Raw genomic sequence first — 124,463 nt, 5'->3', positions numbered from 1 at the left:
AAAACTGCCCTAGAATTATGACTTTACATATGTATATGCCATAGTTAAGAGGAAATCTAGAAACGACTTTGTTTTACAATCTGTTTTTAAACATTTTAATGTTGATTATATATACATGTAGAAAAGTACACACACACACACACACACACTTTAACCTAGGTAAACCATGTCAGTTTAAAAGAGAGATATCTGAGGCTCAAAGGAGTAAACTGTCATTTTCCATGGCTGAATTCTCCCCTACAACTAAACATAATCGCTCATTATCCTCTCTCCCCACCACCACACTTCTTCTTTCATTAAACACATATTATTAAGTACAAGGAAGACAGAAGAGTGTTGTTGGATTTGAGGAGGAGTTAATGGTCCAATTTGGCTGGAACCTAATTTACTTTATTAGGAGAAGACAGGCTAGAATGTGGTGGCAGAGAAAGGCAGCCTGAACACTGGGGAGCAAACACATGGCATGGCTCAGGGAAGGGTAATCCCAAGCTTGTCTCTTTCAGGGCTCCTCACTTCTTACAGTGTATGGGAGATGAGTCTGTGCATTAAGGTCTGAAGACTAGAGGTCCAGCTCCAGCTGTCTCATCCATCAACATTCTGGCTTCAGGAAAGTCACAATGTCCCAGGGCCTCAAATTTTGTGTCCTAAGAGGGGAACCATAATCCTGTCCCTGCTTTCTTCAGAGAATGGATATGAGGATTAAATGATAATGCATATGAAGAAGTCTTGTAAACTGGAAAGTGCCACACAAAAGTAAGGCATTACTTTTATTTCCCTCTAGCCCAGGAGGTCTCCACATTTAGGGTCATCAGAATCACTTGGGTGCTGGGGGGCCTGGGTGGTTCAATGGTGGAGAATCTGCCTTTGGCTCAGGGCGTGATCCCGGGGTCCTGGGATTGAGTCCTGCATTGGCCTGTTTCTCCTTCTGCCTATGTCTCTGCCTCTCTCTCTGTCTCTCATGAATGAATGGATAAAATCTAAAAAAAAAAAAAAAAAAAAAAAAAAAAAAAAAAAAAATCACCTGGGTACTTATTAAAAATGTAGGGGGTTTTTTGTCTTCTGGCCAATATTTTAAGGCCAGAAGCCAAAAATTGGGACTGTACTTGCCCTCCGACTATCAACAACTAGAAAATTATTATATTCCAATATAAATATATATTTAAAAAACAATTTCCAGGGGTGCCTAGGTGGCTCAGTCAATTAAGTGTCTGCCTTCAGTTTGGGTCATGATCCCAGGGTCCTGGGATTAAGCCCTGCATCAGAGTCCCTGCTTGGCGGGTTATCTACTTCTCTCTCTTCCTCTGCCTGTTGCTTCCCCTGCTTGTGTATTCTCTCTCTCTGCTAAATAAATAAATAAATAAATAAATAAATAAATAAATACAATCTTTAAAAAAAAAACAATTTTTACACATTGGAAAACTATCAGCACAGGATTATGACTCTTGAGACAAGGAAAACATGGTGAGCCCTATAATCACCTTGGCTCACCGCCTAAAGAAACTTTCACGATTGCAGGGCAGGGAGAGGAAGCCAAGGCAGAACATGATTGCCTCTCTGAGTTCAGGACACAGAGATTGGAGGAGGCCAAGGTGGCTGGAATTTACAGGACAGAGTACCAGAGAAAAGAGAATTATGTAAAGAAAGAGCTCCAGGAATCTGCAGATAGCCTTCCTTGAGTCTGTTGCTGAACACTAAGCCATACATATATGTGAAATTCTACGTGCCTGAGTAAATAATGACTATGGTGGTTTAAGATGAAAAATTTCAATGCTCACATGGGCTGGAAAAGATCAGAGTTCTGACCAGCCCGAGCACAAAGATCTTGATGACATTCATGAGATAACAGAATGATCAGACCATGGGAGTAAGGATAAATTAGACAAGAGTATTAATTACTCTAGGCTTGTCCTATGAAAAGCTTAAAACAAATCTTGAAGGTATCAAGTAGATCCGCAAGTAACTTAACTACCTGCAAAAACACAGTCCAACACTGTTTAAAGGAAAATAAAAAAATTCAGCACTCAACAGTCACATTCAAACTATCCAGCATAGAAAGAAAAAAATTACTAGACGTGTGAAGAAGCAGGAAAGACCCCAAACTAGAAGAAAACATAAGAGTAATGAGGTGAGAAATAAGATATATAAAAAGGAGCTAAATGGAACTTCTAGAAATAAAGCTATCTAAACTGAAGCACAGGAAGAAAAAAGACTGAAAAAAATTGAGGCTCAGTGACCTGTGGATCAGTATCAATCAGGTTAGATAGTTTCTGATGCTATATCTTTTTTAAAAAAGTATTTATTTATTTATTCATGAGAGACACACAGAGAGAGAGAGAGAGAGAGAGGCCGAGATACAGGCAGAGGGAGAAGCAGGCTCCCCTTGGGGAACCCGATGTGGGACTTGATCCCAGGACCCTGGGATCACGACTTGAGCCAAAGGCAGGTCTGCTCAACCACTGAGCCACTCAGACATCCGTCTGTTGCTATATCTTTAAGTTTACTGATTTTTAATTCTACAATGTATATATGCTGTTAATCCCACCCAGTAAAACTTTCATTTCAGATATTATATTTTTACCTCTAGAAGTTCCATTTCATTTTTTTAAATTTCCCATTTCACTCTTCATTGTGTTCTTATATTTCTTTAAATACTTACACATATTTTATGACAGCTGTTTTAAAATCTTTGCTAATTTCACCTTTCATTTCACATCTTGTTTCTATTGATTTTTTTCTCCTCATTTTGGATTACAACAATGATAAGATTGATCACAGAGTTCTCGCCAGAAAATGCAAGCCAGAAGACACTGGAACAATATCTTTAAGTGCTGGGAAAAACAAACAAACAACAAAGTAAAAAATTCTATACCATGACAAAGAAATTTTAACAATTGAGACATGGGAGTGCTTGGGTGACTCAGTTAGTTAAGCGTCTGCCTTTAGCTCAAGTTAGGATTCCAGGGTCCTGGGATTGAGCCTCACATTGGTCTCTGCTCAGTGGGGAGCCTGTTTCTCCCTCTGCTTCTCCCCCTGCTTGTGCTCTCTCTTATATGAATAAAATCTTGAAAAAAATTGATGAGACATAAATACTTTGTCAGACAAAAGGAAAAGAATCTGACAGAATGTGTTACCAAGAGACCTGACTATAGAGATGTTAAAGAAAATTCTTCAGGTGGAAGGATAATGATACCAATGGAAATCTGGATCCATATAGAAATTAAAGTGGCCAAAATGGTGTATGTATATATATATGTATGTGTGTGTAATAAAATGTACATATATATAATAAAATTTACACATATATGTAAATAAAAAGATATTAACATTTTTTAAAAATTAAAAAAGAATTAACTCTTAAAGGCAAAAATGATAACAATGTATTGTGAAAATAATAAATACAGAAGTAAATCTATGACAATAATAGCACAGAGGATGGGAGGAAGGGAAATAAGCTGCCGTAATGTTTTTACATTATATGTGAAATACAATATTTGGACATAGACAATGAGAACTTAACAACAAATATTGTAAAACCTAGAACAATCACTAAATAAATAAATGAACAGGTGGTGTTAATAAGCCACTAGTGGAGGTAATGGAGTACTAGAAAATATTCAAGCTAAAAGAAGGCAGGAACAAGTGAAAAAGAACAAAGAACAAAGAAACAATAAAATAGCAAGATGGTAGATTGAAACCCAAACATATTGATAAATAAATTAAATTAAGTGTAAATGATTTAAGCACTCCAATTAAGGGAATCCCTGGGTGGCTCAGCGGTTTAGCACCTGCCTTTGGCCCAGGGCATGATCCTGGAGTCCTGGCATCAAGTCCCACATCAGGCTCCCTGCATGGAGCCTGCTTCTCCCTCTGCCTGTATCTCTGCCTCTCTCTCTCTCTGTGTCTCTCATGAATAAATAAATAGAATCTTTAAAAAAAAAAAAAAGCACTCCAATTAAAAGACGATGTCAGGCTGGATTTTTGCAGGAGTGGGGAAGGGTGGAGGACTTACATAGGTTAAAAGTTAAAGAATGAGAGGAAATGTCACATGCTGTATTGGTTTTCTGTGGCTGTCACAAATGTAATGGCGTAAACCATTCAAATTTATTATCTTAATCCTGGGTTCCTGGGATTGAGTTCCGCATCGGGCTCCCTACAGAGAGCCTGTGTCTCCCTCTGCCTATGTCTCTGCCTCTCTCTCTGTGTCTCTCATGAATACATAAATAATTAATCTTAAAAAATAATCTAAGCTTCTATCTTAAGAAGCTAGTTTTAAAAAAGCAAATGGAAACAAAAGTAGGTAGAAAAAAGAAAAAAGAAAGATAAGAGAGCAAACCAACGAGGGCGCATGGGTGGCTTAAGTTAAATGTCTGCTTTTGGCTCCGGTCATGATCCCAAGGTCCTGAGATTGAGTCCCACATCAGGCTCCCTTTAGTGGGGACTCTACTTCTCTGCCCCTCACCCCCTGCTTGTATACATGCTTGCTTGCTCTCTCTCAAATAAACAAACAAAATCTTAAGAAAAAAAAAAGAAAGAGAGCAAATCAATGAAATAGCAAATGGACAAGCAACAGAGAAAAATCAATGACACCAAAAACTAGGTATATGAAAATAAAAAAATGGAAGACTGACTTTTAAAAATACTCAAATTACCAATATCAGGCATGAAAGAGGAGACATCACTACACAGCCTACAGACATTAAAAGGCACATATTATAAACAACTTCATGCCACAAGTTTGGCAACTCAGATGAAAATGATACATTCTTGAAAGACACTTGTGTTCATTTCCTATTGCTGCTGTTAGAGTACAACAAACATAGTGACTTGAAGCAATACAGTTTATTATCTTACAGTTCCAGAAGCCTGAAGTCCAAAATGCATCTCATCTGGCTGAAATCAAGATATCGGTGGGACTGCATTCCTTCTGGAGGCTCTGGAGGAGAAGTGTTTCCCTCTCTTTTCTAGTTTCTATATGACATCTACATTTTCTGAATTCTGCTTCCCAGATAACAATCGCCTCATTCTGATCTCTGCTTCTGTTGCCGTATCTCCTTTCTGACACTCTCACATCCCCATTACAAAGACTCCTGTGATTACATTGGGCCCATACAGATAATCCAGGATAATCTTTCTATTTTAAGATCCTTAATTTAATCACATATTTAAAGTTGCTTTTGCTATGTAAAGAAACACATTCACAAGTTTTGGGGACTAGGACATGAACATCTTTGGCTGGTCATTCTGCCTACCAGAGACACAAATTACCAAAATGGATGCACAAAGAAATAGAATGGTTGAAAAGCCTCATATCTACTAAAGAACTTGACTTTGTAGTTAAAAATCTTCTCACAAAGAAACCTCCAGGTTGGAATGGCTTCAGTGATGAATTCCGTCAAACATTTAAGGAAGAAATGAACTTTGACTCTTCATACCAAATACAAAAATTAACCTGAAATAGATCACAAGCCTAAACATAAAAGCAAAAATTAGAAAACTTCTAGAAAAAAACACAGGAGAACATGTTTTTGGCTTTGAGATACTCAGGCAAAGAATTTTTAGACAGGACAAAAAAAGCATGAACTATAAAAAGAAAAAAATCGTAAGTTTTTCTTCATCAAAATAAAAAGACATTGCTGTTCAAAGGACAATGTTAAGAAAATAAAAAAGCAAGCCACTGACTAGAGAAAATATTTGTAATATATATCTGACAAAGACTGCTTTCCAGAATATATAAAGAATTCTTAAAGCTCAATATATAAGAGAAACAATTCAATAGAAATAGTGGGCAGAGAAGACAGAAAGATGTCCAATAGCACATGAGAAGATGCTCAACAGCATGTCTACACAAAAATATTTATTAAAGCCATATTAATATGCTACTACTCACTCAAAGTGATAAAATGTAAAAAGGCTAAAAATATCAAGTATTAGTGAGGATGTAAAACAACTGAACCTCTCATGCACTGCTGATGAGAATAAAAAATAGTACAACCATTTTGGAAAACAATTTGAGAGTTTCTTATAAGTTAAATATGTATTTAGTATACGACTCAGCAATTCCAATTTCAGATTTTTCCTCCCAATAAAATATATGAAAACATATGCCCACACAAAGACTTGCCCATTAAGCTTGTCCATAGCAGCTTTATTCAAAATAACCAATACCTGGAAACAACAAAAATGTCCATTTTCAGGTGAATAAATAAATCATGTTTTTTATCCATACCATATAAAACTAATCAGAAGTAAAAAAAAAAGGAACATATTATTGATATCATAACAGAACAGTTGAACCTCAAAAGCATTATGCTGAGCAAAAAAAAATACACAAAAGAACATATATTTTATGATTGCCATTTACAAGATGAAACTATCTTGACAAAAAATAGATCAGTGGTGGACTGGAGCTGAGGATAAGAGCAGTTGATTGCAAAGGGACATGAGGTTAGTTTTTATAGTGATGGAAATTTTTGATTATATGGGTGTATGTGTTTGTCAAAACTCATTAAACCTGGGGCACCTGGGTGGCTCAGAGGTTGAGCGGCTGCCTTTGGCTCAGGTTGTGATCCCCGGGGTCCTGGGATTGAATCCTGCATCGGGCTCCCCATGAGAAGCCTGCTTCTCCCTCTGCCTATGTCTCTGCTTCTCTCTCTGTGTCTTTCGTGAATAAATAAATAAAATCTTAAAAATAAAAACCTCATTAAACCATGCACTCAAAGTGGGTACATATTAATATATGTAAGTTATAACTCAATAAAGTTGATTTTTTAATAAAAGAAAAAAAAGCCAAAAAGATTAATATACTTGGGCACCATTCCTAGTGATTCCAACACAGCAGGACAACTTGGGGCCCAGAAATCTGCTTTTCAAACAAGCCCTATGGATAATTATGCTGTAAGCTATTTTACTTATAGAAATACTATTGTCTCTATGGGCACCCAACTCATGGAAAACAAACTGACTAGGCGAGCAAAGAAAATTCAGAAGTGTTTGAGTTTTTGTGTGCCCTCATTCTATCCCCCAACTTCTACTCTTTAGTTGGAATACTGATCACTACCAAAGGGTCCTCCCTGGTGCTTTGTTCTCCCAACTGTTGGCTCAGTTACGGATAAGTTCTTTCACTCAGGGAAAAATCAGAGAGGGTGACAAAACATGAAAGACTCCTAATTCTGGGAAATGAACAAGGGGTACTGGAAGGGGAGGTGGGCGGGGGAATGGGGTGACTGGGTACTGAGGGGGACACTTGAAGGGATGAGCACTGGGTGTTATACTATATGTTGCCAAATTGAACTCCAATTAAAAAAATACATATTTTTAAAAAGTTCTTTCACTCATTCTTTTATAGAAAGAAGTTTCCTAAGGAAATAAATGAGAGAAAAACAAAATAAAAACACACTGCAGGTGCAGAGAAGCCAATATATTTGCAGAGCACATATCCTTTCCCATAAGGTCATTCAAGTTTGGCACCAGACGGGCTTTGCTGGCCCGGCTCACTGGACACGTGGTATCCACGGATCTGCCTACCCTGAGGGGAACAAAAATCTGTGTGGAGGATAGCATAGCACAATAACAGATATGCTAAGAGCACTCACAGTCCAGAGGAAAGGGTCGTTCTGTCAAATTAGATTAAACTAAAGTGCTCTATTTCCATTCCTTAGTCTTTTCCTGCTGTCTCACATATCTTCTTCATCTTCTGCTCCCCTGTTGTGTCTACCTGTTGAAATTTCTCATCCTTCATAGCCTAGCTTGAATAACATCTCCTCCTGATCAGGTCACCGTGTCAAGCACAACCTCTCCTTCCCCTGAACTCCTATGAAACTTGACTTGAAGAGCTCTGACAGAAATTTTTATTTGTATTTTAGTTATTTAGGTGCACACCATATCTATTGTACTAAATTATAATCTCCTTGATTATGGAAATCGTAATTTATTATCTATGCTGGATATAGCCTGCACAGTTCCTAGTACAGTATTTAACAATCAGTGGGTGTTTAATGTACATTTTGTAGTAATTAATTAACGATTCAGTCCATGTTGATTCATGTCTCTGATCTTTTGCTCATGCTTTTTCCTTTCTGGAAAATCCTTTCCACATCAAGTGTTACTTTCTCCAAGAAGCCCTCCCAGATCCCCAAGATGTTGGTTTCCTTTAGCACTCTGAGCGTATTTCTATCTTACAATGTACAACCACCACCATATATCAAAATTAAATATTTACTACTTGTTTCACCTATTTAACTGTAAGGTTCAAGAAGCTAAAGATTCCATCCTAGTCATCTTGATCTTACCACCACCTAGCCCAGAGTTTGGTAGGAGAATGCGGTGCATAAATGTTTTGCAAACAGAACGATCTCTTCAGAAGTTTCTGGAAGCGTGAACCCATGACACACAGGGCCTGGTTTATTTAGTTCATAATCATATTAGAGTGGCCAAAACTGTCCTGAGGTCTCTTTCCCAGAGAAAACCCTGCATAAACAGACTTCTCACCCTAAGTTTCCTCTTGGCTGAATAAAGGACTGATGCTCTCTAGGGTCCCTCATAGTTCTACGATCCTTGTGTCCCAGGGAATTCCCCAGCAGAATAGATGGTTGAGTACGAAAGAGGCAAGGGGGGCCCCTCCTCAGAAGGTCTTTAGGATGACCCATAACCTCTGGGATAGCTGGACATAGGAAAAAGGTTCTGTGACCTTTCAGAGTTCCATTTCTCTCTCCTTTTGCCACCTTCTGTCTCTCACCCCCGCCCACCCCGCGCGCCCTCCCTCCTTGTCCCAGCCCCTTTCTCTTCTCTCCCTCTTCCCGTACCTGCTTCTCTTCTCCTACCCGTCCCATCGCACTCCCCCAGTGCAGCAGTGTCCACCCCACCGCTTTCCTTTTCTCGCCAGATTTATCTGTCTCCTGCTCCCCTACCCACTCCCTCGTTTGTCTCCCTTTTCTCCGGTCAGCCCTGCAGGAAGCCGAGACTCCTCACGAAGCCCGGAGGTGGGAGGGTGGGTGGGAGGGCCCTGGCGCCGCGGTCCCGCCCCTCGCTGCGTGTGTGAAGGTCCGGGTGGCGGTGACGCGGCACCGGCGGCTGGGAGGGAGGCTGGGCCCGCCGGAGAGGGAGGCGAGCGGATCGCCGGGGCTGCTCGGCTCCTGCGCGCCCTCGCGCTCCCCGCCGCCCGCCGAGGCGCAGCCAGGGCGCAGGCGGCGGCGGGCGGCATGGAGAGCCTGCTGGAGAACCCGGTGCGTGCCGTGCTCTACCTCAAGGAGCTCACGGCCATCGTGCAGAACCAGCAGAGCCTCATCCACACCCAGCGCCAGCGCATCGACGAGCTGGAGCGGCGTCTGGACGAGCTAAGCGCCGAGAACCGCAGCCTGTGGGAGCATCAGCAGCTGCTGCAAGCCCAGCCTCCGCCTGGGCTGGTCCCTCCGTCGCCGGCCCCGCTGCCTGCCGCCCCGGCCGCCCCGGCCACCGCCGCCGCCGCCGCCGCCGCCGCGGCCCAGGAGCCGCTCCAGAACCACGGACAGCTCCCGCCCGCCGCGCCGCAGCCCGCGCCGGAGCAGCCCCCGCTTCAGCACCACGGGCAGCTCCTGGTGCAGCCCCAGCCGGGCCCCAGCAGCAGGGCTCACGCGCCCCAGTCGCCCCACCAGCACCCCGTGGCGCCCGGGGCCGTCGCCGACAAGGAGAAGGAGCGTCCCCCGAGTTGTTGCGCTGCCGCCGGAACCCTCCTTCAGCACAAATCCCCCGCCGCCCTCGGCAAGGGCGTCCTGACCAGAAGACCCGAGTGAGTGGGGACGAAGGGAGGGGCACTGTGGTAACAGAAAGGGAAGTAAATGTGTAGAAGGAAGAGATAAGGGGCAAATCGGGTTCCCCTAAGAGTCTGAGGGACTAGGGCAACCTGAAGTGAAGAGATGAGGAGGTGCTTGGAGGTAGAAGTGTGTCAAGGAGATTTGGGGGAATAGAGGGATTGGCATCAGTGTTTTAGGGGACTTAGGGGATATGTTGGAGCAAAAGAGAAAATCCAGACCATTCTTGGGGGGCAAAGGAAGAAAGAAATAGGTGGTAAGTGGTTGGGGATATCAGAACCTGGGAGATTTTAAAAGGGACAAGATTGGGGAGGAAGTTGTGGTGAAGATTACACTGAAGAAAAAAGAACAGTTGAATTTTTTTTAAGTTAGGAAAAATTTGGAAGGGAGTTTGGGTAGTACAATTATTTGAATGGAGAGCGAGATATGAAAAACGCAGAGGCTTGGCAAAGAGGCATGTTAAGAGCTTTAAAAGGGCTAGGGTCCTTTTAAAGGACCCTAGTTGGAGAGTAGAATTGGGGTCTGAGAAAATTTAGGAGGCAGGGGATAAGGCTGAGAAGCAAGAAAGATGTGAGAAGGCATAAGTGCTAGAGGTAGAGGAAGATAAATGGTGGGAGAAAGCATTTCCCAGAGGAATGAGTCTGGCTCTTTAACTGATGCAGTGGGATCAAAGCCAGGAGTGGCTCTTTGGGGAAGCCTACTCTGCTCTGACCTGAGTGGGCATCTTTCTTCCGAATCTCCACAGAACCAAAGGGGCACAAAGACACAACCCACCAAGCCAATGGAGGACTCATTTATAGCATGAGGACTCAATCTGGCTATCGCCTTTCCCTCTGACTCAGGAGGATTTCTGTGCGGGATGGTTGACAATTGTGGAACAATGATGAGAGAGTTGGCAAACAGAGGTGTTGGTATTTGGATGTTTAAATCTCTCTGTTATGGCTGGTGACTGCAAATCTTGCTTCCACTTGGTTATTTGATGATATGGAGAATCTCGTGTTGGGTCCTGAGAGAAATATACTCATTAACTTCAGGGAGGGTCTTTAGGACCTCAAAATCTTTTTTTACTTTCAATGTCTATTAACTAAGGACGTGGGAAGAAGAGAGGAAAGAGGACTGGAATATTCTCTCCTCTGTATTGGGCAGGCTGTGACATATTAGCTTCCTTCCTCTGAGTATACAGGTGATGGGAGAACTGCATGGAAGAGCAGCTCAGGGGAAATCAGCACCTAATCAGCACCTTACCCTGACAATGGTGATGATGCTAAAGGAGGAGCTGGGTGGGGGGAGGAGGGAGGAGAGCCAAGAACCTCACCTTCAGCATGTTTCAGGTCTGCAGATACTTGTGAAGATTTGATGCGTTCCTTAAAAACTCATTTTCTCCTCATATCTATGTAGTTCGAGAAGTTGGGTCAGGATATGAGAGCTCACAGCATAGATTTGTCCAGAACCACAGGCTCTTAGGGGTGAAGGTCCAGGATGATCTGACTTGGCAGACCTATAGCAATTGATTCAAGCCCCAAGAAGATGTGCATTTCTTCCCCATTTGTCCTTCCTTCAGTTTCACAGTTTTCTTTCCTTATCTGGCTTATAAGCAGAAAGTCAGTTTTCCCTTAGTGCCCATGGTTCAACAAAAGACAACGTTCTTACAAGGTATTATGTGGCTTTTTCCCTAAATGGGGTGAGGGTGGAGAGAACTATTCCATTTATTTCCCTGGGGGCAGGTAATTATGGTTCTTCACCTGATTCCTCTCCTCATGCCCTTTGGTATCTCCCTCTCTCTTCTCATTTTTTTTTTTTTTTTGCATCTCTTTAGGGAACTGTGAGCAAGAATGGTTGAGGAAAGATAATTTTTCTTGGAGAAAGACTTTGTGGTGGCCCCCAATGTAGCTTAAAGAGACCAAACTCTCCTGCCCAGGTGCCTTTGCTGGGAAGCCAGGGATTTAGGAATTACCTGGATTCCTATCCAGTATCCCAAGTCAAAACCAGAGACAAACCATAGCATCTCCATCTTTCCTTCTCCTTTGTCCTGCTTTTGCTTCATAGAAGAAGAACAAAAATAAGAAATAATTAGAATGGTGCAGGAGAGTGGAAGTTGTTAAAAATCTTTCGCTTAGGAAGTTGTGCCAGACACTAATGAGTTAATGCCCCAAGTAGCTCCTTCCTTCCTCCAGATCCTCCAGTTTTTGCCCTTGCTCCCCAGCCTAGACACCAAGAGACAGAGAGAGCACTCTACCTCCTCCCCGCAACTCTCTCTCTCCTTGGATGTGAAATCATGGATATCTTGGCTGTGTGGATGTATTCTCTGTGCCTTTTGTGCCGCTCATTTCTCCCCACTGTTTTGCCTAACTTCAGCCTGAGTTTTCCCTACAGAACCTCAGTAATGAAATCACTGTTGCTGATTACATTTGGCCCCACCCTGCTCTCTACCTTGACCCCCATTTTGTATGGCTATCCTCCTCTGCCCATACCTCTCAGTGGTGCAGGGCTAGATGCAGCCAGCAGGCAGACAGATCTTTATGGATAGGGGGAGGTGAGGAGAAGAGCAGAGCCAGCAACCCTCTCCCTGGTGTTTCTCCTGAGGAGCTCCCTGCTGAATGAGTTCTCTCCTGGGCATGCTGAAGTAGGAAGAAGATACGGCAGATGAGGGCTCTGGATTATAATTTTACTGAAATCTTTTCTCATTTTTCACTTGCCCTTCTCTGGCCTCATTATAGTAAAATCGTGGTCCTGGTGAGGTTGGTTGCTAAGGGTTGGGTGAAGGTTACATGGGGCCAGGCACTGTGTCAGATGCATTATCTCCCCCACACAGTTTGTCTCTTATCACCAGAACTCTTCTTCCTTGCCCAAATCCAGGAGAGGCAAGAGCCCCAGGGAACCTGGGACCAGGAAATAATGGATCATTTAATTGTCATCAGATCTGCATTAATATGCAGCCTGACATAGGCTCTCTCGCTCTTCAGCTGACAAAGATAGGAAGGTGGTGGCCTTGGAAGTCAGGACAAGGAAGCTACGATGAAGGGGTGGGTTAGTGCAGAGATATCATGGAAGAAAGACGCTGGAGGGGTTAACATTCTTCTCTGCATGCTTCCTGGCTCTTGCTAAGCTCCAGCCCCCACTGCTTTTGACTCTTAATGAAAGCAGAGATCTAGCTTCCTCCTCTTTATTTTTTCAATCAAGGCTCACAGCATCTACAGAATTGATTATCCCTTTCCTGGCTGGAGTCAGAGCCTCAGCCTGATCTGGCAAAGTCTACTTCTTGCCATGGAAGCACATGACCCTCCCAGAGGCTACTGGCTTCCATGTGACCACAGCTTCTCTGTCTGAACACTTTTTCCCATGCAGCCAGCCATGCCTTTAGAGCCTGGGGCTTGCCTGTGTTCTGCAGCCTCTAGGCAGAGGATTACTGGAGGCTGCATGAGATTCTTGAATTATAATCCAAATTCAGCTTCTACCCCAAACCCCCCAACTCCAAGTAGCCATGAAGTCTGAATGGCTCAGTAGCTCCTGTCTTCTCTTCTCTTCCTTCATCCCTTGTCTTCCTTTTCTACTTTCTCTTCCTCACTACTTTTTCCTTCCTCTTTGTCCTTCCTTCTCTCTTTCCCTTTTCTTCCCTCCCCTCAAACTCTTTCTCTCTCCTGTATTTTCTTCTTTCTATCTATCTTTTGGCTCCAACTAAGTTGCTCAGGGAAGTCTCCCATTCTCTTCTCCCATCCTTTGAGCATAAAATAAATCTTGGGCCATTCTTTGAGCTCCATGGTATCACACTGACTAGAGGCTGAAGGATAGCTAGACAATCATTAGATGTGCTTTTTAGCCTGCTGTCTAGAATGCTGATTGGAGCAGGTGTTTCCGCACCTACTGAGTCAAGGTTGTCTGCCTGGAGATGGCAGGTCCTGTATGGCCCATTCTGAGAGCTACTGAGAGAGTGTGAAGGTCTGTCAGTCAATCAACTCTATTCTATCTAGTGTCCAGTCCATTCGAAACCATATACCCTGTGCTGTAGAAAACCAGGAAAGAAGCAAGCAGTCCTTGTTCAACATACTCGAGGCATATATCTAAAAACATCTAAACAAGAGTAAGCAAATTACTGCTGCCTCGAGCTACCCTCCATCAGAAGAGAACAGGGTGAAAACGGGGAGCATATTGAGAGACCAGAGAGAAGGTTTTCCCTGTTGAAGTCAAGGGTATATGTCAGGAACAGTAAGAGCCAAGGATAGCTGAAAGGAGGATGGAGCCCTGAAGATTCAATTCATGGAGATATCCGAATGGCAGGTGCGTATCTTCCCATTCCCTGACAGTACAGTCCCCCCAACTCTAATGACCTCCCATGAGGCTAAACTATCAATAGAGTAAGAGCCTTGGCACTTGGGGCCCTTGTCTACCTGTGGCTGGAAGGCCTGATTGTGATGATGCAACAGGAAGGCCAGTGCTCACCAAACTGCCTATGCTCCTTTTCTTCCTCTGCCTCCAGCTTCTAGCAAGAGAGAGGACTTCTAGCTGGTAAGCTGGAAAATGGGGCCAGAGAAGGCTCACTGAGAGGAGGCAGTGTGCCTCTTTTTGCTCACCTAGAAGCGGGCACAAAGTGGGCACTTATAAAGATATTTTGTTCCTCTGCTTGTCCAAGAGCCCAGAGCATTGCTCCTTCCTCCTTTTCATCCAAAAAAGACACAGTTCAAGAGAAACAAGTTACCCCTGCCTCTGGGAAAACCCAATGGCCTCCATCCTCCTCTCCGGCTCCCTCTGCCTTGCTCCAATCACTCTCTCCTTCCTTCCTCCCAAGTCCTTCCCAGGCCCACACATCAAAGCTATAAGGGCCCCATGATGGCATCCTGGAACATTTTCCTGCTGGCCTGAAACCAAACAAGAGGAGGAGCAGTTGGTTCTGCTGATTCAGCAAATAGCTGTACCACCTGCATTTCAAAGGTCACTTATGAGAAAAGGCAGATGGGGTCAGATCTGGGTGGAGAGCCAAAGAAAACAGCTTAGGGAAAAATAGGGATAGGGAAAAAGAGGGGAGAGCTGGGACCAACCACCGGATCTGTGGTCTAGAAAGGGACTTGGATCCTGAATTTAAATCCCCCTTTAAGGTTTTTAGGCAGCTTTGCTGGGGAAGCCTCAACATTTTTCACTGGGGCCCGAAAATATTCTCAGTGGCCCTGGACACTAACTACGTAGCAGCTTAGTATGGGGTTTCTTAGTAGGTCCCAGGGACAATCATTGTACCTGGCAAATCCCCAAAGGGAAGGCCATCTGGCAGGGTTTCCAAGGCTTGGGCCACTGCAGCACCTTCCTTCTCTGCTTCTGGAAAAGCACAAAGTACAGGTTCTCACACAGGCTGCAAAGAATTTCTGGTTTCCAGCCAGGAAACTGGTGGTCATCTCCATTTCAAGGAGTGGGGGCATTAACAAACAAAGAGGATGAGGAGTAGAGTGAGGGAGAAATTAGATTTTTCAGGCTGAGGGGAACTTAAGGAAACCATAGAATCACAGAATTTTCAAGATTGAAGTGCTTAAGAACATGGGCTTTGAGGTCAGGCATATCTAGGTACAAACCCTGCTCATGACCAGCTACAGAGATCTTATGTTCATTATTTACCTTCCTTAAGTCTCTGAGGTTTTGCTTTGTTTTGTTTTGTTTTAAGATTTTATTTATTTATTCATGAGAGACACACAGAGAGAAGCAGAGACACAGGCAGAGGGAGAAGAAGGCTCCTTGCAGGGAGCCCAATGAGGGACTCAATCCCAGGACCCCGGGATCACAACCTGAGTCAAAGGCAGACACTCAACTGCTGAGCCACCCAGGTGTCCCTTTTTTTCATTTATAAAACGAAAAGTAATATAGTTCATAGTAATATAAACTTTGAAGGATTGTTGTAAAGTTTAAAACTTAAAAGGTATCATTTTTTTGTCTATTCTGGACACACAGTAAGTGCTCAGTACGTTGCAGTATTTCTACAGATAAAGAAACCAGGGCCCAGGGTTCATCCACAGTCAGACCACAGTGAAAGACTAGAATCCAAGTTCAGAATTCCTTCCGTGCTTCCAAACCTGCTTTCTAACCTGTGCCCTTTTCTCATCTATTCCTCTACCTTTGGACAATATGCATGCAGGCTATCCCAGATACATGACCGTGTAGCTCACATGAAATGTAGCCAGGCAGGACAAATTCACCATCCCTGAGCAATCTGTGATGGGGTCTCACAACTTTATAGTTGGGAAATGCTTCCTTAAGCTCAACTTAAATGTCTTCTGTTGCATTTTAAGACAATGTGCAGTTCTCCTAAAGACATCCAAGGGATCCGAGTTATCACCTGATGCCCCATGGTGGTAAGAATGACCTTACCCATTTTCTAAGTGGGGAAACCACAGTCTCATCTAGTAAATGAACTTGTTAAAGATAAAAGGAAAGGGTGAGGGGAATTGAGTCTGAGCCAGGGGCATGCTTCCCACTTGTCTGGAATGAAAGCTATATCCATTTAACCCAATTCTTCCACCCTGGGAATGGAAGGGTAGCCCTGCTCTTCGCAGGCTTCTGGGGTTGTAAAAAAACAAAACAAAACAAAACAAACAAACAAACAAACAACTAGCAAGGATTGCCAGAGAAAAGGAGAGCCTGATGTGTTGCGGGATTTGGGGTGGTGGGTTGAGGGGAAAAGCAGGGAGATTAGGAGAAGGCTCCATTTTCTCTGGTCAAGCCTAGAGATAAGAATTTCTTCTTCTAAGACTTTCTTAGATGAAATACCACTTAGGGGGAGAAAAACCAGGAAAGAAAAGATAGTGGGCATCTGAAATTCCTTCCCAGGGTGGCTGTAGCTGTGAGGCCACCACAGGCAAAGGCTGCTACTTGTGGCATTGGGCACGGTGGGGGAATGGGCTGTTCTGCTATTGCTCTTTGTTTGGAATAGCCCATCTGGGAGGGTTATGTAACTCTGCAGGACCAGTGTGTGTGCTGAGTGGTATCTTTTGTCCTCAGCAGGCAGGCAGGCTACTGGGGACAGAGGCCATGCAGGCCAGTCCAAGTCCCTGCCCACGTTCTGTGCTGGCATCCGGCCATTCCCTCTAGGCCACTGCAGTAGGGACCGGAGGACTTTAGGAACTGGACCAGGGTCCTCCAGCTCCGTTGGGGAGTCAAGCAAACATCAGAGCTGGAAAGGTACGGAAAGGTCCTTTGGTCCAAACTTCTCATCTGGCAAATGAGAAAACTATGGCTGGAGAGAGAAGTGACTGGAGCAGAACTAGACTTAGCATTCTTCATCTGGCGCTGCTGACTTAACCCAGTGATGGGCCATAAGAAGCAGCCGGACTGTTGCCTGGGTGTCTGGGGCCAGACCTATAGCTAGTTACAGGAATTCAAGGGACCCACGGGGGTCTCTGCCTTGCAGAATAGCTTGCCTGTGCCAGCTATTCCACAATTAGAGATTCCTTTCAATACTTCAAGGTTATCCCCCTTGTTAAAATGCAAAATCTCCTAGGACAGGAGAAAAACAACACATTTAGCTATATCAGACTTGACACTTCAGTATGAAAGAATTCTTATTTCAGCAGTGCCCAAGAGCAGATTGGATAAGGGAGGAGGCGGCCATGGTGGTACTGGTTGACTAAGGGACAGAGCAGGAGGCTCAGAAGAAGCTGAAGGGCTCATGAGGAAGGCTGTTGAAAGCCTAAGTGATTTTTATCTCTGCCATATTTTGCATGGAATTGGAATTGCCTTGCGTGGACCTGGCAAGCAATGTGGTGGGGGCACCCTGGGCACTCCCACACTGGCTTGCTTTGGAAAAGTAATTATCTTGGCTGTAGAAGGGATACTTGCCCAATGAGCTTCATGTGTAAAAATCAGTAGGCAGGAATTTAAGGAGCATCCTGACACTTGGTAATCTCTCTTGATCCTTTCTAGGATCTTAAAATAATTTTCTAGATGGCAAAAATTTCATACAACTCTATTGGGGTTTGCTGTGAGGTGGCAGGATGTGGGCAAGAGGGTTAAGAGGCAGTAGAGGGGGATCCCTGGGTGGCGCAGTGGTTTAGCACCTGCCTTTGGCCCAGGGCGCGATCCTGGAGACCCGGGATCGAATCCCACATCGGGCTCGAATCCCACATCGGGTGCATGGAGCCTGCTTCTCCCTCTGCCTGTGTCTCTGCTCCCCCCCCCCCGACTATCATAAATAAATAAAAATTAAAAAAAAAAAAGAGGCAGTAGAGGTTGGTGTTACATGGGCCTGGAGAGAACAGGGGATGAGGAGCTAACTCAACATCTAGTAGGTGCTTGATAAATACTGCTTGAATAAAAAAATTCCTAATATGTAGGTCCCTGGCAGGCTCAGTAATCACTGAGCGGAGGGAGGTAAGGGTATGATGTCAAGGCTGAAGAAGACCTCAGCTGGAGGGAGGCCCCACTGGGGAAGTAGGTTGTGCTTAGTTAGGCCTAATAGCCCAGGCTCTGTAGCTGAGCATGTGTGAGAAGCTGAATCAGAGGCTCAGCTCATAAGGTCAGTTGGGGAGTGAGGGGCACATGAATGCTCCTCCCAGCTAATAGATCCCCCCAATCCTATCTATGAGTATGGAAGGGCCTCCCCTCCCTCTGCCACCACCTTCTGATCCCAGACCAGTCCAGTTCTCAGTGTGGGGAAGCAGTGTTAAGAATTAAGCTTGAGAAAGCCCTCTAAAGGCCCATAGCCTCGCCAGAAGGTTGAACTAGGAATAGGCAAAAGGTCTATGATGATGGGACGGAGAGGAAGCCCAACTGTGGCCATGTTGCCAGGTGCAAAGAGAGAAGAGAGAGTTGGATTCTAGCCTGGGGGATGAAACCGGAACCAGTCTCAGGCTCCAGGCCTCTTTACTCTTATCTCTTGACCAGGCAGTGTCAGCTCTGTGCAGGGAGATGTCAGGACACTGAAGGGGGGTGAGTGGGTGTGTATACATTGTGGATGTGTTTGTGGGATTGAGTGGGTATGCTGTGCAAGGATGAGTGTGTTACTAGGGCTGGGGGAGATGGATCACAATGCACACCATAAAAAGATGTGTGGGCCTCATGGTGAAACTCAGCCTTCTTCCTGCTTCCCCATGGCCCCCTGGTCTGGTTACACAGTCTGGACTCTGGGTTCTATCTCCTTTCTCTGCATGACTTGTTTCACTCTCTTGGCTAGCCAGGTCCTTCTGGGTCCCCCCTCTGTAAAATGGGGCAAGTCTATAATGCCTCCATCCTGGCTTCTGATCCCTCACCCTATTGCAGCGTGAAGGAGACCAGGCCTCTGGAGGCTGCCAGCTCCGGAGAGGAAGCCTGCCCCATGGGCAAGTGCAGGGGTCAGGGACCAGAGATTCTCTCTTGAGGTATTGTTTGGAAGCTCAGGTACCTAGTAGCCGTGTGATGCATGGAAAGCTGAGCTGTGATTTTCCCTGATCCCATCCTGACTTGGCCTGGCTTTGGCCAGGGAGGGCACCACATGACCTCTCAGGGCTTTGTGACCTCTCAGGGCTTCGGAGCTGTCAGGTCAAACCTGCTGTCTCCCTGCCTCCAATCAGGAATGCACTCCCCATCCCGAGCAGAGAGGCAAGGGAATTCCACAATTTCTTCCTTGATAAGTGATTCCAATGCACCACAATTTTCATTCAACACATGAGTTGAACACAATGATTATTTTAAAACAGCAACAGCAACAAAAACTCCACAAAGCAGTTGGCAATCTCTTGCTTGTGTCTAGCTTCAGTATTTCCTGTGCACAGTCCGGTCTTTACAGAGATGCCCTGGATGCTTCCAAACTGGCTCATTTGGCATCTGACTTAATTCCTAAGGGCCAGTCGTGGAAGGCCGGAGTGAATTCCAGAAGTAGGCAGGCCCCTGACCCAGAACTCAGGCTCCTCAGTCCTGATGACCGTGCCACCCTCACAGACCTGATCTGGAAGCTTGGTGCAAGCCCTCCTTCTGGGCCTTGACGTCCCCTCTGGTCAATGGGGACAATCACTCTGCCCCACTCTCCGACTCTCTCTCTCTCTCTCTCTCCTGGACTCACCAAGTTCATGAAAAGCAAGGCTGTTAAGAGGTTGCGGCAGCAGGAGGACCCAGCTTAGACCTGAAAAGTGACTTCCAAATGGTAAGAGCCTTAAGAAGGGAGCTCAGGAGGGCGGACAGAGGGAGACGCTGAATTCCCTGTCCCTTGCAGGAAAAAACCGGGAGACCTCTGCAGTGTAGGGTGGCCCCCTGCAGGTCCAGGAGGGGCGCGGTGAATTCTGCAGGGGCTTCCAGCTCTAAGCACCCCAGGAATTCACCCCGGGCTCCCCCCGGACTTTGCGTGAAAACCGGGAGCTAGCTGGAGAGGGGAGCTCAGGGACCGGGAACCCCTGGCCCCGAACTCGCTCGGCAAGCCTGGGGAAAGCCCTCCCTCCTCTGGCCGCTTCCCCGGGGGCTTCTCCGCCGGCGGGCGCGCGCCGCGGGGCTCTCGGCTGCGTGGGCGGCCCGGCGAGCGGCTGACGGCGGGACCGAGCCTCCGGCCCCCGCGCCCCCCGCCCCCCGCGCGGCCTCGGCCCCCGCCCCCGCCCCCGCGCGCACGCGCCCCGCCCCGCCCCCGCCCCCGCCCCCGCCCGGCGCCGCGCTGCTGAGTCACCGGCTCCCGAGGCGCAGCCCCGGCACCTGTGCGCTCGGGCTCGGCCGCGCCGCCGCGCCCCCACCTCCTCCCCCGCCCGCCTTCCGGGACCCCGCCGGGCCCCCCACCCCCTCCCTCTGCCCTTCGCCCCGCGCGGGCCGGGAGTCCTGCGCGTGGCGGTTCCCGCGGCCCCCTCGGACTCAGCCGGGCGCCCCCCCCCCCCCCCCCCCCCCCCCCGGCGTCTGGGAGCCGCCCCCGCGCCGCCGCCGCGCGCGCCTTCCCGGAGCTGAGCCGGAGGGCGGGGGCCTCGGAGCCGCGTCACCCCCGGCGGCCGCCGCCCCTGGCCCCGCGGCCTCCCCCGCCCTGCGCCGCGGCCGCTCCCCGAGGCTGCGCACCCCTCCCGGGCCTCTGTGGGCCGCGGCCTGCGCCGGTGCGCGCCGTCCGCCGGGGAGAAGGGGGGAGATAGGCGTGGGCGACTAGAGGGATCAGGATGCTGTCACCTAGGTCCGACCTCTACACAGCAGCCACCCGCACCCCCACCACCCCGCCCCCAGCCTCCCTGGTACCCAAGACGCGTGGGCAGGAGAATCCCAGCTGCGTGTCAGCCTTCCCGCGGTTTATATTTGTGTTTCATCCAGAGTCTTCACATGGGGCCCAACCTGTGATGAAGGATAATAGTTCAGAATGTGGCACTAGGTTTGCATCCTGACTCTGTCCAGTGCTCGCTGTGATACTCAGCAGTGACAGTCTTGGTTTTCTTTTCTGTAAAATAGGGATAGGCATAGTCCTGCGTCGCAGGATTGCTGTGCAATGAAAGGCAATTCCACTAAAGCGCCGAGCAAGGCAAGTGCCTACTCGCAGTGATGACTCAAAAAAGTATGGTAGTTGGTGTTCTTTTGGGACCCTTGGGGCCAGAAAGTGTTTTTTCGAAGGTAGAGCACTCTTCGTTATCCCCCTGTGTCTTCCAGAGGGTTCAGAACAGGACAACTTCTCTTTGATAACCCCTCAAATATTTGAAGACTGTCATCTCTCCCATCCCTGGCCTTCCTGTCCCTGACCCACACACCCTGCCCGTCTCTCTCTCTCTCTCTCTCTCTCTCTCTCTCTCTCTCTCTCTCTCTCTCTCTCTCTCTCGGAAGAACGCACCTAAGCCTACCACTTCCTCTCCTCATGGCTTTGTGGGGTGCTCTGTGTGGTCACCTCCTCACTGCTCTCTAAAAAACAGGAGCCAGGAACACTTCCTTTGGCCAGACCAGCCTTGGTACGGGAGTCCCACCCTCACCCTGGCACAGCCACACGGTTCTGAACTCTGCCCATCCTTAGATGGCACCTAGGAACCCACTGGCTTTCTCAACCTGCAGCCACAAATGAGACCTATCAAACAAGGTCACTGAAGGCTCCTGAAGGACTGTCCCCAGACTTCTGGCCACGTCCTCTTATGCAAGTGGCTTCCATTTTAACACTTAAAATGCTGAACATTTCACCTGGCCCTGTTGGTTTTCAGTTTGTTAATCTATTTGTGTTCTTTTTCAAATTTAAATTGTCTTTTTCAAGGAACACATTGCCATAGCACAAAATTAAAAGATACGGGAGTTGATAGTGAAAAGTGTCTCCCCACCCTTGTTTCCAACCCACTCATCACCATTGCCACCTCCGAGAAACTACTGTTAGCAACTTCTCATGCACCCTTCCAGGGATGTACCATGTCCATTCAAGCAAATACACACACACATACATATATATTTGTGCACACATAAACATATGTGCATATTTGTGTTTATGTGTGTGTGTTTCTTTTTACACAAATGGCAGCAAGCTATATACTGTTCTGCACCTTGCTTTTTCACCCCTAATAATCAATCTTGGTGATATGGTGATATCTGTCCTTCCATATGTAGTATAAATAGAATTGCATCATTCAATCAAAAGTATGCCATTGACTGTGAATCTGGGTTCCTTCTTGTCTGCTGAGAGTTTGGAAGGCAAGCTCTGGGTAGCCTGCCTCTGTGTGATCATTTGGGGTGTGTTTTTCTGAGGGGTGGATGGGTAGGCCGACATTACCTAGGAGCTCCATTTGAACTTGGCCCTCCAGCTGCTGAGGTGTCCTGCTATAGTCTCCTCCAGACATTGGTAAATTGCGGTAGAAATAAGACTCGGGAAGTGTGCTTCCTTACCTGAAATGTCTTCGCCACTCTTTTAGCTTGGCTCCCTTTGTTGCCTACAGTCATCAAGGTTGAGGGAGCTGCCAGGGTGTTATAGTCTCCTTCCCATGAGCTGCAGATGAGTCTGAAAATCTCACCTTTCAGGAAGTCTTCCTGAACTGATCTGAGGAAGAAACTAACCTTCTCATCACCTCTCCCCCTATTTCCCACCCCAGGCTCAGCATACTCCAGTCCCGGCTAAGGATGAAACCAATTCTTTATTCCTTGGTTTAAAAGTGCTTGTTTTCTTCTCTACACAAGTACATATTCATGGCATGTGTATTCTTTCACTTAACAAATATTTGATTGTCTACTGTGTGCCCATTACTACTACTATTCCAGGCACTGGGGTACAGTAGTGAACAAAAAATCCTCAACTCCCTTCATGAAGCTGATAGACAAAAAAAAAAAAAAAAAAAGAGAGAGAGAGAGAGAGAAAAGAAAACATATAGTACATCTGATGGCTCGGGTGTTCTAGAGAAAAATAAAACAGAGAAAGGGGACCTGGGAGTAAAGGGGTTCACAGTTTCAAACAGGGGGCCCAGGGAAGGCCTTACTGAGAAGGTAACACCCAGGCAAAGACGTGGAGGAAGGGGCTTGGTGCAGTCTGGGGCAGAAGCACTGCTGGCAGAGGCAACCCTCCCCCCACTCAGGTGAGGGAACTCCCCACCAGGAGCAGAGGGAATACAGGGAGAATAGTCTGAGGCCAATCAGAAGTATTGGGGTGTAGCAAAAGTGAGAGAGTGCAGGGGTGCAGCAAATCTGGTAAGAGATGCTGAAATGGGATCCACCAGGCTGTGTTTGGAAATGTGTGGGGATATTCTAGTTGTCATAATGGGTGGCAGGGTTGAGGGGGAGGTGTTGCTCGTCCAGCATTTAGGGGCAAGGGCTATGCCAAACATCCTGTAATGCACAGGACAGCTCCCACAGTGAAGAATGTTCCTGCCCAAAATACCAGTGTTTCTTTCTTTCTTTCTTTCTTTCTTTCTTCTTTCTTTCTTTCTTTCTTTCTTTCTTTCTTTCTTTCTTTCTTTCTTTCTTTCTTTCTTTCTTTCTTCTTTCTTGTCTTTTCTTTCTTCTTTCTTTCTTCTTTCTTTCTTTCTTTCTTTCTTTCTTTCTTTCTTTCTTCTTTTTTTTTTTTTTTAAGATTTTATTCATTCAATCATGAGAGACACCCGAGAGAGGCAGAGACATAGGCAGAGGGAAAAGCAGTCTCCCTGCGGGGACTCGATCCCAGGACCCCAGGATCACGACCTGAGCCAATGGCAGATGCTCAACCACTGAGCCACCCAGGTGCCCAATACCAGTGTTTCTTGTTGAGAAACAGTGATAGGGTCTTGACATCCATTATGATGAGTTTGGCTTTTACTTTAAGAAAAACTGGGTTAAGGGGTGCCTGGATGGCTCAGTTGGTTAAGTGGTTAAGAGGCTGCCTTTGGCTCAGGTCACGATCCTGGGGTCCTGGGATAAAGTCCCACATTAAGCTCCCTGCCCAGTGGGGAACCTGCATCTCCCTCTCCCCCTGCCCCTCCCCCCACTCACGCGCTCTCCCTCTCCCTCCCTCTCTCAAATAAATAAATAGAATCTTTAAACAAACACAAAAAAAGAAAGTAGGAAAAAGAAAAAAATGGGTTAAAAGGAACCTCGGCTGCTGGTTGAGTTTCTGTTGAGAACGGCCTGAAGAGGAAGAAAGCTAGAAGCAAGGAGATAAGGAAGGACATTGTTGCAAAGTCCAGGCGAGACATGGAAGTAGTGTGAACGTGGGGTAGTAGCAGCAGTGAAGGTGGCAATGAGCGGGCAAACCACAGTACTTCCAGAAGGATTAATGCGAGAGAAAGAGGAATTGGAGATGAGTGTAAGAGTTTGGGCCAAAGTTATTGGAAGGGGGTGATGAGGAGGTCCAGGTTGGGGGAGATTTCAGGTGGAGTTTCAGATGTGTTAAGTTTGGGATGCCTGTTAGACACTCTGGTGGAGACGGTCGGCATTTGGATTGGACTGGAGATATAAATTAGGGGTGGCTTTGAAAGCTGTAAGCCTGGATGACATCACTAAGGAGCAAGAAAGTAAGACTGAAGAGGACCAGGAGTGGAGTCTTGGTACCCACCAGTGTCAAGAGAAAAGCTGGAGAAGCCTGTGGTGTCCTTGCAGAGAGGAGTTTCAACCAGGAGGGCAGGAACGTAGAGAGGAGCCCTGCAGTAGGGCGGGGATCAAGAACTGCCCAGCAGCCTTAGCAACATTGAGCTAGTCAGTGACCTTGAAAGGCAGAGCTTTGCTAAAGCCATTGGGGCAGAAGCTTGATTAGTGTGGGTGTGAGAGAGAAGGGAAAAGAGACAAATCAACCAAATATGATGTGTGGACCTTGAGTAGGTCCTAATACAGACCAATCAACTATAAAAAGACATTTTTAAGGCAATCAGGGAAATTTGAGCACCGATATTGGAGAATTATTGTTAATTTAGCCAGGCATAATAATGGTCCTGTTATTATATCTTTTTAAAATTTTCCCTGTTAGAATACAGCCTGGCTAAAATGCTATTATTTCTGGGGTATGCTTTAAAATACTCCAGCACAAAATATTGGGGTGGAAGATTGGTAAAATACATGTTTGAAATTTCCCTAATAAGTTTAAAGGATGGCAGAGGAGAGGAACTGCAGACTGTGAGTGCAGAAAGCCCTTTGATGAATTTTCCTATAAAGAAGCGTAAAGAAATGCGTTGATAACTGGATGGGGATGTGGGTTCAAGACAGAGGGTAGCTCTGGAAGGTGGGAGAAATAGCATGTTTATTTCCGTCAGCACGACAGGTGACTCCACTTGCTGACCGTCTGCCACAGAATGGCCCTGAACTAAGCTCTGTAGGAAAACTGAGGAAGCCTGCATCACAACCTAGAGGAAAATCCTATTAACTTAATGAAAGCAAATATTTTACCATGAGTGTACTATGGGTGAGGCACTGCATTAAGGGCTTAACAAACTCATCTCAATATACCTCCTGATAGCTGCTACAGTTGGGGGGTGAGTCACGAAGAGGTTAGGTGACCTGCACTAGCTCAAGCAACCATGATGAGGTAGTGCCACATTCAAACCCTGGCAGGGTGATTCTGGCCTCAGTGTCTTCACCTCTGCTCTCCACTGCCTTCCTGCAGATGATGCAGTAACACACATCCAGGTGGCCAAGAGAAGTTTCTCAGGAGACACTTGCCCTGGAGACTGTTGTTCAGTAGGAGGCTAGTGGAAGGAGGGCGGCCAAGGGTATTTTAAATGGCGGGCTCAGGATTTCGACGCATTTCCCTGCTTAAGAACCATTAGAATAGATCAGCCCAAGCTCACTCATTTATCAACACGCATACACAAATATTCACATGAGTGCTGTGAATAATTAGGCTAGCTGGGGCTGGGAAAAAATTAAAATTAATGAGCTATGCTATACAGGAAAAAGGAATGTGGAGAGAGGGGAGCTAAGCACATTACTGTTATTTAGGGATGGAAATTTTTGTTTAGGTTCCCCAAGGGCTGGAGTTCTATCTGTATGTTCATTTAGCAAGTAGTTATTGAGCACCTACTGCATGTCAGGCTCTGCTGTAGGTGCTGGGGATTCACAACCAGACAAAGACTCTGCCATCATGGAGTTCACATTCAAGAGAAGATAGATATTAAACAAGAAAATGAGCATATGTGCATATAAATTAATAAGGGCTCAAATGGAAAATAGGATGAAGGGGGGAGGTAGTTTTGATAGGAAAGACTTCACCTAGGAGGTGACATTTAAACAGAGAGATTAAATAGAGCTAGGGACAGAGCCATGTGAAAACCTGAAGGGGAAATATTCTGTGCAAAGGCCCTGGGGCTGGAAGAAATGGATGGGCTCAAAGAATAGAAGGGAAGGGTGGCCAGAAGGCAGAGAAGTGGGGAGATGGGGTTGGAGGGTAAATGGGCCTTCCAGAGGACTGTGTGGGGTGGGAAGCTAATGGGAAGTCATGCGGGTGGAACTTTGAGCAGGGCAGCGATTTGATGATGCTCTCCTATGGAAAACTGAGTCGAGGGCTCAAAGGGCAGAAGAGCGAGAGTAGTTCAGCAGAGAACCCCAGAGTGTCATTCACGATCATCTGCTATTCGCTTGTTTACTCTTTCTTTCAACAGCATGTACTAATTTCTGCTGTGTGCTAGGCATTTATGTACATCTCATTTTATTGCCACACTCCTGACGGGGGGGGGGTATGATTATCCCTCTTTCACAGATGTGGTAACAGGCTCCGAGAGGTTGAGGTGTCCCACCCAAGGTCACACGGTAAAGTGTGATCCAGTGTGAGCTTCAGCCTCTTATACCCTGACGCAGCTATCCCCACTCTAGAGGAGTCCTCTGCAGGGTGGGAAGAGCTGCCCTGGGCCAGGCCAGCTCAGGAACCTGGCTCGGTGCTCAGGGACAAAAAGGTTGGTGGCGCCATGCCCGTATGACAGTTGCTCATGTTGCTGCAGCTCTAAACTTGGCCTTTGGCCCGCTCGTCTCTGTCACGCCACACAGGACTAGGCTAGAGGACTGGCAGAATGCCACCCACATGGAACCACAGATGGATGATTTGTAGGTCCCTATGGAACATCATATCCTTCCAGGGCCCAATGGTCAGGGGGGTTTATGTAGGGGAGACAAATCCTTGGTCCCAGTTGCATGTGTGTGTATGCACATGGAGGGTTGTGCGTGAAAATATGTATTATGTGTATATGTGTATATGTATGTCTGCATATCCACGGGTGAGTGTGTGTGCATTCATGAGTTCACGTGTGCAAAGGTTTGGGGGATTTCTACTGAGTGTGAGAGTTGGGGTATATTTAGGACCAATGTGCATTTTTATGAGAGCTCTGGATTTGTTCTCGAAATGAGATGTGCCTTTAAGGAGTGTGTGCACGTGTGTGTGTGTGTGTGTGTGTGTGTGTGTGACAAGGCGCAGGCATGTGTATTTCTGTGTATGAATCTTTGCACTCCCAAACAAATGTCTATAAGCACATTGAGTGTTAGCATGTATCTGGTTCACCAGAAGCAGTGGGTGTTTCTGGGGGTATGTGAATTGGGTTGGTGCACATGAGCAGAGGGTGTGGCTAGAAGGTAGTTGAGGTATGAGATGGGAGACTGCCTGAGGTTTGTGTTTCTGTCTAGCTCTGAGTCTGTGCTATGGAGGGCAAGATCGAGGTTCTTCCATTCACAGCCCAGAGGCCATCTTCCCTGCAGATGCTGCCATGGGGTCATGGGGTACAGCAGGGGTGGGTGCCAAAAGCAGTGAGCTGCTATGGAAGGTCATGGGGCGAGCATCTTAGCTGTGGGTTCTCAGGAGGTCATCAAACCTCCCTTATCCTTAACCTTGTCAGGTACATGGCACTAATTAACATTAGTTATTATTATAATTATGATATATAATATTATTACTATTACTACTCTTATCCACTCGGCTTATTCACAGGGCATTCAAAAATGTTTGCAAATCAGAAACACTGATAAATGCAGTCATTATTATCGACCAGGATCTGCCTTCATCATTCCTGCAAAAACTGGTGCATGCCCACAATTGACTAAGGGTAGGTGACTAACGCTGTGTAGGCGTGCTTCTCTGGTGTGAGGCAGGATGTAGCGTGAGGCAGCCTCTGAGGCTGGCATGGACTGGATGGCCCTGATTAGTCCTCTGAGGCTGGCTTTGCCTAGTAGCCAGGTACTGGTCTGCCAGGTAATAAAGAGATCTCTATGAGGGAAGCTGGCAAGATGCAACTGAGCGCCCGGCTCTGTAATTCCCGCTGAGCCACCCAGCCTGGCACTTGGATCTCTCCTGGCTTTCCACAAAGGTAGCTGGACTTCAAACAAGTAGGCTTCAAGATAGGCAACTGAATGACTCTGGGGTTGTGGGCAGTGCCACCCTGCTGGGCACGAAGGAGAGAGGGCAACAGGAAGGCCGGGGACTGAGAGGAAGCCCTGACAGCCGTAGGGCTGGGCTGGGGCAGTGAGTGTGGGGGGAGGAGGAGGTTGGGGCCTCCTGGCACACTCAAGTTATAGACCGAGTTTCCGAGCCTGAGTTAGGCTTCCCAAAAGCTGCCAGTTTGATGCCAAGCGTTTGTTTTATTAAGCAAATACCTTGTCTCTCTGAGCCTCCTTATCTGTAAAATGAGGATTAAAATGGAGGGAGCCAGGGTGGCTCAGTTGGTTAAGTGTCTGCCTTAGGCCAAGTCATGATTTTGAGGTCCTAGGATGGAGCCTCACGTCAGGCTTACTGCTTATCCAGGAGTCTGCTTCTCCCTCTTCCTCTCCCTCTGCCCCCCAACTCTTGCCCACTCTTTGTCTCTCAAATAAGTACAATCTTTAAAAAAAATAAAAATAAAATGAGGCAGTGTCTGGAAAGGGCTCTGTCCACCTGCGCATACATCAATAGCAGGTGGACAGGTCTCTGTGGCAGGTACTTGGGCTTTTGTTCCCATTCACATACGAGTTTCACAAATGTGCATGCTTCATTCCCCACTTTTCTCCAGTACCCTCAGTAATAGGGACTTAATTCATGCATCAAGTCAACAAATGGAATCTACTATATGCCATGAGCCAGGCTGCATTCTGTCCTGGATGTAGAGGCAAATTTTCGTAGACGCTGCTCTGCCGTGAAGAGTTCGCTCTAGTTTAGGGAGACATGGCACGTATGTAAACATTGGTGATCCGGTGTGAAAAAATTGACGGGAGGCTGGTGTGGGAATCCAGAGGACAGCGGATCCTGCCCAGGCAGGGGCAGGGGCTGAGGCCAGCAGGGCTGGCGGGGAGGCACAAGAGCAACGGGGGAAAGCTTTGCAGGGGACACGCCTTGGTGCTGGGCTCTGGAGGATGGGAAGAAACTGGAGACTGGAGACGGAAGCAGCCTGGGGTCTGAGGCTGAGGTTCCCTCCACTTCACTCTATTTCCTAATGGTATAATTCAGAGATGCATAGGGCCTGTGCCATTCCCACAGTGTGACTCCAAGGCTCTGGGGCATGCCACCCCAGGGCTGGGCTCTGGGAGCAGCAGGGGCATACCACCCAGGCCAGGCACAATTCCCAGCACTTTAGATATATCGGCTCATTGAGCCTTCACCATAACCCTTAAGGTAGATCCCATTAGTATCCTAATTTACAGGTAAGGAAACTGAGGCTCAGGCAGGCCAGACTGTTAACTGGAAGGTGGCAAAACCAGACTTTGGATTCTGGACTTCCCGTTCCCTGTGTCGGCGCCTGGTACAGATATTGATTCTGCCCCTGCTGTGTGCTAAGCATCGCACTAGCGTGACGTGGGTTATTTTGTTTGATCTCCATGCTAACCCTATGACGTAGTTTCCTTTATGACCCTCCCCGCTCACAGCTGAGAAATCTGGGGCTGAAGAAGTTCAGATAATCTGCCCGAGATCCCCCAGCCATCCTGGTGGGAAGGTAGGGCTGAGTGCACATCTCCCCAATCCCCAGATCTGCTTGCTGTCCATGGAATCACGCCTGTGGTTTAAGCGGCCTTGATAAATTCCTCCCTAGAGTATGTGGCTTCTTCACTGCCCCATGCAGGTATACTCCAAGGACCGGAGGACCTCGGGTCAATGTTGCTTCCACTCCTTACCAGCTATGTGGCCTCGGAGAAACTGGGTCATGTCTCTGTTCCTCATCTGCAAAGGGGGATGATAACTAGATCTAACTCACAAGGTGGTACAAAGGTTAAAAGATGTGTAAGAAAATGCTGTATAAATATGAAGTGCTGTAGTGAAAGGAAGAGAAAGCAGCACTGTGTGCCAACCACTGTGGCAAATGTGATAAGGAATGCACTAAGCAACACAAGCAAAAATAAACAAGTGGAATCACATCAGACTGAAAAGCTTCTGCAGAGCAAAGGAAACACCAACAGAGTGAAAAGGCAGCCTAAGGAATGGAGGAAAACACTTGCCAATCATGTCTGATGAGGGTTTAATATCCAAAATTTATAAGGAATTCGTAGAACTCAATAGCAAAAAAACCCCCAAACATCTGGTTTAAAAATGAGCAGGGGTGCCTGGGGGGCTCAGTCGGTTAAGTGTCTGACTCTTGATTTCAGCTCAGGTTAGGATTTCAGGGTTGTGAGATCGAGCCCCGTGTCTGGCTCCATGCTTAGCAGGGAGTCTGCTTGAGGTTCTCTCTCTCCCTCTGCCCCTTCCCTGTGTGTATGTACTCATTCTCTCTCCCAAATGAATAAATATATCTTAAAAAAATTTTTTTTAAATGAGCAAAGGATTTGAATGAACATTTTCCAAACAAGATATGAATAGCCAACAGGTACATTAAAAAGGTGCTTGACATCACTAATCATCAGAGAAATGGCTATCAAACTTCCAGTGGGTTGTCACCTCACACCTTTTAGGACAGCTATCATCAAAGAGACAAGAAATAACAAGTGTTAGTAAGGATGAGGACAGAAAGGAAACTTATGTGTACTCATGGTGGGGATGTAAAATGGTGCAGCCACTCTGGAAAACAGCATTTCCTCAAAACAGTAGAGATACAACTACCATATGATCCAGCAATCTCACTTCTGGGTATTTATTGGAAGGAAATGAAAACAGAATCTGAAAGAAGTATCCACACCCCCATGTTCACTGCAGCATTATTTATAGTGACCAAGACATGGAAACAACGTTTAAGTGTCCACCAACAAGTGAATGAGTAAAGGAAGTGTGCTATATGCATCCACGGGAATATTCTTCAGCCGTGAGAAAGAAGGGAATCTTGCTATTTATGATGGATCTTGAGGGCATTATGCTGAGTGTAGTAAGCCAGAGAGAGAAAGACAAATCTTGCATGATCTCACTTACACATGGGATCTTAAAAACACATACACACACAAAGTCAAATTCAGAGTAGCAAAGTGGTTGCCAAGGACTAGGGGCTGGGGGAAACAGGGAGAGTTTGGCAAAAGGGCACATGCTTTCAGCTGCAAGATGAAAGAAAGCCTGGGGACCTAATGTAAAACATGATGACTCTAGTTGATAATGCTGAATTGTATAATTGAATAACAGCCAAAAAGGCATGTGCCAGACCCAGGCGGACTCTGCCCTCAGTTTAGGGAACGACGACAGGCCAGCCCAAGGTAAGGCCCTGTGCATGTGCCTAGGGAGACAGACACACACAGGACCTGGAGTTTGCCATTTGATTGGGATATATAACAACTGATTCAAGAATGGAGTGCCTACCACTTATTATATACTGCCGTGGGCTCTGGGCTAAATTCCTAAAGTACTTTTTCTCGTTGAATTCTTTCCACTATGCAATGAGGTACTGCTATTATCATGCCCATTTGAGTGATAAAGGAAGATGTTCAGAGTGGTTAAGAAACTTCCCCAAAGTCACAAAGCTAGTGAATGGAAAAGGCGTCATGTACATCCAAGTCATCCTGATTCTAAGTCAAGGTCTTTCCCCTGGGCCTGCCACTTCTGTGAAATGAAATCACGTTTTCAGAAGGGCACAGTGGTGGTCGGAAGGGCACAGTGGTGGTCAGGGGTATGGGCTGGAGGTGGAGCTGCAGTCGGGAGGCCACTACAGTAACAACTAGCACCCCAGGGCTGCCTGTGCTCTGCTTTGTCTCCTGAGAACCTTCATTACCAGTTACCTCTTACAACACTCAAAGCAGCGCCATGACATAGTGGATTTCACAGATGAGGGAACAGGGCTTAGAGAGCTCTCGAGTGACTTGCCCCAACCACACAACCAGATGCCTCTCTAGACTTTGCACCCAGGCCTCCTGTTTGGTCAACTGTACACCTCAGGCTCTCCATGGCAGTAAAATCACTAGGAGGCTGGGATCGGGCCTGGATTCACGTTCTACCTCAGCCTCTTCCTAGTAGCGTGACTTTGACCATGTTACTAAATTTCTCTACTCATCTGTAAAATGAAATAGTAATATCTACTGCTTCAGTCTGTTGTGTGTGTGTGTGTGTGTGTGTGTGTGTGTTTTAAAGAAAATCTAACCCTTCTTATTTCTTTTTTTAAGGATTTTATTTATTCCTTTGACAGAGAGAGAGCACAGCAGGGGAACAGCAGGCAGAGGGAGAAGGGAGAAGCAGGCTCCTGGCTGAGCAGGGAGCCTGATGCGGGGCTTGATGCCAGGACCCTGGGATTATGACCTGAGCTGAAGACAGACGCTTAACTGACTGAGCCACCCGGCGCCCCCTCTCCAATCTATCGTTTTATGGTTATTGTACATCAAGTTCCTAGTAGGCAATAAGTGCTCAAAAAGTAAATGAACAAGCAAGCAGTTAGGGAATGTTACTGACTTCTGAGTTCTGTGGAGGGTGGTGAGGAGGAGAGATGACCCTTTCTGTGAGGAAGAGTATGCTTTGATGCCTTTTTGAGGAAACATGAGAAAGGAGATGGGATCCACTGTTTCTAGTCTGAATTGAGGGGGAAACTTGCAAAATCTGCATATAAGTAAGTACAAGCCGCTTCCTTTCTCTGCCCCTGGCTGCTGGAACATCTGCAAGCACTTGCTTTATTAAGATCTTTCCAAAGCTTCCCATGGAAGACTGCAGTGGCAGATTGCATCAATGAGCAAAGAATATCTACCCCCTTCCTCCACTGCCCCCATGCCTGGAGGAGGGGGTGGGGGCTTGGGCAAGAGGAAGTCACAATGGCAATCTAGCTGGTCCCTGCTTGCAATAGCGCTGCAGTTGCTGAGTGCCCCAGTCAAGGACTAATAATACCAATAATAGTCATTATAAGATTTTGCATCTGTGCAGGGTTTATTATGTTTCTCCCAAGGCAGTTTCACATTCAAAGTCTTATTGAACCCCTACAATTCAGTGATGTAAACAGGGGAGGAATAAGAACCTCATTTACCATGACTTGACCTTCCTGAGGGCCAGTGATAGTGGAGGAGGAGTTGGGTCTCCATCTCCAGCTCAGCGCCATTCCCACTGCACTTTCCAGGGGCTCTCAGCCCTAGGCCCAGCTCCAAAATTTCCCCCATTCAGCCATCCCCACCCCCAATTTTCTCATTGTCCTAATTTCTGGCCCCTGGACTCCTTTGGCTCAGTCATGAGCCATCTGGTCTCTGAAAATCCAATCTAGCCGTTGAAGGGAAGGAAGAATCTGGTATTTTTATCCACTGCTTGGAGGGGGGTTAATAATTAGGTGATCTGGAACCAATGGGAGCAGGGAAGTTAGAAAAGAAATTATTCTAAAGCCTCTTGATGAGAAATGAGAAGGGAGAGAAAAATACTTTGGTATTTAAAAAATCAGCCGTAATAAGGTACAATTGCATCAATGAAGTTCACCCATTTTAAATGGGAGTTTAAAGAAATGTCTACAGTTCTGAAACCATTATCTCAATCAAGTTATAGAACATTTCCATCACCCCAGAGGACCCCTTGTTCCTTTTTGCAGTTCAATATCTCCCCTCCCGTATCACTGAGACTGATCTGGTGTCACTATTGTTTTACCTTTTCTAGAAAGTCATACAAATGGAATCATACTAGTGTGTAGACTTTTGTGTCTAGCCTCCTTCGTTTAGTGTGGTGCTCTTTTGAAACAAGTTTTGAAGGAAAGCCTGTTCCTTTTCATTGCTGAATAGTACTCCATTACATAGACATACCACATTTGTTTATCCATTTACCAGTTCATGGACATTTAGGTTGTTGCTGGTTTTTTTTTATATGGATCTTTGTTTTATTGATAGTAACTGTCTCTACATACATTTAGAACACGTGGATCATATGTGATATATGTGCAGGATATATCATTTACTTAATTTACAGACTATGCTTGGTGAGCATATGTACTTGTGCCCCTCCTTGTTTTAACTGTGGGCCAGCTCCACCTCATTGCTACTCCTCTGTCCAGGGTGCAGATGCTCACAAAGTTTAGTCATATAAACTCATGAAATGATATTCAAAGCAAAATGTTGTATTTAACTTTATTTATTGTGTTTTATTGTGGTAAGAACACTTAAGATGATATCTACTCTCTTCAATTTTTAAGTGTATAATGTAGGCTTGTTAACTACAGGCAGGCACAGTGTTGTACAGCAGTTCTCTAGAATTTATTCATAATGATAATTGAAACTTTGTGCCCATTATTTAGAAATCTGCCATTTCCCCTTCCTCCCTCAGCCTCTGGTAACCACCATTTTCCTCTTTGATTTTATGAGTTTGACTATTTTAAGATACTTCATGTAAGTCGGATCATGTAGTATGTGTCCTTCCATGACTAGCTTATTTTACTGAAGGTAATGTCTTCAAGGTTCATCAGTGTGGTCACCTATCACAGGATTTCCTTCTTTTATTTTTTATTTTCTTTTATTTTTTAAAAGATTTTATTTATTTATTCATGACAGACACACAGAGAGAGAGAGGCAAAGACACAGGCAGAGGGAGAAGCAGGCTCCATGCAGGGAGCCCGATGTGGGACTCGATCCCAGGTCTCCAGGATCACGCCCTGGGCTGAAGGCAGCGCTAAACCGCTGAGCCACCTGGGCTGCCCGATTTCCTTCTTTTAAAAGCCTGAATAGTATTTCATTGTATGTATATACCACATTTTCTTTATCCACTTATCCATTGATGGACATTCAGATTGTTTATGAATTTTGACTATTGTGAATAGCATTGCACTGAATGTTGGGGTGCTAATATCTCTTCAAGATCCTAATTTCAGTTCTTGTGGATAAATAACCAGAAGTGGGATTTTGGGATCATATGGTAGTTCTATTTTTAATTTTTTGAGAAATCTCCATACAGTTTTCCATAGCAACATTTTGCATTCCCACCAACGGTGTACAAAGATTCCAACTTCTCCACATCCTCTTCATCACTTGTCACATACATATATACATATGTTTTGATAACAGCCATCATAACGGGTGTGAGGTGATATCTCGTTGTGGTTTTGATTTGTATTTCCCTGATGATGAGTGACATTGAATATTTCTTCATATACCTATTGGCCCTTCATTTGTCTTCTTTGGAGGAATATTTTATTTAAGTCTCTAGCTCATTTTTAATGGAGTTATTAGCTTTTTTGCTCTTGAGTTGTAGGAGTTTCTTATACATTTTGGAAATTAATTGCTTATTTGATATATGGTTTGCAGATAATTTCTCCCATTCTATATGTTGCATTTTCACTCTGTGGTTTTCTTTGCTCTGTAGGAACTTTCTGGTTTAATGTAGTCCCACTTGTCTATTTTTGTTTTTGTTGCCTGTTATTTCTTTCTTTCTTTTTTTTTAAATTTTTATTTATGATAGTCACAGAGAGAGAGAGAGAGAGAGAGAGAGAGAGGCAGAGACACAGGCAGAGGGAGAAGCAGGCTCCATGCACCGGGAGCCTGACGTGGGATTCGATTCCGGGTCTCCAGGATCATGCCCTGGGCCAAAGGCAGGCACTAAACCGCTGCGCCACCCAGGGATCCATCTTTCTTTCTTTCTTTCTTTCTTTCTTTCTTTCTTTCTTTCTTTCTTTCTTTCTTTCTTTCTTTCTTTTCTTTTCTTTTCTTTTCTTTCTTTTCTTTTTTTAGATTTTATTTATTCATGAGAGACAGAGAGAGAGAGAGAGAGGCAGAGACACAGGCAGAGGGAGAAGCAGGCTCCATGCAGGGAGCCTGATGTGGGACTCAATCCCAGGATCCTGGGATCACACCCTGAACCAACCAGACGCTCAACCGCTGAGCCACTCAGGCATCCCTGTTTCCTGTAGTTTCCATGTCATATCCATGAAATCATTGCTGAGACCAATGTCATGAAGCTTTCTCCCTGTGTTTTTCTCTTCTAGTTTTATAGTCTCGGGTCTGTGTTTAGTCTATCATCCATTTTGAGCTGCTTCTGTATACAGTTAGATATAAATCCAAATTCATAATTTTGCACGTGGATATCCACTTCACAATACCATTTGTTGAGACTATCATTTCCCCACTGTGCATTCTTGGCACCTTTGTCAAAGATTAATTGAATGTATATGTGTAGAATTCCCTGTTTTTTTACTGCTGTGAACATTTGCTGCTCTGAATAGTTTTTTGTCAATTTATGTTTTTATTCATGTTGGGTAAATACCTAGGAATGCAATGACAATGAGTGTCTGTTTAACTTTATAAGAAACTGCCAGATTGCTTTCTGAAGTGTTGTACAATTTTACATTTCTTCCAGAAGTATGTAAGAGTTCAAGGTGCTCCACACCCTTTTCAACCCTTAGTATTGTCAGACTTTTAAATTTTACTAATTCTAGTGGGTGTCTAATGGTATCTCATTGTGGTTTTAATGTGTTTTTCCCTAATAACTTATCACATCATTAGTAGATTTTCTCTGGTGAAATATCTGTTTCAAATCTTTTGTATATTTTTCCATGAAGTTGTTTGTCTTTTTATTATTAAGTTGTAAGGATTATTCATTTTTAAATAGTATCTTTCAAAGAGAATATTTATTTTGATGAAGTCTAATTTATTAATTTTTTTCGATTATCCATGCTTTTTGTGTCCTACCTAGAAAATCTCTGCATCCTCTAAGTCACACATTTTCTCCTATGTTTTCTTTGAGAAGTTTTTAATTGTACCTGCTATTTTAAGTCTATATTCCATTTTGTATTAATTTATATATAAATATGGCCCAGGGTATGAAGTCTATTTTATTTTTGCATATGGATATTCCAGTGTTTCAGCACCATTTGTTAAAAAAATTATCATTCCCCATTGAATTACCTTGGTATTTTTACCATGAATCAATTAATATGAATTAATACATGTTTGAGTCTATTTCTAGCCTCTTTATTTCGTTCAATCCATCCATATGTCTGTGCTTCTGCCAATACCAAATTGTCTTAATTTTGGTAGCTTTATTTTAAGTCTTGAAAGCACAACTAGTTCTTGTTTCTCTTTTTTTTTTTTTCCCAAGATTTTATTTATTTATTCATGAGAGACACACAGAGGGAAGCAGAAACATAGGCAGAGGGAGAAGCAGGCTTCCCACAGAGAGACCAGTGTGGGACTCAATCCCAGGACCCCAGGATCACAACCTGAGCCAAAGGCAGACGCTCAACCACTGAGCCACTCAGGTGCCTCTTGTTCTAGTTTTTCAAAGTTGTTTTGGCTATTCAGCCTCTCCCACTCTCCCAGGAATAGGAGTGACCTCTGAGAAAAGGAGTGACATTTTCCTCCTATTCATCATGTTTATTTTAGATAGAGAAGTCTTCCTGGAAGAGGTAAGAAAATTAAGAGAAATATGAAAAAACTAATAATAATGGAGCCTGGTCTTCAGACTCTACCAGCCCTAGTGATGGTGGTCCTAGGAGGGGTGGGGATCAGGGAGGTAACAGGAAACGATTCTATGATTTCTCCCTTTTCTTGGAGCTCAAAGAAGCTCCTTTATGGAGGTCCCCTGGCTGTTTTCTTCCAAGGACTGGTGGTTAAATCTTCTGTCTTCAACTTGAAAGGAGAGAAGGGGGTTCCTCATTCAAAGCTGCCCCTTGGGATCCTGGTTTTGCCTCTTTGATTCTCCTGTTGGGAGTCCCCCTTCTTCCTTCTGCCAGTTTCATTTGCTGTATACACCATCAGTTCCTCCAAACTACTTGACTATTTTTATGGCCATGCAGTGAAATCCTGAGTCTCAAACCAAATACAGATGTGGGGAGTTATAGGTGCATAGCCTCCCAGAATTTTGAGAGCCTGGCCCTGGCTAAAGCTTTAGTTAGCTCCTGCCAGCACTTGCCATTTCCTTCCCCTCCCAGCCCCCTGGCCCCTTGGTCCCTGTTCTCCCCTGATAGCACCACCACTCTCTCCCAGCTTCCTTCCTAGTTCTTCCAGGAACAGGGTCCTTTTCTGGCTCTTCCTGAGGCTCTCCTCTTCCTTCAGATCCATGATGCCTTCTTTGAAGACCCTGAACCCCTTGTCTTGCTTGGATGATGGCCTGAAGTTCCTTAAGCCAGCTGCTCCTCACTCTACAACTCTCATTCCTGAGACTTCCAAGCTCCTTCCCAGCCCAGTCTCATGGCATGACCAGGGATGAGACACACACCAAAATTCTCATTCTGGGTCTGGACCACCCCATATTGCCACATCCTCACACAATTCAGCTACTCCCTGATATTTATCAGCTTGGGGTGCTTGGTATCACTAAAGCCAGGAAGGGCTGAATTCTGCCTAAAGTGATGGGCCATGGAATTAAAAATATAAGAAATAAGCTTTTGGCATGGATATGATAGCTGATTCTTGTTGTATCAAGAGGACATTCTCTGCCTTCTGATTCTCATAAAATGTAGCACTGGTTGACTTCAGGGAACAGGAAATGGTGGCAGCAGAAGAAAATTCTTCCTTTTCTTCTGTCATTTGAGCTGATGAAATGAAAGGGCTAGGTCAGATGAGTGAATGAATGAATGTTCAGTTGTAAGCCTTTACAGGTATTCGATGCTGTATTTGATTCCCTAAAAGCAGATGCAGGCATTGCTACTGTCCTAGTTCTACTGGTGAGAAAACAGGCTTCAAGAGGTTTTGGACTGGAATGAACTCACATGAGGGCCACAGCCCATTTGTGGAGAGCTGACAACACTGGCATAGACCCCAAAACCTTATGTGGAGTGGTGTGGGGGCAAGGCCTCACATCAGGCATCCTGAGGGGAGAAAGCCTTATTCTGGGCTCCGTGGACAGAAGCCAGTGGTGCCTACGCCTCCGCCTCACACCTGGACAAGCTATGATGGGACATGCTGGCAACAGCCTTGGGTTGGTGCTATCCCAGGGACCCTGTCTTGTCCCTCCCAGGCTCCCACTCCCCTTTGCAGCCTCCGGTGCCCACTGGCCCATCTGCTGTGGTGGCAGAGCTCCAAGAGAAAGAGGGAAGAGAAGAAAGCAGAGAGAGAGAGAAAGGACTATGACCTGTGGGCTAGGGATTCAGGAAGCAGTTCAAGGCAGTGTCAGTACAAGCCTTGGACTTGGACAGGGAAGAATGAACTTGGCGATGATCCCTCTGCCCACATTCTCATTACAGCTTCCTTTTTCAGCTTCAATCAAACAGGAACCTCTCCTTTGCCAATTTGGATGTTCTCTTAGCTGGTGGGCTCCCTGAGGCAGGGACTACATGTGATGCTTCTTTGCACACTCATGCATTGAGCACCAGCAGTGTACCAGACACTGGGTTATGTGCTGGGTACTCCCAGTCCGGGGCTTGGTGGCTGGACACATGAATGCCCACTGGCCAAAAATCTTATGAAGTAGAGTAATGGGCATGATCCTTGAAACTAGCCTGCCTGGGGTTTAGGCTCTCCTACTAACCAGCTGTATGACCATGGGCAAGTCATTTATCTGCTCTGAGTCTTGGTTTTCTCAATTGTAAAAGAGAAGGTGATGACACATCCCATAAAGAGTTGTTGGAAGGTATGAGGCATATGTCAAATGCATGGCACTTCATCAGTGTTCCATAAACTGACTATGCCTCAGTTTCCTCATCTGTAGAATTGATGAGGAAGTTTTGTTCAATGGTGTTTTGTGAGAATTAATAACACATGGGAAGTGTTAGCATAGTCTTGCCACATAGTAAACATTATAAAGTACTAAAATCAATGATTAGTATTTTGCTGCCCCAATTTTATTATCTATCTATCTATCTATCTATCTATCTATCTATCTATCTATCTACCATCTACTAAACGCTAGTCCTTATTTGTGTATTACTAGTTTTTCCACAACTATCTTCTTTCTGCTCTAGGATTCCATCCAGGGTACCACATGACAATTTGTTGTGTCTTCTTAGTTTTCTCTGGTCGTGACAGTTTCTGTCTCTTTTTGGTTCTCAGGACCTTGACAGTTTTGAGGAGTACTGGTCAGATAGTTTGTAGAATGTCCTCAATTTGCATGTGTCTGTTGTTTTTCTTATGGTTAGCCTGGGGTTATAGCTTTGGGGGAAGAATACCACAGAGGTGAAGTGCTCTTCTTGTCACACCCCCAATTTTATTTTTAATGGAAATGAATTCTTTGGATCCCTTTGTTTGGGTTCTCCTTTGGATTGAAGGGAAGGAAGTCTAGGAGGGTCAAAGCAATGTTCAGCCAACTTAAGCTAAGACCGTGGGGTCTTGGACCATGACCTTAGGCAGGGAGGGTGGCCAGGCTGGTCAGAGGTGGATAGAGCAGAACTTATAATTCAGCATGAACTAAATCCCAAGAGAAGGCAGGAAGGGAGTTTCTAATGGGGAGCCCCTGGCCCAGGTTTAGGAGGCCCATGGGATAGGAGGTGGATAGAGGAGAAATAGGAGAAGGGCTAAAGGCAAACTTCCCCTCTCAGCTGGACTGTTCTGAGGGACCTCCTCAGCAGGAACCCTAAAAGAGACAGCAAGCCCCAAAAGCACTGCCATCCCAAGCCCAAGGTAGGGAAGGACCTGGGGACATCCAGGATTATATCACCCAGTGCACATGCCAACGAAGCTGAATCTGGGGGATTGGGAGGACCGTCTGGAGCCACCCGAGTGCCTGACCAGAGAAGCAGCTCCCAGTTCTGAGAGGAGGCCTGTGAGAAATGGAGGCAGAATCAGAACAGAGCCCCCAGGCACCTGGCTTGTGGCTGTATCCCAGTGAGCTCTCCTTCCTGAAATGCTAGAGCCATGGGTAGTGAACAAGCTCTGCCTCTTTGCCTAGGATCTTGGGGAGCTTTTGTTTGAATTCTGAGCCTACTCTGGGACATAGGGACTTCTGGTGGCAGGAACTGGGGGGTAGATTTTCTGTCTCCTGCATACCTGGGTCTACCTGTCCCTCCACTGTTCGGGCTCTGAGCCAATCTGGTTCCTGTCCTGTCTTCCTCCTTCCCCTTCTCCTCAGGCTGGGCAGTCCTATAACGAGACATTTGGGATCCAGGCAATTCTCTAAAGGCTCTGATTTGCCCCAGGAACCCCAGGGCTGGAATAAGGGAGGTGAGGGGAGCTGGAAAAGTGAACTTCGGACTTTGGTCAGGGAACTACTGTAGACAAATTACTTCCCCACTCTGAGCCCAGTTTTCTAATGTGTGAAATGAGGGATTAGATTCAATTATTTTCCTTACTGCCCTTTTGCAAAACTATATTAGTTGCATTGTCAGTCTATAATCTATATATAATCCATAATCATAACTTACTAAATTAACAAAAACCCAAGATAAAAATTGTCTGTAATCTACCCTGAAATCATATTAATATTTGTGTTGGTTCCTGATACTTCCTAGTCCTTGTTCAGGTACATATTCAATTTTAATATATTTACAATAATATCATAAGTAGGAATTTATATTGAACAACTTCAGCTAACATTATACCGAGCATATTTTTTCCTTTTCTTTTTTTTTTCCTCCTTTGTCTCTACTCTTTTCTTGCTGAGGTAGCTAATATGAACCACTTACTTATATATGCACTCATGTAAAAATACAGTACATTGTACAGAATGTGTATTTAGGGGAGAGGAGTCATTATTTTACAAATCTATATACGTTTCTCTGCTGCTTGCTTTTCTCGTTTAGCCAAGAGATATCACACATAATTCCACTTGGAGATATAGCGCATAACTCTATGGTGTGGATGAAGCTATCCCAATGTATTCAATCAGTCCCTGATTGATGGAGACCATGGTTATTTCCAGCTGTTTTGTTTCCCTCACTAAAAACGATGTTGCCATGACATTTTGTACAAATACCTTTATGAATAGGTTACTTGCATCCCTAAGGTATAGAATTCCAGAGGTGGGACTGCCAGGTCAGAAGACATGTGTTCTTTTTAATCTCCTAAAACAGCTGTAAAAATTCACAGCCACACAGGTAGTAGATCAAGGCACTTCTTTGCCCACATTCTCACCAGCACTTGTAGTTAATTGTCTTTCTAATGGATGAGAAAAGGCATCTTTGTGTTGCTTCAATTTGCACTTCCCTATTTACTAGGAAGGTAGAGCATCTTTCCATTTATTTGTTAGCCCTTTGGATTTCCTCTTCGGTCAATCGGATTTCATTTCCTTTGCTCATTTTTTTCTACTGGGTCTGTCTTCACGTTATAAATTTGTGGGATCTCAATGTAGGATATGAACTTGCCTTCTGTCATATGCATTGCAAATATATTTTCCCACTCAATCATTTGTCGTTTGACTTATTAGAGTATCTTTTTCCATACAAGATGTTTTCATTTTATGTAGTCAGATATATTTCTTTTTCCTAATGGCCTTACAATTTTCTGTTTTGTCTTCAAAGTCTCCCCAACACCTAAGCTGTCTTCCTAGGTTTCCTTGTAAGTTTTCCCTTCTTTTACTTTTTCCTACTGAAACATGAAATTTTTCTGGAATTATTTTTGTCAAATTAAGGTAGGCTCCATCGTTATTTTCTTCCATGAGAAGAACCAAACTCAGCAGCTTCTAATCTATGTTCTTATAATCCTGGGGCACTCAAGAGACGCCAGGAGGTGGCTACCAAAATTGAGGCTGGCAGGTCAGGGAGGTGGCAGAGACTTCCCACTTCCTGACCATAGAGCTATCCCACTTTGGTTGTTTTATACAATGAGCTCCCAGTAAAGACTGGGTTTGGACACAGTTCTGAGGCCAAAGGAGGTCTAAAAAACCTCTTTCATGCAATCTTTGGGAGCCCTTCCAGGTCTAACATCTTCTGACTCCATGATGGTGAGTGCTTGCTAAGAGAGAGAAGACAACATGTCAGCATAACTTTATATAAAAGTAATTTTAATATTAAATCGCAAGATGGCTCAAAGTAGATATTAGAATTGCAGAGTTTTGGAGATAGAAGGCACCTTGGAAATCATCTAGTCTAATGACTCTCAATTATTGCTACCATTCAAATCACCTGGGAGCTTATAAAATTCCTGGTGTCCCTGACTGGGGCCAGACCAAGTGAATCAGTCCCTGGGTGGAGGTAGGGCCGAGGCACTGATGGTTTAAAAAGTCTCCTGGTGATTCTAATGAGCAACTAGGGTTGAAGACCACTTCTCTAGTTCAACTCCCTTATTTCATTAGCAAATAAATTGAGACCCAGGAAAGATGAACTGAGGTATCACACAGCTGGGTAGCTCTAGAGTTGGCACTAGAACCTATATCTCCACCTCTGGGGTGGCTTTTTCATTTGCATCAAACAAATCCCTCATCAAGCACGTGCCTTGGATCTTCACCCGGCAACACTAAAATCTCTGTATGAGTGCTTTGTATCTTTGCATATGATCAGCTTAAACACATTCACTGCATACAGTTCTGTGCATCATAGATGAATAGACCTAGTTTAGCCTTGCTGGACCATAGTGGGGAACAGGGTTGAAAACAACTATAATGATGAAAGATAGAGCCGAATTAATGGGACATCCTATGCAGAGGAACCTGCTGCAGGGCTGGAGGCTGAGAAGGAGGAAGAGCTGCTGGTGGGAGGTCCAGGGGCTGCAAGCAGGAGGCGCCGTTTGAATAGGCACTGTCTACTGTCTGGTTGAGAAAACCCTTGATGACAGAAACTCGGTGCTGCATTGCCTTCCCAAGAGCAGTGCGTGCTTACTCTGTGGTAACACAGGGTCAAGGGGTCTGGAGGAGGAAAGCCTTGGTACCAGCTGGGTCCAGTCTGTCGAGGCCACCTCTGACCTTCTCCCTCTGCTCTGCCCTCAGGAATGAGACCGTGCTGCACCAGTTCTGCTGCCCAGCCGCCGACGCTGAACAGAAGCCCGCCTGCTCTGACTCGGTCTCACAAAGGTGGGGATGAACTGGTGGCTGTCCTCCCTTCCCTACCCCCACTGTCCTTCCCCCAGAGCAAAGCACATTACACAGCACCTCTTCCTCTGAGTTCTGTGCTCCTGTTTCTCTGTTTTTACCTCCTTCCTCCTGCTTCCGTTTCTCTTTCCTTCCTCTGGACCCCAGATGAACCATTCCCAACTCTTGAGGTCATTATACCCTTTTGTTTAAATTTCAAACTAGGCTCCTTCCCCCTAAACGACCTACATAAAATGTCGTCTTTTTATTTTTATTTATTTATTTTTTAAAGATTTTATTTATTCATGAGAGAGATAGAGAGAGAGAGAGGCAGAGACACAGGCAGAGGGAGAAGCAGGCTCCAGGCAAGGAGCCTGACATGGGACTCGATCCCAGGACTCAGGATTACACCCTGGGCCGAAGGCAGGCGCCAAACCGCTGAGCCACCCAGGGATCCCCAAATGTCGTCTTTTTAAACATCATCAAGAGAAAATAATTATTAATTTGTATTTTATATAAATATTTATATATTTATAAATTATATATATGTGTATATATATACAGTCCTAGGTTATATATATATATATAGTCTGGAACTCAAGAGGTGCTCAACCAATGGTAGTGCCTATTCTTTCTATTATAGCAAAGATTTACAGTTTTCTTTCTTTCTTCCTTCCATAAAGGAGCCAAGATGACTGGGTTTAGTTTTCAGGATTTCGAAACTTGACTGAGATAGCTGTCAACCTGGGAAGTAAGGGGGAGTGTTGGGTCAAGAGTCAGTGTCACTGTCCCGGGTTTTCTTCATCTTGTTTGTGTTAGTCATGGTCCCTCTTTAATTAATTAAAAAAATTAATTAATTAATTTTTTACTAGGGAAATATCAGATCATCTAATAGTCATTGATGACATCTTAAGTAATAAAATTAAATATATATATGTATATGTATTATGTACATATATATATTTTTGTGATTGAACAGGCATAGCATGGCAATGTAATGAGACAGAAAATATGAGTTTTACAGTATATATTTGGGGTCTTTCCAATATTGTCAATAATATAGCAGCCTTCAGTGGGAAATAGTCATAGTCATCAAAAAATCTATTTGCTTAGCCTCTAAATGTACTATAAATTTTTCATTTTACCGTGGAGTACATCCACATTCATCTAAGTTTATGTGCATCATTGTCATCACATTTGCAAAGCCTGCGCGGAAAGGGCAGTGAGTCATCAAGCGCTGTGCGGACGGACGCATGAGCATAGCAGGGCAGCTCTGCGCGGCCAGCTTCCTATGCTCTGACCTTTCTTCTCCCCTTGTCAGCTCCCAGCTATTTGCTCTGGATGGGTTACATCTTGGGACTGACACCTGACAGCAACCTGAGCAGGTGCTCAGAGGGTGCCTTGCCCCTTTACTCTTTCTTTATATTCCTTAAACTCAAGACTTTCCTGGGATGTGAGTGTTTAATACTTCTGTTCAGGGCCAGTCACTTCCTCAGTGAGAGCAGGAGAAAAGAGAGCCAGTCTGAACAGCTGAAGTCACTGTCCCTCTGTCCGCCCACCTATTTTAATCATTCTTCTTCTCAGGCTCTCCTCTTTCTTCTGTCCTTCCAGCTCTTCTCTTCCTCTCCCACACCCAATTCCACTCCTCTCGCTAGTTTTGATCCCAGATCCCTGCACTGTCAGCCCCGGTCCTTTATTACACTTTCTTCTCTTTTTACCACTTTTTCTGTCTCACTTCTGCGTGTCTCTTCTTTTCTTTACTTGTTTCTGACTTGACTGGGAGTCAAGATACTCAGATTCTGGCCAGAAATTTGCCCCAGTTTGTCTCTGGTTGTTGGGACAAATTTGGGCAAGTTGCTTAGCTCCCTCTGGGCCTGTTTCCCCATCTGTAGGATCAAGGGTGGGGAGTCTATCTGGAAAGTAACGTTGACATATAATCTCATTGAGTCTTTCAGTTGTTCAGTGAGGTTGGACCAGGGAGGTTTTCTTATCCCTGTCTCACATGAGAGCAGACGGAGATTCAGAGCTCAACGACCTTGCCCGCAATCACACAGCCAGAAAGTAAGTACTGGTGCCCAGACTTGCCCTGAGGGCAGGTAGACTGCTACTGCTCAGTCATCAGGACTCAATGATTCCATTATCTTTTTTCCTTTGTTCCTTGGAAAGTAACTAGGTGGTAATTGGAGATGGTGGCTTTTGATATAAAACCACCCCTAAAGTCGTTAGTACTCTTTTTCCCTTAAAGGGAAGTCAGGGTCAGCGGGGAGGCAGGCAGGACTCAGAAGGGAACTAGGCCAGAGGCTAAAACCAGTGACATGCCATAGGGATTCTTCAGTCCAGGGCTGAGGGGGGCTGACCAGGATGGAGGATGGAAGGCAAAGGGAAGGATCAAGCACTGTGCTGATCCCCCAGGTGGTCTGGGGACCATGTTCTGTGTTTGGGGACAGAAGCTTGGGTAAGGCCACTTGGATTCTGGGGGAAATCCCCATCTAGTGGGGCACTGTAATGCCCCCGAATTGAAAATGGCTCGCCTGGAAAACTGGAAGGAGAAAGAAATGGGAGAATGAGATAGGAGGAGAGGAAAAGAAAGAGGACAGAGAGTGGAGTGACATCCAGGTGATCTCTGAGGAAAGGGACCAAGGGCCTTGACTCCTTCCCATGAACTGTCACTGTTCAGACACACAGTGGAGTCTTCTTAAAAATGTCCTCCCTGGTGAGGCAGGAAAAAGAGAAAAAAGCTGCCTGCCTAGGTGACCTCCCACCCATCCATCCAGCTCAATTCAGTGAATGTTTAATTACTACCACCCAAGCACCAGGCATAGGTGAGGACAGATACCAGGGTGTCCTCAAGCTCAGTCCTGGCAGAGTGCCAGCAACAGGAAGTCCTCCCTAGCGTTTCCCATGGCCATCCTGTCTCTTGCTCTCATCCTTCCCATTCCTCCACCTGCCCACACTCCTCTGCCTGCTGGGTCCACCCTGCAGCCCTGGATTCTGGTGGGAAGGGGTGGGAGGAGCTGGTGTGCCCTGTGGGAGAGGGGAGGCCGAGGACGGGGTGGAGGCACTCTGGAAGGGAGGGTGGGAGACCATTCGGTGGTGGAGGGCCCGTGAGCACTACCAACCGCCGCCCTCCCCTCTGCGCAGGGCAGGGGGACTTGTCCCCAGTTGGTCCAGACCTTCAGCTGCTGTCCGCCTCTGCTCCCAGTTATTCCAAATTGTCCTGTTTGGTTTGTAGTTTCCTAGAGCATATTTCTATCTGTTCATGTGTCTGTCTGTGTCTCTGATGTCAGTTTCTCGGCTTCTCTGGGAGGAAGCCTTCTGGATGTCTTCTGAGAGTCTAACTGTGTGTGTCTGTCAGTCTATCTGTTCTCGGCTTCGTGGGGGACATTCCATCCTGAGAAAGTTTTCTTCCATTAGACCCCAACATCCCCACTACCAGGCCTTTCCTGACCCCTTCATAGCCCCTTATCCCTCTTCTTTAACCAGATCTCCTGCCTCCCGAGTGTAGCCCAGACCTCCCTGTAAATTGCTCTGTGAGAATGTGCCAAGGTCAGAGACTGGGCTGCGGGCTAGTGCAGGGTGAGTGGGCCACGGTGCAAGATCTGGGGCTGGGCTGCAGGGCTCTGAGACAAGCCAGGCTCCGGTCAGTCCACTTCCCACTCGGCCGCCTTGGAGTTCTCTGAGGATAAGCCCATTGGTCTCTATGAGAGCCCCTAACAAGAAGGTCTAACCCACTCAATGAGGTCTCAGGGTCCCTGGGAACTTTGGTGTGTGAACTCAGAGCTGGCTGTCTTACATCCTTCCTGTGCACCCAGGCTGAAGCCAGGGGTGACCAAGGTCAGCCTGAGTTTGAGGTGTCCGACCTCAGGCTGTGGGGCTGAGTAAGAATCCCTTCCTTGAGCTGCTAGGACTCTTCCCCTAGGGGCGGCATGGTAACTGGTCTCTGTGAGTGGATCAACCACAGCCCCATCAGTCAGTGATGTGGAGAGGAGCTGCCACAGCCTGGGGCAAACCTTCAGCCCAGGAGAGAGATTGGGGACGGGGCAGGAGAAATCCTTAACCCTCCGGAAGAGGCAGCCAAGCTCCAGCCCTGGAGGAGGGGGTGGGGGTTGCTGGGACAACCTGCCCAGCCACCAATAGAGCAGCGTTTGGGGAATGGGGTTGGGAGAAACTCTATCTTGGGACCTGGAGCCTGCCAGGGAGTGATGGTCCTGAAAGTGGGAAGACCCAAGTGAAGCAAGCTGGGTATCTGTAAGAAAGGAGGCCAAGGGCTGGACCACCCAAGAATGGTGCCTAGGCTTTCAAGCCCCTAGGCAAAGTGCCTAGGCTTACCAGGGTAATTAAGCCCTCAGGTGAGAGCTGGGCGGGGGGGGGGGGGGGGGGGGCGGGTGGAGCCCAGAGCAGCCAGCCAGGGGCAGCAAGTGCGTGCCAGGCTCTTTCTTCCCCCTTCCCTACCTCCTCCTGCTGCTAGATAATGACAGGGCTTTATTCTAGGGAACTGAATAGGCTAGTAATTGCAGTCCTACTTTCAATTCCGTGGCTCTCCCTCCCTCTCAGGCTCTCAGTGACACTCGGAACAATGACCCTGGAGCTGGCCAGCCACCTCCCAGCATCCAGCAGAATGGCAGCCCATTTGTCTCTGTGGGTGGCAATGGGGCCAAGTTGAGGAAGATTGGCTTCTATTAGAGTAATGAGAGGAGGCTCGTATTTGGTCCTTCCTCCTCACCTACCCCACCCTTACTCCAGGATGGAAGATACACTAATATTTCTTGAACATAATATTTATTGAACATGCCAGCGATGTTGCACTAAGCACTCTCAATATTTTATCTCAATTCTGCGAGATAGTAAGGAATCTGGGATGGAGAGAAGTCTCTCTTTTTTTTTTTTTTTAAGATTTTATTTATTTATGAGAGAGAGAGAGAGAGAGAGAGGCACAGACACAGGCAGAGGGAGAAGCAGGCTCCATGAAGGGAGCCCAACATGGGACTCGATCCCGAGTCTCCAGGATCAGGTCCTGGGCTGAAGGCGGCGCTAAACCGCTGAGCCACCTGGGCTGCCCAGAAGTCCTGTTTCTTGATAGAGAGATGGCGCTAATCAGTTCTGGAGGTGGAAGGTGAGCTCAGTTCTAATTCCAAAATGCAACCTCTTTCCACTGAGCTGCTGCTAGGATTTTTTTTTCTTTCCTTTTCTTTCTTAAAGAGCACAGGAGAAATCCTTGTAGGCATTTCTTTTGATCTTAAATAACATCTATTTTCTGTGATTGTAAGTTATACTTGCTAGTTGTTGGAAATACGGAAAATGCAGAAATATAAAGCAGAAAATAATTCAATCCAGTTATATACAATTAACCACTGTCAATATATTAGGGTGCAACCTTCCAGGGTGTTATTTTTCCAGGCCCTGGATTTTGCATTTTCCCCCATTAAAAACAAAAAGAGAAAAGATTTTGTAGCCTGCACTTCGCACTCAGTAAGCTGCGCGGTCTAGGAGAGCCTCCGGCCCACAGCAGCCCCTCCCGTGCCCCCACCCCTCTGGGCGCCGCCTGCACCTGCGCCTGCGCCTGCGCCTGCACCTGCGCCTGCACCTGCGCCTGCACCTGCACCTGCAGCAGGCCCCCCGCCCCCCGCCCCCCGGCCCCCGGCCCTGGGAGCTGCCCTGGAGGAAGGGACTTCCTTCGGAGGCTGCGGGCGGGAGCGCCCTGCGTCAGCACCGCCGGCGCCGCGGTCGGGCCCGGGGCGAGATCAATGGACCAGCCAGTGTTTACTCAGCGATTACGGAGCAATTAAATTCTCAGTCGATGCTGTTCAGTCTTGGAACAGCTGGGCTGGGGAGCCTGGGCGTCACGTGCCAGGGAGGGGCGGGGCTGGTCCTGGGCCGCCCCCGCCGGGCAGCGCCGGGAAGACCCCCTCCAAGGCCCGGGGGTGGGGCGGCGGGGTCGCCGCGGTCTCGGCCTCCCCTGCGCGCCCCGGGACGGCAGCCGGAGGCAGGCGAGGCCGAGGGAAAGTTGTCTGGTCTCTCCCGCGGCCCCTGGTTAGTTCCCAAAGGCCTTGGCGAGGATCGGGATCATGCGACCTGATGCGGTGTGACAGGTTCCCCGATGCATCTGCCGGCTGCGGGCCCGGTGGGATTCCCGGCGGTGGTGGCCCTCGGCCTGGGGGCCACACAGCCCGCCCCGCGGAAGTGCCGAGGGGAGGCGGAGGGGCCGGAGCCGAGGGGCTGCCCCTTCTTACCTGGGCTTCGCTCCCCAGCGCCCTGAGGATTTCTGTGTAGTTCCAGCAGGATCCACCTTGGCTGGGCTCTGTACCTGAGGATAACCACAGGGAAAATGGCAGAAGGATAATTCAGTCCTGGAGCTAGGGAAATGTGTCCTCTGATGAACCCTACGGCCGGTCTCCTCTCCTGTCCATGCTTTTGCCCCATCTTCCCCACCAGAGGCACAAAAGATAAAACAGATGTCAGAATCCTTTGACAGCTGGGTCAGGAATGTCCTCCCCCACCCCTAATTCCCAAGCATCCAGAGACTATTAGAAAAGCTTGGTCTTGTCATAATTTTCAGCTTTCTGTTCAGAGGGTTTGCCTCAGCAGCCGCGTGAAGCTTGGGTTTGGCGTCAAGTATTTCTCGGGGCCAATTTCCTTATGTACCTTCCCCTCTCAGTCACTCTGTAAGGCCAGTCTCTCCATGGGATGGAGGGTGTAGCCTGGTTTGCAGATCAAGGACCTTGATCTCGTGCCCCTCCACCCTACAGATGAGGCTGTTTGAGCATTCCAGGCAGCAGCAGGTAAACACATCAGAGCCACCAAACTGAAAAAGGAAAGGACCCAAAGAGTATTTGGGGGGGGGGTGCAGAAGAGCTTTAGGCTTTATTATCTAAAGAAATAAACATAACTAAAGATAATACTCCCAGAACAACAAAATGAAAGCTACCATTAAGAAATGCTTAACTATCTCTGTTTAGTGGGTATTCATTAATGCAGAATTTTGTCCAACTTGGGGAAACAGATTCTTTTTTCATTTACCAGAAACTTCTTGTTTGAGTCTTTTGGATATTCTTTTTTCATTCCCAGAAAGAATGCCCTCTCCTTGCAGCCCTAAGCGATTTTTCTAACGTCACCATCTAAGAGATGGTGGTTACATGGATGCTTTTGGTTTGGTTTGGTTTTCTCCTCTGAAAGTAATATTTACCCATTCATTTATCTTTCAACCAATAACATGACCATAAAAATAATTTATAATTTCAATAAGTGTTTCTGCTTCTATGACAAGAAGGGTTTTAAGTCTGTTTCATCAAACCAAAAGACAGGCAATCATCTTACTCTGCAGCAAGAGTTATTTGATCAGATCTGACATTCTTGACGACATTAATGCCTTTGACAGAGGCCTTGGAATGGCTTGAGAAAGGAGAATTTAGAGATTTCTTTTGTGATGATGAAAAAAAAACAAAAAACAAAAAACAGGAAGGACAGCTGTCTGTGAAGGAAGACTGGCATATGTTGCTGTCTTCAACACAGAGAAGTGCCAGAAGGATCAAAATGAAAGGCAGTGTTGCTTTTGAACCACAGGATGTCCGGCTGGGGGAGGCCTCGGGGATGCATCACCCATTATCACACAGATAGGAGATGCGGGAGGGTGCTTTGCCCAAGGTCTCCCAGCTGGTGAAGTGTAGAACAGGGTCTACACTACAGGGTCTACAGGGCTCAGTCTTCCTGAAGAGCTGGTGCTTTCCACCCCCAGACTTCTCTATGCCTCAATTTCCTTAGCTACCTCATGAGAGGGTGAATGTTATCCCCAATAAGGCCCAGGCAACAGTGATCCCATAAGAAGACAGTGCGGTGGTTGGAGGGCCGGCATACCTGCGGAGCACCTGGCAGGTGGTGGTGGGGGGGGGAGGGTTTTGACAAATCCAAACAAAGGACAAGTGGCACAGTGGGGACAGCAGACCAAGAAGCAAATGGGAACAGCAACATCCGGACTAGCGCGAGCATATGTAACACATGAGAAGCGTTGGGTGGGCCGGCGCCTGGGTTCTGTCTTTCTCCGTTCTACTTATCGTTTTTTTTTTAAGATTTTATTTATTTATTAATGAGAAACAGAGAGACAGAGAAGCAGAGACACAGGCAGAGGAGGGAGAAGCAGGCTCCATGCTGGGAGCCCGAGGCAGGACTTGATGCTGGGACGGGGATCACGCCCTGAGCCGAAGGCAGATGCTCAACCACTGAGCCACCCAGGCGGCCCCCCCCCCCCCCCCCCCCCCCCCGTTCTACTCATTGTTAAAGCACAAAAGGAAATTTTCGAAAGAAGCAAAGCCTGGCCTCACTCATAATCCTCTAGCATTCTCACAGCACCTCCTGGCGTTGGGGACAGGGTGGCGTGGATGCTGGGCTGTGCCTCCACCCCTGCACCCCTGCATGCTCCAGGAAAGAGCCTGTTGCCCACTTCTCTTCCACCATAGATGCACTTGCCTTCACTCCAAGGACAGAAATGATAGAAAATGAAGAAAGGCTAAGTGGTAAATCAGTCATAACCCACGTTCTGGTCCTTTCATGAATCTGGTCCTCACCACAAACCTGTTACAGGTCATAGGGGCAAGACTTGTTGTGTCGATGTTATGGCTGAGGAAATACTCAGGGAAAAGAAAGGACTTGTTCAGGTTCCAAAGGTAGAAGCTGGCAGGGATGAAGACAAGCCCGTATGAAGAGAGGGGATGCAGCCAGCAGTGACGTTAAGCCTGGCAGGAGCCTGTCACTGTTTGAACCTGATGGCTGGGCCATGCCCCAGGTGCCACCACATACATGGGCTGGCAGCATCTCAGTGTGGTTCCTACCTTCTAATTTAGGCTGCAGGTTGGCAGGTTTGGAGGAGCAATTAGGTTACCCTGAGGTCCTCGGATTTCAGGGGAACCAACTCACCAGAAACAAATTTATGAGACTGATATATCAGTATAAATTTATTAATTCATAATGAGAAATGATAATGGTGAACAGGATACTACTCATAATTATCGATTAATAAGGAACTTAAAAATATGAGTGTCTCTTTTCTTTTCCAAGGACAGAGAGATGAGCAGCAGATGATTTTTGTGGATTCTCTTCTAGTCTGGAAAGGAAGAAAGAATTGGGGAGGTAGTAAACTAGTATCCTGGGCTCTAAGATGAATGCAGGAAGACTTCAAGGAAGTTCTAGAATGTGGAGCAGTTTAGAGCATGCATAGAGCAGCTCAAATCCAGGTTCAGATCCTGGCTTGGCTACTTACAAACTCTGTGGCCTTGGTTAAATGACTTATACTTTCTAATCCTCAATTATTATTGCTTATCTGTAAAATGAGGATAGGAATAGTACTTACCTCTTATGAGGCTGAGGGGATTAAATGAGATGCTGCATGCAAGGGTGCTCCGCATAGAGGAAGCCCTTGGTAAATGCTAACTCTTTTTTTTTTTTTAAGGATTTTATTTATTTATTCATGAAAGACACACAGAGAGAAAGGCAGAGACATAGGCAGAAGGAGAAGCAGGCTCCAGGCAGAGGGCCCGATGTGGGACTCCATCCTGAGACTGAGGATCACGCCCTGAGCCAGGGGCAGGTGCTCAACTGCTGAGCCACCCAGGCGTCCCTAAATGGTAACTCTTTTAAAGCTGGATTTTTCAAGAGCAGGGAGGGAGAAATCAATCAAGATCCAGGAGTCCCAGAGAAGGGGCCTAGAAACTCAGGTATGACTAGGAAATGTGTAGAAAGAGTGTGCTGACTACTTCAGGGGATGAGGGTCTAATGGCAGAGCTCTTGGGATGGCAAGTAGGAGGAGACACACTACCCTGCATGTTGTTCAAGGTCATTGAGCCATGCTTGTCAGAGAGAGGGTCTAGTCCCTCCTTTGGATGGCAGGTGATGTGCATGGAGAAGGAGGCAGTCTTTCAGATGTTTCTATTCAAGCCTAGCCTGGGACATATGGAGTGTTGGCTAGGAAGAGCCCAATATCTGAGAGAGAGAAAGACTCTGAAAACCAAGGGACCGATTTGGGGAAAAGATCAAAGAAGCTAGAGGTCCAGATGAATGCCAATCCAGCAGGGCCACCAGGCCCAGGGAGGAGATTTTCTAGATATCAGGGTAGGAGAGGAGATGATTTAACCTGGCACCAGGCTGTCACAGTGCAGGCTAAGATGAGATTAAAAGCAAAGGCATTTTATCAGAAAATTCTTGCCAGCTGACAGTTTGACTGCGTGTTCTCCTAAGAGGAGGAAACAGTTGAACCCTTACAGAGAAAGGATTATGGCCTGGCACTAAGCCCTGCCCTGCCTGGAAGGGTGGGTGGTCCCCCAAGCTGGGACCTCCGAGGCTTCTCCCAAAGCCAGTGTGCCCTTCGTTGTCCCTTCATCCTAAACAGTTTTGGAAATGATGTGCGAAACCCACAGAAATGTGGAAAATGGCACGGCCACTCTAATCCCGTATGTTTGTGAATGGTTTCTACTGCAGCAAGAAAGATTGAAGCTAGACATTAGGCAGAACTTCAAGTAGGAAAGCAAAAGATAAGGTGACTGTAGGGACACAGGTAAATAATCTTGTTCCATAGCAACTTGATAGATGTCCAGAGCAGCGTCCTACACTACTGGCCATTTTGCCATTTCCATCACTTGTGTTGTAAGGACAAAATAGGACAATTGTGTCCTGTTTTTGGCAAGCATAGGCCTGACTGCCACAGGCACCGGTTGGCCATCAGAGACCTTTCCCCTGGTATGTGGTGAAACTGAGCCTGTGAGTCGCTGGGAGAATATCTTTCCCTGGAGATAGCTCCAACCAAAGAAACACCTGCTCGACTGGGATGAGGCAGGGCTGATCTGGCTGGGACAGGAGGAGGATAGAATAAAGGGACTTTCTAGTCACTAGGATACAAAATAGCCAGACACGGTCTCTTGTCCAGCTTCGGGGATGCACGGTGTGCACACCCAGTTTGTGTAGGTCACCATCCTGTGGCTCTCTGAGGGACCCAAGAGGAACTAGATGAGGTCTTTGCTCTCCAGGGAGCAATTGCTCTTGAGCTAGGAGCTAAAGAAGCACGACATGCCCAGATTACAGAAGGAAACCTACACTGACTGAACATCAGTCGGTGCCAGAGGCTTTCTGGACATTGCTCTATTAACCTCCCCGGCAGAATCATGTGGTAGGTATCCCCACCTTGCACATGAAGAAACAGGCGTGGAGAAGTCAGAGAACTAGCCAATGCCACACCGCAAGTGACTTGGTGGGTTTTAAACGGTGGTCATTCTGTCTGGTTCTTAATCTCATACTTGTTACATTCTGCTGCTTCCCAGCCCTTATACCTCTGGTATGCTTCTCTCAGCATCATCTTGAACTCAGAGCTTCAGAAACTATGCCATACAGAAAAGAACAATACTTCTGCATTTTAAGAACTCTAGCACAAGAACATAAAGGAATGATAGGTCAAGTTCAAGGATGGTTCTTTATTCTGAAGTCATATCCTTGCTACTTTTTTGTATTTTTTTTGTAACATTGTAAGGAAGCCAAATGATACTTTTGCTTTTTTTTATTTTCTTATTTGAACAAAATAGCACATTGGAAATCCTAAAAAAAGAAAAAGACAGTTGCTTCTTATATAGAGCTTGCTGAGCATTGTACACACATTCCTACCTTAATTCTCTCATACAGAGGAAAGCAACTTGCCCAAGGCCATACAGCAAGTCAATGGCAGAACCCAAGTTCAAACCCAGGCAGTCTGGCGCTGAGTCTACACCTATACCTGCTGCGGTGCGGCCCCAAATTATGTGTTGGCCAACAATGCCTGCAGCCTCCTATGCTCTGTCCTCTCAGAGACCCCAAAGGCACTCATACCCCAGACCTGGCTCCCACCTGGCTCATGGGCTGATGTCTTTCTTGAGTACACCTCTCCAGCATGTGTGGCTGTGTGGCTCCTGACAGTCACCACTGTCCATTTGGGGATGGTTACATATCCAGACCACAAAAAGACGGGGGCAGCATGGTTCCTTAAAGAACAAATCCATTTTCTTTCCTGAAAGTCTCCCCTGCCGGGATAATGGGTACACCCCAGCGGTGGCCAGATCCCTGCCACTGTTTCTGTCCTGCCAGTGTGGAGCTTTGGGCTATTGCCCTTGCAGGGCCTTCCTGACCTGTTCGGAGTCTGCAAGGTCTTGAATGTTCTTGAGCCTCCCCTGTGAGAGCGCTCTGCAAACGCAGGGCTCCTGCCAAGCAGCCATCGCTACTTACGTAAAGATGAGGAAGAAATTTCCCCCTAAGGAAAAGCTAGGGAATGCTAAACACAAATTCGGGACAAAGATTCCTTTGAGGAGATAAAGAGGAATATGCAGGGCATGAAGGCTTCTAATGGGCCATTTCTTGAGCTGGGTACAAGTACAAGTGAATATTTTTCTTTATACCTTACATATGTCACTCATAGTTGCATATATAAAATGGCTCTATAAAAGAAAAAAGTAAATAAAACCAGATTTTACTAGGCTGTAAATACCAAGTGTTGTCTGTACTAGGCTTGTGATGACTTTGGGCAGTATTTCTGGAGCTTCATCGCAGGGTTGGGTGCCATGAGGGCATCAGGTGTGGGAAACATCTTCTCTTAGGCATGATTACACAAGCACACATAAAAGGTGAGGAAATCCAAGGAGCATTTAAGTACACAGTGAGTTCTCTGTGCCTGGGCTAGAAAAAATATGCATTTGTGAAATTGTGTGCTGCATGTTGGGGAAGTGACAGGGAGCAGGGAGAATATCCTTGACCTTTGATTTTGCTATGAGGTCTACCTCTATTTGTGAGAAAACACAATGCTCAAGAATGTTAGGATTCCAGTGGCAAGAAGATGTCATTAGTCAGTGTGGCCAGCTTGGGAGGCTGTGAGGGAGGTGTCCTAAGGAAACTTCTAGATAAGGCTTCCCTGGAGGACTGCAGGCTCTGATGTGCCCAGGTGCTGAAGTTCTATTGTGGGGTGGGCTGGGAAGGGGAGGTTTCCACATGGGCCGTCTGGGGACAGTCTGCTGAAGCTGTTCTGTGACCAACCTTGAGTGAGCGCCATGCTATTGTGGGCCTGGAGATGGGGCAGGCGCGCATCCAGAGGGGCACTGTGGTTCCTTTGACAGGAAACCTCCCCTGGCAAGTCAAACCAGCCAACACCTTTTTGGAACAGCTCTGAGACCAAAACCTGAAATCTCTGAGGAGCCAACAGGAGACAGAATAACTTACTCTCTCTGGGCCCTTGGGAGAGGGGAGGGAGAAGCATCTGTCACAGCCAATGAAGTCAGGGCTGCTTCTGCAAGGGGATGAGCCTGGAAAGTCACAGCTGCCTTCCTCCAGGGGTTTCTATTCTGAGACATGGCTTCCAGCTTGGACAATGGAGGTCAAGGAGCCGTGGGCTGGGACAGGTGCTGGCATGGATTCGATGATGTAAGGGAAGCAAGGCGAGGCTTCTGCTGTGTCCTTGAGTGTTGAGGGCAGGGAAACCAGAGTCCAGCCACCGAGCAGGGATGGTGCAGTCCATACTGCGCCCGAGGCCCACGGAGAGGGAAGGGAAAGTGGAGAAAGCTGAGCCTCTCCTTTCTTCTAGCTGCCAAAGCATCTTGCTCAAACTGTCCATGTCATGAGAGGACACAGAGGTCTGGAGAGAAGCGTGCCTAAGCTTATACCAAACGGTGCAGGCCGAGGCGAGATGGGACCTTGACTCCCAGACTAGTGCTCTTCCCACCGCCTTGAGTAGCATTTTCTAGCCTGCCTGGAGAATCAGCACAGAGCAACTGTGTTTCCAGGACTGGCCCTCTGCACACTCAGCTTTCGCGGGTGCCACCTGGGAGGGAGGACACTTGGCTCCCCTGGCTCAGTGCCTTTATTCTGACCATCTACCGCCACCTTATTGATTCAAACACGGGAGAAAAAGAACTGTTTTAATAAGGGCTGAAAAATCTTCAGATGTGAGGCATGTTGTTAGCTTTTGTCTGTAAAATGCCTTGCTTCTTTGTCTCAGAAGCACTTTAAGAAAGGCTGGCAGAGTTCGGGCTAATGTAATGCAGTTGGTCAGGCCTTCCCGGGGTTGCTTCCCGCCTGAGGAGCCCTTCAGCCTTCCAAACCTCCTAGCAGGGCCTCTAGCAGTCACTGCTCTAATTCCTTTCTGTGCTCTAGCCTGTGCAAGAAAGGAAAACAGCCTCCCCCCGCCCCCACCCATGCTCCTCTCCCTGCACCTCCTCCTCGTTCCTTTCTCCACCTTCTTGCCAAGGGCCACCGCCCAAGCCAGCCTCTGGTAGGGCAGCATGCACCTAGGTGCCCTCTCCCAGTCCTCACGCAGCTCTTCAGTTACCCCTGTCCTGTCCAGCTCCTGGCGGTGGGCAACGTGGCCTCGCCTGAGCACCCCGGGAGGTCACTCGCCAATTGGAGTCAGCTCCCTTGACAGGGGCTGTGTGAATACAGATGCCGGTATCCTGCCGGGTGCCCTTCTTTTTACTCTGTCCTAATAGAAAGGCTGTATTTCCTTCTGTGGCCAGCATACCCGTCTATGAGCTCATTTTACCTTTCTCACTCCCTCTGAAAGGAGGTACTCACCTTCCCATTTTGCAAATGAGCAAACTGAGGTACAGAAACATTAGGTGTCTTGCCCAAGTCAGCCAACTAGTAAATTGCAGAACCAGGGGCCTCATTCCGCTCCAGCTCTCTCACTTGTGAACGAGGATGCCATCCGTGTTAGGATAACAGTAACCAATGTCGGAAAGCTCTGTGGTGGCTGATACCCCAACACTTTCTCCGTATGACGGGAGCTGTCTATACCCCTTGGCACGGTCCCCAGAATATGGGAGATAAGCCATGATAATCTCTCCAGAAAGTGTCTATGGGCCTATAAAGTTTCTGAATGTGGAGGTAAATTTTGGCCTGTATGAAATCACGTGCATTTTCCTGGGAAGAGAGTTCTTCAAAGGCGTTGGGAACTGGGAAAGATTCTACAGGACTGCAGGCAGGCAGACCCAGGTAACTCAGGCTGTTGAGAGAAAAAGGAAGAAAAAAAGAAAGGCGAGGCATCTGTCACTGATTGGGTTCTCTGGGAAGCAGAGTCTGAGTTGAGGGTGCTGAAAGTTTATTAGAGGATGTGCTTGGGATCAACACCCATGGGAGGAAAGGCAGGAACACAGTAAGGGGCAAAGGGAGAAGTCCAAGTGATGGAGGCCCAACAGAAGTCTCAGCCAATCCCAGGCAAGCTCTGGAGTCAGAATGACCTATCAAACTTGCCCCACATAGGGTAAAAGTGGCTGAATCTTTATATCCCTACCTCAATCAATAACTGGATTTGGACAGCCCTGGGAATGATGTTGACTTTGGGCCAACGAGCTCTCTGCAGTTGAGCCTGTCCCTGATGGAGCTGATGGGGCTGATGGCAAGGGCAGTCTCCAAAAGCATGGCCAGAGCTGGGCAAAAAGTCATTCCTTGAAGGAGGGTCTGGGAGCTCCCCTCAGTACTTCTGCCTTTGGGAAAGTAGGAGAGATTAAATGATGTCCATCTATCCATCCATCCACCCACCTGTCCAGCCATCTATCTTTTCATTTAACATTTATTAAACACGTCTTATGAGCCAGCCCACTGTGATAAGCACCGGTGATAAAAAGGTGTACATGGCATAGTCTAGTGGAGAGAGACACATCAATGAAAATAAGACTAATAAGACCACAAAATGGTCATTACTGAAATAGAGGCAAGTGCCAGGAATTATTAGAGCATATTGGAGGGTGGGATTGACTTTTCCCAGGGGCAATGAAAGAGTTGACAAGGCAGAGAAAGGAGGGGTGAGAGAGTAGGAGCATGGAGAGGAGAAGGCATTTCAAGGCAGAAGGAGATCACATGAAAAGCATGGTGGCTTGAGAGCGCATGGTAGATTTGGGGAGAGTTTCAGTGTGCATGGAGTGGGTGGTCACTTGGTAGAAATGTGGCTGGAAGGGAAGGTTGGGGATCATGAGTGCTCCTGAGTCCATGCCTGTAGACTTTATCTCACAAGTTTTGGAAAATCACTGATGCATTTTGAGCAAAGGATTGATATTAAAGTATCTGCATTTTAGGAAGTCAATTCTGATAGCAGGGGTGATAGGATGGAGTGGTCACTGGAGCCCCAAGGGAGTCATATATACGCCTTGTTCCACAGGCCCCTATCATCCCCCAAAGCACAAATCAGCTTCTGACATAAGCGACCCTCTCTGATGTGACATTGAGTTCCAACACATAGGACATTCTAGTCTGGGGCACATGTAATATTTCTCTGGGCAACTACTTATTCCCCCAATTTCCTAAAGACTTTCATTTGCCATGCTCACATCCTGTGGTCTCATGTGTGGAATAACCTCTGTGGATGCCATGGGTCCCTATATGGATATTGGCCTTATGTCACGTGGGCACAACCAAAGCCTTCTCAGAACTCTCTTGTTTTGGTGCCACCCACATTCTTTTTACCTTCTCAAGTGGGCATCCCAACCTTGGAAAGATTTTTGTGACTAGCATCTCATTTATGTCGTCAGTGACCCTAACTTTCTCCACGCTAGTGGGCTGCCATTCAAGGAACCTGTTTCCACAGCTGGATAATGAGCCCAAGGTAGCTAAGATAACCAGGATCCCTCTTCTTTCTCCTCCTCCCTTCTTACAAGAAGGTATGCAGGTCACAGAGTGAATCCCATTCATGTGATTCCTGTCCAAGTGCCAGGCTGCTGGAAATCTGACCCACTAGGGACAGGAGCTCCATGATGTAAGGTCAGCCCAGCAAACTCTAGACATTTAAGGGTCACAGCCAGTGTTTTGAGAAGAGTGATATTCTGGACACTGGAGCAATAGACTTTCGGTTCCATATGAGACCAGGATTGAAGTAAATGGTCTCGGTTGAAGTAGATGGTCCTCCCAAGCTATGACAGCTAGGATGAACATTCTAACCTCTTTCCTTGGACCATTTTTATAGATGGGGTACAAAGAGGGAAACAGAGGCTGGGAACATTCTTTTGATGCTCAGCCATCACATAGAACTTTTAAGTACTCAGGCCTGCATTGCTCCCTGACAAAGTGACTAAAACACAAACCACACAAGGAGCACTGGACAAATGTCTGCCTAGGGCATGCTCCATCTTGTGGCTGGTACAGTCAAGGGGCCTGCCTGTAGGTGGTAAATACATGTACATTCCTCAGAGGTCACGGATTCCATGACTTGGTGACCCCCAAGACCAAGGCCCTTCCCTGTGTTGTTTCTCCAGTGGGTGGAGAACAAGGGTGGGAGGAAGACTCAGGAAGCCAGCTCACCTTCACTTGTCTCCCTAAAGAGTAGGGGAGTTAGTCTGGAGGTCTGGGAAAGATCATGAGGTATGATGGAAAAACCGTACTGTTTGGGCTTTGTGAAGGTTGAGGTAGGCTAAATGTTGAGAACCTCTTCCGCATAGGAATTCTCCACGCTGTTTTTCTGGGGATTCATTTGGGAGCCATGCTGTAGGTTTCCAGCTCAGAATACAGCCACCACTGCTGTCACTATTTACCAAGGACTACTCTGCTCCAGGCACTTATACTAAGTTCTCTGCAAGCTATATTTATTCCTCACGGCAGATATGCAAAGGAGTTATTAGGATGTCCGTTTTGTGGAAATAGAACCACAAAGAGGTTAGGTAACCTGTCCAAGGTCACATAGTAAGTAGCAGAACCAGGATTCTAATCCAGGTCTTCCTGAAACCAAAGCCCATGGTCTTTGCCAGCCGCTGTATAACCTTAAACTTTGCCTTATTGATGACAGCAGTTCTCCAATAGCCACCTTGTACCACACAAATCTGTGAAGAAATTGTAGGAGGGAAGGCTAGGACAAGGTCTCCTTTCTAATACTTTTCATCATATGCTTGGGAGGGCCACAGTCTCTCAGGTCACTTTGCATAGAGGTAGGCAAAGGCAGGGTTGGTTATACCAGCTGGAGAGCCTAAAACCTTGGAGCTGGTGGGCCTTGCTGGATTGGCCTTGGCACCAGGAATCCAAGCTCTGGGAAGAAGTAAGGAAACTGACCCAGAAGGAAGAAAAGAATTACCCAAGACCACAGAGCTAGTTAGAAGCATTAGCGTGTGTTGGTGTGAGAGTGTGTGTATGTGTGTGTGCATATGTATATATGTTGGAGATGACAATAAGGAATCTCCTAACTCCCAGGTCCTGTAAATGAGCTCAGGAGAAGGCCTTGGAGTCTGTCTATATCCAGAGGGGTTGGACCACAAAGAAGGCTATTTTTAAAATTTGTTTTAGCTTAATACAAGTAGTTTATCTGGGACAAGGCAACTCCAAGAAGTGCCAATGTAGGAGTGGGAGATGAGACACAGAAGAGAAGGAAGCCAGTACATGTTCACTAATGATCAAGTCACTGCTTTGGCTGTTGGGTGTCTTTGGGAGATGATGCAGAATGTGCTTTGGATTATTCCACTCAAGGGACAAGGAAGCTAGGGTATTTATCCATCTACCTTCCTCACCATCAGCTGAGTACTACTATTCGAGGACATCAACTCCCCAGAACCTCTCATCAAGCACACTCCAGCAATAAAAGAAAGCAAAGGGCTGTTTTTAAAGGTGTCTGTAGCCCTGAGTGGTGGCCAGGTTTTTAAAGAATCTGGAAAACCTTTTGGGGTGAAGAGGCTTGGGCATTATTAATACCAAAGACAGTCTGTGGAAAAGATGGGTGAGACTGAATGGTGCCCCCTGGAGGCAGATTGTGATAGGAGAGGGAAGAGCTATTTCTGTGTGCCCTGTGGAAAGAATAGGAGTTGAAGTCAGGTCTTGAAAAGAACTTCTTGATGATATCAGTGGAAAAAAAAACTTATCAGATATCTAGAGCTCATTCAACTATACGACTTGATTAATGGCCATACAAGTAATGATGGAGCAAAGAAACATGCCCAAGGAGGGTTTCCTTCAGGAATTTGAGTCTCCTTATTGGTAGGGCCAGCTAAAGAGCTCTCCCTTCTGGAGGCGATGAGGCCAAGGAGTGCTGGGAGGATAGATGGAGATTGAGTGAAAGGATTCTTCACCATCCTTGGTTATTCCAGTACCAGGAGGCTCCAAGGTTGGGTAGAAGCAACAGGAAACAATCTCTGGTGTGATTTGGGGCACCTTACATGAAGGCAAAGCCTTAGAAGAAGAAAGCCTGAAGATTGCCTGGCTCTCCAACCAGGGCCACCCTAACTCTTGAGCCCCTGCTCCTTACCTGTAAAAAAAGGGGAGGGGGAACTAGAGGGCTGGACTAGATGATCTTAGGGTCCCTTCTAGTCTTGATCTTCTATCTCTGTCCACTGTAGGGGCCATCCCTACGGCCTCTGCACTCCTTGTAATTTATCCGTCAACAAGTATTAACTGAGCTCTCATCATATGTCCAGCATTAAGTGAGGGGCAGGGATAAAATAGAATATAGACCCTGGCCTTTAGGGTGGGATAGATGGGGGAAATCAGAGTTAACACTTATTGAGCACTTGCTCTGTGCCAGACAGTGTGCCAGACACCTTACACATGCTGACTCCTTTCCCTCTCACCACAGCCTCATAAAATAGGTACTAGTACACCCACTACCTGGATGAGGAAACCAGAAGGGGGCTCAGAGAAAAAGCGACTTAACGGAAGCCACACGGTGGTAGAGCTGGGAGTTTAGCCACAATACTTCTCCTCCTATGAAAGAAAAAGGGACTCTCTAAGCACAGCTCTTAGTGGGCTTAGAAGCAGAAGAAGCAGTTAAAGCTGGAGTCACTTAGAAAGGCTTCATGGACAGATGGCTTAGCCCTTGGCCTTGAGCAGGGGCAGAACTTGGTGACTGGCCAGGGAGGGGAACAACCTGAGAGTACTAATTCTCCAGCACAGGCTGGGTGTGTGGCTTCAGCTGGCGGGTGTCCTCTTAGAGTAGAGAGGTGGGCAGCACCTATGGTCAGGTGCTGCTGGCTCCATGGAAGGGGAGGAGCAGCCAGAAGCCAAAAACTGATGCTTCCCTAGACCCAGCAGGGAAGGGCAAGCACCGTCCTTTTCACAGCCCCAGCCCCAAAGAGCGGACATCTACCCAGCCTGGAGGGGCTTTGTGTCCCGGCTAAGCCTGTATCACCCCTCTCCCCTCCAACAGTCATTGGGGTGGTGTAAAAATGGAGCAGGTCCAGTGTAGGTCAGCTTCTTTCCAGCTGCCTAAGCCACTGGCCAGGGAACTAGATCACTGATAATGATGACAGTTAACACTTAAATATAGCCACGACCATGAGCCAGGCACTGTTTTAAGAGCTTTAGCTAACTCAGACCTTCCAACTGGAGGTTGGTACTGGGGTAGGTACTAGTATTGTGCCCATTTTCTAGATGAGGAAACAGAGGTACAATGAACTTTCTTACGTAGCCTGTTCAGGTTCGCACAGCTAGTAAGTCAGAGTCCAGATTCCAACCCAGGTGGTCTACTCTTCCCTTATGGGCCATACTGCTTCTAAGTATAGCTGCCTCTTCCCTCTGCTTGGGATACCCTTGCCAACTCAGGTTCTGCTCTTTGCCTGAAGCTCTCCCCCTGCCAAGGTAGCCCCTCCCTAGAGGTGATGGCAGGGGGCCCCTCCACCAGCCCCCACACTAGAAAGGCTCGCTGTTGCCCCAAAGGCCAGGCCAGAGTGCTCTCCTCACCCCCCGCACCCACATGCACCCAGTCCCGCTCTCCCCCAACCGAGCACCGTTGCCTTTTGTTCACAGTGATGGCTCCTGCGCCCAGGCCGGTGGGGGCATGGAGGACTCCGTGGTGGCAGCGGCGGCGGTGGCAGCCGGCAGACCCAGTGCCCATGCCCCGAAGGCTCAAGCCCAGGAGCTGCAGGAGGAGGAGGAGCGGCCGGGGGCGGGGGGTGCCTCCCCGAGGGCTGGCCCCCACCGCACGGCCTCCCCCGGCCGGCAGCAGCCTGCCCTGGCGACGGCGCTCTGCTCCCACGCCCCTAACGCCTCCGATTACGAGCTCTCCCTTGACCTAAAGAATAAACAGGTACCCAGGGCCTCCAAGGGGGGCGGGGAGGGTGGTGAAGGGGCCCTGCCTCCGGGGGCTATCCAGGGTACCAGGGATCTCCCCACTTGGGCACACTTCTGCTGCAGGTGCACTCCTTTCCCACTAAATTGAGCTAAGTATTCTGCGGTGCCCTGTAGCCCAGTTTGTCAGGAACCAGCCTTTACATGGCAGGGGGCACACCTTTGCAATGCCAGGCCCTTAGGCAGTGTATTCAGGGCTCTGTTCCTCTTGCCATGTTCAGGAGGCCTAAATAGCCACCCCCCAAACCTCACCGCAGGTGGCCCACTGTTCCCTGGGGAAGCCCCTACCTCCACCTGCTGCTTAGAAGATATAGCCTCATTTTCATGCCCCAGGTATAGGCACACATAGGTTCAAATGAGATGCAAAGACAGTGGTCTCCTCCAGGGAGATTGAGGATTCCCAATATTAACCAGAGCTCCCCTATTGTAGAACAAATTCCATTCGTGTATGTGTGTGTGTGTGTGTGTGTGTGTGTATACTCATGTGCATATGCTTAGAGAAAGATATCATGACTAGATACTGTTAAGAAGGAGGACTGAGGGACACCTGGGTGGCTCAGTGGTTGAGCATCTGCCTTCAGCTCAGGTCGTGATCAGGGGTCCTGGGATCGAGTCCTGCATTAGGCTCTCCACAGGAAGCCTGCTTCTCCCTCTGCCTATGTCTCTACCTCTCTCTTTGTGTTTCTCTTAAATAAATAAATAATTTTTTTTAAAAAAGAAGACTGAACTTGGATCCACAGACATAAGATACAGTCCTTAGTCTTGCTCTAGTTAACTCTGTGACTTTGAGAATGCCAATTAAGCATTCTGGACACTGGTTTCTTCATCAGCAAAATTGAGAATTAGACCCTGAATCATCTCCAAGGTCCCTTCTAGCCCTATAATGTATAGGTTCTAAAGAACCATCGTTTAACTCAATGGCCAAAGTGAATCTTTGGAAGGAAAGCTCTTGGAAAGGTCACTAAGACTGAGTCAGGCCATACCAACCTCATTTCTTCCCTTCAGCATCAAGGCCAGCTATTGGTGGAACATCTGGCTGTCAGTAGAGTATTTAACAAAATCTCCCATGATATGTATGTGGACAAGATAGGAAGTAGACTAGATGACAATATAGTCAAGTGGGTTGTTTTCAAATAGAATTCTCAAAACAAAAATAAAATGTTGATTTTTCCATCAATGCCAATTCCTGGGGAGTTAAGTGGTGTGCTGTCGTTGGTCCTGTTCAGTTCAATCATTTTTGACAAGGCACTAATTTCTGCTGACACCAAGCTGAAAGAGGACAGCTAATATCGTGGTGATAGAATCCAAGATTTTGTAAAAATCTCATTGAGACCTAAAGATTTAAATGAAAAAGTCTAAATGAAATAGAGAAAAACATCTAAAGTTCTCTTAGCTTTGAAAAGCTCATAGCATTAGCATAAGATGGGCAGGCTTGGTCCTGGGAGAAAGACCGTAGGGCTTTAGTTGATTGTAAGCTCAAGAGGAGTCAATAACCAGTAAAACAGCTGCCAAAGAAGTGAGTACAGCTGCTTTCACCGAGGGGTGGATAAAGTCCCCCCACCGATAAGGGAGCAGCTGGCTGGAGCCCTACACTAGTTCCGGTCAGGGCTCATTTGGAGCCTGTACTTGATTCTTGGGGCTTCATTTAAGAGGGATGTAAGAATCCCAAGGATTCCAAGGTGCTCCTAAGAAGGAAAATAGGATTGGCTAGAGTCATATGGAGAAATTGTAGACATAAAAACAAGTTTTAAATATGGAAGAGCTGGCATGTAAAAAAGGGATTAGATATATTTTCTATCATTCTAGGCAAAAATAGTGGTACTAATGTATGAAGTCTACAAGAAAGGAAGCTTTTAGCTCAATTAACAATTAGAGCTGTTAAAAATATAGAGTGCCCTGCTTGGGAGGTAGGGAGTTTGTGTTACCGGGAATGCCCAGGCAGGGGCTGGCAGACAGTCCATCTGGAACACAACAGTATGATGTGGGTGGTCAGTTGGCCCAGATAAGAAGTCTTCTCAATTCTGCATGACTGTGCTTCTTGAGGACAGAGACCATCTCTTAACCATCCGTGTACCCTTTCCCCAGCATCTAGCAGAGTGTCTTGGACATACTAAGAGCTCACTGAATGATTAATTTTTGAATAACTATGATGCGCAAAAGAACAAGAGAGTGAAGTAACAGGGAGAAAAAAATAGTCCGGGGGCACCTGGGTGGCTCAGTTGGTTAAGAATCTGCCTTTGACTCAGGTCATGATCCCGGCATCCTGGGATCGAGCCCACTCAGCGGGGGAGTCTGCTTCTTTCTCTCCCTCCCTCTCTGCCCCTCCCCCCACTTGTTCTCTTAAATAAATAAATAAATAAATAAATAAATAAATAAATAAATAAAATCTTTTAAAAAGAAAAAAAAATGGTCTCTACTTGCTCCTGCAAAGAGAGTGCAGGTCAACTTAAGGAGCATCTAGTCAATAAAACCAAGGGAAAGCTGTGCTTCAACTTGGACAGGAGAATTAGTTTAATTCTGAGTGACTAGGTGGCATATGGAGAGTTGTACAGGGTTTTTTCATTGGTGTCATGGACCTTTTTGTGGTGGACATCATTCTGATAGACAGGTCTGCATGTCGGGCCAGCAGGAGTGGGATGGGAAAGGTGAGAGTTGGTAGAGGACGTGCCAGGGGCGTTCATGCTGAGTGCACCAGCCTCAGGGAACAGCCCACCTCCCCTGGCTGGGGTATCTCTCTAAGCCAAGCTAGGGCTAGGGGTGGGAGGAAGACAGGCTGGTGAGGGGCTAGAGAAAAGTGATTAAAAATACAGCACACGTTTATAAGAGACTGAGTTCAGCTCCTATATCTTCTGCAAATGAACTGTGTGATCTTGGGCAAGCTGCCCAAGATTAACTTCTCTGGGCCTCTGTTGCCTCCTATCTCTTTGGGGCTTTGTAAATGCTGTTCCTTCTGCCTTTACTGCTAACATTGCTGCTCCTCATCTAGCACTTGGCCTCAGTTACTCTTTCTTTTATTTTGGGACAGAATTGTGGACAGAATCCTCCTTCCTCCTTCTGGCAGCTTTCCTTGCCCTTGCAAGGCTGCAATGAATGTCCCTTCTTGATGATCCCCTAGCATCCAGCTGTTCCCTGTCGTAGCCCTTCAGTTCTATATCCTCATTCTCCATTCACTTAACTCCTCTTTGAAGGCAGGATACATGACTTATTAATCATCATTATATCCTCAGTGCCTGACACAGTGCCTGGCATAAAGAAGATGCTTGAGGATGAAAAGGGGAAAATACTAAGTGAGTTGAAGAGGGAGAGGTGCATGAAGCCTGGGACCAGGACCTGACCTTGCTTTAGGTTTCTTTATTCTTTTTGTTGTTGTTGTTTAAATTCAATTTGCCAATACATAGTATAACACTCAGTGCTCATCTCATCACATACCCTCTTAATGCCCGTCACCCAGTTACCCTATCCCCCATCTACCTCCCTATCAGCAACCCTTTGTTTCCCAGAGTTAGGAGTCTTCGAGATCTAGGATTTAATATTCTGATTCTGTCAGTGTCCCCAGTTGCATGAATCCTTGGACAATCATTATCTTCCTAGTCCACCAACCTTCCAGCCATTCCAGAATCCCAGGCATTTTCTGACTCTTCTCTCTCTTCCCTGGCATCTGCTCCACCCCAAACCCCACTGATGCTACTGTACTTAACTATTTCCCGAATTCCTCCCTCTCCTGCCCAGCCCACTGCACCCCCCCAGGGTAGGCCACAATCAACTCTTGCCTGAGCCCCTGGGGAAACCACCACCGTGTATAGGACAAAGACTTCTCCAGGTTCTTCCACCACCAGATGCAACCCCACATCCTGCCCCGCCCCCACACGGGATTCCAGCTGGTCCCATTTGCCTTTCTCCAGATTTCAGTGCTGTCATTTGCCTCTGGGCCTTGATGTATCTTATTTTCTCTGCTGGGAACACTCCCCACCTGTCCCTCCATCACACTTCACCTGGGAGGTCTCTACTCATACTTCAGCATCTCAGCTCAGCATCCCTAAGCTTGGGTGTGTGCTCTCCCTGAGTGCCCCACCGCTGACCCTGTGCCACCCGAAAACCGTCCCACTCCTAAGGGCAAGAACTATGTCATTATCAGGGCTGTCATGGAGGTGAGCAGGCTGTGCACAGGACATCTCCAGGGCCGGGGGTTACTGCCATAGTCTGTGTAGGTGTAAGCGCTCCCTATGTATTAGATGTTACGCTGTTCTCGCTGCACTTTTGTTTCCCTGCACCCAGAACAGTCCCTGGCACTGGGGACATGCTCCATGTTGGAGCAACACATGAATGAAAGAACAGACACATGAACGAATGAACGAACGAACAAGTGAATACAGGAGCTGGCCCCTGGACTTCCAGTTACCCTAGCCACCAGGGCCTCTTCCCAGCTTCACACAGTGGGGAGGTCCTCTGCTCCCTCTGCCCTCAGTTCTGTCACTTCATCTCACAGCAGCCCTTGGGGCTACAACCTAGGTGGACCAAGAGGGAGCATGCAGGTCCCTTTGGGAGGGAGGGGGTCCTCCAAGAAAGTTGTGTGACAAGGATACACAGGGCACCCGAGTGATTTCCAGATTCATTCAGGCCCTCGAGGGGGTTTGTATCCTGTTCTGTGCCCCCACTGATTGGAGCTCACATGGGGTGTCCAAATGGCATTGCGCTCTGTGCTGTCCAAGCCAGGGGGCCATGCAGCTGTGGTCAGTAGCATCCGCCTCAGTCATGTTCTCTATTTGGACAGCAGCCCCTTCTACAGCAGATCTCCCAGACGCCAGCCTCAGGGTTCGCCTCACCAGGGGGTACCTGTCAAGGGGAGAAGTGGTGGTTATGTTTCCCACTCTCTGGGTCTCAGCGTCCTCATTTGTGAAACGAGGGGTTGTCCCAGAGGATCTAAGGCTCCTCTGAAGCTGAGAGTCCTACCAAGGATATGGAGCGCACCAGAGGGCCAGCCCACAGAGGATGATGGTGAAAGGGACACTCATCAGGGAGAGTCCTTCTGTCCACTTGCATCCAGTTCAGGGAACGATACTGCACAGCTGCCCTGTGCAAGGCCTGGGCCACCACAATACAGAAGATGCAGTCGCGGACCTCAAGGAGCTCACTCCAGTGGTGGGTGCTGACATGTCATCAGCACTAGTTGGCATGAACAGCTCCAACTATGTGCGGGACAAGGTGCTAAGCATTTCCCATGCATTATCTCACCAGATCTGCACCATATCTCGGTGAGCTATTCCCGTTCTAGGAAGGAGGAGACTGAGGCTTAGTGATATCATCGAGTCACTCAGCCAAGGACACATCCCTAGATGTACATCCCTGGTGCAGCCAATACTGGGACTCCACAGTCCTTGGTTTTACCCAGAGTCTTCCACAGTCTGTTCATCACAGAGGAGCGAGAGGTTCCGAGGAAGTGATGCACAGGGCACTGCGGGAGTGCTGGTGACAGCATGGAGCCTGATCCAGGGTTCAGAGAAGGCTCCCCACAGCAGCAGCTCTACCTGAGACAGTCTCTGTGACCTAGGAGCAGCTGATTCATAGCACCCCTCTCACCTCCAGCTGGCTAGAGTCAAGAGAGGTTCCCAAGTGCAGCCCTGCTCCCAAGGCAGGACTCCGTGTCCAGCTGTGTCCAGCACTTTCTGTACTTTGGACAGTGGACAGGGAGGTGGGCACACGGAGAAGACGCAGAGGTCACAGCCTGCCCCATGCAGGCCAGCCTCCTCCAGGGATGCTTAGCATCTCTGAGCTTGAGCACCCCCCCCCCTCCTTCCTGCCCTAGACTGTCTGCTCCTAAGCCTCACGTAAACCTTCCCTTGCCAAGTTCTACAGGCTCATTCCACGTAATGCTTCAACATTCTCAGCTGGGAAATCTTGGATCAGAGGAAATCCTTGCTCACATGTGAAAGCCACCGCCCCCTCAGCTCCCTCCTTCCTCAACCCTGCAGTCCCCCAGCTAGTTGCTCTCTTCCCCTCCCCCGGACTTGGACTTGGCGGCCACCTCTCTGAGGCCCTCCTCCAGTTCAGCTGCCACAGCAACCTGAAAAAAGGGAGTACGTTCTAATTAACACTGAGAGGCTCATTAGATAGACAAAGCCCCCCCCCACGCCCCCCCCCCTCTCCAGCTCCCCTCTACTGCTTCTTCTGGCAGAAGCTGAGAGATTGCTCTCTTGGGAGGAGGCAAGGCTACCATTACCCATGATTCATGGGGTTTAGAGAGAAGTGAGCTGAGTTGTCCTTAGGCCCATGGGCCCAGAGACCCTTCCCTCCCTGGGGCCACCCCCCACCCCCACTCCCATATCCATCTCTCTTAGCTCTCTGACCTGGCCCTGGTTAAGAAGAGAAAAGAGTTAGGGTGATCAGGAGGGCCTGGCTGGGTGTACAGAGCTGACCTGGGACACTGCCAAGTTCCTGAGCCCTGGGGTGGGGGGGTGGGGGCAGAGGGGGGCAAGAGGAAGATGCAGCTTTTGACTCCAAGCCCAGATCCAGAAGAGAGCCTAGATTTTTATTTCCCCTGGGGTACAGGGCAGAGCTCAGTTTAGTTCATGTCTGCAAACATTTATTAAGCCCCAGACAACTCTGTCTCGAGGCTGGGCACCAGGAATGTAGAGACAGATAACACCATCCTGCCTGTGAGGTACAGTCCGTGGGAATCCAGAGAGCATTAAGGGTGGGCTGCAAAGCATGGGAAAGAAACATTGGGGGACAATGCAGGCTGGAGTTGCGGCAGGCATGAGGCTGAAATAAATGGGAGATGGTTGTGTTAAATGCATTGGAACAAATGGAGAATATCCAACAACTGAATTCAAATGCCCTAGTAAGCAGATGCTCCTTGCAGGCTCTGTGCTAGGTGCTGTGCATGGATCGGAGGCCTCGAATCACTTATGCTCTGCTGGAGTCAGGATTGGTGGGGTGGAGAGAGGGAAGGATGGGTTAGATGAATATCACAAAGATGAATAGAGAAAACTGGGTGTCAGAGAGATGTAAGAAACAACATTCTCCATGGGCATCTGAAGCGGGGAGCTCCCTGTCTGGTTGGGAGACCTAGAAGGCTTCCTGGAGAAAACACAATTGAGGCAGATCTTGAAGAAAGGGGAGGATAGTGCAGGCTGAGGAACAAGGCTGAGCAAACACTCAGAGCAGGAAAGCCTAGTGTGGGCTGGGGGAGGAGCAGGAGTCCATCCAGTGTAGACATAGGCTTGGTGTAGTAGTAGAGGATGGGACGTAGGCTAAGGTCAGATTGTTCAGGGTCAGAAAGCCAGCAGGAAGCGTTTATATTTATTTTGGGCAATGCTCTCAAGCCACTGAAGGCCTGTGTTCAAATCTGCTCTCCGAGAGCTTGGATTAGGGTTATGCAGACTAGGGTGGATGGTAGATTTAGGAAAGGAGCAGGGAGGCAGTGGGGAGGCTGCCAGCCAGAGTGGTCCAGGTTGGGAGCCAAAGATAGCCCCATGTGGCAACAGTCTGGTGGAAAGGTCAGGATGATGCAAAAGGTATTGAGGGTAGAGGCGTGTGGAATAAAGGCTTTGAGGCTGACAGATGCAGAGGCTGGGGCTAGGAGAACCCACGGACAAATGCAAGTTTCCCAGGCTGTCGAGAGCAGAGCAGCCAAGGTGCTGTAGGCAAATAAAGAAATCATTGAGAGCTGGTTCAAGGAGTGGGGGAAAGGCAGTGGCTTTGCATAATGAACAGAGGGATCTATGGACTGTTGGAAATGCGATTCTAGGATCAAGCCTAAGAATGGAAATTTGAGAGACATTCACATAATCATCATTGTCTTCATATAGCTACCGCTTACTGTACACCGAGTATGTGGCCAGTGCTATATGAAACAATTCAATTATAACAAGCTACAGAGTCAGCAGGATTAGCTTCATTTAACAGATAAGAAAGCAGAGAGTCAGAGATGTTAGGAAACTTGTCCAAGGTCAACCAGCAGGGAAGAAGCAAGGCTGGGACTGAGGATCTCCCCTAAGGCTTGTTCATCAGTCCATTAAAGTAGGATGAAGTTATGATAGTGGACAAGGTTCTCACACAAGAAGTAAGAAGACACTAGCCTTCAGGACAACCGTAGAGTTGCTACAAGGGCTCTGCCTGAGATAGCTTCCCTCTTAATCAGTTGTTAATTATCAGCTACAAGAGACTGCTCTGATGATTTCCAACACAGAAGTGCATAGGAAAATAATTCCAATGTGTCTGCAGAGTGGATGGTGGCTCACATATGACTTGTAACTGGCATGCTTAGGGGTTTTGTGGTCAGAGTATTGGATTAAAAAGTTGTATGGAAACAGATGACCAAGGTAGACTGGGTCACAAGAGCTGAGGACAGGGTTTCAGAGTGATAAAAATACCAGGAGCTGCAGAAAACAGGGAGGAGGAAGGTAGGTTGAGGATGGACCATCAGATTTCATGATTAAAGGTCTCTGGGCAGCCCGGGTGGCTCAGAGGTTTAGTGCCACCTTCAGCCCAGGGCCTGATCCTAGAGACCTGGGATGGGGTCCCATGTCGGTCTCCCTGCATGGAGCCTGCTTCTCCCTCTTCCTATGTCTCTGCCTCTCTCTGTGTGTCTCTCATGAATAAATAAATAAAATCTTTTAAAAAAAAGATTAGGGAGGTTTTTGGTTTTTGAGAGTCACAAAAATAACTTTGTGATTAATTCTTTAATGTATTCAGTAAATATTCAGTGAAGGCCTACTGTGTGCTGGGCACTCTTTAAGCATTGGGGATAAAGCAGTGAACATGCAAAGTCTGCCTTCATGGGGCCTATAGTCTAGTGGAGAACTGGATGGAACAGATTCAAGATCTTTAAAGTCAAGTTTTGGGACACCTGGGTGGCTAAAGAGTGAGTGCATGCTTTCGGACCAGGATGTAATCCTGGAGTCCCAGGATTGAGTCCCATGTTGAGCTCCCTACATGGAGCCTGCTTCTCTCTCTGCTTATGTCTCTGCCTCTCTGTGTGTGTGTGTGTCTCTCATGAATAAATACATAAAATCTTTAAAAAAAAAATAAAGTCAGGTTTTCTTCTCTGCTTGGGTGACCTGGGGACATTGGCTCACAGAAGTCTCCTAGGCTTAGCTCAGTCAGCCTTCTGCCTCTAGGTAGGACAATACAGTGCCAGGGGGATGAACATCTTTCCTATTCTGGAAACATTTCAGGCAATGGATTTTATAGCTTCACTCTTTTGCCAATAGCATCTCATAACCTGAAAAGAATGCTCATGGGCCTAGTATTTCCCTTGAAGTGTGAGTAGGCCAGGTAGGAAAGAAATATGAATTTCTGCCTGGTGACAGTTTCTCCTGGCACTCAAGGAAGGTAAGAGGGAGACAGAAATTGCCAGAAGGAGGTAATTAAGTCAGCTCCCCTCACTCTGTACACTTCCCCTTGGAGGGCGCTCCAGTCTCTTCAAGGCCAATCTTCATTCCAGACCTCAGGGAGCCTGCCAGAGTTCTGCAGGGACAGTGAGCCAAGCTACAGTGGTCTCTCCCCTCTGATGTGATTTCTGCAAAAGCAGCAACAAAATGCCTCTGAGATATCAGAAATTTCTACGTTTCTCTGGAGATCTTGGGTACACGATAAAACCCCATTGGCAATTGTCTAATAGGTATGGTAGGCAGAAATCTGACAGCCTGAGATTCCTGACCCCGAATGTGCACATCCTATATAATCCCTTTCCCTTGAGTGCCAGGGGACTAGAAGGCATAATAGGCTATCACTCCTGTGATTACGTTACCACTCAGTTGCCCTTGCGTGAATCCAAAAGAAAATCACCCTGGGTGGCTTGATCTAATCAGGTGAACCCTTTATAAGAAGTTGAATCATCAGAGTCACTCTTCTGTTGGCCTCTAAGGGCTGAACTACCCCATAGCAGAGAATAGCAGGTATCTATAACTGAGGGCCTTGGCCTTAGAATCTCACCGAACTCTGCTGACAATAAGTGTGAAGGAAGACCCTGAGCTTTGTGTGAGATTGCAGTCCCAGCTGATGCCTTGACTTCTTCTAGGTGAGGTCCCACCTAGAGATGCCAGTTGAGCAGTGCCCAGACCACTGACTGACAGAGCTATAGAGAAGATAAGAGGGTGTTGTTTTAAGCTACTAAGTTTGGGGCAATTTGTTATGCAGCAGTAGATAACTGATACAGTTGGTATGGGTTTTTTTGGTTTTTTAACTTAATTTCAATTAGCCAATGTATAGTGCATTATTAGTTTCAGGGGTAGAATTTAGTGAATCATCAGTTGCATAAAACACTCAGTGCTCATCACATCGCTGCTCTCCTTAATGCCCATCACCCAGTTACCCCATCCCCCCACCCACCTACCCACTTGGTATGGTTTGTAAGAGCATCTTGAAGGTCCTATGATATGAGGACCAGAAGGCCCTTCTGCTTGAGGCCTTGTACTTCGTGACATGAACACACTTCTGAGGGGTGCCAGGCAGGAGGCCTTATTGGCCACTTAAACCTTAATAGGATTGAGTTTCCCAACTATCTTCAGAGAGCTTGTGGGAAGACAGAATAATGCCACTAGGTTTGGGGATGGGAAGGGCCCTGAATGGTGAGATGGAAGGGCTGAAGGCAACACTGAGATCATCCCATTTTACCCAGGAGTGTCCCAACTGTGTCTGTGAGATATCCTGGGCTAGAAAGATATCTCTTCTGGTCTGGTGGGGCAGGGTGGGGGGGGAACCCACAGGGAGGGAAGTGAAGGGATCACTGGGGTCGTGAGAGGCAGTCCAGCTGCAGCCCTGGTGAGCCTACCTTGGGCAAATGCCATTTCAAAGGGAAAGTCTCTCTGGTCTTTTCCTAAGAGGTTTTGGTAAGGGAGAAAGAGAGAGAACATAGCCATCTGAGAGGGAGAAAAGACTATAGCAGGAGGTGGGAGGAGGTGAGTAAGGGCTTTGGAGACACACCACCAGCCCCTCATCAGAGATTTTCCTGAGTTAGCACGGTCTACATGAGGTAGCATGCCCCCACCAGCCCAACCAAGCCCTGCCTGTTGTACAATTCCCATTGTTGTTGTTGTTGTTGTTGTTTTAAGATTTTATTTATTTATTCATGAGAGACACACACACAAAGAGAGGCAGAGACACAGGCAGAGGGAGAAGCAGGCTCCATGTAGGGAACCCGATGTGGGACCCGATCCCAGGACTCCAGGATCACACCCTAGGCTGAAGGCTGGCCCTAAACCGCTGAGCCACCTAGGGATCCCAACAACTCCCATTGTTCAGAACAGAGGTGGTCCAAGTTATGGAGCATGGTAGCGTGGAGGGACTCCTACTCTTATTTAAATTAAAAAAAATTTTTAAAGATTTTATTTATTTATTTATTTGTTTGTTTGTTTGTTTGTTTGTTTATTTAAGAGAAAGAGAGAGAGAGAGAACAAGCAGGGGTGAGGGGCAAAGGCAGAAGAAGTTAAATCCCTGCCAAGCAGGGAGCCTGACATGGGGCTCCATCCCAGGACCCTGAGATCATGACCCAAGCCAAAGGCAGATACTTAGCCTATTGAAACACCCACAAGCCCATTTTTTAAAAAAAGATTTTGTTTATTTGAGAAAGAGAGAGCAGATTGAGAGTGAGACAGAAGGGACTCTCACTCTTTTTTTTTTAAGGTTTTATTTATTTATTTGACAAAGAGAGTGAGAGATCAAGCAGGAGGAGCAGCAGAGGGAGAGGGAGAAGCAGCCTCCCAACAGAACAGGGAGCCTGACATAGCGCTTGATCCCAGGACCCCCAGGATTATGACCCCAGCCAAAGGCAGACACTCAAAGGACTGAGCCCCCAGCACCCTAGGACTCCCACTCTTGAAACATCTGTCCACTCGTTCATCTGTCCTCCATCCATCTTTTTATTAAATTCATGGTGACTGAGCATCTACAACGTGCCAGCCCTTGGGCTGAGTACTGGGAACACCGAGTTGATCAAACCTCAATCTCAACCCTTATGATGATCAGGGTCAGGAATTTCCACAACGCAGTGATGTGCGTGCAGAGGAAGAAAGCAGGTGAACAGGAGTAGCAACAATTTTTTTTTAGCATTTCTGTTTCATTTTTAATGTGTTATTTTATTTTATTTTTTAATGTGTTATTTTAAATGTACACACAAGTAGAAAGAATAGTGTAGTAAACTTTCATATAACCACCACCCAGTTCCAACAATTTTTGTTAATATTGTTTCATCTAACAGTTCCGCTTTTTTTGGTGGAGTATTTTAATATACATTCAAGATACTGTGTATTTCACCCATAAGTACTTCCATACGGACCTCCAATATGAACGTTTTAAAATTACCACCTCAGCAGCAGCAGTTGACTACCAGAGCAATACTATGTCCCCTGCCCCCCGGACACCGCCGCCCCCTGGAAGCGAGTCCCTGCACCCTACACCAGTCCCGACACCTCTGGGAGTCTCGGCAAGGATCTGGTATCTCAGGCTGTGACATGCTGGAGTTTCAGATTTGGTCTCTCGTACCCCCCCAACCCTCCCCACCCTTCTGGGTGTGCATCCCTGCGCCCCAGCCAAAGCGTAGCCGGCGACCCCGGGTCCTTACTGTTTCTCCTCCCCTCTGTTCTTGTCGCAGATTGAAATGCTAGAACACAAGTACGGGGGCCACCTCGTGTCCCGCCGCGCCGCTTGCACCATCCAAACCGCCTTCCGCCAGTACCAGCTCAGTAAGAACTTCGAGAAGATCCGCAACTCGCTCCTGGAGAGCCGCCTGCCGCGGCGGATCTCCCTGCGCAAAGTCCGCGCGCCCGCGGTCGAGGGCCTGGCGGCCGAGAAGGCGCTCGTGGAGGGCTACGGGCTCGTGGGGCTGCCGCTCGTGCGCTCGCCCTCGCTGCCGCCCACCCTCGCGGGCACGCTCACCGAGCTGGAGGACTCCTTCACCGAGCAGGTGCAGTCCCTGGCCAAGTCCATCGACGATGCCCTCAGCACCTGGAGCCTCAAGACCATGTGCTCCCTGCAGGAGAGCGGCGCTTACCAGCTGCACCAGGCCCTGCACGCGGGTGCGGCGCCGGCCGGCCTGGAGGCCGAGATGCGGGAGCTGGACGGTGCTCGCCCCGCGCCCGGGGAGGAGGCCGCCGAGCCCGCAGGCCTGCCGCCGGGCCACAGCAGCACCCTCATGATGGCCTTCCGGGACGTCACCGTGCAGATCGCCAACCAGAACATCTCTGTCTCCTCCGCCACGGCTCTGTCGGTGGCCAACTGTCTGGGCGCGCAGGCCGCCCCGGCCCCGGCGGAGCCTGCGGCGGGCAGAGCCGAGCAAGGCGAAGCCCCGGGGCGGGAGGCCTCTGCCGCGGCCGCCAGCGCCGACCCGGGAGCCGCGCACGCCGAGAACACGTGCGCAGAGGCCGGAGCCCGCGGGAGCCCGCGCGCGCACCCACCCGCGGAGGCTGCGGTGCAGGAGGCTGCCCTGACGGAGGCCGAGGCCGCCGAGGCCGAGGAGGAGGAGACCCGGGACGTGGGGAAGGGGACTGAGGCCGAGGCCGGCGACAACTCGGAGCGGCTGAGCAGCAGCAGCACGTCCACCAAGTCGGCCAAGTCGGGCTCGGAAGTGTCGGCCTCGGCCTCCAAGGAGGCTCTGCAGGCCATGATCCTGAGCCTGCCCCGCTACCACTGCGAGAACCCCGCCAGTTGCAAGTCGCCCACGCTCTCCACCGACACCCTGCGCAAACGGCTCTATCGCATCGGCCTCAACCTTTTCAACATGTAAGTGAGCACTGGTTCTGGAGCACCAGAGAGTCCTGGGAAGATCTCGGGAGGCGGGGGAAGGGGGGGGTGCGTGTGCTGCGTTTACAGGTGAGCAGGGTGCCAGATAATTGCCCACATCATCCCAGCGCCCTTCCAGATGGCATTTGTGCCACGCCTGCTCCTTGAGATACTGTGTAGGGCTGCACGTTTTATTTTTAATTGTTACAAATTTATTTTCAGGATCGGGGACAAAACAACACATCAAGCCCATGCTTTCACCACTATTACTGCTTAAGATGAAGCTAGGGCTTGAAAAAGGGAGAGTTTAAAAGAAAATACAATCTTAAGTAAGTAACAGTACAGGTTGTATGAGTACTGAGCAGAAATCATTCAGGTAGGGTGTGAAGTTAGGAAAACACCATTATCTCCAGGGGATGATGTCAAGGAATGAGAGCAAGGAGAAAATAAGGAAAGGCAAGAGAGGGCCTGGGTAGGGGAGAGAGAAGAGACCTAGCATGAGGAATACAGGTAAAAGGCAGGAGAGGGGCAGGGATAAAAGGGGAGACAAAGAAGCAGAGGTGGAGCAGGAAGCGGAAGCAGAGAAACAAACAAGTGCTGTAGATCAGAGTCTGCAGCCAGAGCCCCAGCCACAACAGTCCTTGCGGTCCTTGCGCTCGCTCGAAAGTAGAGATCTGGGGGAAAGCAGTATACACATGCCCGTGGAAATCGCAAGTGTGGGAGGCACTCATCTCCACCCTCCGTTCGCCTCTTCTTTCAGAGCTCTAAGCCAGGAGATCTAACATCTCTCCCACCCACATGTATGTTCATTTACTCACTCAACTGTTATTTATTGAGTGCCAGGTGCATTGACCACAAGATGACCCTGGTCTCAAGAAGCTTATATTCCGGGGCAGGGGTGCAGTGGGGTGGAGAATAGCTACTATTCATGGCTCACCGTACATAAAACATCTGCAAACTTCCTAATAATATCTAGAGATGGCCTTATTATGCCATTTTCAGAAAAGAAGCAGGCTCCCACAAGTAAGGTGAGTTGCACACGGTGACATAGGTGGTGAGTTGCAGGTCTGTCTCTCTCCTAGTCCACTGCTCTTTCTTCTGCGCCAGACTGCCACCCTGGTGAGCCCAGCAACCATCTCCACACACCTGCAGCACCCCCTCTGCATGCTCACTCACACTCACACAGATACCAGGATCCCTCAAGGCAGTGGTTCTCAAACTATCTGTAGCGAAGGACCAGTTAGAATTTTTACCCTGGTAAGTTGTGAGCTGATAGTTTTGTAAAATGTAATAAAAATGAATTGCTAGAAAAACAATCACATGCTTGGTTATCCTGAAAATGTCAAAATGCTATGAATGTTCTAAATGCTTATTACCCTCTATTTTTGTACGTACCTTCTCCTGAACCAGGAAGACACCGTTCAGGGAACAGCATGGATTTACAGACCACACTTGTGAACACATTTGCCTAAAGACACAGCACCCACACCCACACTATGGACAGTGTAGTAGGAGAGCTCACCTCTGTCCCCCAGCCTCACCCTGCCTCCTGATTCCAGGGTGGGCACTGTGTACAGACAACGGAATACAGACAGGGAGGAAGGGCCTTCCTGGCAGGCCCCTCAGGGAAGACAGAAGGAAACCTCTCCACCTGCTCTAGAATTCGCTTGGTTTGGCCACAATCCCCTTCTTCCTTCTCCATGCTATCTTCACTCCTGTGTGTGTGTTGGGGTTGTCGGGTGTCCAAGAGGATGAGGCTCCAGGAAGAAGCACTTGGGATCAGGAGCCCCTCTGCGGTGGAAGGAATCCTGGCATTTCAGAGGCATTCTTCCCAGAAATACTCCAGGCGCACTCTTATGGGTTTCATGGGCTGGAAGGAGTCATGGATAGCCTCGGCTCACTCTCTACTCCTTCTCCCCACCTCCACTCCCACCCTTAGCAACCCAGACAAGGGCATCCAGTTCCTGATTTCTCGAGGCTTCATCCCTGACACCCCCATTGGAGTGGCCCACTTCCTTCTCCAACGCAAGGGCCTCAGCCGTCAGATGATCGGGGAGTTCCTGGGCAACAGCAAGAAGCAATTCAACCGTGATGTGCTGGAGTGAGTGCCCCTCTCCTCCCCCCCCCCCACCCCCGTGCTCCACAGGCCCCATGGGACACAGGGGAGGGCCCTGAAGCCTTGGCCTATCATTGTGTCTTGACCAGCCTCTGTTTCCCCCTCCAAAGCCCTGCAGACATTTACCACGCGTGCTCTGGGCGGGATACCTTGGAAGGCACTAGGCGGTGGTGAGGGGTGTACAGAAATGGTCAAAGGAAACAAAAAAGCCCTCCCTCCTGGCTCCCCTCTGGGGCAAAAGAATGGGCCTGGAAAAGGAGAGGACTGTGGTGTGCACTGAGGCCAACTTGGTGGGGCAAACAGGCCCTCAGCCCACCCTCTAGCTGCCACCTGCCCAGGACCCCCGCACCATCCCCATGGGCTGGCTTGTCCCCACATGGGCTCAGTTTCATATTGGTGGAAGCAAACGTGAATCAGAAAAAAAGGAGTTAGATTGAGTCTTTAGAGCAATAAAATACTGTGACTCCATCAAGATAAGTTTACCACCAAGATCAACAGATGGGGGGCGGGATGAGGGGCCCGCCTTCGCTGGCACTCAGCTCTTGTTCGCCCTTGAGGTGGAGCAGGTGAGAATCTGTTCACACTCACCACCCTCCTTTGAGCTGTCAGGCCCAGGGTGGCATCCTTGGGGCTTGGAGCCACCTCTCCCCTGGCAAAAAGAGGGTGAGGCCCCATGAGGTGGGCTCAGGCCTCCTTCTTGAAGAGTCACCCTGCCATTCTCCCAATGTTCTCCTTGGGAAGGAAACAGAAGTGTCTCTCAGAGGTTCTGGGAGAAGCTCTTGGAGCAGCCAGGGCCTGCTGTGCCGGGACGGAGCGAGGTTGAGGGATGGGGGCGGTGGGCCAATGGCTGGGCAGCATGGAGTGGCGCAGCCTGACTGGCAGGGTTGTCAGGGTGCCTGGGGTGGGACCTCGGACACCTGGCTTCTTTGATACAGCCATCAGCTGCCTTGTCTCTGGACGAGCCCCTGCTCCCGGGAGCCTGCCTTTCCATGCCCTGGATTATGAGGGGTAGACCAGTGGCCCTCTGGAATCCTTGCCACATCCTAAATTCACTGGCAGCTGTCTGAGGACAGTCTGAAAAGCAGGAGCTTGGGAGCCCCTGAGGGACCTTGAAATGCCCAGAGGCCTATTAGTTGACAGAACCCAGTGCCCCCCTTGGACTCTTGGCAGCTTTGGCCAATCAGACCCCACCCTCCACCCCACGACTGTGGAAGATGCTGAGTGGGATGAGGGGCCTGCCTTCGCTGGCAGAGGAAAGTGAACTGATAAATGGGCCTCCTTCCCCTGTCTTTTCTTCTCCCTCCCCCAGGCTCCCCTTTCTCCTCAGCTCACCCCTACCCCTGCCGTGTGTAGGGTGCCCTGAGGGGATGCCCTGAGGAGACACATAGAAGGAGAGAGATCAAGTCTTCTCTGTCTTCTCCTCACCTGATTTCCCTCCATCTGGCTCATGGCTCTGGCCTTTCCATTTGCTCTTGTCCCTGTTCCCCTCCTCCGTTGCAGAGGGGGGTGAGCAGGTGTGCTGTGCCGCACCCCTGGGTTCTCCCTGGCTCCCTGCGCCCCTGGGGGACCGAGCCCTGTCTCTCTGCTCTGGGGGCAGAGGTGCCTGCTTCGCTCATAGGCCCCAACTGACGTCTCTTCTGCCGTGCCTGGTCCCCTCGTGGCTTGGCCCTGAAATTCCAACCCTCCAGGCCCATGGTGACCTGGAGTGATGGGAACGCGTGGTTTTCCAAGCAGCGTAACACACACTAATTGCATCCTCCCACTGAGAGGGAGTGTGTAGGCTGGAGACAGGCCAGCGCTGCTGCCCTCGCAGGGAGGGTGCCGACTGGGGACTGGGCTGGCAGCTGAGGCAGGGATCAGGCTAGGGATGAGGTGGCAGCGTGGCGGCAACAAAGAGCTGTGCCTAGGAGGGCCTGCTCTGACCCCTGGCTCTGCAACTCGCGTGCTGGGAGGCCTCCCCTGGGCCTGGGCCTCGGTTTTCTCACCTGCCAGGAGAGAGGGTGGGGCTGTGTACCTGCTCCGGTGATGGAGCTGAGCCGGGCATTCGGGCATCCGTGTGAAGGGGAGATGGGGGCAGTGAGGGGCAGGTGTCGCTGTGGCCTGAGGGAGCTTACAGACCCAGGTGTCAATGGGACAGATGAGAGAAGGAGCATGGAAAGGGAGACAAGGGACCAAGGAACCTCCAGCAGGCCTTGTGGTGTCAGGAGAGTTGAGAGCCGAGCCGAGCCTGTTTGCTCCAGCAGGTGCCTCTGTCCCTCCGGGTTTATTCTGCAGCCGTGAGTCCCCGGGCCCCGGAGGCCCTGACACACCCAGCCTCTACATGGAACAGCTCCACAGAAAGGAGCCCTCTGCACCCAAGTCTGTTTTCCTGCTTGCCTGGCTTGTCTCCTGCTGGGTGCCGGCAGGAGATGGGGCAGGCACTCACCCGGGAGCTAGATGCTGAGGTTTTTGCGAGGGGGGTTCCCTGCCACACAAGCCAGCTATCCTGCAACCTCTCAGGATCTGCTGCCTCTTCCCTACACCCATGAGAGAAAACACACAATAACAAAGTCACTGGTGCCATGTTGCCAGGCCGAAAGGCTTCACTGGGATTCTGCACAGCTTCCCTGCCCCCGCCTGGTGACATTCAGCATGTCGCGTCCGTTCTGTACAAAGCTGCTTGCTGAATAAAAGGATATAAATCACCCATCCCCTTGGAGACTGAGACAGCCCCAGCCACAGTACTCTCCAAGATGCAGCCAGGCAGGAGGGGGAGAGGGTGGAAGCCTCTAGGAGGGGACAGGGCGGGACCCCCACCACTACCGCCCAGCCTGGGGGCCTGTGGAGAAATGGAAGAGAGAGGGGCTGAGCAGAATCCACCTCAGCTGCTGGCCTGCATCTGAGCATCACAAATGCTGTGGCCCTGCCTCCTGAAATCTGGACCCTGGTGCTCTCAGACGCTGACCTCTTCGTCCGCTTAGTGCCCTGTTTCCATAGAAGGTGCATTCCAAGAAGGAATGTATTTAACTAGGGTGTATCAAATACTAATAGACGGCATCCTGAACTCAAAGGGCCCTGTCCGTTCCACTGTTTTCTTGGGAAAGGTTTGGTTTTTTAAAGGAGAAACCAGCCTGCTTCCTTACTTGTCCAGTGGGGACAGTAGTACCCACCTCATACAAATTACAATTTTAAAATGCACGTCAAGTGCATCAGTGACTGATACTTTAGTAAGTTCTTTACAAATGTTAGCTATTTCTGCTATTATCTTTCACATTTGAAAGCACAGGACAGTAGATGCCTCCCCGCCTCGGCCCCAGCCCTGGCGGGGGATCCCTCAGGCGCCTCAGCTCTGGTCTGAGATCAGGTTCACTCCCCAGACAATAAGAACATGCTAGAACTTGCTGGGGAGGGGAGGGGAGCTCATTTGGGGACCATCCTACACCCTGAGGAGGTCCTCTGTGGCGCTGAGGAGAGAAGGGCCCTGGTGGCCTGGCAGGAGGAGCCAGCCACCAGCTGCGGTTAGGAGGCTCCGGCGCTGGAAGCTTCTCCCTCTTTCACATAGCCGGGAAATTTGGCTTTGCTCTATTTCCCTTCTGAAATGTTGGCTTCCGCAGCCTGGAAGGCCAGAGGATGGGGGAACATTCCATGTGGGCTGTGGGCAGGCTCATTTCTGGCCTGGGTGATCTTTTCTGATGTGAATCACATAGACGGGGAGGCCATTGGTGTCTGTCATTTCCGTGGAAGGGCGCGAAGGGCAGCTTTTGGGTTGAGTTGCCAGAAGAGTTTCCTGGGTGTTCCTTCTCTCACTGTGTCAACTCCGTTTTTTGTTCAATATTAAGAGTTTGACATTTTAGTCAGATTGCATTATTTCATTTCCTTAGAAATATGTTGGCCAGAGTGTAACAGATTTGTTCTTCTTAGGGGACATTCAGAAATGAAGACAGATTGCCTGTCCAACTCAACAGGCTGGGAGGCGCTAGTCTTTCATGGCTTGGAAGAAATTATTTGAGAATATCCTGCCCTTTGTGCCATGTGTAACCTTAGAAATGTTACTATATTTCTGGGGAATTCCACCAGGAGGGAGAGAGCAGTCTGGGGCCCACGCAGACCCTTATAGGTCTGGAGGAGGATGGAAAGAGGCCTGGGCAGGCAGTAATAGACTGCTTATTTCCCACTTAAATAGGCTTATTTCCACTGCTTTGAAAATTTGACACTGCCACCACCCTACAGGATAGAAGGAGGGGGTCTTTTTTTTTTTTTTAATTAAAGTTTATTTTATTTCAATCAATTAACATATAGTATATTATTAGTTTCAGAGGTAGAGTCAGTGATTCATCAGTTGCCTTTTTAACACCCAGTGCTCATCACATCACGTGCCCTCCTTAATGCCCATCACCCAGTTATCCCATCCCCCCCACACACCCCCTGCCCCCCTCAACCCTGTTTGTTTCCTATGATTAAGAGTCTCTTATGGTTTGTCTCCCTTCTAATTTCATCTTGTTTGATTTTTCCTTCCCTTCCCCTATGCTCCTCTGTTTTGTTTTGTTTTGTTTTTTTCTTTTAAGAATTTTTAAAAAGATTTTATTTATTTATTCATGAGAGACACAGAGAGAGAGAGAGAGGCAGAGACACAGGCAGAGGGAGAAGCAGGCTCCAGGCAGGGAGCCCAATGAGGGACTCGATCCTGGGTCCCCGGGGTCACACCCTGGGCCCAAGGCGGGTGCTCAACCTCTGAGCCACCCAGGTGTCCCTGCTCCTCTGTTTTGTTTCTTAAATTTTACATATGAGTGAGATCATATGATAATTGTCTTTCTCTGATTGACTTATTTTGCTTAGCATAATACTGTCTAGTTCCATCTTTGTCATTGCAAATGGCAAGATTTCATATTTTTGATGGTTGAGTCATATTCCATTATTTTATATATATATATAAAAGATTTCATATTTTTGATGGTTGAGTCATATTCCATTATTTTATATATATATATATATATATATATATACATACACACACCATATATATATATATACACACACACACACTACATCTCCTTTATCCATTCTTCTGTTGACGGCATCAGGGCTCTTTCCATAGTTTGGCTATTGTGGACATTGCTGCTATAAATATTAGGGTGTAGATGCCCCTTCGGATCAAGTGTAGTGATCCGAAGTGTATCTTTGGAGTAAATACCTAGTAGTACAATCGTGCCCCTTTCTCTGCATCCTTGTCAATATCTGTCGTTTCCTGACTTGTTAATTTTAGCCATTCTGACTGGTATGAGGTGGTATCTCATTGTGGTTTTTATTTGTATTTCCCTGGTGCCCAGTGATGTTGAGCATTTTTTCATGTGTCTGTTGGCCATTTGTATGTCTTCTTTGGAGAAATGTCTACTCATGTCTTCTTCCCATTCCTTGACTGGGAAGTGCTTTATAGATTTTGGATACTAGCCCTTTATCTGATATGTCATTTGCAAATATCCTCTCCCATTCTGTAGGTTGTCTTTTGGTTTTATCAACTGTTTCCTTTACTGTGCAAAAGCTTTTTATCTTGATGAAGTCCCAATAGTTCATTTTTGCCTTTGTTTCCCTTGCCTTTGGAGATGTGTCTAGCAAGAAGTTGCTGCAGCCCAGGTCACAGAGGTTGCTGCTTGTGTTCTCCTCTAGGATTTTGATGGATTCCTGTCTCACCTTTAGGTCTTTCATCCATTTTGAGTCTATTTTTGTGTATGGTGCAAGAAAATGGTCCAGTTTCATTATTCTGCATGTGGCTGTCCAATTTTCCCAACAGCGTTTGTTGAATTGGATATTCTTTTCTGCTTTGTCAAAGATTAGTTGGCCATAGAGTTGAGGGTCCATTTCTGGGTTCTCTTTTCTGTTCCAGTGATCTATGTGTCTGTATTTGTGCCAGTACAGTACTGTCTTGATGATCACAGCTTTGTGATAGAGCTTGAAATCTGTCATTGTGATACCTTCATCTTTGGTTTTCTTTTTCAAGGTCCCTTTGGCTATTCAGAGTCTTCTCTGGCTCCATACAAATTTTAAGATTATTTGTTCCAGCTCTGGAAAGGGGGGGTCTCTTCTAAACCTGAAATTTTTCAGTTTATGGCCTTGACCCCTTGCCTCTCCAGTGCCCTTTCCCCTGACCACCCCCTCACCATCACACATGTACACACACACCAACAGACAAGAGATTTTCCTTAACAATAAAGAGTCATGAATGTTTCAGACCCACTTACTCCTATGTGTGGAAATCCTTGGACCCTAAGTGTGGGGTGAACAAGTCCAGAGTTGAGTCTCCCTTTGGCTTGGTCATATTAGCATATAAATTGAGCTTTCACACAAAGACCTACTACCCTGCCTTTCTGATAACTCAGGCCCTAGGTCTGGGGGGCTCTCTCAATCCCTATGTGATACTCAAGTGTGGCTTCAACTGGCCACTCTTTGAAGTGGGATTTCTAAGGAGTAGGATTCTAGGGAAGGGGCTTCCTGGGAATTACACTCCCCTGGGGTTTGTAGGAGGGCCAGCTGTGAGTGAGCAGGCTGTGAGACATAACAGTGACAGCTCACATATATCAAGCATTCGCTGTGTGCCAGCAGGCACTGTGCCAAGACCCATACATGCATAATCTCATTCCATCTTCACAACAGCTCTATGAGGTGAGTGCTATCAATCTGTGCCACATGAAGGAACTGAGGAACAGAGAGTTTAGGTAGCTTACACACAGTCACAGAGCTAACCAATGGCTGAGATCTGAAGGCAGGCAGAATGGTTCTACAACCTGAGCCCATAACCCGATGCCATCCCACCTCTGTACCTCATCTCAAGGCAAGTGTGGTCCAGATGTCTTGTAGCTGTAGTCAGAGCCCAGTTGTGAAATGTGGTGCTGGAAGACCCCTTACATGGTCTGCTTGTCCACCCCTCTCATTTCACCCAGGCAGAATGTGAGGACCAGAGAGAAGAAATGACGAGTCCCCTGGCCTGTGGCAAATTGAATGAAATCAGGTACTATTCCACCCTTTGATTCCCCTTTGTTTGCTCTGCTTATCTGAGAAGAAAGCAGAACTGAGAAATGGAATCACAAATCTCAAGAGGTCTGAGCTGGATCCAGTTTCCTTTCTTCCTGATAGACAGATATTTTAAAGAGTCAGTGGATGAAGGTCTAGAGCTGTAATTTCAGGCAGAGTTCACTGTCGATGAAGGAAGGGCTCTTAATACCTATACTAGGAGGAACTTCAAATTCACTTACTCACTTGGTATGTCAACTTAGATTTGGTCTCCAGGTACACAATGAAAACTATCACCTATGAAGCTCTGTTATATGGCTGGCATTTTCCATACATTGTCTCTTTTAAAACTCAGAGCCACCTGCCCACTAGATGGTACAGGTGTCAGGTCTATACTACAGGTAGAAAAACTGAGGCATGGAGAGTCTAGGTGACCTGAACTGAAAAGCTCAGTGATGGAAACAAGATTCAACCCTGAGGGTGTCTGACACCGAAGGCCTGACTTCTCATTCTGCTGACTCTTAATTCAGTGGTTCTCAAAGTGTGGTCCCCAGGATGGTAGCAGCAGCGTCACCTGGAAAGCTGTTAGCGATACCAATTCTCAGGCTCCACCTCAGACCCACTGATTCCGAACTCTGGGGGCATTGGTGGGTTGACAAGCCTGCCGGTTGGTTCGGTTCTCAAGCTCAAGGACCCCTGGCAAGCAGCGATGCTGCCAGACCCAGCAGAGGGAGAATCACCCCAGGCATCCGCAATAACTTCAGATTCATTCTTTGGGTAGCTTAAACTTAGTTATTTTGGTTCCTGGGTCCTCAAGGTGTGACCGGCAGCCATCCCTTCTGAGGCCCTCCCAGGCGAGATTATCTTTGTCCTCATGTCGTCACCAGGAACACTGGCAGGTCCTCTTGCGTCAGCTTCCCTCTGCTCTATTTTCTGAGCCACACTGCACTTTTCCAAAAAGCCTTGACCTTTGTTGGGCATGTTATGAGTTCTGCCTAACAAAAATAACTCTCTGGCGGATGGGGATATTTTTAATTGAATTGTATGAGCCAAGAATTGCAGAAATAAAACCAAGGTTCCTACATCCCGTGGCAGTGGGCGGTTTCATTTTCCAGCCTAATCCTGGAGCCTGGGCTTCGTCCCTGCCTGGAGCGCCAGTGCCCCCTCTGCTGTCTGCAGTGCTCCCTCACACCTCCTCTGAGCCTCAGCCTATGCCTCACCTTCCAGATCTTTGCTGTCTCTTCTGGCCAATTAAAAATCACTGCTGCTATCATTACCTATTTTCAGTTCCAAGCCAGTTCCTTTGTCTGACAGACACTGTCTTGCTATCATGTAAAAAAAAAAAAAAAAAAAAAAAGTTGAGATGACGAAATTCATTTTGATTACAGTCATGTGACGCTTCATTTCCCTGCAACACAAACTGATTCCACGCACAGATCGGTATTAAGAAACAATTTCATGCAAGGTTGTACCTGTTTATACAGATACAGGGAACATCTGTGCTTATGCTTCCCCAGCCCCTGTGAAGTACTTGCCACAGGAAAGAGGGGGGGACGCCCTAGCAGAAGCTACAGCGCTTGCAATTCACCCGCTCCCTGATCAGCATCAGCGACACCTCCCTGGGCAGGTGCAGACATGCTCGGCTGGAAGCAGTTTAATGGGCACCAGCTTGCCCGGGTTCTCATCACTCGCTTGCATGCGCCACTGAAGGAAGTGGGAAGCGTGTATACGCCACACTGCCTCGCTGCCTCTGGTTTGGCTTCCAGGGAGCTGTTTCCTGGGCAGCTCTGTCCAGTCTCGGGGGCAGCTCCAGATGATCTTGGCAGAGCAGGCCCAGCAACCCATGGGCTCCCTCCCTAGCTGAGCCTGTGCTCAGGGTCCCATTCACTCACCCAACTGGTCTCTCACTCACACATTCATTCATCCCAGAAACAGTTATTGGATTCACACGCCAGGCATGCAGAGAGTAACAGAACTGCCTCTGCCAGAAGGATCGCAGAGCTGGGTGGAGGACAGGCAGGTAAATGCTATGATACAAGGGACAACGGCAGTGGTAGGCAGAGGTGTGTCCAGGAGACTGCGGCGGTCCAGGAGAGATGGATAGCTCACCAGGGACCTTGAGGTTGGGGTTGGGCAGTGGGAAGAAACAACAGCATGTGCAAAAGCATCAGGCTTGAGAGCCAGGCTGCAGGAGGGGAGCCAGTATGGGGAAGAGGCAGGAGAAGCTGAGCCACTCGCAGGGCCTTGCTTGCTTGGCCCAGAAACTTGGGCTTTGGGCTAGGGATGTGGGAAGCCCTGGAAAAAATATAAGCAGAGGAGTGAATGACAGGACCAAATAGGTATCCTAGAAGGATTGTTCTGGAACATGACTTGGAGGCAGGCAGTCGGGTAGAAGGCCATTGCAGTCACAGTCCTGGCAAGAAATGTGAGAAATGGTAAGACCCTGAGTCTGGCCAGTGACCAAGGAATGGAGAGGTAGGCAGGGCCCAGAGGCATGGCTAGCCAGACCACTGAAGTGAGGCGGGGGCGGGGGGGGGGGGGGTTGCAGATCCCAGGAAACATCCTCCAGAGCTGCTGAGAATTCAGAACACTCAGTCTTTGCATATGAATATGTTTGTGCTTCAAGCTCTCTAGAGTAATTTGTGAAATTATACCAAATAAACATGCGTATATTTTCAGTTTGGGAGGGGAGTGCCAGGGTCGAGGACATTTCTTCTGAAGAATCCCTCAAACCAGATATTGCCAAATATTTACTGAGAACAGTTGAAATATTAAATACCAGCTGAAACAAATGTGTGCAGGCTGACTTCCCTGCAAGAGATGCTAGCACAACCCGTGGTCTTGTGAGTGTGCCCTGGTCAGCTCTGCCTGCCATTCAGACCAGAGCACCTGGAGGAATTCAACAGCCAAAGGTGTGTTGGTCAGCTTCCAGTCAAATGCAGAGTTGATGGTTTACCTGCACCCTCTGGACTGAGCACATTGTCTTTTATAAGCAATATAGATTAACCAAGAAGAAATTCAACTCATTAGTGATGAATAATAAAATTAAAATTGTGAATTCATCACAAGAGATAAACACTTCAGAGCAGTCACGGAGGGGCATTCAGAGCATGGCAATGGGTAAGGCCACCTAGAGAGAGGTTGTTAGGAGGAGGGAATGTAGCCTAGTGGCCAGCCCTAAGTTGGAGGCTCAGGGTAAGTGGGCGTTCTGGGAAGGAGGGGCACCCTCAGAGGTTCAAAGAGCCAACCCAGAAGAGGGTGGTGTGAGGAAAGCAGGAAAGAGAAGAGTTTTGAGAAGGGAATGATTAGCCATGTCAGTGCTGCCAAGAGGCTGGTGGGATAATAAGTTGGTGCCATTGGACTTGGCAATGGAGCAGCCAGAGTGACCTTGGCAAGAGAAGTTTTAGTGGAATGCTGGGAGTAGATGCTTGGCTGGAGCGGGTTGAAAGGTGGGTGAGATTGAGGAGGTGGAGACAGCATGGATAGGGACACCTTCTAGAATTTTGGCTCTAAAGAAGAGTATAGAAAAGGGATAGTGACTAGAGGCAGAAAAGGTCAAGGCAGGGTCATGATTTGTGAAATAGGAGACAAGACGCTGGGTGCTAAGGAGGATGATTTACTCCACTCTACTAAGATGCTAAATTCCTGGTAGAACAGGAAGGAACATCTCAGAGTGTGTCCCAACCTGTGGTCTCAATCTCTCCTGCAGCATATGTGTCTACCCCATCATGGCGTCTACTAAAAAATCAGCACCATTGGGCCTCAGGTGCTCAAGCCAGAGCTCTGAGACTCACCGTTGACTCCTTTTTTGCTCACTTCCCACCTTCCCTCCATCACACGCTGCCATCAGTTCTCCTCTAGGATGCATCTCAGATTGTCCATTCACTTGGTCTCCTCCTTGGCCCAGGCTCCATCAGCCCTAACTTGGTCCTCAGCAGCAGCATTCTCATAGGGCCCCACTTCGTTCTTGTTCCCCGCCCTCCCTGTTCCACTCACTCTACCCCAAAAAACAGAGAAATCTTCGTAAAACCAGCTGGCTCATATTGCTCCTCTGATCATGTCCTTCTGTATTCTCTTGCTACATGAAGGAGAAACTTTGAAAACCTCTGGTGACTCACAGAGCTCGGGCTGGTCAAGCCCCTGTCCTCTTCCCAACCCCACAACCTGCCATTCACCATTCTCCCCCTTCCTCTCTACATTACAACCTCATTGACCCTTTCTAGATCCTTGGGTGTTCTTTCCTACCACAGAGCCTTGGCATATGCTTTCTCTCCACTGCCTGAAAGCTCTCCCCCATCCCTCCCCTTGCCTTGGTCAGCTCCCACTCATCTTTCAGGTCTCAGTTCACTGTCGTGTCCCCAAAGGGGCCTTTCCAAACATCCCAAGATGAAATATATCCTTTGTCCTCTCATGGAAGCCTGTCCTTTGCCTAAAAGGATTCGAAACAATTACAATGAAATCATTATTTTTTTGACTTGGAGTATAATGTTTGTCTCTCACCGAGACAGAGTCTGTGTATGTGTTGTTTGCCACTGATACCAGGTCCCAAGCACAACGTTTTGCACATAGGAGGCAGTCAATGCATGTTTGTTGAAGAAAGGAAGGAAGGAAGAAAGGAAGGAAAGAAGGAGGGAAAGAAGGAAAGAAGGTGGGAAGGAAGGGTGGAAGGAAGGAAGGAACGAACAAACAAAAGAAATGTCACTACCAGAGGTCAGAGAAAGCACCAGAGGAGAGAAGGGGGAAGGCAGGTGGGGCATTGGTCCCCACTGTGGGGTCTGTGTGCCCAGGCCAACTCTGGAACTGAGGGATGGCCACACAGTTTCTGTGTTGACTGCCGATGGTGGAGTGGCTCCTGGCATGTGACTGACTGTGCCCAGTTGTTTCCCCACCACAGCCCCCCAAGGACATCTGGGTAAGACAGCAGCCCCCAGGGAGAGACACATTAGCACAGTCCACAGAGAAGGGAAGGAGACAGGCTGGCCTGGCCCAGGAGATGTCAGCAGGGAATGTGATGTGTGCAGTGTCCCCCCAGGACCAGCTCTTTTATGAGCTTATTTCTTCCTATGTAATTAAAAAAATAACAGGATGATGGTTACTATTGCACAGGATAGAGAAAGAAAATGAAGTCAAGGTGCACTTAGGGAAGCTCTAAGAACAGTGCTTAGTAAATGCGAGGGTAGAAGGTGCCTCCCGCTCTGGTGCTGGACCCCTGTTGAAGTGGAGGGGGGAGGAGGTGAGAGGGTAGGCTGAGCTGGTACTTCGGGAGAGAAAAAAGCATCGTGCTGAGTGGAGGGGCAAGGATTTGGGTGATTGCAGGATGGCCAAGGCCCCTGAGGTGAGGGTCGCTGGGGCAGGCTTGTTGGCAGAGAGGGCACAGCCTCAACCTGGCCAGCTGCCCCAGGGGGCACACTGTGCTTCACCGGAGGAGGGAGAGAAGCGGCCAGCTGTATTCCAAAGCCAGCCAGGAAGGATGTTGTGTGATCTCCTGCTGTCTGGGAGCCCTCTGCTGACTGTGCGCCCTCCACTTCTGGTCCTTCTCAGAGTGGGGGCAGTCCTGAGACGTCACCTGGTCCGAACCCCAAATATCCAGAGAGGAAGGCATTTGTCTCCTTAGGGTCAGTCGTGCCCCACCACCATTCAACACAGCTTCCTCCCTTCCATCTGGGGGTTTTGCAGAACACATTGAGATTTTTGTCTCCCTGGGATCTGAGAGCCCGAGGACACCATCAGCCCGTTGAACATTGAAGCCCTGTGGTGGCCTCAACAAGGAGTGAGGCGGGAAGTCAGCTCACACGTGCAGGCATGTGTGCAGAGGGGGCACACATCCGTCTCTACCTCCCATCCCTCCCTCACCACTCGCACTGCCAAAGCAGCCCCTGAGAGCCTGAAGGGGACATGCTTGCTCCCCGGAGCTGCTGGCCTGGTGGCTCGTGACTTGCTGGACTCACTTGTTTTTGAAAGCCTCCACATGGGCTGGATCCCCCTCCAGCTGATGCTCCTTGCATCAGTTCAGTGATCGGTTTTCAGCTTTTAAGAATCGGGCCTGGAAAGCCAGCGAAGGATGCTGATTGCCAGGGTCCGCCTCCACATAGTTCAGTCAGTAGATCTGGGTTGGCGCTCAGGGATCTGTGTTTTACCAAGCCACCTCACAGCTCTGACAAGGGGCTCTTGAGGATGTGGGGTGTAGAATCCCCACCCCACAGCGACCTCCCACAAAGTTGTCCCCCCCCCCCCCCCCCGCCCCCATGGCCCGTGGCCGACTTACTCAGCACTCCCCAGTCTGCGGGCTGGCATTTCCACATGGCTGAGTCTCAGGCTCTGGGCTCATTACTGGAGCTTTCCACCGCAGCCCCGAGCGGGCCAGTGAGCAGGCTGTGGGTCACCTGAGTGAAGGCCTGGAAACTAGGCCATCGTGCTTGGCGGAGCAGATCCCACTTTCTTCCAGCTGCTCCACTGCCTCCTTCAGCGGCCCTCCCCCCCCCCCCATGGCACCCTGGGGCCTCGGGGCAGAGGGCACAGTACAGAGGCTCTGGGAGCGACATTGACAGGCCAGGTAGGGGTGGGGAGGACAAACAGATGGAGCGAGTCCTGGACAGCAGGTGGACGCCAGGCGGGGGCACCAGGGGCCAGCTGAGGTCCTCCAGGTCGGGCCAGCCCTGGGCCCACTGCCGTCCCCCGCGGCCTTGGCACGTCAGGTGGGGGCTGGGATGAGCAGGTGCAGCCCCTCTGCTCCACGCCCAGGCTGCCCCGGTCCGGTCTGTGGTGTTTTCCTCCACCTCCATGTCCTATGCTTTTCCACCTCTCTCTCCTCCTCTCTGTCTGTCTCCCTGTGTCTTTCTTTCGGACTCTCCCTCATCTCTGTTTGTCTCTTATTCTCAGTCTCCATCTCTCCTGTTTTGTTGGTCTTTCTTCCCCTCTTCGTCTCCTTGCCTCTCTTGCCTTCTCCTTCTCTCTTTCTCACCTGACTCCATATCCTCTGTGTCTCTTGCTGTTTCCGTGTCTGTCCCCTCCTTGTCCTTGCCTCCCTGGCTCTAGCTCCCTGTCCCTTTGCTGCAAGACCGCACAGGTTCACTTCCTCCAACTGGCCTCGCTGTCTGGGTCAATCATGCAGGATTCATAACTCCGGATGGGGATGAACCAGGGGACACGTGGATGTGAGCCTGATGCTGCTCTCAGGGCTCACCTGCCAGCTGGGGAGGGCTTAGGGAAGAGGTGACAAGAGCTGCTGAGAAATCAGATCCAGAGGCTGCTACCACCAATTGCCTTCTCAAACGCCAGACACTGACATCGCCAGTTGTCACAGTTGGGCCACATTCTCGCCTCGACCCCCCAGCACCACTCTCTTACTCACTCTCCAGGCAGAGAAGCCTGAGAGAAGGCTGCATTTGACGAAGCCGAGGATGGGCTCCCAGCCCAAAGATGGCCATCTCTCTGTCCTTGGGAGCTGAGGGGGCTCCCAGTCTCCCCTTCTTAGAAGTTTCAATTTTGCCCTCTCCTCCCTGTTCCCCGTGAAAGGAGTGGGGGAGGGAGAGCCCATGGGCCACCAGGCCCCTGACCACTGCTGTATGGGTGTCTCCTCTTGCCTTCTCCTAAAAATTGACACCAGAGCCAGGGTTGGGTCTGGACCTCTGAGTCTCCTAGATGGTGAGCTCTGCATGGAGCCAGCATCGTGTAGGAAGTGGGTCCTGTTCAGGGCTTGTCCCTCTGCTTACGTGGTCCCTGGGTGAATGTTCCCTGAGTCCCCCAGTGGGCTGGGGACTGAGCCATATGCTGGGCTTAGGCCTGGAGTTCGCCTCACCTTTGTGGGCAGGGAGGCAGGCAGTGACCAGGCCTCTGCTGCCTGGGGTGGTGCCCCTGCGGTGGCCTCAGCCGGGGCTGTAAAGCGGAGGAGCTGCTCACCCCAGCGGGCGCTGTGAGGCTGGGTATAAAACAACCAGGAGAGGGACATCTGGGTGGCTCAGCGGTTGAGCGTCTGCCTTCAGCTCAGGGCCTGATCCTGGGGTCCCGGGACCAAGTCCCACATCGGGCTCCCTGAGGGGAGCCTGCTTCTCCCTCTGCCTGTGTCTCTGCCTCTCTCTCTCTGCATCTCTCATGAATAAATAAAAGTTAAAAAAAAAAAAAAAAAGCAACCAGGAGAGAGAGGACTGGACTACAGCAGAAAGGGGAGAAATCAACCCTGAGTTGGCACGTGTGAGCTCCTGCAGTTCTCAGGCATATGAGGTCTGCTGCTCCACCAGGCCTGGGTTCCTGCCCACTGCTCACAGCCCGAGGAACAGGGCACCCCAGGAGAGGGTAAGGCAGTGTGATCCCATGGAAAGGAGGGGCCCCAGGAGCAGGCCAGGCCTGAGGAATGACACTGCCTCCTGGGGGTGACTGGGCTGTGTCCCCCCTCTCCCTCCCCCCATGCACTGAAAGGGGACATTCAGAGGCCAACTCTCCAGGGCTAGAGGGGACATTTCAGATATAGAAGAGCCCCGGGGTGGGGTGCGGAGGGGGAGGTGCCAGGATTCTGGCCTCCTTCCTTCTCAGAGCAAGAAACTGAGGCTCTGAAAGATGAGTTTTGACCAGAAGTCAAATTCTGAGTCACCGCATTTTTTGTGACTTTGTCACACCGTCCCCTCCTACATGAAGCTGATTTGTCATTTACTCTTCAGAGGCCACCACTTCCCTGAGAGCTCAGGGCTCCTTGGATGCGGGGGAGGCTGGGATGAACTCGCTCCTTGCAAATCCTGCCCAAAGGCAGATCCAAGGGCTGGTGCTGGACCAGGGCTCCGTCATGGGGAAGCCCATGTGGGAACGAGCAACTAGGGAGGTGCACAGGCTCCTAGCAAGACCAAAAGAGTAGATTGTTCTAGTCCTGTTTCAAACCTTGGTCTGACTCAGATCCTCTGAGGTTGAGACAGGAAAGGACCTGGGATCAGAAGGAGGAAGATCAGCTGCCTTCTGGCTGTGCAGCCCTGGGCAGCACCCTGGCCTCTCTGGGCCTCCAATCCTTAGCTGCGTGGTGGGGGCAGCAGTCAGCCATCTGCCTCAGGGGCTACGGCGTTAGAGGAAGGGCCCTGTGAGGGAGGGTCCTTGGGGTTATTGAAGGGAGAGCCCTGGGCGTGATTTGACTCAGGAGGGCCCAAGTCAGTCCCCTCCTTGCTGGTCACAGGGACCCCAGTCCCTCCCCCAGGCCCCAGGGTGGGTAGGCCGATGGGGGAGGGGGCGCTGTGCCAGGCACCCTTATCCTCGAGTTGCCTGGGGTCCAGGGAGGTCTAGGGGGCCGACCTCTCCTCAAGAGCCCCTGCCCCGCCTGCCCTCAGCTGCGTGGTGGACGAGATGGACTTCTCCAACATGGAGCTGGACGAGGCCCTGCGCAAGTTCCAGGCACACATCCGCGTGCAGGGGGAGGCCCAGAAGGTGGAGCGGCTCATAGAGGCCTTCAGGTAAGACCCCCTTCCCGAGCCCCCCTTGCCTCCTGCAGCCCTGGAACACATGCCTGGGGCACCAGATGCTGGGGGCCCAGGGGTCAGTCCAGGACTGGGGAGAAGCCCTCCTGGCAGGGCCCAGGGGTGGTGGGCTGGGTGGAAAGGAGGGAAGGTGAGTAAAGGTACATGAGCCCTGGAGCTGGTGAGGCCAGAGCAGCCCCAGGCCCTCCAAGGGGTCTGCGTGCATCTCACTCATCCCCAGTGACCAGCAATTCTTGGCGAGCCTCTGTGCAAGGTGATGGGCCCCCTGGGTGTGGGACACCTGCCCTATCGCCTCAGCGGGGAAGAAGACCAGGCTACGGGGCAGACAGTGATCTTTAGGGACCTGAGGCCCTCTGAGAATCGGTGTATGTGCCCCGATAGCCATGCACCCTCTCATTTCTGGGGCTTGGGGAGGGGAGGAGAGGGCTGGAGAGGGCCTCACTTGGCACCCCACTCCATGTCCCCACCATAGCCAGCGCTACTGCATGTGCAACCCTGAGGTGGTGCAGCAGTTCCACAACCCCGACACCATCTTCATCCTCGCCTTTGCCATCATCCTCCTCAACACCGACATGTACAGCCCCAACATCAAGCCTGACCGGAAGATGATGCTGGAGGACTTTATCCGAAACCTGCGAGGTGAGGGGGGGGGAGGAGGGGGAAGAGGGAGATGAAGGGGATTGAGGGGGACAACAAGGGGGAGGAGGGGGAGGAAGAGAGGGAGGAAGGGGCAGAGGGCAAGGCCACTGCCCAGGCCCCATTCCGTTCAGCATTCATTCTGTGAGGCTGAGCCGATTGTAGATTGTCACCCCCGCAGCCAAGGGACTGGACACTGCTGTGTCCAGTCCCGGGCACACACAGCCACCTGGGAAAGTTGCTTGCATGCCAGGCAACTTTGGAGAGTTTCCAAGAGTCACTGCCACAGCTCCGGACCTTGCCCTCCACAGAACGTCCTCCAGTGGGTGACCTGTAGGCACCGGCGGCACCGCTGGCACCAAAGTGTACCAGACCTCCCCACTGCACAACATATGAGGGCCTTTAAGTCTTGGGTCCATTTATGTCAGCCTTGCAGATAACTTCATGGCACCCACTGGCCACATCCTTTCCCCAGTGAGATAATGCACCCGCTGGCAGGGACCAGGACAAAACTGGCAGGATGGGATAAGTGCTCAGTTGGTTTTTTCTTTTCTTTTTTAGCATTTAAGAAATTTAAGCTATATGTGCACATGATTTAATAAAGTCAAATCGTTCTACAAGGCCTGCTACAAAAAAAAATATTCGTCCCTGCTCCTGTTACCACTCTCCTTCCACAGAGGCAACCGCTCTCAACTTTTTGGGGTTTTTTGCCATTTCTTGTGTTTCTTTTATAGCGCTGAACAATGTGCTTCTGCTTCTTTTCTTATTCCTTTTTTTATATTAGATTAAAGCCCATTGTAAGGTTTATAGATCCGAGCACTTGGTGCATGTTTATGTCCACATACACGTGTGATCACAGCCAGCTCTCAATGGAGATCGATCCCCTGACCCCAGGACATCCTGTCCCATTCAGTACCCCTGCCTCAGTGCCAACCGTCTGACCTTCCATCCATGCTGACCAATTGTGCCAGTTCTTGAACTTCATATAGATGGGTTTAAATAGTATGTGGACTTTGGTTTCTTTCATACACTACTACTTATTCATTTTTAAAAATTTTAAGTATCATTAATTTCTGTCTTAATCCGTTCAGGCTGCCTTAACAAAATACCACAGACTGGGTAGCTTATAAACAAGAGACATTTATTTGGCACAGTTCTGCCAGCCAGGCAGCCCAAGGTCAAGGTACTGGCAGAGGGGTGTGTCTGGTGAGAGCCCACTTCCTGGTTCTGGCTTGAGAGCCTTCTGGCTGTGTGCTCACATGGTGGAAGGGGTGGGGAGCTCTGTGGGGTCTTTTTGGTATATGATACTAATCCTCACACTCATGAGAACTCTATCTTAATGACTTGGGCACTTTCTGAAGGCCCCGCCTCCTCATACCATCCATTTTGGGGACTAGGGTTTCAACATACAAATGGGGGAGGGAGACACAAGCATTCAGACCACTGCAATTTCCCATCGTGGAAAATGAGGATTAGCTCTCTTTCATCCACCTACCCTAGCCCGCCCCCACTAAAATTACACTGCAGCCCCACACTCTTTGTCTAGCTGCAGCATTATTTTGGTGACATCGGTGTTTATGTTACTAAGATGTAAACATAGTCCAAAGCTGAGTCTTGAAGTATATCATGATTACAGACCCTTCCTGTTTCCGCTTTCCTTGGAGTGAATACTTGTATTCTTTTTCCATTTGCTTAGCTCTCTAGGCACCTGCCACCCACTAATTTCCAAACTCCCCACCCTGTCAAGTTCTTCTCCACACATGCAGCCTGGGAGGTTTTTTTCTTGGAGCCTCTCTCCCCGAGCCTCTAGCTCTGCTCCAATCTGGACAGAGATTGCTTGCACCAGCACCCGGCTGTCAGCATGGGACACCCTTCACATCATTGACAGGCGTCCTTTGCCTTGTTCTTGTGATCCGTTCCTGTGTCCTAGATTTCGTAGCTTGCTTGTTTATGGTTCACTTCCACAGAAAAGGTACCCTGGTGGCAAACTTTCTGACAACCTGTGTGTCTGAAAATATCATTTTCTACCTTCACTCTTGATTGAGAGTTTGGCTGGGAAGAGAATTCTGGACTGGCAACACTGAGCTCAGAATTTTGAAAGCATTGCTCCATTGTCTTTTAATGGACGGTGCTGCTCTGACATTCCAATTCCTCACCTTTTGCATAGTATTTTCTCTCTTTCTGTCTCTAAAAGTTTACAGGCTCTTCTCTTTGTCCTTTGCGTTCTAAACTTTCCTGATACTCCACCTCGTTCAGGTTCTTTTTTTTTAATTGAAGTATAATTGACATCTTGTTAGTTTCAGGTGTACAACATAGTGACTTTTATACACTGGGAAATGATCCCCATTATAAGTCTAGTCACCGTCTGTCACCATACAAAGTTACGGCAATATTATGGACTCTGTTTCCTATGCTGTACATTACCTCCCCATGACTTAATTTATTTTGTAACTGGAAGTTTGTACCTCTTAATCCCCTTCACTCATTTTGCCTACCCTCAACCCCCCTCCCCTTCTGGCAACCAATAATTTGTTCTTTGTATATATGAGTCTGTTTATATTTTTGTTTTGTCTGTTTATGTGTTTCATATTTAGATTCCACATGTACATGAAATCATATGGTGTTTTTCCTTATCTTTCTGACTTGTTTCACTTAGCATAGTAAGCTCTAGGCCCATCCATGTGGCTGTAAATGGCAAGATTGCATTCTTGGTTATGGCCGATATATATATATATATGTATATATATATATACCACATCTTTTTTATCCATTCATCTTTCAGTTGACACATAGGTTTCTTCCACATCTTGCTGTTGTTAGGCAATGTTCAGTGAACATGGGGGTGCAGATATCTCTTCAAACTGGTGGGTTTCTTTATGGGCTTTTCCTCATCTATTGTGCTAGTGCTGGGTTGATCCTTCAGTCTAGAAACATGTTCTCCGATTGTGGGAAGTTTTCTTAAATACTGTATTTAATCATCTCCCTCCTTTGTTTTCTCTGTACTTTCTGGAACTCTTATTATTCAGATATTAGATCTCCTAGTTGGACCTTTTAGTTTTTACAGCTTTCTGCCTGCCATCCTTGTCTTCTTGTTGGACTTTCGTGAAGATGTCTTACAAGTCACCTCTTAAGGTCTTCATTTCTGCTGTCACGTGTTTCATTTTCAAGAACCCATTCTTGAAATGTTCCTTTTTTTTTTTTAAAGATTTTATTTATTTATTCATGATAGTCACACAGAGAGAGAGAGAGAGAGAGAGGCAGAGACATAGGCAGAGGGAGAAGCAGGCTCCATGCACCGGGAGCCCGACGTGGGATTCGATCCCGGGTCTCCAGGATCGCGCCCTGGGCCAAAGGCAGGCGCCAAACCGCTGTGCCACCCAGGGATCCCGAAATGTTCCTTTTTTATAGCATTTTAGTCTTGTTTTGTAGATGTGGTATCTTCTTACATATCTCTGATGACATTTGGTTTATTTCAGTTGCTCCCTGCTTGCCTCTAATTCTTCTGGCTTCCTTTCTCTGTTTCCCCATACTTCTTTTTCTTTTGTGTTATAGGCTTTCCATATATACATGATGAAACGTAGTTGTTCTCTCATATCTAAGAGTGAGTTAAAAGGCTGATTTTAAACAGTTTTAACTATGTTTTAAAGCAGAATTTTTAAGACTCTGTGAGTATGGGCAGGGGAAGGGTGCTGACCAATGGGCTTTCTCATAGGGTGATTGAGTTGAACTGTTTCACTGAGGAATCCTTACTGTAGTATCTTTACATTTTTCTCTTGTGCCTGTTGATTCCCCAGAAATGTCCAGTCTGTTGTCCAGAGGGTATGAATCTGGATGCCAGCGATCTAAGATCTTCTGGGTCAATAGGACTGAGAGGGTCTCTTAATACATAGACATCTACTCCATGCCTCAGTTTTCAGCATAGACTCTCATCTTTGGCTGGCCTTGGGGTCCTCCCATCCCAGAGTTCCCAGTTTACCTCTTCCAGAGGACTAACCCTCAGTCTGCTGTTGGAGTGGAGGAAGGGACAGGGAGATCTAAATGCTTTTTAGGCTGATGATCAATCTATTTTCCTGTTTCCAGCCCAACTTTACCTCCACGTTCAAGGATTCCCATTGCCACCCATCCCAGAGCCCTTTGGTGATTCTTTGGTGTGTTAAGTGGCTTGTAACCTCTCTGCTGGCTTCAGGTTCCACTCTCTCAGGCTTGCCAATCCATCTGCTCATTTGTCCACTTCCCAGGTCACGTGGTGCCATTTTTTCTTCCCTACTCTCTTACTCTTTGTAGACATATCTCTCTTTTTAAAAAATAAGGCACCTGGATGGTTCAGGGCACCTGGATGGTTCAGTCAGTTAAGCATCTGATTTTGGCTCAAGTCATGATTTCAGGGTCTTGGGATTGAGCCCTGCATCAGGCTCCCTGCTCAGTGAGGAGCCTGCTTCTCTCTCTCTCATTCCCCCTGCTCGTGCTCTCTCTCTCACACACACACACTCTCTTACATAAATGAATAAAGTCTTTTTTAAAAATTAAAAAATAAAAATAAAAAACTCCCTTTGACCAGAATATTCAGAAGGAGCAGAGGTGCTTCTTCAGTGGGATGGATGCCTCTGTGTTGGTTCGGATGGAGTCTTGCTCCCTGCTCTTTCTTGTCCCCAGCCTCATGTCTTTTAGGTCCCCAGGGGCGCCACACAGCTAATGTGCCTGACTTGAAGAACCAAGAAAAGAATGTGGATGAAACAGGGTTGACACAAAGAGTTGCTCATAGAAGGTGTAATGTCCTCTCACTAGTCAGGAAATCTCCTTTGAGGACACTTGCCAAAGTTGTTTTATTTTCTGTTTTTCTTTCTTACAAGAGAAGCATATAGTTTTAAAAGATTTAGGAAAAGTAGAAAGAAGAAAAATTTTATTGCCTCTCTTTCTAGCTCACAAAGAAATTTATTTCAATATTGGTAAATTTCCTGCCAGTATTTTTTGTTACCAGAGTGTTGTGACTATGAAGTAGGAGATGGGAGTAAGGTCTTCTTACCTGCATTGCCACAGGGGGATGTCCAACTCCTCTTCACCTAATATCTAATCACCACCACCTCCCAGGCTCCCAGTGAAGGAAGAATCTTGTCATATATTCAGCAACTAATCATTGAGCACCGTGCTCCCTGGGGGAGAAAGAGGGATGATCCAAGAGGGAGGAGATCGAGAGAGAACAAGACAGAACATCAGCTTTCAAGAGACTCTCATGGGAGGCAGGGAGCTGTGTGGGGGGTAGATAAATACACGGAGGACAAGAGAACTACTAAAGCAAGGCGCTGAACAGGAACATGGAAGCTGTCCTGGGGATGAGAAAGAGGTGGGAAGGGGGAGTGGAGGTTCTGGTTCTGGAACAGCAGGAGATGAGGCTGCAAATGTGTGCTGGGGCCATATTATAGTAGTGCTAGTGTCTGGCTAAGGAGTTTGTCCTTAATTCAATAGGTATGGGGAGCCAGTCATTGAAGGCTTTGGAACAGGGACAGGGCAACGTCAAAGCCAGCCTTCAGGAGCCTCAGTCTGGTGAGGTCTTCCACTCTCTGGCTCCTCACCTCTGACACTCCTTCCCTTCTTCCCTCCTTCACCTTCCCTTTCTACTCCACCCTGGTAGGCGTAGATGACGGTGCAGACATCCCAAGGGAGCTGGTGGTAGGGATCTACGAAAGGATACAGCAGAAGGAGCTCAAGTCCAATGAGGACCATGTCACGTATGTCACCAAAGTGGAGAAGTCCATCATGGGCATGAAGACAGTAAGTGCCCACCACAGAACAGCTCTCACCCCACAGGGGTAGCTTCCTCTCCCATGGATGCCAAGCCCCCTACCTCATACCTCCTTTTGTCTCCTGTGTGACATCTCCTCTCATTCTCCTCCTTCCCTTTCAGAAACCCCTTCCCATTCTTTGCTCACTTCATAATGATTGAGTCCCCACTATGTGCCATCCACCATACCCTCTGTCTCCCCTTAATGACATTTCCTCATGGCTACCAGCCACCACATCAGGAGAGCCTGTGGTGAGGTATCAGGAAGGACTGTCCAGTCGTCTAGGGTTGAAGCATCTGGATGACCAGATGGGGAGACGAAAGATGGGCTAGATACTGGGCTTTCCTGGATGGTCCTATTGAACAGAAAGCAAGAAAGAGGCTGAAGGAAGCTCTAGACTGTGGTGTCCCAACCATTGGGGTGCCCCTTGGTCATGATCTGTGTCTCAGGCAATATGGTCCAAGTTGGCAGTGATGCTCTATGGTTTACTACTCAGACATCAGCAGAGGCTCTTTAGGCCATAAGTATAAAGGACGTAGAGTGGGTTCTGCTATTCGTGTCTGTTTTCTCCTCCCTAAAGTGCTGACCCAAGAAACAGCTGGAGATCTCATCGTTGCCACTGCAGTAGATTGTTCTGCAGACAGCAGATTTGAGGCATCCCCACCATCCCCTCCCTCTTGCACACTTGCATTTGGTTGTGCAGGCGAGAAAGTGCCAGAGTGCCACCCTGCAGGCTGCAGCCTGGGTCGTGGGGGGCCCTCAAGAAGATCTTGGGGGAAAAAGAGTTGGCAGTGGCCATATTTGAACAATCTGGAAGCTCTTTTCAACTTCCTCTCCCCATGTCTGTATCTCCTCATCTACTCCAGCACAATGAACACTTCTCCCCAAGCCTTTCTCCCCAAGCCACACAAGGAAGGAAGACGTTTAGGGTGAGGAGAGGGGACATTTAGGGTCAAGTTCAGGGTTTGCAGGCGGAACCCCGGCCTCCATCTGCTCTTCTGGAAGGTGGGTGCTGTGGGGTGCGGAGGGCAGAGCCCCGAAGCCTCCCCCATCAATGTGTGCCTCCTCCCCAGGTGCTGTCCATGCCTCACCGCCGCCTGGTCTGCTGCAGCCGGCTCTTCGAGGTGACAGATGTGAACAAGCTGCAGAAGCAGGCTGCGCATCAGAGGGAGGTGTTCCTCTTCAATGACCTGCTGGTGGTGAGTGGACCTTCGCCCCGAGCCCGGAGAGGGCTGGGGAGGGCCAGCAACCTCATTCCGAATGCCAATGCCATACTCATTTACCTTTTCCCGTGGCACTTTCACATCATGGGGGGGGGGGGCGGTGAGGTCGCTCAAGCAGATATGATCATTCCTACTTCCTAAGTTATGAAGCTGAGACTCAGAGGGACCAAATAATTTGTCCGCGGTCATGATGGAAATGAACCAGATTCCAGAGCATGTGCCTCTCCTACATTATGGAAAACCTAAGGCAGGAACGGTACAGGGTGTGCTTCACATCACATAGCCCGAGAGGACAGTGAGCTTGGGGGATGTGTGTACGTGTATGTGTGTGTGTGCGCATTGAGTGTGCATGTGTATGTGGGGATGGGGATAGGGGGGTGACAGGGGGTGGGGGGCACTTGTTCTTTGAAATATGTATCCATTCCACAATATTTAATGAGTGTCACCTATGTACCAGGCTGGGAACAAGATTTGTAAGTGCTGGGAAACAGTGGAGAACAAGATTGGGCTTGTGTCTTTTCCTCGTACCTCCCCCCATCCTCTCTATCCATAGGTCACACTGGCACTACCTCTAAAATTACCCCACATCTAACAATCCACCTCTTAAGTCCACTTTCCACAGAGCAGCAGAGTGATCCTTCTAGAGTACAAATCAGGCCGCATGACTGCCACACTTCCCATGCCAGGCAAAGGAAGTCCACGTTCCCAGACCTAGGGCCTCCCAGATCTCTGACCCCATCTCCCTTTCCTCTGCTCCACTGCTTGGCTGCGCTGGCCCCCTGGCCCCACAAGCTGCCTGCCATGGGCCAGGCTCCTTCCATCTCAGTCCTCTGTTCTTGCCGCTCCCCCAAGACTTTACCCAGCCACCTCCCTCTCTTCACTCGGGTCTCAGTTCAAATATCACCTCCTCCCAGAGGCCCTTCCCGTGCGCCTCAGAAGATAGCCTGCCCAGTCACCTTCTCTTCTTTACCCTATTTCATTTTCTTTGCAACACTTTCCAGTTTCTGAAATTACATTATTTATCTGTTCCTTCACTTTGGGTTTTTTTTCTGCTTATTATGCTTTATAGATTGATCCATTGCTTTATACCCCAAGGTCTTCCTCTGGAACAGCATTTCCCTGAGGGCAGGGCTCTCTCTGGGCTGGCAGATCCTGTGCCCCTAGGGCCCAGCTTAGGAAAGGTGCTAAGTTTCCATTCTACATGGGGAAGGATATAGAAAATAATTAAGAAAACAAATAAGTTAATACCAAATTAGGGGAAAGATGGCATGAAGACCAGGAAAGCGAGTGACAAGATAGGGAGGGGCTGGGGTTAGGGTGGATTTGGTTTGTTTGTTTGTTTGTTTTTGTCACGTGGGCTGCTCAGGGAGGGGGTCTCTGAGGAGGCAGCATCTGAGTTGAGATCTAAGTCATAAGACTAATCCAGCCCCGTAGAAAGCTGCAGGGAGAATTGTGGAACAGGGGTAGCATGTGCAAATAGGGATCTGCACTCCCCCTATTCAGACCACAGAAAGGAGGACAGCAGGGCTGGAGCATAAAGCCAGAGTGAGGCACGGATCAGATGGGGAGAGACAGGAAGTGTGGACTCTCTTCTGCAAAGTGCAGTGGGAATAGCCACTGAGGGGTTTATACAGTAAAACCCCCCCATGGTTTGTTATAGTGCGTATTTATATGTGTGTGTGTATACGTGTGCATCCACATATATCAACGTGTATGTGTGTGAATGTATCCTGTGTAGAAGTGTGCAAGTGTGTTCATGTTCGTATTTATTTGCGTGTTCACTGGTGTCCCTGTGTGTCCATGCATCTGAATGCACGCACACACGTGTACACCGTCAGTGCTTGTCTCTCTCCCTCTCTTGAACAGATTCTCAAACTTTGCCCTAAGAAGAAGAGCTCCTCCACGTACACATTCTGCAAGTCAGTTGGCCTGCTGGGCATGCAGTTCCACCTCTTTGAGAATGAATGTGAGTCTTCCTGGGATCCAGAGACATGGTGGAAGCGGTAGGGACGGTGTGTGTGGTGGGGGCAGGGGGGGCAAACACCCAAAGGTCCTATCGCCGCTCCGTGCACCACTCCACCTCCAGCCTCACCTGCTGCCATTCACGGCCATGGGGGCCTGGGGTATGCTTTCCAGATTACTCTCATGGCATCACCCTGGTGACCCCACTTTCGGGCTCCGAGAAGAAGCAAGTGCTGCATTTCTGTGCGCTGGGCTCGGATGAGATGCAGAAGTTTGTGGAGGATCTGAAGGAGTCCGTCGCGGAGGTGACAGAGCTGGAGCAAATCCGGATAGAGTGTAAGGCTGCTGTGCGCCTCGTGGCAGGGTGGGCAGGGGGACTCCCAGTCCAGCAAGGAGGGGCGGCTGCTTGCTCCGGTCTGGAGTGAGTGTGGGAGAGCCAAGGACCCTCCTGCCATCCCGAGCCCTTCCCCAGCCCTGCTGCACTGTCACAGCCCAGGCGGGTGTGCTAGAACATGCACACCTTGTGTGCACACCCAGCCAAGCCCCCTGGAACCCAGGACTCCGCTGTGTCTGACTGACACAGCCAAGCCCAGCCGACCAAGGCAGGCGTACACACCTAAAAGTCTGTGGGCCCGGGTGCTTCTCATCCCACCAGACAGCCTCCGTTCAGCCCCTCCCGCTAGATCCAATCAGAGTCACACATTACATCTGGTGGCTTCATTTCTTTCATCTTGTTTCCCCCAGAATGATCCCCCTCTTTTATTTTTTTCATAATATGGTCTTTCTGAGGAGTCCAGTCCGCTTTTCTGACCATCCCTCATCTAAGAGTTGTCTTTTTGTTCCACTGAGGAATACCTGGATTCTTGATTATTCCAACTCAGTCATTTTAAAAATTCTGTGGGCCTCTCTGTAGGTGCAGGTAGTTTGCCAATTACTTTGTGGTTTAGGAAAAGAGCCGTGATATGCCCACTCGCAAGCATGATGCTTTAGCATCGCAGTGGCTTTGGATTGCCTTTAATGGGAAATTAAATCACAATGGATTCAGAAAGTAAAAGAGCAAATAGATTTCAGGTCTGCCTTAGATGGTCACTTAGTTGACAAGTGCCTCTAAATTGATTTAAACCCATTAGGCGACAGGGAAGGCAGGGGGATCTGGGGGTCAGGGGACCAGTATGACGGGGTGATGCTTTTTAATCAGCATTTTTGGAGCACCTACTCCGTGCCAGGCAGTTTGTCCTCAGCGTTCACAGTGATGCTGCGACATGGTGCTTGTCCTGGGTGCACAGACGAGCCTCAGGGAAGTTAAGGGGCGTGTTTAAGGCTGTGCATCTTAGAAGCGGACGAGTTGGTGCTTGGCAGTTGCGTTTAAGTCTGATTTTGAGGTTCGTGTACTTTCTACTCTTGAGGATGACAGAAGAAGTTTCTGGTAGCATAAGGAAACAAAAGCGCACCAGACCCAACTGTACGACTCGGTACCTGCTGGGGCGCAGGGGGCATGCGTTCCCCTGCAGAGCTCTGTTGGTGTCAGCGGGATCACAGACACTTCAGCGGTGGGCCTGGGTGCTCAGAGATGCCGCCTTGGCTGTTGATCTTGACTGTTCTCAAGGACGCACCCTGATATGTCACTTCTGTGGATGTTAAAGTGCTACCAGTGGCTCTGCCTCGCCCTGGGGAGGCACCGCGGGCCAATGGGCACCAGCGTTGCAGGAAGAGGCCCCCCTTCGTCCCCCGCCCCCATCAGCCCTGGAGCAGCATGCCCATCCCGCCCCAAGTACAAAAGAGCAGGCATTGCCAGAATCAGCCTGTCAAGAGTACATGTCCTCTCCTGCTGTCTAGAGGGCGGGGGAGCAGGGAGAGAGGCTCACGTCTGGCTCTTCCTGTTCAGCTAAGAAAAGCTGAAGCACTGGGCAGGAAAGCAAGGTGGGAAGGAAGTAGAAAAAGGAAAATGGTAACAGCAGAGCTACATTTTTCCCATGCCCGGCACCGGGCTGCATGCCGAGCCTCTTTTATCATCTAACCCTTGCTGTGACTCTCCATCAGGCAGATAGGATTGTCCTCAGTTTACAAATAAGGGAAGTGAGTCTCACAGAGCTGAAGGAAGTTATCTGGGATCACACTGTCAGTGACAAAGCGAGGTTTGCGCCAAGGTCCTCGGACTCCTTGCACATAATTACGAAGCTCATTTTTCCAGAGCCAAGACAGCCCCTCCCCAGGGAGGGACGACCCTCCGTTCCGGAAAAGTGTGAAGTATTGACTGATGGTGTGATTCAGGCAGTCAGGACAAGCTGTTCTGGTTTGGAGGCTTGCAGCCCAGTGTCCCTGGATTGTAGATAACTAGAGACAGAAGATGGGACCCAGGAGAGCAGCTTTAATAAAGGGAACTTTTAAGTTATGTCTCTTGAAAAACAGACGCTGAAGGAGTGATTTAATAATGATTGGAACAGGTGTAAAGTCTAGCGAGAGGAATCAAAGTGGAGGACAAGACGGATGCCCTGGCTGTCAGCACTGCCGTCCTCAGGCAGCGCATCTCCTCCCTGGGGGGGCTCGGCCAGCTGGGTGCAGGGTGGACAGGCTGGCCGTCACTGGCTGTCACCTGCTTTCACCAGCCATCACAGAGGTCTGCTGTGCCTCAGCGTGCGTGTGTGTGTGTGTGATTCGTCCAAGTTGTAATAAAAGCTAATATTTACTGAGCACTTGCCGCAAGCCAGACCTTGTTCCAAAGGGCTTTGATGCATTTCCTCATGTAATCCTCTTAACAACACTCAGAAGTGGGCACTGCAGTCCCTTCATGTGAGGCACAGAGAGGTTAAGTAACTTGCCCAAAGTCACACAGCTAAGAAGTCCCAGAAGCAGGATTCAAACCCAGGCAGCCCGCCGCCCTGTCCTTTGTCTCTTTTGCTGTGTCTCTGACATTCAAGCAGCTGTTAGCAACCCCACAGACAGAGAAAGAAACAGAGGTTCTAGAGGGTCTCTAATTTGCTGTGAAGTGGGGTGTCAGACGCAGGTCACGTGTCAGGGAGCCCCCTCCCCTTCCTTCCATCTCTACCTCACCACAGTTGAGGCTGGGTTCCTCTCCATTCTCTAGGGGAGCTGGAGAAGCAGCAGGGAGCAAAGACACTCTCCTTCAAGTCCAGCGGGGCGCAGGTGGACCCACAGTTGAAGCAAGGATCGCCTACAGGTGAGCCCTGGTTCTGCTCCGGAGTCCCAGACCCCAGGCCCTGGCCGGCCCTGGGCCCACACAGAGGCCACGCTCCGCCCCCCGGCCTTGGGTTCCTGGGGAATTGGGGTGAGGGAAGTGCTCATTCCCATGGACCCTTCTTTCTGCTCTGAGCTCCAGGCTCGTCTCACGGGCCTTAGTAGTGGGAGTGAAGAGGACGGGGAGAGAGGGACGTGTCCATTTACACGTTGCCCTAAGGCCACGGGTCCCTGTGGAATGTCACTGTCCTCCCTGGAGGAGTCAGGCCAAGAGCCCAGACACCCTGGCCCCAGGGGGGGAGCCTCCTACCCACCCTCCCCGCATGCAGGCTCCTCGGGGACTATGGGTTCACTGGGGGGTGAGAGGTGTAGTAAAGAGAAGCAGCATGAGAAAAATCTGCCTACAGATGGGAGCCCGGTAAGGAGGGTGGCCAGAGGGGTCTGGAAATCTTGATCTGTCCATCAAGTCTTTTCCCTAATGAGCCACAAGTGCTCCAGGCCAGAGTCAGTCCACCCCAAAATCCAGACAAGCCTTCAAACCCAATTTTTCAAATGGTTTCTTCAAATTGACTTACTCCAAACAAATCAAGCCAGCTTCAAATTTTCTATCACCTTTGGCCATGTTCTCTAGACCTGCTTCCTTTCTCCCACCGACACCTTCCTACTTTCTATCTCTTGGCCCTCATCGTACTCTTCCCCTTCCCCTGCACCACCTGCAGGGAGCCTGGGAAGAGTTACCTCCACCCCTGCTCTACAAACCCAAATAAAAATCAGAGGGAGAGATGGTGTGAGAATTCACTCCCATCCCAACAACGCCCCCCCCACACACAGTAAACCATCCAGAATTGTCCACTAATTAATTAATTTAGCCACTTATTCTTATATTTAACAAGCACTTATTGAGTGCCTGCTGTGTGCTCCCTGCTAAGCACTAGAAGACCAGGGTTCCAGCAAGACACCATCTGGAGCCAAGAGGCTGCAGTGGGTTTCATGCTAGCCTCCCCACCCCCGCCCCCGCCCTCCCTTACAGCCATGACACCATGATGCTGGGACAGACGGCATCACAGCACTTGGTCACTCAGCTAGAAGATGCAATTCCTTTTCCAGGCAAGACTTGGGGCCCTTTTAGCTGCAGGGAGATCCTTACTGTGATGTCATCTTCTGCATGTGGTTTTGACTTGCCATCATGCATTCATAATTCTCCACCCTGCCTGATTTTTCAGCTGGCCCCTCTGTTTCTCTAAGGTCACAGTACGTGGGTCACTGCTTGTTTGCACAGCTGTGTAAACCCCGAAGCCAAACCTCAGCTGTGATTAATTACTCGACTTCCCACCCCACTCTGCATCCCAGGCTGCCTCTTTTGGAAGCTGCACCCCCTGGTCAGGCCAAGATGCATGTGTCCAGGGCCTGGTCCATCCATCACCTCCCCAGTGGGATTCTTCTCGATCCCAAACAATGGCATAGCTCCCTCTTGTGCTACAGAGAGCAGAGGGATGAGCACAACGAGGGGATCTGCTAACATGCACATGTGCACATAGGCACACAACGTGTGAACAGTCAGAGGGCTCCAGCAGAGGGGCTCTGGGAGGCCTGGTGAGGGTAGGGGTGGGAGCTAGGAGTGACTGAGCTGAGAAAAGCCACCACGCTGTCCCTGGAGGTCCGCAGCGTCCCAGGTGCTGTGCGGAGCCAGTCAGAATGTTCCATAGCGATCACACAGCCATCATCAGCCAAGCTTGCCATGCCAGGTCCCGTGCTGAGTCCTGTATGGGCCTCAGTGCATTGAATCCTCACCACTCAGCTAAGTGGCAGGGATAGGACACAAAAGGAACCGGGCCCCTCCCTCACGGGGCCTGTGGTTGAAAGGGCCAGATTAACGTGGTGCCCACAAACACACAGCAGACCCTCCTTGTGTTTCTTGAGAACCAAGAACCAATGCCATCTCGAAACCAACTTTCACTGTCCCTATCAGGGAGGCTTCGACTAGGGGTAAACAAGACTCAGCAGTGCTCACTTAAAAACCGTCAGAGTCTTCTAGCCTGTATGCCCAAGCTCACACAGCTACCTAGTGGCAGAACTGGGCTCCGACTTCTGGTCTCCCACCCCAGGGCCGCATCTCATTCAGGAGTGGCCTGGTACCTAGAATCTTCTGTCCACACCGTCTGACTGCAAGGACGCCTGGTATTGGGGGCGGAGCAGGGTGAGGGGTGGAGGCGAGAGGCAGGAATCTGTATATTGGGCTGGGTAGAGAGTGAGCCCTGTGCTCTTTGCATTCAAAGCCAAAAGGGAAGCCGCGCTGGGGGAGAAGCCGGTGGAGAGCACGGTGGAGGTAAGTGGAGGCCTGGTTGCCCAGGTGAGTGGTTCCGAGCCCCCGCTTGTCCTCCTTCTCACTGTCTCTGTTGTTTCTCTTCTCAGGTATTAATCAATGCCTCCCCAGCCCGACTCACCATTTTACCAATTTCAAGAGATACAATTAAAAGTTACTGCTAGCATGGGTAACGCCACTGTTCCAGCGTCTAATTAAGCCACCGCACTTTCTGCCCATTCCCCAGCCGAGTGCCCTCCGAGGCCAAGCTCCCAACTGACACCTGCAGATGATGCCCATGATGCCTCCATAGCCGCCCGCCCGTCCCGCCCAGCCCACTTTCCCGGCCGACTGCTCACTGACCCCCTAACACTTGCTCTATCGGGGAAGCCACCGTTCCCGTCCCCTGGTGCCTCTGTCCTCCTCAGGAGGGAGCCTGGGCCCCTCCAGAGACTCACCCCTCCAGTTCAGCCCCAGTGGCCGCTTCCAGTGGACCCTGCCCTCCCAGTTGGCCCTTGGGATGGTTGGAGAACTCAGAGAAAGGGCAGCTGGGAGGGTAGAGCCCCTCCCTGGACCAGCTGGTCCATTTGCTAGGGGTGTGTGCCGGACCCCAGGAGGCAGAGCAGGGTTGGGTCACCTTAGGGATTTCCCTGGGGGGAGAACAGGTATAGCCAAAGACCGTCCTTGTGGGAGGGGGATCCCGCCCTCCAAAGCCACATGGGGAGAGACTAGGGAGGTAGCCACAACAGCTAGTTCTTGCCAGGCCCCCCAAGTGTCACCTGGAAGGGGGGGCATTCAGTGGCCCCCATAAGCTTCACTGGGCTCCAGTCCTCCCTCACTGCTCCCCTCGCACCCCAGTGAACCCCCTCACTCCTCTGCCAGGCCTCCAAGGGACAACTAGCTTCTCACACAGACACCTCCCTTCCCAGCCCCACTCCCAGCCGGAGGAGCCCCCACTTAGAGGTCTGAGGGAGGAGTCTACCCCCACCAGGATACCCCAGGGGACACCCCCCCCACCGTCTTCCCTTGTTGGCCCCCCATCCCCCACACACCTGTGTCTGGAGGAGGCACCTTTACACGGAGGAGCTTCCTGCCCCAGCAGCTGACAAGCCCCCAGGGTGGGTATTCCATCCCCCGCCCCCTCTTCTCCCCATCTTCCTGCAGCTGCCCATTTTCTAGCCTTGCAGATAAACACACAAAGCTCCCAGCCCTCCGGTTGGTTCTCCTGCTCTGCCCTGCCTTAGGCTGACCTACCTGGGGAGGCCAAGCGATCTGAGGCCCGTCCTCCCCTCCCACCCTGCCAGAGGGCCATGTGGCTATCTGCAAGGCTGCCACCCCCAGCTAGCCCCCAGGGCCCTGCCAGCCTCTGCTCCCTTGCACAGAGGACAGCCTCGCTGCCTCCAGCCTCTCAGCTGGACCCAAGCTCTCTCGTCCTCTGCCCTCTCTCTGTCACTGCCTGGCCGAGCCCCTCTGGCAGGCGCTTCTCCATCTTCTCTGAGCTATTCTGACCTGCTACTCATGATCCATCCTCTGTCTCTCTCTCTCTCTGTCTCTGTCTCTGTCTCTGTCTCTGTCTCTCTCTCTCTCTCTCTGTGATGCTCCTCTTTCCCTCTCTCCGTTCTTTCATTAGCAGGGAGGTAAGAACGGGGTCAAAATGAATGTTTTGCTGTCACTTCCTGCTTCTCACTTACTGACCATTAAAGATAAGGGATCCAGGGGGGAGAAGGGAGGTGCAGACAATGGAGGGGGATCAGAGAGCCAGAGGTGAGGAGGAGGTGAGGAGGAGCCAAGAGCTGTGGGCTACATGGGGGAGGTGTGCCGGTGCAGAGTACAAGGAAGGCTCAGTGGGTCTGGACTAGGGCTGCTAGATGTTAGCTGTAAAATCTGGGGTGGGGGTAAGAGAGCACAAGACCTGCCCCCACTATCTAGGCCACGTTTCTCCTGGGGAATAACTCTGAACACAGGCAGGTGGGGAAAGGAGCCTGTCCCCTCCAGCAGCGGTGGGCAGAGGCCTTCTGTCAGAGTGAGGACCCCAGAGGGCCCCCAGGGGAATGTGGGCCCCGGCTATGCCCTCTGCCTGCCCTGTGTCTCCACAGGGCACGGAGGGACTCAAGTGCTCCTTCATTTGATTGGGGAGGGGGGTTTGGATCTCAGCCTAGAAAAAGCTGTCAAGGCTGGAGGTTGAGAGTGAAGGAAAGCCTCCAATGTGCTGAGCAGAGCAGGGCCTGTGGACATTGAAGTACCAGATGGAGCCGGGGCTTGGGGGACTGTGGAGATGGAAGCAGCCCATGGGGAGTGCACAGGGCCAGAAGGGGGGGTGGGTCGTAGAAATTGCATCTCCTGCCAGTGAATAGGGTTAGGATCCACTAATATAGGGCTCCAAGATGGTTTTGAGCGGGGCATGTTGGTCTAGGCCTGGCAATCAGGGCCCCTCTCTGTGGCCTCAATTACCGCCTCTGTGCTCTGAACAGCTTGTCCTGGGTGGTAGTGCCCAAGGACAATAGGAAGTACCCTCCGAGTGAAGGGTCTCAGCGACCACCGAGCCAGGCGTTAGAAGGGGATTGGGGCATGTCATACCTATAGGCTGGGGAGCTGGAGGGTGAGAAACTAAGCACCACTCCTGGAAGGTTCTAGTTCTCCTCAACCTCCCTCTGCTAGGGAGAGGAGGCCAGGCTGGCTCACAGTGACCTCCACAGGCTGAGGGGGGTCCTTAAGATTACAGTCCTTTCTGGGTACCCCCTCCTACGGTGGGGCAGATTCAACCAGGACACAGGCTGTCCCAGCAAGGCTGCTGGGGACTGAGTTCTGGCCTTGGCCATCTGGGCTGCTTTCAGATTCATGGCTTTTGCCTTGGGGAATCTAGGAGGACAGGGTAGGGTCAGATCACCCTTTCAGGGGTCCCTGGCATTCTGGGTTTGGGCACCTTTGTGATTCCACAGAGCCAGTGAAGCCTCTCCTTTAACAAAGAGAGGATAGGGCTTGAAAGGCTCAAGGATGGGGACACCTGGGTGGCTCAGTGGTTGAGCATCTGCCATCGGCTCAGGTCATGATTCCGGGGTCCTGGGATCGAGTCCCACATCAGTTTCCCTGCGGGGAGCCTGCTTCTCTGTCTGCCTGTGTCTCTGCCTCTCTCTGTGTCTCTCATGAATAAATGAATAAAATCTTAAAAAAAAAAAAAAGGCTCAAAGATGATGGACTGTCCCTGTGTCTGGTCTCAGGAACCAGAGGGAGGCAGGGAGAGAGGGCAGAGACCATTACCCCGTTTTCCAAGCTTAGAGGTTGATAGGGAGGTGGAGAGAGGTTCACTCGGGAGAGGTGACAGCCGTGCCCTAAAAACCCTGGGCTCCCGTGGCTTGGGTTCCCATCTCACGGGAGAGGAGTCGGGCCTGGAGAGCCACGGCCCCCCCATCACACCCAGGGGCGGCCCTCCCGTTTGGCAGCCAGGTTTCCTCTAGGCGGGTGGAGAGGGCTGGCGGGTCGAAGTGAGCGCTGGGAGCAGCCGAAGGGCCCAGGAGGCGAGTAAGGGGGGACGGGAGGCTCAGGGTAGCCAGTCCCAGCAGCTGGGAATTAGTCTTGTAACATTTCACGCTTCTCTGGCTGTTTCTAAACTAGGTGTCAATTCACAACAGGCTTCAATCATCTCAGCACAACCCTGCGCTGGGGGCCGAGAGGGGAGCGCCGGTGCCACCACAAGACCCGCAGCCTAGCCCCTTGAGGGAGCAGCCCCCGCCGCTGCCACCGCCACCCACACCCCCCGGGACCCTGGTGCAGTGCCAGCAGATTGTCAAGGTCATTGTCCTGGACAAGCCCTGCTTGGCCCGCATGGAGCCCCTGCTGAGCCAGGCCCTCTCCTGCTACGCCTCGTCCTCCTCTGACTCCTGTGGCTCCACGCCCTTGGGTGGCCCAGGCTCCCCGGTCAAGGTCATCCACCAGCCTCCACTGCCCCCGCCCCCTCCCCCCTACAACCACCCCCACCAGTACTGCCCACCCGGGTCCCTGCTGCACCGACGCCGCTACTCCAGCGGCTCCAGGAGCCTGGTGTAGACTCTGTCCTCCCCATGCTGCTGTCCCGGGAAGGCCGGCTGCCGGAGCCTGGGAGCACCCTCAGCTGCACCCAGCAGCCCCAACTGCCCCTTTGCTCGCTGCTTCCCACGCCCTGGCACGATGCACTTCTGGTCACTGGTGATCGTTTTGGAAAGAGAATCTCAATCCCTGGCACCTGGGTTTGCCTCACCCAACCATGCTTCCCTTAGTCTGCCAAGCACCCCTTGCCCCTAATCTGGAGACACCACCTCACTCTCCTGGGGCCCTCCACAGCAAGGTGCATCCAGGCCTCCTCTTCCCTACTACCACTCTGGCCACCTAGACCATGTACTGCAGAAGGCAGGAGCCAAGAGCCTAACCAGCTTCCTGGCCCTGAGACTGTCAGGCCCTGGGCCTCAGGCCAGGTGGGGAGGCACGAGGGGTGGGAGGTTTTCTCTGCTGCACCCTCAGGGCCAGGAGTCTCAGGCAACTGATCCTCCACCCCCCAGGGATATCAGCTGTCCTGACCACATCCTTACCCTCCTCCCAGGGCCTTCTCCCGCCTTCTCAGGAGCTGGGCCCTGCCTATCCAGGGCTTCTCAGACTTCAGGAAAGTTCTGAGGAAGTTAAGAGGGTAAGGGGGACCACTCTCAGCTCTCTCGAGATTAAGTCAGCAGAGCTGTGGAATTGTGAGGTCACGTACGCAACTTTCAAAAGGGTTTCTTAGTTTTCTAGCCCCAGCCAATGCAGAGTGTGCAGAGTCTAGATGGAAACACACTCAGAAAAACCAGGTTCTTCCAATGTGGAAGCAGAAACAGGGAGAAGCGGTGATCTGCCCAGGACAGGTAGGATTTGGATCCAAGTCAGGGCTCCTTTTTGAATGACTTCCACAGCCTCCATGAAAGATTTGGAGGCAGAAGCAGGCAAGAGAAGCAGGTGCTCCAGAGGCACTTGGATTCCTCTTGCTGCTGTCCCAAACTAGCCCATCAGCCTTTAAATCCTCCTCCCCATGTCTCCTCCAGGAAGGCGCCAGGCCTGCTTTCAGTAGGAGTGGCTGAAAGAGCCCCTACACCCTCAAAATTGCAAAGGAGAGCCAAGCAGGGCTCACTGACCTTCCCAGGGCCAACCAGAATCAGAGAGTCAAGCTTTTAGGAGGCTCCTCATAGAGCCCAGGCAGCCAAGCCTCGAAGCCCTCAGGCAGGACGGTGGCCTGCCCCAAACCCAACCCCAGCCGTTTCAGGAAGCGCCTGCCCCAGACCAGGCTGGTCTCTCCAGTCCTGTGCCAAGAGCTCATTGCTGTCCTGCGCTAAAATCCCCTCCCTTGGAGCCCGTTAATAAAGCATGCCAGGAGATGGAGGTGAGTGCTGCCCGGGTCTAAAGTGAATCTGCTTCTCCCTGACGCCTACTCCATGCCCCAAAGGGAGCGCCCTGAGCCAGCTAGGAGGCACAGAGTCCTCCCCCAGTCTCAGAGGTTCCAGATGACCTAGTTTCGTATGTGTGTGTGCAGTCACCCAGACGTCATATGATGTCACCCAGTGAGTTTATTTCTGGCTCTGTCTTTGTCAGTCTGGTTTCCATAACTTGTGGCCAATTTGCCACCTCCTCCCATGGTGGCTGCCCAGCTGACCGCCCCATCCTCGTGGGCCTGGCACCTTTCTCATGTCTTCCCTGTAACAGGTGGCTCCAGTCACAGCCTTTTGGGACAGAGTGGCTGACAGATGGGACGCACAGATTCAGTCACCTCTGATGCCCTTGGCTAAGGCAGGGATCACCCTTAAAAAGTGCAGGCCTGGGCAGCAGGAGTCAGGGACCCAGGAGGGAGGGGCCAATCCTCAAACGAAGGACGATGCTGGAAGAGGGCAGTCGTTATGCTGGGCGTCAGAGAGGCTGCCTTAGGAAGGAACAGGAGCTATGAGATGGCCACGTGTGGCCACCCCCACAGGGTGGGGACCATGAGTGCCAGGGGCCACCGAGAAGGGGGACAGTCGCAACCATCTGGTCCCTGTCACCTGCTCCACAGCGCTTCTCATTGAAAAGTGCCCTCCCCCTGTTGACAGGCAGGCTAAGCTGGCCCCTCCCTCCCACATCTGCTGTAGCCTTGGCTTTCCAGGTCAGGATCAGCAGAGGCTGAGGACCCAGATGCTCAGGCATCTCAGGGTCCCTACTCCAGGGAGGAGCTCACCCCGTCATTGTGGTGGCTTCCCTGAGCCCCACTGGCAGCACTGGGAGGCCTGGTCTGAGCTGTGAGGGGCTTCTAATCCCTGATGGCTCCCCTCACTGTTGGGGATGCAAGAGTTCCCACTATCTATAACTGCCCTTCCCTGATCAGCCAACAGACTAAGGTTGGGACCCACCACTGTCCCTGTCCCCAGAGCCTCATCCCCAAAGGCTTAGGATGAGCCTCCCACTCCAGCAGCCACACCAAGGCCCAGCCCTCCCAGGGGGCCTGGCTAGAGACACACTTGGGCTCTCCTCGCCAAGGCAGTGGGGCCAGCGGAGTGCCAACTGGGCCCCCAGGCACAGCATCCTGGGTACGTGCCCAGTTACACCACCCGGAGTGGCCCCACTGGATCAACTCTCTAGGCCTTATTTAGGGGACCTAGGTCCCTATCTCAATTTTATCCCTCTGGTCCCAACCCCAGAACCAGGAGTGGGAACTATAACTAGCTTTCCCACCCAGTTTTGGGCAAGTCCCACACCAGACCTGGAGCAAGACCCTGGCCTGACAGCTTGAGCTGGAAGCCTGCCTCCCAAGGCACATGTATTGATCAGCCCTGGGCCCTCGACCCCTGAAATCCTTGACGTCGCACCGCACTGTTCCCCCATAGCCTGCCAGAATGTCTCTTTGTGTCCAATAGGCTTCCCCGATAACCATCTGTCCATCTGTCCCTGTATTCTGCTGTACGGACTTTCTTGCTGTGCCGTCCCCACCCCCCGTATATGCCCCTTCACCCCATTGGAGAGAAACCTCTCTAGGGAAAGGCAGGGTGGCTACACCCAGCAACTAATCCAAATGGCAAATATTTTGTAACAAAATAGCCCAGAGGTATTTTATCTGTTCAATTCATAGAGTTTTAGAGATTATATTGAAATATGTCACTTGAGCAAATTGTGTCGGTTCCATTTCTTTCATTCTCCCTGAGGGAGATCCTGCTTTGAATCAGAGTGTCTGTGAGGCCAGAGTCTGCAGCCAGAGGATGTTGTGAGGCCCTCAGCCCCGAAGTCTTTGAGGGGCAGCTGGACAGCCTGGCTGCTCTCTCGTGGCCATAGAGTTGTCACCCCTGACGCCAGGATGAGGTACCTCTGTGCTACCGTGGGACATGGTTAGAAAGCCCTGTCTTAAATAAAGGAGACTTGAGGGGCATCATCCGATGGCCAGAGCTGGGGGTGCAGGGTCAGGGAGCTGACCTTACCAACACCACACATGCACACACATGCATGCACACAATTAGCCAGGGAACAGAGCAGCTAAATGGTGGAGACCGGGGCAGCATTACAGATACATGACTGCTAATGTGCACCCCAGCAGAGTGAGAGATGGGTCAGGACCTCATCCACCCTGCTCGGTTCTCTGCAATGGAGAGCAGGGGCCTGTTGGCAGTCCTGGGTCTCAGGCCCAAGTACAAGGAACACTGTCAGGGAAGGTGCATGGACCCACCAAATGTGCTGAAGCAAACATCTGCGGGTGCTGGAGGGGATGCCCAGACTCTGCAGGAGAGAACAGTAACATTGGAGCTGGGGAGAGAGGAAGGGGCTTGGGCGAGCACTCACTACTATGTGCAGTGTTCACATCAGGCTCCACGGACAAGGGCTTCTCAGAGAGTGATTTCTCCTGGTGAGGGGAGAGAGGACAGAGCCTTCCAGCAAAGCTGAGGTGTCAGAGGCACTACACTGTGGGAGAAAAGTGACTGGCCAGGGAGGCGGGTCTAGGGACACCTGCAAAGAAGGTGACCAGCTCTCCTGGTGACCAGAACTCTGAACACCCAGAAAACCAGACAGCTCCCCAGGCTGGGGCCCATTACCCTCTGTCCAAGGGAAAAGGAAAACATGACCTCACCCTCCTTCCAGGAAACGGGAAATTCCAGGAGAAGTCTGGGGCCAGCTAGGACCTGTCCCATCCTGGGAACTCTCTGACCCTGGAATCTGAGGACGGGCCCCTTGAGAGCACCCCTGAGGGGACCCAGCTCGGCCCAGGCCTGGGAGAGGGCCTAAGGCCAAGAGGGCTGCTGCTGTGTGGGAATGCAGGGCAGCACGCCATCCTCCAAGCCTTCTGGCCCCTGAGTCGCCTGGAAGAAATGACCCTTTCTCCAGTGACAGGGGGAGACCCCTGTGCTCTACCAGAAGCCCCCCTGGGTCCGTCCACCAGTGCCTCTCCCTGGTAGTGATCCTCTAGCAGGGGGAAAATCAGATTCATCAGCCATTGATTTAGAACATCTCCAATCAGGGGGACTGGGCATCAGAGAGCCATGGGCCAGAACAGGACACCAGTGCTAGGATTCAGGGAGACGTCAACAAGGTTACAAAGCCCCCACATGTACCAGGCCTTTTTTTTTTTTTTTCTGGGAATACTTATTTATTTGATCTATTAACACCAAGATCTGTAAAAAAAACAACTTCTAAACACAGGATAAGAAAACGTGAACACTGACATTCTTCTTCAATTGTGTGTAAGCTCTGCAGTACAGAAAATAATACAAACTTCAAACAGCTGCAAAAATAGTGTCTCTGGGAGAAAATAGAGTTCGATACAAGAAAAATAGGCATCTTTCTAATCCAATCAAGTCCTGGGGCAGGGGGAGGGTGTAGAGTGGCTGCTTGGCACTTGGAGGAATGCCAGCCCTCCTTCGCCCCCTCCACCCACCCACTGGGGGCTGGGCTGCTGCTTAAGACAATCTTCAGGCGAAAGCAAGATGGAAATGCCACAGTGGATGGCACAGACCAAGCCGCTACCCCCTGGGGAGCCACCTAGCAGAGTGGTGGCAGGGAGGGTGATACTGGAGGGAGTGAGCAGTCAGGAAGGCTCTGGAGGGAGGCAAATTCAACACGGTCAAGGTCAGGTTCAAGGGTAGGTGAGCAGTTCAGAGACCATCTCCACAAGGTGGACAGACCACAGCTTTCTGGGGCAGAAACCTAGACATCTGCCAACGGACTGCTGCCTAACACATGAATGTACTTGCATGAACTATCTTACTCTGTCTTACTTAAGTGCATTGAAAGAACCGCCCTTACTGAGGAAATCACAAAATTAGGCTTCTCCTGGACATCTCCAGATAGACGGGCATCATAGCCAGTGGGAAAGAGGCGGGCTGACAGCAGGCCGTCGAGGTTTGGAGGCAGGCCAGGTGGGGGGAGCATTAAGGGCTGGGCCCCAGCAGGAGGACCCAGGCCACCAAAGCACAGTGGTGGTGAGGAGGGAGCGCTGCCCTCCTGCCAGGCAGCCACTGTCCAGTGGGGTTCTGACTCCTGGTGGGGAAGAGTCCGCCCCAGGGCCCGCTGCGCCTGCAGGGAGCACGCTGTCCACCTCCTCCCTGTCGCCCCAAACCAAGTAAACTCAAGTTTGCAACCTAAAATCGTAACATGGTGGACTCCGTGGCTATTACCCACGAGACCGTGGGGTTGGTAAGTTTTCTGACCTCTGCATGAATCATACAAAGCCATGGCAGGGCCGATTTCTCGTCCGCTAGGCCTGGCACCCTGCACCCTGCCGTGGGCCTTGGCACACTTCCTTCCTTTCCCTGGCCCCGGCGGATGTGGCCAATTGGCCACCACTTTCTAGGAGTCCCCATCAATCAACAAATGTTAGCGCCGGGGATGTAATTAAGCTGCCATTAAGCTGCCACTCACCCCGTCCTTGAGGGGAGCCATCTGGGACGGAGGTGGTTTTAGAGCAGGAGGCACAGACAAGCTCTGCGGGCTGACAGGGGCCCAGGGAAGAAGCCTCCGCAGGCCCGGCCGCAGGTGTCCGTGCCCACGACCTCACGTTGCTGTGGGAAACGGCTCGGGAAGACGCTGCACCGTTCCTTAGCTCCCCGATGCTCGGGGCTGCTTTCTCTTAGGACTCCACGATCTCCAGCCCCCTGCCAACCCCAGTCCACTAGGTCCCCTCACTGGCTCTCCTCATCTGCCATCGGCTCCCTCTGGCCTCTGACCGGCAAAATAGGTCATCGAGGTACTAGATAGTAGCCAGGGTCACAGACAGGGAGTGCCAGCGAGGAGGGAGCCCAGAAGAGCTCTCCATCCCAAGGCAAACCAGGGCCCAGACAGGCCACTGCCAGGCATCCCTGGCCTCGAGAGACCCCTCACAGGACCGGGGGGGACATGTTCTCTCCAGGGGAATGTGGGGCCCAGCCAGAGCCCAATGGCCAGAGTGACAGGCTGAGCTCTTTTCTGCTCCTGTCCTTTCCCAGGAAGGAGCCAGGCCCAGGGATAGGCCCCATGTTGTCCCAGACTGGAGTCAGAACTGTCAGAACTGGTCCCCCTGGGAAAGTTCCATTCTGGAAGAGGCTGGAGGATGAAGGAACAGGGCTCAGGAGATGAGGAGGCCTCCGTGCTCCCACCCTCCTGCAGGTCTGGGTGGCTCCTTTCCCTAGAGAACCCGGCGCCCTAGCCCCACTAGCTAGCCCTGGGTACCTCTGTGCTTCCTGCTTCCATGACCCTAAAGAACCTTGAGGCAGGCTGTGGAAAAGTTGTGGGAACTAGCTGCAGGAAGGCAGGAAGTCACCAGGAGAGCTGGCTCTTATTCCCACATTCCCAACTTCCCTCCCCCAAGAACCCCCAATCGTTCTTCCTCCTAAGAGATCTGGGCTGGGAAGAGGCCCAGCCCCTGTAACCCCCCACCCTCCCCAGGCTTGAGGGAGCCTTGTCCACCATAGCAAGGAGGCACAGAGTCCCTGAACATCACACCTGGAAGCAGGCAGGGCAGCCCAAAAGCTTCTTCTTATGGATAAGGGGACTGTTTCCCTTAAGAAGTTAAATTAAAGCCTCCAAAAGAACAACCAGATAATCCCACAGGCAGTAGGAGAGAGGAAATAATGAAAACAAAAGCAGAAACAGTGAAATAGAAAAGACATACATGATGGAAAAGATTAACAAAACCAGAAGTCAGTTCCAAGAAACGACTAATAAAATGGACAAACATCCGATCAGACTGATCACAAGAACAAGAGTGGGCACAGGTAAAGAAGTTGAGGTAATGAGAAGCACATAGCTACCAAGACTGCAGGAATGTTTTCCTCCGTAGAGAGAAGGCTACAAATCCACTATAAATGAACTGCCCACTTAGGACAACACGGTGGCAAATCATCACGGGACGAAAACGGTCTTAGAAAATTACCTTCCCCAAACTCCCTCGAGTACATGTAGAGAATGTGAGATGAACGATCATTAAAGAAATTCTAACGTGTGTTAAAAATCTCTTTGCCACCTCCCTCCACGAGGACAACGACACAGAACCAGGCCAAGGGATTTTACACAATTCCCATACATGGGAGGAATAGATAGTTCCAATCTTCTATTAACTCTTTCAGAGAGGGGGAAAAAGAAAGAAAATTCTCAAACTGTTTTTTAGGAAGCTAGAGTCATCTTAAAAACAAAAGCTGAACCAGACCAGGCAATACAAGAAAGGGAAACTAGAGAGCACTCTTGCTCCTGGGCATAAACATATCAATTCCAAGCAAAATATCAACACTCTGGAGCTGGCAGTGAATAACAAAGAATATGATAAACCACCACTGAGTTAGATTGGTCCCAGGAATTAAAGATGGTTAACTATGAGAAATATCCATTAATAGAGGTGCCTGGGCGGCTCAGTCAGTTGAGCATCTGATTCTT

At 49.4% G+C, this 124,463-nt stretch overlaps 1 protein-coding gene across 4 annotated transcripts; it reads left to right on the top strand.

Annotated features, from left to right (window-relative positions):
* The first annotated feature begins 9,112 nt into the window (after nt 1-9,112).
* On the top strand, nt 9,113-119,737 carry IQSEC3 (IQ motif and Sec7 domain ArfGEF 3). 4 transcript variants are annotated; one of them, XM_038576408.1, is made up of 14 exons: nt 9,113-9,763; nt 44,140-44,223; nt 64,921-65,200; nt 77,834-78,960; nt 80,900-81,061; nt 97,366-97,488; nt 97,985-98,151; nt 103,778-103,917; nt 105,002-105,127; nt 107,018-107,117; nt 107,288-107,449; nt 110,199-110,291; nt 112,585-112,634; nt 116,223-119,737. In XM_038576408.1, exons 1-14 carry the CDS (start codon nt 9,198-9,200, stop codon nt 116,652-116,654), a joined length of 3,612 nt encoding a protein of 1,203 aa, XP_038432336.1. In that variant the 5' UTR covers nt 9,113-9,197; the 3' UTR covers nt 116,655-119,737. The 4 variants fall into 4 exon arrangements, with proteins under 4 accessions (XP_038432336.1, XP_038432339.1, XP_038432338.1 ...); XM_038576409.1 differs by lacking the exons at nt 9,113-9,763; nt 116,223-119,737 and adding exons at nt 46,176-46,281; nt 112,721-112,858 and having other exon boundaries at nt 44,152-44,223; XM_038576411.1 differs by lacking the exons at nt 64,921-65,200; nt 116,223-119,737 and adding an exon at nt 112,721-112,858 and having other exon boundaries at nt 9,716-9,763.
* Nucleotides 119,738-124,463: the final 4,726 nt, after the last annotated feature.

This window comes from Canis lupus, chromosome 27, assembly GCF_011100685.1.
Source record: "Canis lupus familiaris isolate Mischka breed German Shepherd chromosome 27, alternate assembly UU_Cfam_GSD_1.0, whole genome shotgun sequence".
Lineage (NCBI taxonomy): Eukaryota > Metazoa > Chordata > Mammalia > Carnivora > Canidae > Canis > Canis lupus.
The sequence above is the reverse complement of the archived record's forward strand: the minus strand, read 5'-3'. Positions and strand labels throughout refer to the sequence as shown.

What these genes read in the sequence shown, in the direction of transcription:
- IQSEC3 (XM_038576408.1), top strand. Translation starts at nt 9,198, where the DNA reads ATGGAGAGCCTGCTGGAGAACCCGGTGCGTGCCGTGCTCTACCTCAAG. An exon ending in TTGACCTAAAGAATAAACAG is followed by an intron (nt 65,201 to 77,833) that starts GTACCCAGGGCC and finishes TTCTTGTCGCAG; the next exon opens with ATTGAAATGCTAGAACACAA. An exon ending in TCTTCAATGACCTGCTGGTG is followed by an intron (nt 105,128 to 107,017) that starts GTGAGTGGACCT and finishes TCTCTTGAACAG; the next exon opens with ATTCTCAAACTTTGCCCTAA.